Below are 144,179 nucleotides of genomic sequence, written 5' to 3'. Positions count from 1 at the left end.
AGCAGAAATAGCTCCTTCTGCATTATATGAAATGAATTAATAGCCAGTGCACTTATGTTCAATTTGTAACATATAGATGTAACAAATAGAGCAAACTGTGTTTTTGGTAAGCGTAAGACTGGTTAATTACCATTCATATACACAAATTTGTTCCCCTCTCTCTGTTCAAGACTAAAGACTAGATCTTCAACTAGCTTGAGTCAGTCATTATGAATGTGTCAACCCCTAATTTTGGCTAGGTTTTGTCCCGGGGCCGTTCCGCATTCGTCCAAAATAGCACAATGGTTACTAATTGAAATCGCTACAGTTTTGCCGTTATGCACAACGTTGTTGACAATCTGCAACACTCCTGAAACCGATCCGCAAAAAGCGCTTCATTGTAGCGCTTTCAGGGAAATCCCAAAAAGTGGATTCACCCTCCGGAAAGTGCTACACTCCTGCAACCAATCTGCAACACTAGCGGGAAAGTTCTATGCGTTACCATTGTTGCGGTTTCTGCAAAGTCCCTCCCCCTGGCTCTCTCCTCTGATCTTCCGGCGAAGCGATCGCCATTTTTTTTTCTCCGAGCGAGCGGAGATCAACGCACTGGCAAGCCTTCGTTTACCCAGTGAGGCTTCCCTGGCTGCAGTCCTTCTGTTTAAAGTCACCAAGCACAAGCAACACAGAGGCCCGTTTGCTGGTTCATTTTCCCTTTATTCTTCGCACTGTTTTCGGCCGAAAATCGCGCCTGTGAGGGGGGGGTATTTTTTTTTCACTCGGGGGGAGCGTGGCAACGATGAAACGGCAGCTCAAACACCACCTGCTAGCTGGATGGGTCTCTCCGTTGCAACGAATCAACGCATATTCGTTGCAACAGGTGTGTGTTTTTTTTTTAATAAAACCGTTCTTAAAGGGAAAGGGGCTGTTTGGGAGCATGATAACAGCCGCCTATTGGCTGCTTGATGGCCAGAGGCGGGACACAGCTCAGCAATAGTGCTTCCTGGCTAGCGATTTTTGCCGAGACCGGAAACCTGTGGGAAACGATAGAAACGCAACTGGATTCCACTACAAAGGCAGGTATGCATAACGAAGAATTCCACTATTTTAAATGGCGATCTTTTGTTCCACAAAAAAATTGCAACATGGATCCCGGTGCGGAATGGCCCCCGCTATCTACAATTCTTAGCCAAGATTAAATGATGGCTAAGTGGACAAGCCCACCGATTAAACAGGTTCAGTTTGATAGTGATGCCTGAATTTAGAAGTAAACTACTTTTCCATATTTCTGTAAAATATATTAAAGGGAGTATTCATGCAATCATTGGAACATTTTAAGATACATATATAGATATCAGATTACATATTGGAGACATACAATGCAGATGGATACCTGTATCTCTGGTAAAGTTTATATGGGTCAAAAAGCAGAACAAACTAATGAACTATTACCAGTGAAAAAGGAAGAGACTTTTCTTTTGCAAATTACTATCAGTGATGCTTGAAAAAGGCAATGTTCTATTCTCATATTGTACGAGGAGAGTAATTATTAGATCTGCACTTAAGAAGATTGCTAACCAATAAAAGCCAAGTCTGTTCTGATCTTGGTTTCTCTAAACATCCTTTTTTGTTTCATGCAGAGAAGGACCTCACACAGCTGGCAACAATTACCTGTGACAAGCCTTCATTTATCTCAGAAATTCTCCAGGTTCTGTCCTGCACTCTGCAGACAGGCTCAGTCAAATCTCCTCTGGAGCAATACCTACAGGTTTAGTTATTGAAATGTGGGAGCACCAACAGGTGTGCATAGACAGGATCAGGGAGCTAGAGCTGGCACATAGGCTCATGCCTAGTGGACAGGTTGATCCTGCAAGCTTTCCCCCCTCCCAGCCCAAGGCTTAATGTGAGATGACTGCACCTGCACCTGCTTTTGAGGCAGCACTCTGGGAGTCATTTTGTCCAGACTTAAATGGTGTCAGCTATTGCATTCTTGTGACCACTGGCCTAGGAGGTGAAACATGGCCTGTAAGCCTGTAATGCCTTCTCTGCATTAGTCTGTTGCCTCTGTCATTCCTGCTGGGTGGAGGGAGATTCTGTCACACTGGTGAACCAAGGCATGGACTGGTGCTTAATTGTCCCAGGACCTGGGGGGACAGAGAGAAGTTCTAGGAGAGGAGCTCCCACTGCAGGCTCTTCAGGAGCAAGTTCTGCAACAGATGGACCCAAGGCATCTACCCTTCAGGTGTCACTCAAAGATTCCTGTTCTACTTCACACCATACTTGTAGTTCCTCAGGCTCCTGAGTTGGAGACAGGAGCCAGCTGACGGGATCATGAAAGTTTGTAATGTCCCTTGTTGAATATACCTTTTGTTTGGATTTTTGCTCAATTCTTGAATGTGTACGTGTGTGTTTTTTACATCTTTCTGCAGTTGCATTTCTTTTAACATTGGTAGCTTTGTGGATTTTATTTCTGGATAGTCAGAAGTGTTTGCCAATTTTACATGTAATTGCCAGCTACTTTTGCTGTTGTGAATAGATGGTGGAAATTTTACTTTAAAATGCAGTAGGAGATTTGGAAATCTTCAGACTTTGGTATACAGTAAGATATAACTGCTTAGTGTAACTTTTGGGATGGAAATTTTAAAGCTAAGGGTGCTCCTGGGAAATCTGTCTTGCAAGTCAATTCACTACCTTATAAAACTCTCCTTTGAACTCCACAATCTACCCTGAATAGCCCTGACTTCATTCTCATCAGTCACTTCATAATCTTTTAATAACCCCTTCAAATATTATCTGCTTGCTTCCTAATTCTTCTTCCTTTAGGATTCCAAATCTGATTCTTGGAAGAAGAAAAGTGTCACCCTTTTCATTTCAAAACTGAATCAATAAATAAAGAATTTACCTTACCTTTTCATATAATTGGTACTTTAATATTATTTATTTTAAAGTCCCTCAAATCCCAATATTGGTAAATCCAGTTTTGCTGAATATATTTTGAATGATCAACATAGCCTACATATGCAAGACTTTGTGTGTCATTTCCTGAAATCACACCTTCAAGGCAAAGCATAGACACCAATGAATGGCTGAATACAAAAAAAAAAAAAGATATCCCTTTTGTTGTTTGTGGAACTTAAAAAATCCAACGTTCATTCAGATCACATAACCTGGAAGGGAAAGCGACTGTGGTCTATGCTATACTATTGTGTATAGCAGTGGTCCCCAACCTTTTTATCACCGGGGACCACTCAACGCCGGAGACCACTCACCGGGGACCACTCAACGCCTTTTACTGAGGCCCGGTGGGGGGGAGGGTAGTTTACTCCTCTACTCTCAACCACTGCCCTAACACTCTCTGACTCTGGTCGTTATGGTAATGTTTAAACATCCCTTCAAAATAATATACAGACACGCCACAACAATGAACATAAGGAACATTTTATTTTCATGGAAATTTTAACTCATGACAATGACAAATCAATGGAAACCCTGAGCTTGTTTCTCTGCAACGAGATAGTCCCATCTGGGAGTGATGGGAGAAAATGACACCCGAAGTGTGTTGTAAAGGGCCTGGGGGGAGGAAGTAAAGGGCCGGGGGGGGGGGAGAAGGCATCCTTCGGGGCCCACCTGCTATTAGTAGAAGGACCACATGTGGTCCACAGCCCACAGGTTGGGGATCGCTAGTGTATAGCACATATTTTCTGTTGTTGTATGTACTATTCTATTATGCAGAAAAATACATATTGTTATCCAAAATGCTCTTAAAGTTGAAGAATGGCTATGCCAGCCTTTGTCAAGATTTTTACCATTGAAAACCCCCTGAAATATTCTTCATACTTCGAGAAAACCTAAAAGTGATGCAATCAGACAGAATATGTTTGGGAAGCATAGCTGTGTACATGCCCACCCATTGCCTTTCCAGGTCCATCACTGGAAGAGGGGGAATTTTGGAAGAGGGGGAATGGGTTGACATGACCATATATTGTAATATCACCTGATAAAATTTTAACATGTTTTAAAAAATATATTAAAATAATTAACTCTCGCCTGTCCTCTCCCTCCATTTGCCTTCCAAATCAACTTGGCCCCTGTAACACTTAGGAACATTTGTTCCCAATGGCACATATGACTGCTAGTCAAGTCAGGAGAATCAGACCCAGCTTTTGTCAAATGTGCTGTCTGGCTTAGTCTTGAAGGTTTGTTGTAGTTTTCTCTTCATAGCCATTCATCTCACTATTAACCATGATTTTCAGTTAGGTCTTCTCTATCAAATGTTTTGTGGGATTTGCCTTGTCAGGAAAGGACAAGGACTTAATGTCAAATGTAAAAGTGGATGTTTGGAGGATACCCGAAAAGAGTTCAATAAACATGCCCTTGATTTCTCCCAGTCAAGTCCTGTGATTGGCTGTTAAGCCTTCAGCTTTCAGAAAGGATGGTTTTGAGAGTACCAAGTATTTAAAGCCAAATATATATGTTCATGCAAAGCCAGATGGATTAAATTATCACTTCCCTCTCTTTTACTTCATAACTGCTGAGCCAGAAGCTGGCCAGCTGTCTTGAGAGCACCTAAGCACAGCAGAGGTTGCCCGGAAGTCTTGTTTTCTGTCAAGCTGTTAAGGCAGAACAGGGAATAGTACTGCATCTCACCTTGCTTGGCATAGTCCTCAGATTAACTGAGACTGTATGACAGGTGCTCTCCACACATATCATATTGCCAGACTGTCATGACGATAGGCCCTGAAATGAGATCCATTTAGGCCTAACAGTCTGCCCATTTGACTAGATCACAAATATTCAGACATACAGATGGATCCACTGGACTAGATGTGTGACTTCCACGCAGTGATGTGAAAATGTCTGGCTTCTTTTGATCTGGCTGAACTGGCTCTTGGATCCATGCCACAGTGACAACCAGACTAGACTACTGTAATGCACTGTCAAAATCAGGTCAGAAACTCCAGTTGATTCAGAATGCCACACCTTGACTTTTATAAGGTGTTAGACAGAGCACTTCCATTGAGCATTGACTCCCCTAGTGCCAGTTGGCAAATGGGCAAAATCAACAACTGCCCCTTCATGTGCTTTTCGGCTGTGGCCCCCACCTTTAGAATGGCCTACTTGAGGATGTCAGGAAGGCTTTCCATTAACTATGCAAAACTGTATTATTCAAGAGAGCTTTTCTACTCAGGCAACAGAGTTGCACTGTACTAAATGATAAGTTATTAGAGACTGAGAGCTATACTATTGTTTAATTTGATGAAATTAGGATTGTACCATGTAATTTTATATGATTTACTGTGTTGTGTTTAGCTCACTGAAACTAGGACCCTACTGTGTAATTTTTGTATAATTTAATGTCATACTAAGACATATGCTTTGCTTCAGTTTTGTTTTAAGATTTCTGAAGAAGAGTTGATTCTTAAGAGTTGATTCTTTTTCTCTTCCTGAAGGAGTCTCAAAGTGGCTTATATTTGCCTTCCCTTTCCTCTCCCCACAACAGACATACTGTGAGGTGGGTGAGGCTGAGAGAGCCCTGATATTACTGCTCGGTCAGAACAGCTTTATCAGTGCTGTGGCGAGCCCAAGGTCACCCAGCTGGCTGCATGTGGGGGAGCTCATAATCAAACCCGGCTCGCCAGATTAGAAGTCCGCACTCCTAACCACTACACCAAACTGGAAGGAGGAAGAAGGACATGTGTGCTAAGAGGCTGAGGATGTTGGTATCATATGGGCCTCAATCCCATGTAACCAAGGGCCCAGAAGCAAAAGGAGCTGCTAGGTCACCTGATTCAGAGACAATACAGGGAAGAAAGGTAACTTGGGAATTAGAAGTTGGAGGAGAAATTGGGGATCATTGAGAATTTTGCATGCATTCTTCATGTGTCCTTTCTTATTGTACAGATTATCTAACAGGGATATTCTGACCATACAGGTGGGCATCTTTATCCTAAGGATGAGGAATTAATGGATTTTCTGCAGGACTTTTGGTTCCACAGTCAGGATATTCTCTTCAGTCCTTTTAGCAGCGGCACTTTTTCAACATTAGCTTCATTCCTATAGAGGAATCACACCATTTTATATATTGTGCTATTTAAGTATTCCCATCCATACAGGGGGGAAAGGGGAGAAGACATAACTTGACACTTCCCCTCTTTTTGCTCACACATACAAGTAGCCTTGTTTTGAGAGCTGATGTGCACTATGGAATGAAGGAGCTTAAGAAGGTACATATGATCATCAATAGGAAGGTACAGTTTCAAACAGTTCATGCTCTAAAACATCCTTTTCTCCAGGAGAACTGATATCCATAGTCTGCAGATGAGCTGTAATTTCAGATCCTCATAATATTTTTATATTGTTTAATGAATACCCCATTCTGTCGATTGTTTTGACTCATTCTGTGTAATCCAAGTGAGAAAGGGGGACCATAAATGACATTAAATGAATAAAAGCCTAAACAGAATTGCATTCTTCTTACCTCATTGATTTCAATGAATTTAAATGGGTATAACTCTGTTTGGGATTGTACTGTTAGAGAGGGGCCCATGCACAACCATACTTCTGGCAACCCATATGCAGTAGCCATCCTGGCAGACCCCCCCCCCCCCCAGTTAAGAGCTTGAGATTCTAAGAACCACTTAGGCTCCCTTTACATGTATTTGTTCCAGCCTACTTGCTACCACAGCTCTGTTTCATTGTATTTTGCTTAACATTTATGTAATTTATGTAATTTGCCTTGTTTGCTAAAATAGTCTGCTTTGAAGCCTCCCAGAAAATATAATTTGATGGCTAATATTAAATAACATTGCATCTTTATCAGTGGTGGATTTAAATCTCTTTAAGCTGCTATCACTGCATTTTTCTAAAAATAGCTTTCCCATATGCTTTCAAGCAATGAGCATGGATTTTCTGACCCAGCAAATGTGAAAACCTTGTTGCCAGTGCTTCAATCAAAATCACCATCAAATATGAAGTTTAATCACCTCTGAGAATAAGCATGTGTCTAAGTGATAGATGTTGCCTCACTCTGCAGAAATTCTGCATGGGTGTGGAAAGGAGGGGGAACATTGTTCAGGACTGCATCCAATCACAAATGTACCAGCAGCTAATGTAGCTGCATTTTTATCTTTTTTATAGAATGCCATCAAGAGATTGTGACAGGGCAAATTGTGGTTTTACAGAAGGCTGGACTCGAAAAGGGGAATATCTGTACTAATGCTTTATATCTAGAGCTGTTTAAATCATCCTTACTTGGAGGAAGGTATAGAAAACAGCACACATATTATTTTATATGCACCTTTTTTGAGGGGGGGCTACAAGTATAAATTGATGAACATATTTGGGGAGGATATCCCCAGAGGTTGGGACAGGTTTTCCTTTTTCTTTTTTCTTTCTTTTTTGAAACAAAGCTTTAAAGCAATTGGAAGATGGATATTTTTTATCATGGAATTTGCACAGGGGATATCACCTCATCCTTAGTGCCTCATTGCCTCCGTATCTTGTGGCAGATTTTTGAGCCCAATAATATATCTTGCATTCCAGTCTGTCAATTCCAACATCAAATCTCTTTAGACTTCTGTCAAAGTGCTTGACCTTTGTATTATACAGCCTTTAAGAATAAGCTTTCCCTTTTCAGGAAACTTTTTGTTTCTGAAAAGAGATATATTCTATGAAAATATTATGAAAATAAAGCAGGAAACATTTGGACTAACATTTGTGCCTGAATCGCCTATATCTGCACGTTCAGAGTTTGGCAGATTTATTTGGCTTCCTTTTCTTGAAACCTCCCCTACCCCATCTAAAGGCTATAAATCTTTTGCTGCCCCTTCCTCTTCCCTGGGGAAATGAAACAACCTTTACTCAGTTTTCTGGCTAGTCCAGACATACTCTATAGTGGATCAGAGGTCAGCACGAAGTCTCCTTCTCCCTTTGCAGCTCCTGGCACAGCACTAGAGAAACTGGGCCTGATAGTGGGAATACTATACATTTAGTTTGTGAAACACATTTCTCCAGGAGACGGTAACTAATTTCTCCAGGAAGTTGTGGAGGATTTAGTTGGCCCTGTGTGCCTGAGATCCATCATTCTGAGTGTGGGGCCAGAGCCTCAGTCCTCTGGCACCAGGATGGATAGTAGAGGAACAAAACAGATGCTGGAATCAGTTCTAGCCATTGGATTGCCTCTCAATGAAGAAACAAGAGATATTACAGAGTAGTGGATTTTGAACTTCACTTCTGATTTAAAATAAACAGGTTGTATTCCAGAGCTGCCTTTGTTCCTGTATTAAACTAAAATACACAGCCTGGCTGCAGGCATGCTTCAGGGGATATGATACTGTTCTGCTATAGTGCTTCTTCAGAAGTGAATTGGCTTGTCCACACAAGAAAATCCATTTGCAAATGATCACTAGAGTGGAACAATAGCACCATAGCCTATCTAGATACAGCCATAATTAATCAAAAGGGTTTTTCCTTACTGAATTCATTCAAATCAGCTGTTCCACAGCTCTAAATATGCTCAAAGAGGAAAGCTAGCAAAACATTTTTGAATTGTAAAAAAGGGGATGTGAGAGGTGCTGCAATCCCTTAAGCACCTCTCCCCTTTGCCTACTCTGTCATTTCTCAGCGACAGCTGCCAAGATAGAGAAAGAGATACCTGGAGGGAGTTATGGTGCTTTCCCCCTGAAGATCACTCTCTGCCTTGGTGGAATTCCTCTGTTCTCCTCCATAACACAAGCTGAGCTGAGCCACCACAACCCCTTTTAGTGTGCACCAGAAAGTGAATTTTCTATGGTAGTATGAATGAATGGTCTAGGCAGTGAGCTAGAAAGAACATACGCTAACTCTGATAGCAATCAATGCTTTCTTCATAGAATCCTAGTGTTGGAAGGGGCCATATAGGCCATCTAGCCCAACCCCCTCTTGAATGCAGCATCCATGAGAAGTATCTATCCAGCCACTGCTTAAAGACTGCCAGAGAGGGGGAGCTCATGAGCTCCTTCAGCAGCCGATCCACTGCGGAACTTGGTCTGTTAATTCCCCCCCCCCCCCAGATATCCAGCTGGTACCGTTCTACAAGTAGTTTAAAGCCATTACTATAGGTTCTATCCTTATAGGTGGTCCTATCCAGTAAGTTCCATCATATCCATAGGTTCCATCTTATAGAGCATCAACGTAGATGAATAGAATTCCACAAGCAAAACTAAGGCAGTATCTAAGAAAAATGACAGAGTATTTTTATTTTTATTTTTATTTTTATTTTTATTTTTATTTTTATTTTTATTTTTATTTTTATTTTTATTTTTATTTTTATTTTTATTTTTATTTTTATTTTTATTTTTATTTTTATTTTTATTTTTATTTTTATTTTTATTTTTATTTATTTACTGCCTCTCCCAACAGGCTCGAGGCGGGTCACAACAACTAACCCCATTAAAATTCCCATTAAAACATCAATCTACTAACATGATGGCTAAAAATCCCATCCCTCCCCCAATTATCAAAGAGGTGAAGAGGAAAGGATAGGGGAGTAGCATACACTCCAACTCTTAGGGTGGAGCGATGTCCCTGATTCGCTGACCCCAGCCTCAACCATAGACCTGGTGGAAGAGTTCCGTTTTACAGGCCCTGCGGAAAGCTGACAAATCCCACAGGGCCTGTAGATCACCTGGGAGCTCATTCCACCAGGTAGCGGCCAGGTCCGAAAAGGCCCTGGCCCTGGTCAAGGCTAGATGCACTTCCTTCGGGCCGGGGACAACCAACAGGTTCTCACCCGCAGGGCGTAAGGCCCTGCGGGGGGCATAGAGCGGTAGGTGGTCCCTCAGGTATGTGGGTCCCAACCTGCATATGGCCTTGAAGGTTAAAACCAAAACCTTGAACTGGATCCTGTCAGCAATTGGCAGCCAATGCAGCTGCCTCAGCACCAGCTGGATGTGGGCCCTCCAAGATGTTCCAGTGAGGACACTGGCAGCTGCATTTTGCACCAGCTGTAGTTTCCGGGTCAGGGACAAGGGTAGGCCTGCGTAGAGCAAGTTACAGAAATCTATTCTGGAGGTGACTGTCGCATGGATCACTGTGGCCAAGTGGTCAGGGGACAGGTAGGGCGCTAGTAGCCGGGCCTGGCGAAAATAGAAAAATGCCTGGCCTGCTACTCTCTTGACCTGAGCCTTCATAGTCAGGGAGGCATCAATGGTCACAACCAAATTCCTAGCTTGGGGCACGATGGTAAGTTGCACCCCTGCTAGGGTGGGTAGACACGCTGCCTGTTCCCGCCCCCTTCCTGCCAGCCACAGGACCTCCGTCTTGGAGGGATTGAGTTTCAGGCGACTCTGCTCGAACCATTCAGACACTGCTTCCAAACATCTGGCAAATGATTCCGGGGGGGAGTTCGGGTGGCCGTCCATTAGGAGATAGAGCTGGGTGTCATCAGCGTGCTGATGGCAACCCAGCCCAAAGCTCCATACCAGCTGGGCCAGAGGGCGCATAAAGATGTTAAACAATGTGGGGGAGAGGACCGCACCCTGAGGGACCCCGCAAGGGAGTCTATAGGGCCGCGAGAACTCTTCCCCCATAGCAACCCTCTGGGACCGGTTCTGGAGGAAAGAGCGTATCCAGCACAAGGCTGTGCCCTGTATCCCCAAACCGGCCAGGTGATGGACCAACCGTGGTCCACGATGTTAAAGGCCGCCGTTAGGTCTAAAAGGACCAACATGGCTGACCCACCTCTATCCAGCTGGCTACGGAGGTCATCCAGCAGGGTGACCAAAACCATCTCCACCCCGTGGCCAGGGCAGAAGCCAGAATGATATGGATCGAGTGCCGAAGTTGCTTCCAAGAATGCCAGGAGCTGGTCCGCTGCAGCCCTCTCCACCACCTTGCCCAGGAACGCTAAATGTGACACTGGGTGGTAGTTAGCAGGATCCAGCAGGTCCAGCGATGGTTTCTTCAGGAGAGGGTGGACCACCGCCTCCTTGAGCCGCTCAGGAAACTCTCCCGTACTCAAGGAGGAGTTGATGATGTCTCTGAGCTGGCCTCCTATCTTCTGGCCACCTCCCCTGAGGAGCCAAGAAGGACCGGGGTCGAGGCAGCAGGTGGTTGCCCTGACCGAACATAGCAACTTGTCCACTTCAGAAGAAGCGAGCCACCTGAAGCCATCAAACCTCACTACCAATGGCAGCCAACAGGTCTCCAGTTCATTCACTGTATTAATTGTGGCGGGACAAGACTTTATCCACAAAATAGCTCGCAAATGCCTCGCAGCCGATTTCCAATTGTCTAGTGTTTTGGCGCCCCTCAAGGGCGGTAAGTGATCTAACTACCCTGAATAATTGGGCCAGGCGAGAGCTTGCGCACACGATTTCCGTGGCAAAAAACTGACGTTTAGCCACTTTCACCGCCATCTCATATGCCCTCATAAGTGTGTGATAAGATGTTCTTGTAGCCTCGTCACGAGTCTTCCGCCACACTCGCTCCAGTCGTCTCACTTCCCTTTTCTTCTCATTGGTTCGCAACCTGATCAACGTATCAATAGATATTTTATTATTATTATTATTATTATTATTATTATTATTATTATTATTATTATTATTATTATTATTATTATTATTTAATTTATATCCTGTCTCCCCCCCCCCGCTCAAGGCGGGTCACATAAAACCAATCCCCTAAAACAATAAAAGCACAATAAAACATAATACAATTAATTACAAAAGTTAAGACAAGAATGGCAGCAAGATTCAATATAACTAACCGAATTCCACAACCGACTAATAAGGGAAAGGGAGGGGGCAGATGACAGATGCAACCGCCACATTTAGGAACTAACATACTTGATAGTAAAGAAGAGAGGCAGAGAACTACATCTCTAGCTGAGAGAGGGAAAGACTAAGTGTGGAACTTCAGAGAAGAAGCAGGATAGAAGTATCTGGAGACAGACAAGGAATGGCATTTAACAGGTGCTGACTTCACTATCCTAATTGCCTTCTTGCTGCCCCCCCCCCCACCTGGAGGAATGAGCTCCCAGGAGAGAAGGGCCCTGTCAGAGCTGTCAGAGTTCCACAGGGCCTGTAAAATTGAGATCTTCCACCAGGCATTGGGTTGAGGTCAGGTAGTAGAATATTGACTGGGTCCCTCCTCTGAATACTTCTGAGACATGAGGGACCATAAATAATCCACTGCTATACAGGAGGGGGAGGTGTGAGAGTGGGATGGATGGGTTGGTTTCTTTGTGTTTTTCAAATTGTTATCTTTTTTGAAGTAAACCGCCTCAAGGCAGCTGGCCAGGAGTGGCAGGTTATAAGTTTATCATTATAATATTGTCCGTGCCTGTATGTGTGCGCCCACTGGCGTGCTGATGGCCATGCCTCCCCTCATCCCCCCCAGCCCCCCGTGGTGCAGCGCTCGCTGCATGGTAGAGTCTGGCCGCTTGGTGCCCAACCCTACTCTGGTTCAATCATGCTAGTTGCAGATAAAAAATGTAAATTGCCCCAAATCAAAATGGAAATTGCATTCAGTGTAGACGGCAGGGATTGAATCAACCTGGGATTGGAATAAAAGCTCCATGGAGATTCAGCCCTGGATTTTCCTGTGCAGAACAGGAAAATCTACTTCTAAAGTGCATTGAAAGTGCACCAACTAATGTGTGTGGAATGGGCCCTTATCTCCTTTTTTGAGATAGAGAATGGCAGGCTGATAATATACAGGAATAGGTCAGGTGAGCTCTAACAAAAAGAATGGAATGAGATTTGCCCTGCTATTGCACTATGCTTCATCTCTCCAACTTTCCTACAAAGGCAGGTCTTGAGGAAAGACATAAAGGAGAAAGGCTTCATCTTTGAAACTCAAGGCCCTTCCCACTTTTGCTTCCCCTCTCAAGACCCAACTATATAAGAAAGCTTTTTTCCTGAACAGACTGCTGTTACTCTAAAAGCACTGATGATTCCTTTTACCTTATAATTAAAGGTGATTTTACTTTTCTCTCTACTTCCTTATCTGCCAACAATTAAATTCTTGACTGTATTTCTGTCCCATTTTGTTTAACAAATGAAGCCATCTTGCATAAATTTGTTTTGTTTGTTTTATTTACCACAGTGGCAACAAACACTGGAAACAAAAATTATTACTCATTTAACATGAATGAGAAACAGAAGCACTGATGCAAGTAAACTAGAATATGAAGACAGCTGGGAAATATTTTAAAGAACATGACATTTAAGGAAAATATCTCAGTCATATTAGTCACAAACAAAGGCTAAAATTTAGGCAAAGGCTGGTTGTGTATGCCAGTTGTGCCAACTTCTGGCAATAGGACAGTCAGCCAAAGTTCATGGTCTAATCAGCTCCTCCTCACTTTCCCACGAATGTGTTATAGCTGCTCACATGAGACAGAGGGCAGCGGCTGTTTGGTGTCCAATTTCTATGCTGCAGGCAAGATGAGAGAAAGACTTCATATGTTATCCCAGTGTTGTGCCTCATTCCAGCACTTAACACCAAGCTGAAGAGTTCATCAGAAATTACTGCATTCTTTGTAAAAATATACATCTGCGAGTTTGACCAAGTCTCTTTGCAATTCAAGCTGACTTCTGCCATCATTTCTTTCCCTGCCTGTTGGATATGGCAAGACCTCAATGACCTGGGTGTCATCAGACTCTAGATATGCGGATCAGTTATTCAGGTATGGGTGCATACTCGTGCGTGCGCGCAGATAATGGAACTTCCTGCCAAAATCAAGGATCCCATGCCATTTCAAGTGAGGTAATATAGTTATGAACTAAACACAATATATCCTTTTTAAGGAAAAAATAGGCCATCTGCCACTACTGGGGTTGATTTGCATCGCAAATCATGTTCAAGCAATGTTGCACAAAGGCCTGAATTTTTTTTTTAAGAAATTGTCCTTTCCGAAAAGGTATTTCAATTTAGAATTCATGTAATGCACCCAGTGGTACTTCTGTTGTATGAAATTCTATAAATACAAATAAAATTGCACAATAAGCAATGTCCTATGAACTATAAAAGATTGTCTACTTCAATGTTCTAAATAGAATTCTATATGTCATAAAGAAAGTAATGGACATATTCTGGCAGTGAATTATATGGGAAGGCATTGCTCTAATTATAAAAATGCAAAAGGAATCTTTATAAAGAAGTAATAATGTGACATTTATGAGAAGTTTAATGTAAGATATACCTGTGGCCTATTAAGCTCTCTTTTGTTCAGAAGCTCTCAATTGCTGATATAGTCCTGATATCAGCAAATCTGCCATTTTATTAGTTATTCTTTGCCCATAGCAATTCAACAGAAAATTAATTAGCATCACCCTACCATAAATCACCCCAATATTAACTAAAATGCCAGTTCTGTAATCACTTTTCATTAAAGCCAAAAATGCTAATTAAAATTGATCCCCACTCCCCTTTGTGCTTTGGAAAATTGCTGCCAGTTTTTAGACCCCTTCAGAGGTAAACTGATATGTGGAAAACCTTTACCTAAGTGGATTTTGAATAGTGTTTCATCCTTTCTATAGAGATAACAATGCATGAAAGGAAAGGGGCTTTGGGTGAGAGTGACAAGCTCTGTTCAAAGCTGGGAGTGTGGGTAGGAAAATGTCTAAGAAAAATATCCTTATTAAAGCCCCAGAAATTTATATGCTGCATCTGGAATGTTGTGCAGTGACTTTTTATAGGCTGCTGACAGTGAATATGACACAAATGACAAGCTACAAAGGATTCTATTAATGAAACAATTCATGCCATTTCCAGATAAAAATAAACCTGATAGATTTGGCAAATTTCCGTTTTCTTCATTTCTGAACGAAATCTTCACTGCATTGTCTGTTCAATATAGCTGAACTCACTGAGGAAAATTTGTGTGTATATGGTTTGGATGAAAGTAATGGTAGTTTAAGGGACACATTACACTTAGATTCCTTTTTAAAACAGATCTAAGGATCATTGCATTTTATTTTAATAAAAGAGACAAAACAATAGATAACCTTGTATATAGGGCTTATAGACTAAGCTCCAATGTGGCTGAGGTGGCCTAGTCAATTAGGTCAGTGTTCCCCAACCTTTTTATCACCGGGGACCGGTCAACGCTTGACAATTTTACTGAGGCCTGGGGGGAGGGTAGTCTTTTGCCAAGGGACATCACCAATGCCACCTGAGCCCCTGCTCCATTTGCTTTCCAGCCGGCGCCCCTGACTTCCTGCTGCTAATAGCAGCTGCACAGTGCCACGCCGAGGGGGAGCCCCAGCCATGGTGGCCACCAGAGAGCACCAAAGGTGAGCTGGTGGCAGAGTGGCAGGGCAGCCACCGAGGCAGCAGCCGGGGAGGAGGATGAGAAGGAGCCGCGGCCCGGTACTGACTGATCTACGGACCGATACCAATCTCCAGACCGGGGGTTTGGGACCACTAAATTAGGTGTTTGGCCGGAGATCACAACTTTGTGATTTTGAGCCTATCTGTGGGTCTTAATTTTTTCCCACACAGGAGGGTTTTTTAAACATTTGAAAAGCTCATGATTTACAAATTGACTGTTTTTAACGTCTGACCATTATTTTACTTTTGAAAAGCTAATATTTTAAAAATCTGTAGGATGATGGGATCTTGCAATTTTTGCCTCCCTTACATTCTGCTTGATATCCCTTATCAGGAAATGGACCTGCTTCATTCTCTTGAAAAGGAGTGTGGTAGCCATGCTGGATATGACCAAATCCATTTAGTTCAGCATTCTCTTTCCAGTAGTGTCCAGTCAGCTGCCAGACAAAAGTCCAGAAGCTGGGCCTGCAGTTTTCACATTAGACTGCTCCCTGACACTTAGCAAGCAGAGGCTTTTAGGATCAGGAAGAAACAAACAAGAATAACATCTATTGAATAGTGGGTTCAATAAAGCATGGAGTTGCTCATGTGCCAAAACACCACCTCTTTATTGAGCACACATAACTGAACTGAAACAACAGGTCACCACCCAACCTTATATACAGTTCAGAGGTTCTTGTGGAAGCCTGTGATTGGCCCTAAGTGGAGCCCCCTGACTGGATAATTATACCGCCAGGTGTAATCAGTTCTAGCACCCCACTCCCAGTGGAAAAACAACTTGGCCTCTGGCTGAATGAGGGGTGGGGGGGGAAGGACTGGGAAATCAGAAGTGTTTGTATGTGATCGCCGGCCACCTATTTGTGTAAGGGATGATTTTTAGGGGGTTTATTGTATTTTAGTGGTTTTATCTGTTGTAAACTACCACAAGATCTCTGGAAGAGCGGTGGTATAAAAAATCAAAAATTATAACAACCAATGGCAGGCTGGATCATGCCAGTGAGCCAATGTTAATTAGATATCCCCAAAACTAGTACTAGTGTTGGGTTCCGAGCGCTCGACCTTTGTTGCACTGCCTATACAACAGCATCTATCCTTGTTCTGATCCTGTTGCTGTGGTATCTTGCTCAGGTCCAGGATCTTAGGGGCTATTTAAACATATCTGAGAGCTAGGGAAGCCACCCTGTCAAATGAATGAAACTGCTTTATTCTGAGTCAAACTCAGTCCATTTACCACTATATTGTCTACATGGTATATGTTTTGTTTGCCACATTGTCCTGTGATCCTGGTGGGATTTCCTAGTTCTGCATTAAAGAACTGTGAACCATTCTGAGGCACAGGCTCACTATAAATCAAAATCAACAAGCAATTCAGTTTGGGTTAGTCAACTTTTTAAAGAGAGTTTTCATAGTTCTGGCAATTCACTGCCCTCTTTCAAGAATTATTATCTGTATCCCATGGCCAAAACAAGCATGTGTCCTGTTCTGCTAGTAGAATGGAGGGACAGCTGCTTTCAAGCTTTTGCTGGACAGCTGTTTGTTGGGTGTCTGAATGTCTCAATAAAAGATGGAGGGCAGGGACTCACTGTCCACTGACAGCTTTTGTCATTAAGAGGAAAGAACTAACTGTGCTAACATTCCATGCATAGCTGCCACATGCTACCAATTAAGCTGTATTTTTACAGCAAAATATTCCAGCATTCAGATCATCAAGAGTTTGTTAACTCAGAATGATAACATGAAAATTGATGTTGCCTACTAGTTTCATCTATTTAAATAATAAATAATCACAATCTGAACACATGTTAGCCTCAGACCAGTTACTAATCTGATTGAAATTTCCTCCAATTTCCAGACACAAACCAATTAGGCCAGTTTGGGCCATTTTTCAGGTGGCGCCATGATGTCTGCAGCTGCAATCTGCATTCAGTTTCCACTTCCCTGGGTTGTCTTGCTTTCCCCAAGATGGTGATGGAAAGGGTAGGCAACCAAAGTGGCAGAGTGGTTGACTGGAACTTTGTGTCTGATTATGTCAGACTGGAATATTGTCTAGTCCATGTTTGTGCCACCAATCCCACCAGGCATTCTTGACTGGTATGTTTGTCCCACAGGCTAAAGGAGGTATCTCACTGTGTATAACTAGAGCCAATGGTGGGCATGAACCTGAAGATAGAAGTAAAGAAATTCATTGTTTGCCATTGGCATCAGGGTGGCAGCCACTTAACTCGGAGGAGACAGAGAAAGAGGTCTTAGTACTAAAATTAAGGGGCTTTCCGCACCGGGATCCATGTAGCAAATTGTTTGCTGAACGAAAAATCGCCATTTAAAATAGTGGAATTCGTCGTTATGCATACCTGCCTTTGTAGTGGAATCCAGTTGCGTTTCTATCATTTCCCACAGGCTTCCGGTCTCAGCAAAAATCGCTAGCCAGGAAGCGCTATTGCCAAGCTCGTCCCACCCCTGGCCGTCAAGCAGCCAATGGGTGGCCGTTAGCATGCTCCCAAACAGCCCCTTTCCCTTTAAGAAAGGTTTTTTAAAAAAACACACACACAAACATGTCGCAACGAATCTGCGTTGATTCGTTGCAACAGAGAGACCCATCCAGCTAGCAGGTGGTGTTTGAGCTGCCGTTTCATCGTTGCCACGTTCCCCCTGAGTGAAAAAAAAAATCCTCCCCCCTCACGGGCGCGATTTTCGGCCGAAAACAGTGTGAAAAATAAAGGGAAAATAAATCAGCAAACAGGCTTCTGTGTTGCTTGTGCTTAGTGACTGTAAACTGTAAACAGAGGGACAGCAGATGGGGAAGCCTCACTGGCTAAACGGAGGCTCGCCGGTGCATTGATCTCCGCTCGCTCGGAGAAAAAAAAATGGTGATTGCTTCGCCAGAAGATCAGAGGAGAGAGCCAAGGGGAGGGACTTTGTAGAAACCACAACAATGGTAACACAGAGAACTTTCCCGCTAGTGTTGCAGATTGGTTGCAGGAGTGTAGCGCTTTCCAGAGGGTGAATCCACTTTTGGGGATTTCCCTGAAAGCGCTACAACGAAGCGCTTTTTGCAGATCGGTTTCAGGAGTGTTGCAGATTGTCAACGACGTTGTGCATAACGGCAAAACTGTAGCATTTTCAATTAGTAACCATTGTGCAATTTTGAAGGACTGCGGAAAGCCCCTAATTATGCATCCAAGGGCTAGGTAGAGGCATATGGTAGCAAGGCACAGAAAGAACCACCAAGACATCAGCAAGTTTGGAAAGAACAGGGCACAGCTTTATTGAATACTAGGGGCAAAGCCCAGTGCACAAAGGAATGCACCAGGCACTTGGACTGAAGCCCGTGCAGAAGCACCCCCCCCCCCCAGCATGGCAGCTCTGACTGGGAGAAGGAGGAGGAGGAGGAGGAGGAGGAGGAGGAGGAGTTGGTTCTTATATGCTGCTTTTCCCTACCTGAAGGAGGCTTAAAGTAGCTTACAGTCGCCTTCCCTTTCCTCTCCCCGCAACAGACACCCTGTGAGGAGTGTGAGGCTAAGAGAGACCTGATATCACTGCTCTATCAGTGATATAGTGAGCCCAAGGTCACCCAGCTGGCTGCATGTGGGGGAGCACAGAATCGAACCTGGCTTAGAAGTCCGCACTACTAACCACTACACCAAACTGGCAGGAGCATCCGCAGTGCAGCACCAGCACCACTCCCCATCCCTTCATGGGTACTGGTTGGAGAGGAGGAGGAGGTTGGCATGGCAGGACTGGTGGCAGCCATTGGCAGGTACGACCAAGGCCTGCAGAGGCCATGGCAGGGCTGCTCAGGCTGAGGGAGGGTGTTGGTGGCCCCCTGTAGTCAGCCAGTTGGGCCAGTAGATGGGCATTTGGGGGCCTCCCACCTACCAGCGGGCAGCCAATTCCCAGCCTCTCACCCCCACCCCCAGGAACTTGGACAAGTGGACAGTCTTAGAGGTTGCACTAGCCTCCCTGGGGATGGCCTGCATCCCAGCCTCTACCTCCTTCCCTCCCTCCCTCTCAGCCACCTTGCTCAGTCAGATTTTACTGCCAGCTTTTCCTGCAGGTGAAAGGAGGAGGCAAGGGCGGTTGGGAGTGGGGCATCCCCATCTGATTGGTCCTCTATGGCAAGTGATAGTCCAGAAGGACAAAGAGGAGGCAGAAGCAGATGGGGATGGGTCATACCTGATTGGTCCTCTGGACTGAGTGACACCCCTGAGGGCCAAAGAAGAGGTGTAGTCAGAGATGACGCACAGCCTATCTGATTGGTCTTCTAGGGAAGAGTGATGCCCTGAGGGCCAATCAGGAAGGCTGTGCATCATCCTTTTCTCTTTGAATTTATATTTATATTGTTTTATGATACTGTAGGAGCATTGACACACCATGGAGATGGATCAACCATACACCACACATAGCCCACCTAGCTGGGAGTGGGTGAAATTGTAGAGTGGCAAGTTCCAGCATCCATCTGGGTGCCAGATGCTGCATAGTTCCTTTGTTACCTGGGACTAAAATAGGATATGCACTGAAAGCTCCACCTCCAAAATCTCTTAACACAGTCCCCAGGATAGCGGAGATAGGCACCTGGGCACAACCTCCCTCTGCAAAAAAAAAAAAGGGGGGGGAGATCCATCCTAATTTCCAAACCACTCATAAAGCTGTTGTCTGGATTCTTGTTTTGCTGAGGCATATTCAACTGATGTCAGCATGGCTTCGACCAAGGATTGTGGCTCAGTCACAGACTTAATAGTTTCACTTATGTGGCTTAAACAAGAAGTGGCTTATAAAGCGTAAGTCTCTGTTCATGTTATTTCGATTACATTTTAAGACAACACTTATTTAAACAGCAATATTTAAGAAACTATAATGACTGCACCAGCTTGTAAGTATGACAGCAGTTCTGTACAGTCTGCTTTCAAACTGCTTTCCAGTCAAACTGCTTTCCAGTCAAACAGGAATCTAAACAGTTCTGTAGTTAAACCTACCCTGGCCACACCTTTTTCTTTCTTTCTTTTTCTTTTTTTTATGCCTTACATTTTGCAGGCAACCAATGCCACTTGCATCTGGGAAACATGCTCTCCAGGCTGGTGCTGCAGTGTCAGAAAAATCTCTTGCTAAGCAAAACAAGCTCTGCCAAAACCTTAAGTACCTGCTATTAACTCCCTATCAGGTTTGAAGGCACCCATTATTTTGCAAAAAGTGACACCTCCCAAAGGATTGGGCTAAATTCATCTCTATTTGGCCCGGTGTGTCAATTAACTTAATAGCTTCAGAAGTTAAGCCAACTTTTCCTTTTTCCTTTGCACTGCAGTGGTTTTTAACTCATAGGTGGAAGATCTCCTTCTAGTTGAAATAAGATTGCAAAGGAAACAACATTTATAATGGAAAGAGACAAAGCCAAGTAAACAACATTCACAATTACATGGTATATAAAACTTATGGGGAAGCAATATATTTAAGCTGTATTAAATACTTTATATTTTATAGATCTACACTAACGTGGATCAAGATAACACTAGCTTTGAAGCTGTTAAAAATACCCCCCTAAATGCTAAGGGAGTTGGTGTGTAAATGAAGTACTTAAACCTTTTTTCAGGAAAAAAAATGTGTTAGATGCACTGTTGAGAACCTCCAGGTGGGGCCTGGAGATTTGCCAGAATTACAGCTGAACTGCCAGTTGCTCGTATCAGCCCCCCTGTAGAAAACAAATGCTTTGGAAAGTGGACTCTACTACGGCATTGTCCCACAGAAGTGTCTCTCCATACTGCACCCTGCCCAGGTTCCATACAGGCATTTCCCAACCCTGATTTTACAACAGGGACCCTAGTTAGAGGCTGTGGCCATCAGGATGGTTCTGCAGGTCCCAAGCACTGACATTATACTAGCAGCAACCTGGACAGAACAAAAAACATCTAGAATGGAAGTGAAAGGCCAGCATTGATAGGAAAGTGAGGCCTGGCCTGCAAGTCAGGGGCTTTAAAAATGTTGAGTTAAATGTTTGAGGGGTTTTTTTTTGGGGGGGGGGGTTAGTCATTTGACTTGAAAACACAGAAACTTTACATGGTATCACCAATTCCCCACATTTACGGTTAAGAGGGAAATGCTGTTTTCAACAATTACAGATGTGATCTGACTCCAATGGTAACAAGAGAAAGAAACTTTACTTACAAAAAATAGAAGCACAGCTTAAAGACATATTCATGTAAATACGTTTAATGTACTATGAACAAATGAACTTCAAAAAAGTTAACTTCCTACATCTCTGAGAGAAGAAGAGAGGTAACATGAAACAGAAGGCAAGCTATGGTCAATGTGTTAGACTTTGTTAGCAAGAGTCACCCACTGGCTGTCAGATAAAGAGTTAACGCTTTTGTTGATACTGGTTGCTGTGGGTCATGTGATACGTTTATTGGTATGCAAAGTGCTTACTGCCATTGATAAGGTATCTAGTTCTCATGCACACAAGTGACTGAAGTGAGAGAACTCTCCTTCCTGCATTTGTCTTTTCTGAGTTGAAGTTTAGCTATGTAACGGTAACATGTAGAGCGCCATTATGAATTATAGGAAGCTATGCATTTCTTTTTTGGTGTTTGTTTATTTTGTTTCCAAGTTCCCCTACCCTGGTAGTCTAGTAAAATACCTTTTTATACTAAAATACTGCCTTGTCTGGTCTCATCATTTATACATGAACTCTGCTAATTTTAATTACACAATAATTCATACAACTCAAGGAGGCTCAGCAACTAACAAGACAAATGCAAGGAAAGGGTGATTTAGACAGTTTTCAATTTCAGTTCAAGGCAGATCAGTGCTGCTTGTATCAAGACATTGCAGCAGTGTTGGACATGGTAGACCATGAGCTCCTTGCTCTACACCTCGTCAATGTGGGAATATAAGGGAAAGACCATCAGTGGGTTACCTCCTTTCTCCATGGTCAAGGACAAAGGGTAGCAAATCAGAGAGAATCATCTTTCTCTTGCATCTCTGGCAACTCCTATGTGGAGTTCTGCAGGGAGCAGTCCTCTCCCTGATGTTATTTAAAATCTTTATGCATAGAGGCAATATGATCTCAATAAAATCCGGATCCTCTCTTTAGGAAATATCTATCAATTAACAACACACTAATGGCATACCTAATTAATGTTGCAGATTCCAAACACAGGAGATCTTTACCCTCCTTCATTATAGTGCCCTACCCTCTGCATATCTGAGTGGAAAATTTAGTTCCACTCATGGATCACCTTTGCATCTGCAATGAGGGTCAGATTGAGGCCACTGAGCATGTTTTACTTGAGTGCAAATTATATAACTGTGTATGTACAGTCATTTTTGTACCATTGCTTATAGATTGCCCCAATGGCCTGAGGAACCAACACCTTCAACTATTGCTATCAAATTAACACTGAATGAACAAATAAAGTAGCTAGATTTGCTTGGCTAGCTGCTAGAATTAGAAAGAACTAGGTTGTTAACATATAATCATTTTATGATTGGTTAATGTTGACTGTTCAGTACTAACCTTTGTACTTAGGTTACCAGCTTTCTTTGGTGTGACTTTTTAACTTTTAACTATTTACTCCATATACCTGATTTGTTATTATTATTACTATGTTTCATCTGTTACTTTATTTTTGTATTCTTTTGGTCTAGACCAGTAGTTTTCAACCTTCCTTATGCTATGACCCTTTAATACAGTTCCTCATGTTGTGGTGACCACCAACCATAAAATCATGCAAGTGTTCTTTCACAGAAATTAAACCGAAACTGACCAATGGCATGAAGATCCATTCTTCATGATTGTATACAAATTGTTTTTTTTTCCTGGGGGGCGCTACTGGAGCAGCTGGCGGCAAATGGCAGGTGCCTGCAGGAGGAGTGGCAACAGTGGCAGCGCTCCCCTGGCCAAACTGCTTGCCCTGCCATGACCCCTGTGAAAGGGTCGTTCGACCTCCAAAGGGGTCCCGACCCCCAGTTTGAGAACCACTGGGCTAGACAGTGAATGGAAGATCTTACAGGCCAGCATAGAAGAGAGCAACATCTGGACAATCTATCACCATTGGTGGATTGTCAGTTTTGTATTCCCATGATGCACTAGGGGGAGGGGAATTTTTCTGCCACCTGTTATATATAGTTTTAATGGGAACATTGTTTTATTGTGGGGTTTTATTATGTAACCCGCTGCAAGATAGCTTGTCATGAGCATTGGGAAATAAATAACATAGTAATAATAGTGATGATGATGATGAACTCCAGGGAATGAACTCCAGGGAATATCAGGGCCCTGACAGAACTAGCACAGTTCCACAGTGCCTGCAAGATGGAGCACTTCTGCTAGGCATGTGGTTGAGGCCAGCATGCTCAGAAGAACTAGTACACTACATGGGCCTCCCCTACCAGCTCTGAGTTCTCCTCCTATATCCTCCCCTTCCTTGGAGGGTTATCAGACAATGATTCCACTTATAATACCACATTGTTAGATTTCTAGTAGTTTTAACTGCACTTATGTATTTGATGGTATTTTATGTTTATGCCACCCGAGATGACTGGCTCAAGAAGGACAGCCTATAAATATAAATATAAACATAAATAAATCTCCCCATCCATCCTTCTGTCACCCTACTCCTTGTCCAGTCCCCCAGCTAATATGGAAGGTAGTATGTTCTCTATGGCCTAACTGCCCTTTGTGTGGAAAAATGCAGCGGCCCACCTGCTGTTTTCCCAGCAAATGCTAGAAGAGACAGCCCTTAGAATTCTGGTGGCAATCATCCTCCAAAGCCCTGCCACTCCTTCAGGGCTCTGAACCAATCAAATCCTGTTTTTAAAGGTGAGTCATCTGCCAGTACAGTATACTTTTTATTATATGGAAAGATATGTTCATTGGAGAATGGTCAGACTTCACTGCTGATAGACAGAATATCAGATGAATCAATAATTGGTCTTCCCAGCAAGGCAGCCCTCTTGTTCTTAACGCAGGCATTAAATAACTACCATGGCTGCCAATAATACATCTATACCACTCAAGGAACTGTTAAAAATTTGATGAGAAGGGAGCAGTGATTAAAAAAACAACACAGAGCCACCTGCATGCAGGCCTTTTGAGTGTAACAAAGCAGGATGCACATTTCAAGCCAGCACTTCATGCACTGTAGGAAAATGAAAAGAATGACAAGGTTCAGTACTGCTATAGGACTTTTGAAAAAGAATTTTCTATTGCCACCTTCTGTTCATTTATGTTCACCAACTTAGATCCCACTGTAGGAAACCATGATTGGGGTGCAAAAAGGAGAGGGACACAATGCATCAGAATCTTCTGAAGTGCCTAGAAATTAATGCAGTTTTGACATCCTCTATCTTTGCGTGACTACCTGTGTCTTCAGTAGTGCTTGACCAGCAACATTCTCAAAGGATATTCACATACACATGCATGAAAGAATTAGTTTAAAATATGCCATTTCCTTCCGTAAAGGGGTTTCAAGAGATATAACAAACAAGTTCACACCTATGTACACAAACATACACTCTTATGCATATACACAGGGAATTCCTTGGTTTCCTTAGACAGCTTCTTGTGGGGAGAGAAAGAGCCATAGATATAAAATTGTAACAAAAAGATGGGGGGGGGGGGAATAATCTGCTGACTTTAAGATTTTACCTGCCTCCCAATTCACTTTCATACAGGTATAAGCTTTTGACATCAGGAGAAAATATTGTAACTTTCCTTATTTTATTTCTCTTTTGTTAAGCATGGTTTTGGCAATTTTGTTCAGTATAATTTTATGTAATGAAAGGCTTTAATTACAAGTAAAACTTTTAAAATATGGTATTTACTGTGATTAGTTCTCGTGACCTACATAGAAGTCTAACTGTGTCCATGCATGGAAGGTGGGTATGAAAGGTATGAGGTTCCCAATTAGAAAAATTCTTTAGAAAGGCAAAAAAAGGAGTTGAATTTCAAGAGGAACGATCTTGACAAGCTTCTAGTGGTGGCCCATGCTAAACTATTGTTTCTTATGAGGCTGCTTAAACAAGGTTAGCCGAGTGAATTCCACACTGAGATCTAGTGACTTTGGATCAGAGCCAGCTGTTTAAATTGTACATTCCCTGGTAGTACAGAATTCCTAGCCAAACCTAATTTGCCACATTCACCAAGGACATATAGCCTTTGTCAACAACTAGCTTTACAGATGAAGCACTTTGAGAAGGACTGTAGGGGAGGTAAATAGACTCTCTACCCTGTCTGCATCCCCATTTCACTTCTAGTTGATGTATTAATGTAGTAGATGGCACCTCTTAAATGGTCAAGTCCTGGTCATTACGATCCTTTTTATACCTCTTATGTAGTATAATGGCACAACACAATGTTAATGGTAAGCATTAAATCCACACATATGTTGTATTTCTCTTTTCCTTTTCCCTGTTTATGAACACTGACCTCAAAAAAATTTTTTTGCCGTAATCTAAAATGTATCTTCAATAATTAGATCATGATTCATCGAAAGCAAGTTACTGACATAGTCAGTCCATTAAAAAAGCATCCCAGACAATTTTAGGTAATGACACTACATGTTTCAAATCACGTAAACGCACATTTGTGCTGAAAGACTTATACCCATTGACTCCATAATGAATTAGATGTACTCTACAAACCTACCTAGGATGATTCAGATGATGATGTTACGACCCCTAGTGAAATCTTTTATCCTTAGAAATGTCAGACTAGGCAGCATTTTGGTGATGACTGATAGGGGCTCATGATATGCTTATTTGACTCCTTATTTTATAGTTATTGTGAGAAGTGTTGCATATTACTCAAGCACCACAGCAAAGTTTATCATTCATTCGAAGTACATCATAATGAATGGGCTTATGTAGTGTACTAAAATATGCATAATATATATTGCTGATGTTTAAACATGTTTTAAGAATCATTTTTTCCAACATACAAGAAGAAGAAGAAGAAGAAGAAGAAGAAGAAGAAGAAGAAGAAGAAGAAGAAGAAGAAGAAGAAGAAGAAGAGTATGCACTTGGCATTCCAGCAACCACCAATATTTCATTCTCACTCCATTCTCTGGCATTACTTTTTTGCTATAGCCATATGAACAGTAACAAGAGATGCCAAGCATCTTCCCTCATACCCAGCATGCTGCACAGCTAGCTAAGGATTTGTTTTAAACTGATCAGCACCAAGGGCATTCCCTCCTAACCTAACATATTGTTCATTGAATGATGGGCTAATGAAGGAATGGCCTTTTGTCATGGGATACTTGTGGCGCAGAGTGGTAAGGCAGCGACATGCTATCTGAAGCTCTGACCATGAGCCTGGGAGTTTGATCCCAGCAGCCGGCTCAAGGTTGACTCAGCCTTCCATCCTTCTGAGGTTGGTAAAATGAGTACCCAGCTTGCTGGGGAGGTAAATGGTAATGACTGGGGGAGGCACTGGCAAACCACCCCGTATTGAGTCTGCCATGAAAATGCTAGAGGGCATCACCCCAAGGGTCAGACATGACCCGGTGCTTGCACAGGGGATACCTTTACCTTTTAATGCTGCGTACTTGCCAATTTGGCCTATATATAATGATCAACCAAACATGTTCCTGCCATCACTAAGCATGGCCTAATCAATCATAATATAAGGCCAATTTATCCCACTTGTTCAAAGCAACATGAAGCAGACAAAAAATGATTCCCTAAAAGGCTAACCATAGGGCCCACTCCAAATTCCTTCTTGGTCCCCAAGTGACTTCCTAATCCCATGCTGTCTCATAAGTGGGTAAATCAGGCTGGCATTGAAGGGATGGAGTGCCTATACGAAGGCCTCCAAATTATCAAATTGTCATGATAAAAAAAAGGTTCATTTTATTATCTTTACATGTTTTTAAGTGTACCAAGAGCCTCTTGCGGTGCAGGGTGGTAAGGCAGCAGAAATGCTGTCTGAAGCTGTCTACCCATGAGGCTGAGAGTTCAATCCCAGCAGCCGGCTCAAGGTTGACTCAGCCTTCCATCCTTCCGAGGTCGGTGAAATGAGTACCCAGCTTGCTGGGGGGTAAACGGTAATGACTGGGGAAGGCACTGGCAAACCACCCCGTATTGAGTCTGCCATGAAAACGCTAGAGGGCGTCACCCCAAAGGTCAGACATGACCTTTTGCTTACACAGGGGATACCTTTACCTTTAAGTGTACTAAAATCTTCTTATAAAGCATATGTTCTTGGCAAAAACTGCAACAGTGAATTTCTTAGCCACAGCAAAACCACAGTCTTTATAGTTTAATATTTGTTTCTCCTATTAACTCCGTTTAACAACTGATAGGGCCATTAGGGAAACCTCAAGAGACTGAATAACTGGACAAAATATATAAATGGTACAGGAGAATAAGATGGGATAGGATTTCAGCAATAACATTTAATTTCCTCCTTCTGGAATTAAGCCAATTCATTATATTGTTTTTGGCATAGTTCTGTTGCAAGAATCCATTAATAGTGGTTTATTGTTACTTAATTGATGCACTGAAATGGCATGTAAACAGAGAACAGAAGTATACAGTTTAAAAGTTTGTTTCATTTATCACAAACTTTAGTACAGCCTTTCTTAACTTTTTTACCTCTGTAACATTCTTCAAGAAACCCCAGAAGAGGCATGATCATGCTGAATATGGTTGGGAAGCATAGCTGTGTACATGCCCACCTGGGGCCTCTCTCCTTCCCACCCCCTCCAGACCCATCACTGGGCATTTTGAGAGAGGAGTCAACATAACCATATATGGGTTTATCACATGATAAATGTTTAACATATATATATATATAACTCCCATGCATTCGGGAAACTCTTCCAGGGTTCTCAAGAAACCTGTGAGGTTCACAAAAGCCTGGTTGAGAATACCTGCTTTAGTGACTTTAATTTGGACTGTTATCAAAAGGAGCCTCTTGATCATAAGCATCTCTATTGACATCAGTGTAGCCAAACATCAAAGTAAGAGAGTTGACTCCCCCCTCCCCTCCCCTCCCCCCAAAATAAAATTCTGCTGCTCTCTAGGGTAACCACTGCCACCACTGACTTTCATATGGAATTGTACACTGATAGGGTCAGAACTCCTAGCTTCCCTATTCCAGTACTGAGGCCTTGCCTCTGTGTCTCCTGCTGCCAAGCACTTGGCCCTAACAGGAGCAATTTACTGCCAGGCTTCCTAGGCTTCCCTTTACAATTGTGTGTATGAGACAGTGGCAGTATATGTAGTACATAGGACTTCAAACAGTGTTTATTAAAAATAAAATATTTACAAGCACACTTTTAGCACAGCGCCAGTTGAGCAAGAGATTCCAAAAGGAATTGATAAAAATGCAAATCCTTCTGTCCCTCTCAATTTACATGCCCTATCAAATGTTAAAATATAGGACAGGATCTTTAGCTTACTAAGTTGCAGATCTCTACAGAGGTACTAATGCTTGTTCCAGCTCTCTAGGTAACTGCATGGCCAATGGCTACCTGTTCCAGACCTCAGGTGAGAGCTTTCCCCCTCATGGACTCTATGCCAAAGAGACCTCCCTTTCTAGGCCCTGGATTTGAGGTTGGTACACAGCTCAGCCTGTCCCCACTATCCTGTTGTTCATCTGGGCGGGCATTGATTGAGAATGATTGGAGAGCTGCCATGAGTGGCAGGAAGCCTCTTCCAGTATACAGCAATGGATGGAGAGGCTAGCAGCTTGGTGTAGTGGTTAGGAGTGCAAATTTCTAATCTGGCGAGCTGTGTATGAGTCTGCGCTTGCCACAGCACTGATAAAGCTGTTCTGACCGAACATTAATATCAGGGCTCACTCAGCCTCACCCACCTCACAGGGTGTCTGTTGTGGGGAGAGGAAAGGGGAGACAAACGTAAGCCATTTTGAGACTCCTTAAGGAAGAGAAAAGCGGCATATAAGAAACTCTTCTTCTTCTTCTGCATCTGCTTGCCATCTTGAGGGTTATGGGGAAGGGGCAGGAAGAGGCTACTGTGCAACTTTTCAGGGGTGTTCAAGGTCCCTAACCTGTCAGCCCACCTTACCAATCTGGCACAGAGGTTGGTGTGGGTATATCCAAGGCTGCGTGGGCAGAGGATTGCTCTGTTCATGTTATTAAGTTCTGTATAGTATTAGTAATGTTCTGTGCAATATTAATAATATTCCAATCATTGTAGACAATGAAGCAGATAATCAGAAAGGGGGGAAAAAACCCAGCAGTGACAATATCTGGTTTCTTGGGTTCTATCAAGTTTCTGTGTGTTCCAGATGGAAATAAGGGAATATTTCCCATGGGAGATTATTTCAGCTAGCTGAATGCAAGCAAAAAGAAAATATAGATTTCTCCAGGCATATACACCAACATTGTTTCCATTGCATAATTCTTACATCCTTATGAAAACTCTTATACTTTACTGGTATATCCTCCGATTAAATATCTGTCATTTATAGACAGGTGCAACATTAGGAAACTAGAGTGGTCAAAGGAATAGCCACTTCAAAAGAAAACACACAGAGACAAAAAAAAAATCCTTGGTGCACTTGGTGTTTTAGATCCAAGTTGGCTGTTATCCAAGAATTAATCAAATGTGACATTGCAAAAATTGTCTTATTTATTTTGTTCTATCGCATGAACAAGAAGGGGGGGGGGAATCCCACATACATTTATAACTGTTCTGCAGTCAATGCAGAACTCTTGATTTATTCTAATATATATCATTGTATTCCTCAATAGGGATTATATTTTGATAATATAAATTCTTAATTTAAAATGCTGATCACGTCCTAGTTAAAATGCTGGTCACCATCTCTATGCTTATTTAAGACTGTGGTCTAATTACTAAGAAATCAGTAGACTTCAGTATTATCATATCACCCCCTCAGCTGAAATGTATTCATTGTCTTCCTAAATTCTTTATAATTATTCAGTCATATATATTCCATTTTACCTATGGAATAGTCAAAAAGGAGAGTGTGAAATGTCAGCCAAAGTCTTCTCTGATGTCAACAAGCATAGGAAAATAGTGATAACCATCCCCTGAGGCCTACCACTACACTTAGAAATCAGAGGAGAATTTGGGGAGCTTAGTATGTAATAATATGTTTAGGAACAGGAAGTTCTGTGAACTGGCACCCAAAGTAATACTTGACACTCATGCAATTACTTTTTAAAGTTACACGATTTGCTAACTTACTCACTTTAAAATGGCTGTGTATTCCAGGATTAAGGATGCCAGTCGTCAGGTGGAACCTGGGGACCCCTGGTTTTACAGCTCATTTCCAGGTGCTGGAGATCAGTTCCTCTGTAGAAAATGACTACTTTGGATGGTGGACTCCATAGTAGTATTCTCCACTGAGGTCCTTTCCCAACCCCAAATCCCACCCGTTCTCAGCTCCACCCCCATAATCTCCGGGTATTCGCAACCCAGCGCTAGCAAACATAGGATGGAAACACACACACATTCATATATAGCAAAACATGACTAAGATAAACATCAGTTAGTATGAATAGTTCCAAAAAGACAAGGGGACAAGATTGTGCTCATGCCAAATTCCATCAAAAATGATGGTTGTATCTAGAAACCATAAATAAGTATGGGATCTGGAGGTTCTTTGCTTAATTTTTACATGAATGAATAAAGATGTAGGAATCTGCAAGCAGGAAGCCTAACTAAAGTATTTATGCCTCAAGACTACTACCTTTTTAGATGAGCACCACTGTGTAGAATTTTCTAACAAGGATAGCAGAGAATGGGCTTTCAATTTGACAGACCAAAGTATAAACTGAAATTTCTATCTGCATCTAACCAAGAAAAGAGTGGTGCAGGAAAACGTCCATATCCTCATTAGTCTATATACAGCTGTACCTTTTGTATGCATTTATGTTCCTCCATGCCATAAAGATAGTTTTCAGTTTGTTTTATTTTTATTTCTTATGGGAACAAAAGACTAGAAACATGTGCAAAATTAATCTCCCATGAAAATTGGAATGGGGGGAGAACAGGAAAGGGTAGCAAGTCAAATGCAGCACTTGGCTAGTACTGAAATGATCTTTCCGTTGTGATCTCTCCAATGTTGCTTCACAACATGAAGTTCCTCATCACAGCTCATTAAAAAGATGTGTTTTCCCCAAACATGCCTATATGTCTTTTCTTGTCTCCCTGTTGAGTTTCCTTTCAGCATGTACATTTTGTATTTTTGCCAACTCTTTTAAAATCCATATGCTTCTGATAAAGATCACATACCAAAGGTGAAATATAAAGGGAAATACGAGCTACAATGAAATTGACATAGAGAATTTATGAATTATATGACTTTTAATAGATTATTAGCCTTTTAGTGAAATTATTTGCATTCAAATGCCAATATTTTTTCAGTTAGCTGAGAAACAAAATAATCCAATATGTGTGCATTAGAGTGTAAGGTTTACACATATTTATTGAAATACAATACAAATATCAGAATCATTGACAGGTAAAAATGGACAGAGATTCTCATTGAACGAAAATAACATACAATGTAATGTTTATGTCATGATACATTCATGTACCATAAGTGTTTGCTGAAAAATTAAGCCAGCATGGTGGATAAATATACTATTGTTCACCTCTCTATGACCCTTTATGAACAGTGGCAGCTATGCCGGGCTGCTGCTGTTCCATTGTGATGGGGCAAAAAAGCCCCACTGTTCCCTGTGTATGCACGGGGGCGGGGCTCCCCCAGTGCATGCTAGCAGTGCCGACACAATGGCCCTGCACATGCAATGCGGGGCCAGAAGCACTGGGAGTGCTCAGCTGCCATGGCAGTGGCAGTGGGGGGGGGATCGGGGGCATGGGGCCCCCACTGCATGATGGTGGGGAGCAGCACGTTGCTTTCCCATCGTGGTGGGTGTAGGGGATGATCTATCAGCTCTGCAGAGCCACAGAGCTGGCAGGGGCAAGAGGCATCCCTGCAGGGACGCTGTAGGTAAGGGGCTAGACCGACCTAGCTCTCACCTGTGCCCATGGCCCATGGAAGAATCCATGTCTCCTTAATGCGGGTATTCCAAGAGCCTGGATTGGGCCAGGCTTTGGATGGCAGCAACATCATGCATAATTGGAGATTTTCCCCAAAGCCCTGTCACCACCATCACGAGCATTCTAGCCTGTGCATAATCGGTCACTGTGAGGAGTTCTTGTGCAGCATTGATGTCCCTGCAAATACTGAAGGATCACATAGTGTTGGATATTGAGGCATTGTTGTTGTTGAGTTTCTTGCGTAAAAAAGCCAAACCTGATGTGAATTATGACTCTAAGGCAACAGTTGTACAATATTCAGTGTTGTTCATACAGCCTAAAAATGTTCTGAAATTCTTTCAGACCATTTCTGCACTAGCGATTCTGTTCAGATTTGCCCCTTTAAAGTGTCATCTTTTTTGTCTGTTTCCACACTAAAATCTGCCATTCAAGGTGCAAATCCAAATTGCCCTCACATTTACCCCACAGCAAGAAAATTCCCAATTACAGCAAGTTCATCTTTCAAAGCAAAATCTAATTTGCAGCTGCCATGTGGGGAAATGCTTGCATTTGGTTTTTTCCCCATGGCTGCTATTTTGAGTTGTTTGTGCACACCCCCTTCACATTTTAGTAGGATGACTTAGTCCATGATTTAACACTGCTTGGTAGTTCCACAGTCCCAGGAAGCTATCAGTATGTCTGTGACATATAATGTCATTTCTGACTTAAAATGACCCTGTGAATTAATGACCACTTCCTTGTTCAAATCTTAAAGACTGAAGAGTTTATTTAGTTAATCCATCTTCCACTTTTTCTACTGACTTTAACTTTTAATAGCTTTATTGTCTCGTCCCTTGTGTCTTCTCATGGTGTAACCAAGTCCAACAGTCTGTTGCACCTTAGAGCATGCTAGTGTTTGTATAGAAATTACATCCTTTTGGTAACTTCCTAAAAATGTAAAAAAATAATCAAGATACCTAACAATAAGAGCTTAACTTTAGAATGATAATTGAAGACAAATTATTATTTTTCCACTATCAAAAGAATCATTTAAAGTAGCATAATCTGCTGCCTGGAAGAAGGTACACCCATTTTCTAAAGAGCTGTAAAATGCTTCACATTAAGTAGCAATCAGAAATAAAAGAAGTTAGAAAAAGGTCTCCACCCAGTGGTGAAATGGGTATCTCATATTTTCATGCAATATGAAGAGTGAATTTCTAATTTTAAAACAAATAATTGGTTCTGTTTTGAACATGCTTAAATTTCTGTTTTTAAAACTGTAGATTTATGAATTTTCAGTATTTTGTTTAAATCAAACCTTAGACTTTAGCAATACAGAATCTACTTCTAGAATACATCAATATATAATGCCTCAACAGAAAAAGACTGGATAAAAGAAATAACTTGATTTCTTTATTTTGTTGGAGTCAAAACTCTAAGCTTCTCCTTTGAAGGGGGCTTAAGGCTTTCTTTGCTTTCACAATGTCTCTAATAATATTTCGCTTTGAGAGCAGGCCGCTGATAGCTTCCTACCAAGAAATTAATAAGCTTACAGTTTCCTTTTCATGTGGTTATTTTATTAGATTCTTCAAAGCAGTATCAATCACTGGAAAATAAGAACTCCATGAGAGTGGGGAAATGTTCAACTTGTATATTTTTGTATCCCCCAATGCCTTCTGTTATGTGAAATTAAATATGTCTAAAGGTCAATCATTATACTAGACCTATAATTCTATATTTTATCTTTCGATAAAGAAGAAAATATTTTAAAATGTAATGATGTGAACTGTTGCTCATTTGTGTTCATGCATACAGATATCCAGGGCATGTAAGAATTCTATTTGCTTAAAGTCAGTCAAGCTGCTTTGCGTATGATGTAGATCTATGTCTGCAAATTTCATAATATTCAGAACAAGTCAGTTCTAAACTTAAGAGGCTACAATACAATTATGGGACAGCCCCATTTTGAAAATAAAGCCTAAGACATGGACTGGAAGAAGAAGAAGAGTTGGTTCTTATATGCCGCTTTCTCATAATCTCAAAGTGGCTTAGAGTCGCCTTCCCTTTCTTCTCCCCACAACAGACACCCTGTGAGATAGATGAGACTGAGAGAGCCCTGATATTACTGCTTGGTTAGAACAGCTTTATCAGCACTGTGGTGAGCGCAACCCAAGGCCACCCAGCTGGTTGCATGTGGAAGAGGAGTGGGGTATCAAACCTGGTTCATCAGATTAGAAGTCCACACTCCTAACCACTACACCAACCTGGCAATTGTACCATTGATGCTCACATAAGTGAGCCAATCGGCAAGGCTAGTGCAGCCTTTAAGACAAGCCTTCAAGAAGATTTTTTATTGTTGCTTGCCCACTCTACGTAACAAATAATTAGCTTGTGTGTTTGTGTAGAGAAGTGGCTGTGAATACTGCGTTCAGGAGGAGGAGGAGATCAGAGATCAGATTAAAGGTTTTAAAAGAAATATGGAATTTTTTTGTGTGAGGCTGTGAAATATTAGGAAGAGGGAAAGTTATCCTGAACAAATGCTAGAAATCTTAAATCAAAACACGGAGAAACGGCACATTCCTAAACCAACTAGACATGAAACACCTACAACCTAAAATCTACCAAAGACACCTCACTTTGGAGCAAGAATTACTTTTACACTAGAGGTGTAAATGTAGGGAAAATTGAGGGCCTTTTCGCACGGGGATCTTTGTTGCAAATTGTTTGCGGAATGAAAAATCGCCATTTAAAATAGTGGAATTCGTCGTTATGCATACCTGCCTTTGTAGTGGAATCAGTTGCGTTTTTTAGCGTTTCCCACAGGCTTCCGGTCTCGGCAGAAATCGCTAGAAAGGAAGCGCTATTGCCAAGCTCGTCCCGCCCCTGGCCGTCAAGCAGCCAATGGGCAGCCGTTAGCATGCTCCCAAACAGCCCCTTTCCCTTTAAGAAAGGTTTTTTAAAAAAAAAAACAGACCCATAGCAACGAATCTATGTAGATTCGTTGCTACGGAGAGACCCATCCAGCTGCCTAATGTGAGTTGTCGTTTGATTGTATGATCGTTTGCACGCTGCCTCGAGTGATAAAAAAAAATTCCCCCCCCTTCTCACGGGCCCGATTTTCGGCTGAATTTATGTGTAAAAAATAAAGGGACTTTATTTCAGCAAACGGGCTTTTAAGTGGTTTGTGCTTAGTGACTAAAGGTGAAGGACTGAAGCCAGGGAAGCCTCTAAACAGAAAGAGGCTCGCCGGTGCGTTTATCCCCGCTCGCTCGGAGAAAAAAAAATGGCGATCGCTTCGCCGGAAGTTTGGAGGAGAGAGCCAGGGGGAGGGACTTTGAAGAACCAGCAACAATGGTAACACACAGGTCTTTAGCGCTACTGTTGCAGATTGGTTGCAGGAGTGTATCGCTATCCGGAGGGTGAATCCACTTTTCTGGATTCCCCTGAAAGCGCCACAACGAAGCGCTTTTTGCGGGTCGGTTTCAGGATTGTTGCAGATTGTCTACGACGTCGTGGGTTATGGCAAATTAGTAGCGTTTCCAATTAGCAACCATTGTGCTATTTTGAAGCCGTGCGAAATGGCCCTGAGAGTAGGACAGGGGAAAAATGAAATCCTTTGTTATTTGAGGTGTATGGTCATCCAACTATAAGACCCTAACCAGCAGAAAGGAGCAAAATGTCAGGTCCTGCTTAATGCAGCATGGATTGAAAAAAAGGAGATAGATTAAGATAGGAACAAAATAATACATTCCTAGTCTGCATAGAAATCAGGAAGGAAAAAGGAGGGATCTGGGGTATTGGGAGCCTGTATCCAAGTTGTGGACAGAATCATACTGGCACTAAAGCTGATTTAATGCACTAAAAATTTCTGGCACTAAAGCTGGTTTGGGGGATACTGATTGTGACAGTGAATTAAAAAATGACTTCAGAGTTGGGTGAATTATCAGGACTGAAATATAGAACTGGGTGTTTATTGATTGACTTACCAAGGAAGGGCAGTGGCATAGGGAAGGTATGGGTTAAACTCCTGGGGACCTGAACAAGACAAAGTTAGAAAACTGAAAGCATGATCCTGAATCATACCTTTGGTAGAAATCTGAAGACAAGGAATCCAATACTTGAATCCAAACTGTTAGTAGTCCATGGTTGTATTACCATGTAAGGAACAATACCAGAAATGGTTTCTTTGTCTTTTAGCTTGACATGGTTTCATTGCTTTAGACCTGTTGGCCCAAATCTTCCTCCCTGAATTCTACCTCCCTACCAAAAAAATGCTTTTTCTTCAAAATGTGTTATTTCAAGGGCAAGATTCATCTTGGGACACAAAAACGTGGCAACTATGTCCACATAGTGACAGAGGCTGGGACTTTCTCAGGGTGTTTGGAATTCATTGCCTCTGTTCAGGTTGGGAATAAGAAGTGTGCAAGTGTTGTGCTTACAAGGAAACTGAATGCAACCATCAACCCGCATTTCACCAGTCTGCTGACTCATCATAATTGCTTTTAGCTTCTTTTAGGCCAGGGCTTCTTTGTTGATCACTTTTAGGATTCATGTAATGATTGTGGTAACAATGTAGCACCTCGTAGCCAATTGGATTGACTTAGTGATATTACTATGAAGGCAGTAGCTGCAATAAACTTCAACTGCCTTCATTTGCAAATGGGGAAGGGGATAAATCTTTGTTTATGAGACAGGAAGTCTAGCACTCTTTGCCTTGATGGCTTGCAGCAGTATTTTCTTTGTCTACATGTTATCATTGCAGTACAACATAGCAAAGCAGGACATTTAATTTAGGCACCTTGGTTATAGAGATAGGATCCTCACATTCAGGATGAGGGTTGGTACAGTAAGAACAAAAATTTATCTCCTGTACCAAACTCATTAAGAAATCACTGAAAAGGGCTGATCCTGCATTGAACAGGGGGTTGGACTAGATGGCCTGTATGGCCCCTTCCAACTCTATGATTCTATGATTCTATGAAAAGGAGTTTTTTTCCACACTGGTGAAAATAGAAAAAGAGTTGGGTTTTATACCCCACTTTTCACTACCCTAAGGAGTCTCAACGCAGCTTACAATCTTCCTTCCTCTCCCCACAACAGACATCCTGTGAGGTAGGTGGGGCTGAGAGAGCTCTAAAATCTGTGACTAGCCCAAGGTCACTCAGCTGGATACATGTGGAGGAGAAGTGGGGAATCAAACCCAGTGTTCCAGATTAGAGGCTACTGCACATAACCACTACACCCCACTGGTTCTCACTGGAAATCAATACTTTTGCAAGTTTGCAGTTCAACCAAAAGGCAGACTGGCAGAGGGTCAGAGATAGGCAATCCATTTGTGAGTGTGTGGAAGAGGCATGGTGTGAGACACTGGTGGGTTGGCAAGTAGGGCTCCCCCTATTGCCAGATAGAATGCACTGCCATCTCCCCCTTTTGGAGGGCGTCTGATGGGGGGGGGTGATGGCATGTCACTCTCAGAGCTACTATTGTCCTTGGAACTGCAGGCCCAGGTATCAGGTGGACCCTCCTTCTCCAGATTCACTCCGACTCCTTGGGCTCCTTCTCTCACTCTCCTAGTAGAAGTCCCTTGCTGAGGGGGGGGGGGGTCCATTCAAGTCTGGGATCCCGGCTGGGGAACCAGGAGGTCCTGGACACCTGGGAAGGGGCAGATAAGAAATCAGGAATGTTCAAGCTATGGTGTCACAGGTTGGAGTCAGGAACTAGGATCACTAGACCTAAAACAATCTTCATAGTATGAACATGTTGCTTATACTGAAGGGCCTAGTCTGAAGACAGCAGTTTTGTAATTTCTGGTTGTGTAAACGTAGCTACTGTTATCAACTGTTCCATATAGCTCCCATTATGTCATTCAGACATGAGGTGTTTTTTTGCTGGCCATCTTGCTGCAGGCAATAAAGCACAGAAGGAATTGTATAAGCACTTCTTCCTGGAAGTAGCGAGCTCTACTGGCATATAGGTTGATACCTGTTATTCATGGGCAGCAACATGTTTAAATTTCATGGAATCATTTCATAGCATACTTTAAAAGAAAATGATTGTATGAAGAAAGCATGGGCCCTAGCCTATTAAAAGAAAGTAGGGTGATGTACTAAAATCTTGGAGTACTAACACAGTTGTGGTGTTGATAAAATGGAGAAAGGAAAGTAATGCTTGTATAAGCTGCTTTGGGTTCCCATTGCAGAAAAAGTAGGGTATAGCTATCTATCCATTTGTCTGTCTGTCTGTCTGTCTCTCTGAATACATACATACATACATACGTACGTACATACATACATACATACATACATACATACATACATACATACATACATACATACATACATACATACATACATTTAACATGAAAAGCATCTAGCACTGATGAATAGTTCATCTCTTTTGGTATTTGAAGGATTGTCACTTGCAGGATGGCAGGGAGCATTTCCTGTTGACAGCACAGGATAAGACTTGCAGTAACAAGTTTAAACTATGCATCGAACATAGATATCAGGAAAAAACACTGTCAAAGTAGTTCAGCAGTGAAATAGGCTGCCTAAGGAGGTGGCAAGTGCTCCTTCACTGTCAGCCTTCTAACACAGGCTAGACAGATACATTATGGGTGCTTAAGGTTGATACTACATTAAGCAGGAGATTGGACTAGATGGCCTGTATGGCCCCTTCCAATTTGATTCTATGATTCTATCATCTATCAATCTGTATATATTTATATCAATTATTTCAGAAGGATGGGAAGGGTTGGAGGTGGCGTGGCTCTGTATGTCAGAAAGGGTATATAGTCCAGTAAAACTGAGAATCTAAGAGAAACAAGTTTGCTCAAAGAAATACTATGGGACTGTCTCAGCACCAGGAGTTTGACCTAACTCACCACTCATTGCTGATTGGGCCAAATTCCTGCTTCTGCATGACACTGGCATTGGGCTGTGGCTGTCCCAGCTCTGGCCCAATTCAGGGTCTCATTTGCCCCATGGCAAGGAAACATGGATAAATCCATGGTCCTCTTTTTGCCCCAGGCACCAACAGGTCCTATGTCAGGCCTGGGTTGTATGACTGTGGAAGAATAAGGCAATCCTAGCCTGGCTCCTCCCCACAGAAGCATCCTGGAAGAGACAAAAAAGAAAATGTCCCACGCAGTGCAGCAGAGCTTCTTGGGACATTTTTTTGTATTTTTAAGAATGTGATATTGTGTTGGTACACAAGAATACTGTCTTAAAAAAAAAAAGAATGGAGGGCAGGACAGACGTCATGTCTGAGATGATTTCCATTTCCCTAAGCAACCCAGAAGATGTGTTCCACATCATACATTGTGTCATAATAGATTATTGTAAGTACCCATACATTGATTGGGTCAATATATGTTCAAGTCAGGAGAAAGAAATTAGGTTTCTAGATAATCTCGATGATTGTTCCATGAAGCAGATGGAAAGGCAATCCTGGGCTTGGTCCTAAGTAATGCTCAAGATCTGATGAGAGATATCAGTGGGATAGCACCAAATGTGAACAGTGACTATAATACTATAATGTTTAGCCTTTACATAAATAGGGAATTGCCTCGCCAAAGACCAACATAACCACATGCAACTTTAGAAGGAGTAATTTCTCTCAAATTAGGAGGTTTGTGAAGAAGTAACTTAAAGGAAAGGTAAGGAGGGTGAAATCCCTCCAGGAATCCTGAAGACTGTATAAAACTATAACCATGGCAGCTCAGATAAAATGTAATTAGCAGGTTAGGAAAGGTACAAATAGTTATTGGAAAAGACCTCCAAAGCAAAGTAAACCCAATGAGAACCTTATGGAAGCTTTAGATCCTCAGCCTCTTCATCTAGGAAAATTACATAATAGATCTGTTAGTATGGATACAGATAAGCTTATTGGAGACACCAGCTCCAACGCAGCTTGTCAGGCTCAAGCCAAAATTAAATTCTGAAAATCCATGTAACTTTTCTTCTATGACTAATGCAAACAAATAAAATCTAGAAGAGAAAGCTGTCTTTTGGGCTGCTTGTGTACTCTCTTTCAAGTTTAAGTGGCCTGCAAAAGACATCCTGAAACAACTGAGTGGCAGGGAGCTGTTTCCACAGCTTTTGCAGGGAACAGAAATCAGCAACTAAAAGTAGCTTGGATTCCCTTTCACCCTCTGCCTTCGGCTCTATCCTCAAACTGCCACAGACCTCCATAGACTGCTTTAAATGTTTGTGGAAGTTTATGAAGGTAGACCCATCACAAACCTAGGTTCATGAACCACGAACCAAGCAAATTCACAATGGATTTTGCTTTGTGGTTCAGTACAGGCCCATCCCTACTTATCTTAAGTACATCTTTCATTGAAAATTACTTTTATATATTTGAATAATCTCACAGCACGCAAATTATCACCAAACTGTATTGTGTGGACTATAGTCCAAATTATGCTTAAAGATCAAAATGTTTCTTTCTTCCATTCCCCCCCCCCTTTAAAACACAGAGTTCACATTTCATAGATTCAAAGAACAGAGTCTCTCTAACAGTCTTAAACGTGACACAGGCAGATAATTACATAATCTTGCTGCCCTCTTGTGGACAAATAGGAAATAGTCCAGTATTTCTGCTGTCTGATATATGTGACTGCTGATACAATCTTAACAAGTGGCTCATCTTGTTACTAATACATTTGAATAGACTCACAATATTCTTGGAAAACCAAATATACTTTCCTAAGAAAAATTATAATGAAGACAAAGCAAATTTACACTGTGCACATATATTAGATTCCTACACAGTACTATGCTATTAAAGCAAACAAATAACTACTTTTCCTGTTCATACCGTGAAAGTATCCCGATCTTGTTAAAAACAGAAAAGCTTGTGAAACCTTTTTTGCTGTAGCTGGCCCCATGAAAATATGAGGTTACCATATGTTGAATTAGTCCACTGGTCTATTATTTGCCACTGCAATTTCAGTATATGGCAGCTTTATATGTTCATGCAACCACGTACATTTAGGGAGACCTTCCATGCATTATTTTTGTTGTTGTTGCCTGCCAACCCACTCAGGTTTGGTGGAAGATTTTTTCCCAAAAAACTGGTGCAATGATGTAACTTCTGGCAAATTCCCAGAAGGGACATCACATTGCTGGCATGACAATGAGTTGTTACTTTTTATTTTTTTATTATTATTATTATTTAATTTTTAGACCGCCCTTCTCCTAATAGGTCTCAGGGCGGTTTACAACATAAATAGTTAAAACACAATAAAATCCCCATAAAAACCCCAATTAAAAGTTACATATAACATATAACATATAGCGGCGGTGGTCACAATTCTGATCTTAGTTCAGCCTGGTGGAGAGAATAATGTTCAGAAGAGGGTGGCACCAATACAATACATCTAACCATGATCTCGGTGTTAGAGATCTCAATATTGGAGGGGATCCTCTGATGGATTAGTGGGAGAGCTGCCCTGGCCTCAACCATATGCCTGGCGGAAGAGCTCCGTCTTACAGGCCCTGCGGAAAGCTGGTAGATCCTGCAGGGCCCTTAGCTCTTCTGGGAGCTCGTTCCACCAGGTTGGGGCCAGGACTGAAAAGGCCCTGGCCCGGGTCGAGGCCAGGCGAACATCCCGTGGGCCCGGGACAACCAGTAAATTCATACCCGCAGAGCGGAGTGCCCTGCGGGGGGCATAAGCAACCAAGTGGTCCCGCAGGTAGACGGGACCCAGGCCGCGTATAGCCTTAAAGGTCAATACCAATACCTTGAATCTGATTCGGAAACAGACTGGTAACCAGTGCAGATGACGAAGCACCGGCTGAATGTGGGCCCTCAAAGGTGTTCTAGTGAGGACCCTGGCAGCCGCATTTTGGACCAGTTGTAACTTCCGAATCAAAGACAAGGGAAGGCCCGCATAGAGCGAGTTACAGAAGTCAAATCTGGAAGTGACCGTTGCATGGATCACTGTGGCCAGGTGTTCCGAGGACAGGTAGGGCGCTAGTAGCCGGGCTTGGCGAAGATGGAAAAATGCCGTCCGAGCTACATTGGTGACCTGAGCCTCCATAGAGAGGGAGGCATCAAATGTCACTCCCAAATTCCTGGCAACTGGTGCAGGTGTTAATTGCACCCCGTTCAGGCATGGGAGGCGCGCTTCCTGGTCCTGCCCTCTTCTGCCCAGCCAAAGGACCTCCGTCGTGGAGGGGTTGAGTTTCAGGCGACTCTGCCTGAGCCATCCAGCTACCGCTTCCAAACAGCTGGCAAATGTATCCGGGGTGGAGTCCGGCCGGCCATCCATTAGGAAGTAGAGCTGGGTGTCATCCGCATATTGGTGGCAACCCAGCCCATAGCCCCGGACCAGCTGGGCTAGAGGGCGCATATAGATGTTAAAAAGTGTGGGAGAGAGTATCGCCCCCTGCGGAACCCCACAAGGGAGCTCACAAGGGCTCGACATACTCTCCCCCATTGCAACCCTCTGCGTCCAGTTCTGGAGGAAGAAGGCCAGCCATTGAAGCACAGTCCCCCTTATTCCAGCTCCAGCGAGGCGGTGTACCAATAACTCGTGGTCGACCACATAAAATGCGGCCGACAGGTCTAGAAGCACGAGAATGGCAGAGCCGCCCCGATCCAGCTTGCGCCGGATATCATCCATGAGGGCGACCAACACGGTCTCCACCCCGTGGCCAGGGTGGAAGCCAGACTGGTATGGGTCGAGGGCCGAAGTTTCATCCAAGAAACCTAGGAGTTGGTCCACAGCGGCCCACTCTATCACCTTACCCAGAAACGCCAAGTGCGAAACTGGGCGGTAACTGGCGGGGTTCCGCGGGTCCAATGATGGCTTTTTCAGTAAGGGGCATACCACTGCTTCCTTGAGCCCCATGGGAAACTCTCCAGATGTTAAGGAGAGGTTGACAATCTCCCTCAAGGGGCCTCCTATCCGCTGGTCGCCCGATTTGAGCAAACAGGACGGACAGGGATCCAAGGGTCAAGTGGTGGCCTCACTGATCCCAGTAACTTGTCCACTTCGGTTACAGAGAGCCGCCTGAAGCCATCAAACACTAACCCCCTTGACGGCCACGGAGCTTCCAGTTCACTAACTGTATCAATCGTGGCAGGTAGGTCACGGCGGAGCGACAGGACTTTGTCCGCAAAATAGCTCGATAATGCCACACAGCTCAATTCAAATTCCCTTATCGTTTGTTGCCCTTCTTCGAGGGTGTTAAGTGATCTCATTACCTTAAATAATTGTGCTAGGCGAGAGCTTCTGCGGCGTAGAAGTCTCGTTTCGCCGCTTTCACCGCATTCTCATACGCCTTCATAAGCGTGCGATGAGATGTCCTTGTAGCTTCGTCACGAGTCTTCCTCCACACTCGCTCAAGCCGTCTCACTTCCTTCTTCCTCTCCCGAAGCTCCTGGGAATACCATGGAGCCTGTTTGAGGCGAAGGCGGAGAGAGCGCCTAGGAGCAATCTCGTCAATGGTGGCCATAAGGCGGGACTGCCAGTCCTCCACCAAGGCTGTCAACGAGGTGCCGGAGGGCATCGGGTCCCGCAGGGCATTCAGGAATCTCTCAGATTCCATGAGTCTCCGCAGGCGGACTAGAATACGTCCGTCACCCAAACGGAGAGGGGGTGGTATCCTCAGTCGAGCCTTCAGGGCATGGTGGTCTGACCATGGAACGATGTTATTCGCCACCAGATCTACTGCTACACCTGCACCAAAGATCAAATCGAGGGTGTGACCAGCCTGATGGGTGGGACCAGCAACAATCTGCGAGAACCCTAGTGTCTCCATGGCTGACACTAGATCCAGGCCAAGTCCTGAAAACGGCACATCCGCATGAACGTTGAAGTCCCCCAAAACTAAAAGTTTTGGGTACTGCAACGTCCAGGCAGCCACCGCCTCCAGCAGGCCTGGCAGGGAATCGGGCGGGGCAGTGGGTGATCGATACACCAACCAGATCGCCACGTTCTCGACCGATTTCCACCCAAGACCGACACACTCAATCCCCGAAATCGTTGGCGCAGGGAGAGCCCTGAAGGAGAAGGTGTCTCTGACCAGAATTGCCACCCCCCCTCCCCTCCCATGGAGCCGGGGTTGATGCAGGACGGAAAACTCAGGCGGTGCCAGATCTTTCAAGGCGACGGTCTCGCCTTCGCGCACCCAGCTTTCCGTCACGCAAGCCAGGTCATCCTCATGCCTTGCGAAGTAATCCCGCAGGGTTGAGGACTTGTTGTTTATTGACCTGGCATTGCATAGGATCAACACCAGTTCCACCCTAGCCCTCTCCCCCATGAACCTGGGGATGGGACGAAGATTTGAAGGGCAACGTCCATATTGACCAGGCCACCGTCTGTGGAAATTCCACGGTTGGGGCCTTCTTGGACCTACGTACGTCGTTGCCCCCCTATTATTGAATCTCCTCCCACCCCTATGTTTGCCTTGGCCCAGAAGAACTGGAATTATAGCCCCGGGCCGGATCCCCATCTCAATGGCCACACTCTCTTCCCTAGGCCACCATGTAGGGCAGTCCTTCATCTAACAGTTCTAATAGCTGTCTAAAAACCTCCCATCCCAATCCCTCCCGTCCCAATCCCCCCTCAAAAACCCTCCCTCAAAACCCACCCTCAACTAACTACAGCTATACTGGTCCCACCCACTAGCTATCCAGGGTGTTATACCAAGGATCCAGCTGAGTACCCAGCTGCTCTCCTCTGGCCGTCCACCCCTACCTAACACTCTGGAAAAATAAAATCCTGTCCCCCAACTGAATAGAACTTAGTCAGAGCAGTTCTGTCAACATCCAGGAGGTGGCGCAGGGGGGTAGCTTGAGACAGTCTCCTTCTTCTCCTACTCTTCGGATGTTGCCGTTGCACTTTGTAGCAGCAGGGGCTCTGATCTTGATTGCTCCAGCATGGAATGCAGGGATCCGTTCTGCTCTCAACAGCTCTGCCACAGCTGAGTGAGACAGACAAGGTCCCACACTGCAACCAACCTTCCAGGCTGAATCCTCCCAAGCTTCGAGTTGGGGGAAGCTGTTTTCTGTGCCAACACCTGCTGGATGGATCAAAGGTGTGCAATCCTTGCAGCAAGAGCTCCCACTCATCCTCCAAGAAGAGGCCAGTGAGAGGGGGTGGGGTGAGAGGGGGAGTAGCAGAAGAGCGAGCCATGCAGCATTAAAGTGACCGCAGAGCATTCTTCCGTTCCAATGATGTGGGAAAACTCTCTAGGGCCCATTATGCACGGCCGCCGAAACGGCGATTTCGGGTCACGTGGAAAACGCGGAGGGGGAAGACGCGATGCATACCGGTTATGCACGGGGTGGGGCGCGACGGCGGCAAAACCCAGAGTAACCGATTATGCACGCGCCGATCCGGGCGCCGCTTCTGGTTGCGCCCCGCTCACCCGGAAGCTGCGCTTTCTTCCGCGTTTCACTGACGCGGCTTTTTCGGCGGCATGCACCGAAGCTGCAGCCGGTTGCAGCCGGCTCCGTGCGTTATCCGTGATTTTAGTCGCCGCCATTCCACCCCGAATGTGCGCTAAAACCCCCGTGCATAATGGGTCTAGGCGACGCCAGCTAAACACAGAACAACGCAGCTCCTGCTGCTCTCAGGCCAGCTACTGAATTGTGCTGGTCCTCCGCACACAGTAAGTTCCACGTAGCTCAGATGTTAACTATTAGCTCAGCATTAACCGCTCCGGCTTTTCTGCTCAAAAGCTCTCCAACCTCCTTCCCAGTTCCTTGTTCTTCAACTCTCTCAGTCTCTCACTTTCTCCTCTCAATCCCCCTCCACTTGCCCTCTTCGTCTCCAGCCGGCTCGTCTGCTGTCTCTCGGCCGCTCCGCTCTCCTCGGCACTTTGGATTTGGGCAAAACTCTATGGTTTTACCAAAGAGTTTGGCCCAATTCCTAGAGCTTCACTTCTGGTATTTACCCAAAGTGACATTGCACCACTAGTGCAGAGTGATTTCACCCATTTATCTTTTTACTGATAGAAGAATGATATTTCTGATGTGGTGAAAAAGAATGAACTAAGAAGTAAGGAAACATCTCCCCCAGATGCTTAAGTAGGAAAATAGTCACTGGAAAGTTCTGAACAGGAGGGGTTCCCTCTTCAGTGCCTAAAGCTTTAGAAATTGCTTTAAAAACTCTAGAAGTAACATAGGGTAGCTTTAGGAATTATCTGAAACTCTATGGCAGAACCCATGGTAAAACCAAAGAGTTTCCAGTGGTTCCTAGAGCTACCTATGTAACTTTCAGAATTTTCTTGGAAGTCACTGGTAGTGCACACAATGCTGGCTTTAATTTTTTTTTAATGAATGCTGCCAGTGAGAGGCCACCTACTATGGAAGGGGCCTGTTGAAAAAGTAATATTGCTGATAAGCTGAGAAGATCTTGTGGCTTTGTATCTGTTTGGTTTATTGCTCATTGTTTCCACCAGAGGTCAGTACAAAAAGAAAATGTGAACATTGTACTACTCCCTATGGTTCATATCAAATGTTTTAAATCACACAAAAGTACTTTGCAGTATTATATCACCAAAATGTGAAAAGACTTTCTTTGTGAGCATTTTTTACACTTCTTTGGATAGTTTTTCATTGGTGTCATCAAAAAAAGTGGTTGTGACAAGGCTGCCATGAGAACGGATAAGGTAACTGCTGCAGCATAAGGAGGGAGACATTGGCATGGTTGCCTGAGCAGTGGCTAGAGTTGCCAGTCCCCTAGAAATCTCCTGTTATTGTAATTGATCTTCAGGCAATAGAGATCAGTTCCTCTGGAGTAAATGTCTCCTTTGGAGGATGGTCTTGTGTGACATCATCTCAGGTCCTTCCCCTCCCCAAATCCATCCCACCCCAGGTTTCACCCCTGAAATCTACATGTATTTCCCAACCCATAGCAAGAAATCCTAGCAACGACAATTAACAGTAACAACCAGGCATGACAAAGATAAAACAGGGACTTTTTCATCTAGTCTCCTTCTGCAGAATAATTACCCCATCAAAGTAGTATACAATTTAAACCAGTCCTAATTATAATTAATGTGCCCCAGGCCACTGTGAGAAAACAATATTAATAAACTCATCTATAAACAACCATCTGAACATGGTGGACAGTATATATAGCAGTACGCATTCTTCAGTTATACCACACAAGTGCAAAAAAAAACAGTATTTGGTACATGTTAGATACTCATTCTTAAAGGTTTCTAGTAAACTTAAGGTCTCAAATGCAGGTTTGCAAGAATGGAAAATATTTCAAGAAATCCCAGCAAGAGTGGAAGATATGGAGTGCTCGAATATGTTGAGTTTCGTCGTTTTCAGTGCCTTACACCCCATGGCTCTTTCAATTTTTTATATAATGCTCCTTCAAGCACCTGCTTTTTGGAGAATTGCCAGGTGCTATGGGAAGAAATGGAGGGTAGAAAGGATTGGTGTTCGCAAATGCAGTTCAGAGGGTTCAAAGGAGAAATGATTTCATTAAAAGTGCATTTAGGTGTTTGTGAATGGAATCATGAAATAGTTAGGTAATTCAAAACACAGAGGGATCATTCTTTACTTTGAGTGCTATGGTCAGTTTCATTCGTGAACAATAAACTGCATTCAAGGAACTCCCCACAGGGGAAAATGTGCTATTCCTGTAGTGTTAGCAGTCAGATTCCTCCTTGCTTTGAGGAGAAATCTGCTGGCACCCTCATCAACACAGCCTACCCCTCACTAATATATTTCTCTGCAATTGCACTGCTGTGTGAGAAAAGTACAAATATGTGTCAGTCTCGCCAAAGGTTGACTATCAATATCTGCACTCATAGAAAATGGGAACGTGTGCTTTCAGCCAGAAGAATGTACTCTTCAGTTGATGTTCCTTACCTAGTTCTTAGTAAGGCTTTTGACAAGGTTCCCTATGATGTTCTGATGGGTAAACTGGAGGAATTCAGACTGGGTTTTTGGATGGTTAGGTGGATAGGAAATCCACACCCAAAGAATAGTTGTCAATAGTGGCTCCTTGGATTGGAGGAAGGTAAGCAGGGAGGGGCCACAGGGCTCAGTACTGGATCAGGTACTTTTCAATATTTTTATCAGTGCTCTGGATGAGAGAGTGAAGGGACTACTCATTAAATTTTCAGATGACACCAAAGTGGGAAGAGCAGTGGATACCCCTAGAAGATAGAGTTCAATGAGATCTGAATATGCTGGAAAAGTGGGCAAATGAGAACAAGTTGAAACTCAATGACTGATTATGCTCGGCAGCAGCCACACGAGGCTGCTGCCAGGTCCTTATAGCAGAGTGTCAAGCCCTGCCACTTCCTGTGTATATATGGGTGAGGGAATCCCCCAGTGTATGCAGGCTGCAAGTGTGCACAACAGCAGAGCTGGAAGAGCCCAGTGAGCAAGGGAAGAGCCCGGTGGCAGCGGTGGCAGCAGAGGGGACCGGGGGCAGGGCCCCCCCACTGCACAATGACAGGGGAGCAGCATGCCACTCTCCCACCAAGGTGGGGGTGGGGGAATGCCCAATCCAGCTCCACAGCTCTGCACCAATTATGGGGCTGCACCAATTATGCATGGAGCTGGCACTGGAGGGCCATGGATGGCACCTGCAGTATCATGGGGATTGTGGGAGTTCCCACATTCACATATCATGAGCTATCTGGGGTGCTGCACCGGGCCAGGGCTGGGTTGGTGGCAGCATAATGCATAATCGGGGATTAGACCTGCTGCCCTGTTGCTGCCAACCCAGACTACCCACCCCATGCATAATGGGTCAATAAGAAGTGTAGAGTTCTATATCTGGGTCACAAAAAAGAGAAGCATGCATATCAGAGGGGGGATACAATTCTTGGTAGCAATGTGTATGAACAAGATCTAGGGGTACTTGTGGACTGTAAACTAAATACGAGCACACAGTGTGATGTAATAGCAAAAAAGGGTGAATATCGTCTTGGGCTGTATTAACAGAGGCTTCATATCAAAATACAAGATGTCATAGCCCCACTGTGTAGTGCATTGGTCAGACCCCTCCTGGAGTACTATGTGCAGTTCTTCAGGTCTCATTTCAAAAATGACATGGACAAAAATGAGAGAGTAAAGAGGAGAGTGACAAGGATGTTCCAGGGCTTGTGGGTCAAACTCTATGAGGAAAGGTTGAGGGACTTGTTCAGTCTGGAGAATGGGAGGTTGAGAAGGGGCATAATTGTTTTCTTTATGTTTTTGAAAGGTTGTCACTTGGAGGGGGCAGGGAATGGTTTCTGTTGTCATCAGAGGATAGGACCTGAATTAATGGGTTTAAACTACATGTAGAATGGTACTTGCTAGATATCAAGAAAAATAATTTCACAGTTATAGTAGTTCAGCAGTGGATTTGGTTGCCTAAAGAGTAGTGAGCTCTCCCTCATGTCTGATCAGATATTTATCATGGATACTTTGGTCTGATCTTGCATTGAGTAATGGGTTGGACTAAATAGTCCTTCCAACTCTATGATTCTATCCCGGAACTGCCTGGATCCCTCAGGTAGCATCATTGTCAGCCCGCAAGGGTTTACAGCCACTACCTTTTCTCTCTCCACCCTAGAAACAATACCTATTTGCAGGTCAATGGGGCACCTAGGAATGTTACTGACCTTCCTTCCCACCTCATCTATGAAATTCCATTAGCCATGATACCTACCACACCTGAACCCATTTCTCATTCTCTGATCCCAAGATTGTCAAGGCACTATTTGCATTTTTGCCTGATTTGGTCAATGTAACTAAATCTTTGCCCTTTTGCCTGGGAAATGCCTCCAGGTATTTGAGAATGGTCTACAGACACTCTTGAGGAGGATTTGACAGTCTTTCAGACTTTAGAAGGGACAAGGGAATGGCATCAATCGAAAAACTAAACTTCTTGACTATGTTCTTTAATAATACATGTCTAAAGAAATTAAAAACAGACGAGGGCATCAAATGAAACAGGGAAAGTATTGCCAGTAGAGCTGGTTCTAAGAATCCTGTTTCATCCGACTGTAGTCTGAACTGAGGTGAAGGGAAGAGAGCTGTTTTGTTACCCTGACTCTCTTTCCAGAAGAATAAGAATTTCACTTCAATTTAAAAATAACTTTATTCGGTGGGATTAGCATGTACATTACAGAACACTTTAGATTAATCAAAATCAGTGAAAAAAATTATCATGAAATCTTTTATTCTGTGGGGAAAGGCTTTTGGGAACTACTTCAATTAATTTTCAAATGACTGTGGTTATAACTGGTAATGAAGCATGCTCTGTTTTTAGCACGCTAATGAAACTGAAAGGGAAAATTAATCTTTATTAGGGAGAAATTAAATAAACCAAAATAGGAGTCAAAGGTGCACACAACTTAATTAGCATTTATTGTCACAGCTAGGCAGGTTCCAAAATTCAGAGTTGACCTGACAGTCTAAATGATTAAAGTGCAGAAATAGGATATGTTTTTGTTTGATTAAGAAGTGACTTGTACTCTGCTCCGTAGGGAATGTGGTGTAGTCATATTAAAGTTTGCTTATATAATAAAATACAATGCAATAATAAATCTTAGTCACAGTACAATTTCTGATTTGTAGAGTAACTAAAACACTGATTAGTGTAAGTACATCTTTTTTCATTCCAGATGAGGAGCCAAGTAAGTCGCAAATTAAAACAGAAGGCCAGTGGCCCCATAAAGAGTAGCCACATTTATTCCAGCATGAATCTTCGTGAGTCAAAACTCACTTCAGATGCTGTGCATTTCCTTTATTTTGCATGTCTCAGAAAGATGGAGATCATAGGCCCAGGTTGTTGTGTTTTAAATAGTCAGACAAATCTGTGGTATAAATAGCCTTAAGTTGCATATTAAATGGAATGTGTTTGATTTTTGAACCTGGATCATAGCTTCTTGATCATTTTTAGTTTGGTGTGGGTGCTTTTGTTTTCTTTTCAAAGGTCTGACCTTTGTAGACAGGTGGATGTTTTCTTGTTCAGCTTACTTTGCCCCAGGCACCAATGGGGCCTATGTCAGGCCTGGGTTGTGTGACTGTGGAAGATTCAGGCATTCCTGGCCTGGCTCCTTCCCACAGAAGCCTTGGAGGACATGTGGGGTAGCTGTGGGAGCCTCTGTGTGCCTTCTGGAGGTGGAGGGCTGCAGAACTCCCAGAAACAGCTCCCTGCTGGCCCTCTGAGATATGGGGTACTGAGGAAATGCCTGGGCCCTGACAATGTTTACTCATGAGTAAGTGATGGCCCTCATCCAGAAGTGTCCTGCCCTGGTAGCTTAGCCCCAAGCAGGAGGTAGCTCTCAGCCAGGAAGGGCTTAATAAGGAGTTCTTCATCTCCAACTTCCTGCCAGTTTCAGAAGTTTGCTGGGTGGAAAAGGAGCCAGCCGCAGAGCATGCCAGTAAGTTGCTCTGGCTTCCTGGCCTCTTTCAACTCAGAGGACATAAAGGGGGCAGCTGGGGCAGCCATGCCTTCTGGAGATGGGGGGCTGCAAGAGGCCCAGCAACAGACCCCTGCTAGTCCTCTGGGATCCTGGGAACCCAGGAAAAGCCGCTGCCCTAGGAATGTTTATTCATGTGTAAGTCATGTGAGGTTTGCAATTTGCAACCTAAGAAGGGAAGAATGCTTTGGAGGTAACCAACACAGGCAATCGCAGCAGGAAAAATAATGCTGATGTGGGTGGGACTGGAAAGAAATAGGTTTTCCCTTTCCATATGGATACCACCTTGGTCTTGCTGCAATCTTTCCAAGACCATCCCAACAAAGCAAATTTGATACCAATAACATGCAAGATGGATAAACTGTAGAGGGGGCACAGAAGCACCATGAGGTCATGGGGATATTTGGAGAGGGAAGACACTGTTTCCCAGTAGCACCTTCCCATTAGAAGAGTTGATTTTTATACCCTGATTTTCACTGTTTAAAGGAGTCTCAGAGTGGCATATAATCACCTTATCTTCCTCTCCCCACAACAGACACTCTGTGAAGTAGGTAAGGCTGAGATAGCTCTGAGAGAAACTGCTCCGTGAGAACAGTTTTTAATAGGACTGTGACTAGCCCAAGGAGCAGGGAATCAAATCCAGTTCACCAAATTTGAAACCACTGCTCTTAATCAGTACACCAAGCTGTACAAAATGCTATTGCCTAGAGCAGAGGCAGAAGAAGTTGTTGCAGGAGGATGGTGTAAGATATTTTTGACTTGCTCATTGACTGTTATGGGATTCTTTTTGTTTAAATTGTTTAAACAATTTTGTTTAAATTGAGACCTTCTGGCAAATGGCTTCTCAGAGCAATCCAAGGAGGACACTCAGGCATTTCCTACATGGAGAGATGATTGTGCGGTCAATAAGTTTTGCAATTTCAGAAGAAAGGAATACTTTTGTCTCGTGTGTGTGTGTGTACGCATGCGTGTGTAGAGGGGAGTGTTACACAGCTCCTGTGCCTGTCCCAAGCAGCCCTTTCCTCCAGGGGAACTGATCTTTGCAGTCTGGAGAGTTCTGGGTGTTCTCCAGGTCTCACCTCGAGTCAGCGGATGCCAGCTTCCAGCTGGAACCTGGAGATTCCACTTCTGGGGTTTCTTGAAGCCTGAAGCCTGAAAATTGTTTCAGGGTTTTGTTTTGTTTTTAATCCATAACATCTCATTTTCATCTATAATAGCTCATTAAAACAGAGAAATATTTTTGATAGAGAAGAGACAAGTGGAAGCTCACAAGGACTTGTGGAGGGGTCTCATTTCACTATCCATTACTACTTCCTCTTCCTCTCCTTGAAGGCCATTAGCTCCCTTTCTGTTCCCTTCTCTTCTTTCCACCCAACAGCCAACCTACATTCATCTGCCTCTCTGCAGCTTTCCCCAACCATGTTTGCCTCTGATCAAAGAAAACTTTGATCCCCAATTGTGCAGTATCAGATGTTGGGCCAGGCACATCTGCGTATAGTAGGGAAACCTCAAGGCCTTGTGGGGAACACACCACTTTCTCCTGTATCTTTTCCACGTTATTTCCCCTTTCCCTCCTCCCGGCAACTCATCCTCTCACCTTTCCCTGTCCCACTGTCTCCTTTTAGCCATTCACCAACCTACCATTTATCTGCCTCCCATCTTCAACTGTATTTATGTATTTACTTCATTCATACCTCCACCTTCCGCTATGGTGGGGACCAAAGCAGCTTATATCATTCTCGTCCTCCTTTGTCCTCACAACAGCCTGTGAGGTAGATTAGACTGAAAGTATGTTAATAGCCCAATATCCCCAGTGGCCCAACATCAAGACCTTCCATGGCACACTGGTGATTTAACTATGGGTCTTTTCGAGCCTCTTGTGGCGCAGAGTGGTAAGGCAGCAGACATGCACTCTGAAAGCTCTGCCCATGAGGCTGGGAGTTCAATCCCAGCAGCCAGCTCAAGGTTGACTCAGCCTTCCATCCTTCCGAGGTCGGTAAAATGAGTCCCCAGCTTGCTGGGGGGTAAACGGTAATGACGGGGGAAGGCACTGGCAAACCACCCCGTATTGAGTCTGCCATGAAAACACTAGAGGGCGTCACCCCAAGGGTCACACATGACCCAGTGCTTGCACAGGGGATACCTTTACCTTTTTTTACTTCTCGAGCCTAGTGTGAAGCTCTAACCTCTACATGCCCTTATCAACTATAGACAGCAGCAGCAAATATGTAGTAGTGGCAGATATGAGAAAACAGTTTAATTGAAAATGCCATGTGCAAATTTGTTTGGATCCATTCAAATAACTCAGGAAATGGGCACCCTGGTTGCAATCAAACAATTGATTGTTTGCAAATGAATGGGAGATTTAGGATATGATAAAAAAAATTACTCTCCAAAACAGAGAAGTCATTTGGAATGCCGTTTGACATTTCAGGGCTCTTAAAAGGTCAGGCATGAGGTTTTGTTAAACAGAAACAGCAAACATTTGAACTGAAGTAGGATTAATCTCTCAAGCCTGCTGAGCTATTTACTAGAACATGGTGTGGATTAACAAATTATTTTGGTGCTCCTGGAATTAATGTGGGTGTTGTCATTCACTGTTTCTTCTTTACTTGTATGAGTAAAAATGTGAATGAATGTCTGTAGAAACTAGGCCAGTGTTGATGAGCCTAATGTTGTCTGACACTTTCCAAAGCCTGGAATTCAGTTTATACAGCCAGCCATGTGTCTTCTGAAAACATTAGTTAATGCAGTCTTTTTTTCATTGAATTTGCATGAAGAAAAAGGGGACCGGAGCAAAATTGCTCTTCCTCCAGTCCCATGTTTTGCACCAAGTAAATCTCTGTACCACCGTAATATGACGGCATTCTTGGAACACAATTTTCCTAGCTGCTCAGGGATTGACTATGGAGGAAGGGAAAAGGCCATCTTCATTGCTTTCCTCTCCATATGCTTGATAGGTCTGGGCTCCCTTTCCTTCAAATGGACCGAAAACAGGTCTCTATATATTCCCTAAGAAAATAAAAACACAATGGATTGGAGAATATCAAGGGAGCAAAAAATTAATCTCCAGGGAAAAAATTATGCCATCTAGTATACAGTATACAGTATACATTTAGTATATAATACAGGACTTAATGAGTAACAGGATCACTGTACATGGATTCTCCACTGCTGAGGAGATGCTTAAAGGTTGAAGTGGGAAACCTACACATCTTTCTTCAGTCAGCCTCCACACATCAAGAAATATTTCAGGAGATTGGAATTCAAACAATACACATAACAGGTACAGTTATTAGAATTTTAATTAATCAAATATTTTCTGGGTGCTGAATGGCCCTGATATTTCACAAAGCCAAAAGATCCCTAAATTCTTCTATGGGTGAAATCAGTCCAAAGCATTTGTCAATAATATTTAACAGTGCAACTCTTCCCTCTGGTGGTACGCTTGAGTAACTGCCATTTCCTTCTTCCCAACAGTTCTTATGAAAAAGCACATGCCATGTAATTCCAGTCAAAATTACATTCTAGGCATGTGCGTTTCAGACAAAAAGCACCTGAATCAGGCTTGATTTTGGCACGGATCATCCAAAAATGGTCCACATTGGCCACATCCATTAATTTGTATGGTCAAATTGCAGCTGTCCGAATCACCTTAATTCAAGTGCTTTGGTGATTCAGAGGTGACTGTTTAAACTTTAAAGAAACAGGGAAAGAGGGAAATGCTTATAGCTTTCCCGCTCTCTCTTTCCCATTTTTGCCCTACTTTGCTTCCCAAGGCAAAGGAGAGGGGAGAATGGCAGAGCAATCATTAAACTCCCTAGTGGAGCTTACCCCATAATTGCAGTTAAGTCTTAGAGAATGCAAAATTTGCTGCATGTGCTAAAGCCATGATAAGTGTGAGGCGGAGGCATGGGAGGGAGGAGATTTTAGCCTATAGGGAGGCAGACTTTTGGGGGGAAAACAGCTTCCGGCCAATCACAGAAGGTTTTTCTTGATCTGGTGCAGAGGTGATGCTTGCTTGCTCTGGTACAGAGGAGATTTTTCTCTTACTCCCACAGAGTGTGCTGGCTGGCTGGCTGGCTCTTGCTGCTGCTGCTGCTGCTCTGAACCATGGAGGGTCATGACTGGAGAAGACTTCAACTGATTTGGCCTGAGGGACCTACCTTGAAACTTTCCTCCATCTTCTTTGGAGCCAGTTTGGTGTAGTGGTTAGGAGTGCAGACTTCTAATCTGGCATGCCAGGTTCGATTCTGCGCTCCCCCACATGCAACCAGCTGGGCGACCTTGGGCTTGCCACGGCACTGATAAAACTGTTCTGACCGAGCAGTGATATCAGCGCTCTCTCAGCCTCACCCACCCCATAGGGCATCTTTTGTGGGGAGAGGAATGGGAAGGCGATTGTAAGCCGCTTTGAGCCTCCTTCAGGTAGGGAAAAGCGGCATATAAGAACCAACTCTTCTTCTTCTTTTCTTCTTGTTTTTATTCTCACTTTTCTAACTTTCAATCACTCTTTGGGTTTTTGTGGGTGGATGGGGGTGCTGTGGCGGATGGGGTTGGGATTCTTTAGGTTTTTTCTTTTTGGATTTTTGGAGGTGCTTGCTTGCTGTGTTTTAGGATTTGTTGCTTTTGTGGGAGCAGCTTTGTCATTGTGTTCTTCCCCCTTTCTATATTGAGGTATTGGTTTGTTTTTAAACTATTGGTCGGTTTGGGGGATGCTTCCTGTGTGTTGGGGGGTTCTTAGGTGTGTGTGTGGGGAAGGGGGGCTTTCTTCCCCCTTCCTGGATTGAGGGAGTGATTTTCTTTTACCTGTTGGTTGCTCTGTGGGGTTCTTCTTGGGTGTTTTGGGGGTTCTGTTCCTGTTGTGGAGGTTGCTTTGTTGTTGCTTTCTTTCCCCCTTCTGGATTGAGGTTCTGGCTTTGTTAGTAGAGGATAGGGTTAGGCCTGGGGTTTTCAGTGTTTCTGTTGTGCATAATCTTAGGATTGGTGTGTCTGTGTGGTTGGATTGTGTTCCTGCCATTTGCTGAGGTTACCTTAGTGTTGGTGGTTTACTGTGGAGACAGAAATTTGGACAATTAATTTTCCTATCTAAATAGGCTTTAACAGAAGAGGCAATGTTTTCAGTTCCCTATTTAGACTGTTAGGGAATTATAAGATAAAAAGCAACTTATATATTACAGTTAAATAGGACCCCACCACCTACAGGCACAAGCTGGACTTGATGGGGTGGCTGCAGCCTGGTCCTTCCTCTGGGAATGTGAGAGAAACAACAGAGGAAACTGTCATGCACTCTGATCAGCATCCAGAGCGAGCAGACATTTTCACATGTGGGCAACATTGTTTGCATCCTTTGCTCCTGCCTGGAGCCCAAAAAGTTGAGCAACTGACCTTTCTCAAGATCAGCTTGCTAGCTTTTGGCTGCCCAACACTGAATGTTGAGGAGAAATGAGATGAGCACAGAATTGCTGTGACTACATTCCCTCTTAGTCAGTGATGGTTGGCTGGGACAAAAAAGGCTCTTCCCATATTTAAAAACTTGTAGACAGAAGTGGCAGAACCATCATTGACCGAATAACTTTCCCTTACCTCATCGCCAATCTGGAAATGAGTAACTGCAGTGCATCAGGATACCTCTACAGAACATGAAGAGCACAGCCTCAGCATGGGGTGATGCAGAAGGTAGTGTATGTCAGTGTGTTCCAGAATCAAATCTAGCCCACTCAGCCACCAAAAGCCAAAAGATACTAACTCCCCTACAGCAGTGAGTCTTAGAGCCCTATGTAAAACACAAGGAACCAGCAGCTCCGAGGAGGGCCCCAGGAGTAATGAACATTATCAGGGCCAGGGTTGAGGATTAAGTGATGATGACAATGGTGAGCACTTGGTATAGTGGCTAAAGCTGAAAGCCTCTAATCTGGAGAGCTGGGCTTGATTCCCTAGTGGTCAAAATGCAGCCAGCTGGATGACCTTGTCTAACTCCTTTCAGAGTGTTCTCACAGAACAGTTCAGTCACCCCCACCCACCCCTCAGGGTGTGTGTTTTGAGGAGAGGAAGGGAAGGTGATTGTAAGCCACTTTCAGACTCCTTTGTAGTGAAAAGTCGTGTATAAAAACCAACTTGTCTTCCTCTTAACCATTCATTTTTGCAGGGGGAGGTTGAAAAGGACAGCCAGTGATGAATGACTGAAGAGCGGATTCAGTACCTAGGCCAGCCAGAGCTCCTCCGCAGAGAAAGTGAGGGTTGTTGCGTGTGCTCATCCTGCTGAGAGTGGAATAGAATCAAGGAGTCCACATGACACGACCCTCTCCCTCTTGCTTTCTGTGGCTTGCCCGAGACCAATGGATTCTCTTTTCATGTGTTGTTGCCAGCCAATGATGGATTTATTCTGCTGCTGTTGGGCTGGTGGGGCATTGTGTTTCTGCACTGTTTGACTCAGAGTGCTCTGAGAGATTTCCTATCTCCTGCCTCCCTTGCCTTTTCTCCAGGGGAACTGATCTCTGCTCTAGAGATGAAGTATTTTTATTTATTTTATTTATTTGCTATTCTCGACATGCGGCTCATGGTGAGTTACAAAATTGATCCCCAATTACAATAAAACCCCCAATAAAATCCAATTAAAACAACATATATAAATCATGGGGTAAAAAATCAATCTTCACCCCATCACAGCTGACTGCCAGCCAGGCGTCAAGGGGGACAGCATCCACTGGTCACCAATATGTTGGTAGATCTTCTTTGGGGGGGGGGGGAGGAACTGATCGTCTGATTGCATTGACCTCAACCATATACCTGGTGGAAGAGCTCTGTCTTACAGGCCCTGTGGAACGCTATGTATTATTATTGTGGATCTGCAGGTCCCACCTGGAGGCTAGCATCCCTATCCTACTTGTCTTACTTGCTTGATTTTGCTTTCTTTCTGTGTGTTTGCTACCCCTCCCAGTTTAGTATTGTCTGCAAATTTAATAAGTACCCCCTCTAATCCCTCATTCAAATCATTTATAAATATGTTGAATAACACAGACTCCAGGACAGATCCCTGGGGAACTCCACTTGCCACTCTTCTCCAAGAGGATGATAAACCATTAACAAGTACCCTTTGGGTATGATTGGTTAACCAGTTATCGATCCATCTAACAGAATTAGGATCCATATCGCATTTGACCAACTTGTCAACAAGAATATCATATGGAAACTTATCAAAAGCTTTACTGAAATTCAGATAAACTATGTCCACAGCATTCCCCTGATCCAGCAAGGTAGTCACCAGCAAGATCTAGCAAAATTCAGTCAACCCAAAACCCAAATCAGCTGATTTGGCCAGATCAGATTTAGCCTGAATCAAGTCAGACTATATCTAAGATTGTTAGAATTTTTTTTTCCATTTTGCACATGCCTATTGCACTCTTCTAATCTCATTGAGTTAAATGGCTTTAGAAGGGTATATATCTCCTTAGAATTGTACTATTACTTGAAAAGGCACTGTGAAACTAAAATTTGTTTCAGAGAAGAACTTGTGCAAATACAGATTGCCATGGGTATATTGCTCTGAGTGAACAATATCTTCAAACTACCTCATCAGTAGTGCAGTTATGTAATTTTAGACACTGTCTATGATGATTATATGTATGTATGCTTCAAATTCTTTGGTAGTTTTCTGTCTGTGTCTTTTAAGTGTCTTACAAAGTGGATTATTTTGTGTAAAGTGAGTTTCTTGTTCCCATTTCAGAAGTCTGTTCTATGCCTTGTTACATTTCTATCTCACGTTTCCGCCATGAAGCTTAGGGTGCTTCTCCATTTTGCCCCACAACAACTTTTTGAGGAAGATTACACCAAGAGAAAGTGACTAGTCCAAGATCATCCAGGTAGCTTCATGGGTCTTTCCTCTCCTAGTCCAACACTAGATGGTGTGATTCTGAAAGTACTCTGTCAATTAGAACTGAACCATCTAAGTTAAATGCTGATGCTATCTTATGAGCAGTGTCTTTTGTAGATCACTGTTGGGACTCCTGTCAAAAACCCTGTCAGACCCCTTGATCACCTTGGGGCACCACTGGCTTCCACCATCCTGACAAGCTGTACGCTCCCACTGGGAGGCTCTAGGAGGTCTCAGAATGGGCTCAGCAAAGCTGTTGCTAGTTACTTTTGCCCTGGCAGAGAAATAGTTGTCGTTACTATCTCCACTTCCCACTTCTTCCTCGAACTCCCTTATGGAGTCTCCTTTCATCACTTCCTCCTTCCCAGCTCCACTCTGATCAAGGCTTCAGAGCCCCTTGCTAGCCCTGCCTCACCCTTAAACTTGGACATACTCGCCCCTTTGGGAGCCTACACCTCCTCATCAGGCCTCCTGGGGCAAGCTTCTCCTGCTGCCAGCCAAGCTACCCTTGTGCTCTGGCAGCCCCTACTGTTGCAACCAAACCAGCCCTTTTCAACCTTTTGACTGTAGAGAAACCCTTGAAATAAAACTTCAGGCTTCAAGGACCCCTGCAAGTGATTTCAGCTGGCCACAACTCCTTGCCACACTTGGAAGTAACATGTCACCAGAAGTGACATCACCATGCACAACTTTGATTCCCTCCTCCCACCTTTACTATCATGGCTGATTGGGAATCCTGGATCCAAACTGTCACAGAGGAGCTCCCTACCCAGCCCAGCTCTTGCCACTGAGTCTAACTGTCTCTGGGTGGTGGGTAGGGGTTGGGACACATTTCTCATCACTCACTTCTGCCCCCATAAGTTTTCAGTGTTTTCCTGCTTTAACAAGGTGAATGTTCCCAGATGGGGCCTTTGGGTTTGTGGGCCCCCCTCAAAGTTGGGGATTGAGGAAGCTAACAATCCCAACAGTACATTTGTGATTCCTCTCCGTCTTATGCCTTGTTGTAACCAATTGTGTTTATTAAACCTAATGAGGGAGACATTCGGCTATTCATTCAGACCAGGTTAATCAGTTAAACCATGAAGATGACACAAACTCAAGCTTAGATTCATCTGCAGTTGAGATCTAGATCTTTGTATTCAGACCTGAGTTAGAAGTAAATCTGATTTAATTAAACATTTAAAATATTTTAGATGATCAGTCCTTCATAATTTTGTCTAAAAGCTTTAAACTGTATAAAAACTACAGAATATTGTTTTAAGTAATAAATATAGAAAATTTCTTTCTGTAATACAGGACCTGGATATGTTTATGATATGGAAAAATTGATCAACCTATGTCAGCCCACTTTACACCTTCATGCCCTGAGCAATGAATTTGACTGCAGAGGTGAAACCTGAAAGTCCTGTTCTAGTCTGAAGTTCAGTGGGTTGTTTTAAGAAGACTGTCATGTCTCTCAGGATGACATAGAAAAAAATATTGAAGTAACACTGTGTTCCAGACTTCTTAAAGAAGAGCAGAGTACAAACTGAATAATTAATTGAATTGGGTCTTAAAAACACATGTGAATATAGAATCATAGAGTTGGAAGGGGCCATACAGGCCATCTAGTCCAACCCCCTGCTCAATGCAGGATCAGCCCAAAGCATTCTAAAGCATCCAAGAAAAGTGTGTATCCAACCTTTGCTTGAAGACTGCCAGTGAGGGGGAGCTCACCACCTCCCTAGGCAGCCTATTCCACTGCTGAACTACGACTGTGAAATTTCCCCCCCTGATATCTAGCCTATAACGTTTTACATGTAGTTTAATCCCATTACTGCGCGTCCTTTCCTCTTCAGCCAACGGAAACAGCATCCTGCCCTTCTCCAAGTGACAACCTTTCAAATACTTAAAGAGGGCTATTATGTCCCCTCTCAACCTCCTTTTCTCCAGGCTGAACATTCCCAAGTCCCTCAACCTATCTTCATAGGGCTTGTCCCTTGGCCCCAGATCATCCTCGTCGCTCTCCTCTGTATGCTTTCAATTTTATCCATGTCCTTCTTGAAGTGAGGCTTCCAGAACTGCACACAGCAGGTATACAATGGGACTATGATATCTTGTAATTTTGATGTGATGCCCCTGTTGATACAGCCCAAAATGGCATTTGCCTTTTTAACTGCTGCAATATGAATCTCTTCCACTCCTCCACTCCACAACACACACATCCTTTGACCTCTTAAAAGCTGGTGCTGTGGCCATGGCAGCCTTATGCATGGGGACACAAAAGCAGCACAAGCAGTATACAAGCACAAGAACATTCCTTATAGACTTCAGACCCAGGGCCCATCTACAGTATCTTGCAGTTAGGAAGCTTACAAGATAGACATGAAGGCACCAGACTTCCCTTTTATTTGTTCTGACCATGATGGCTCCATTCAGCTGTTGCTGCCCATATGAGTCAAGAGGGAACGTACCATGTGAATATATTGAGAAGTCAAATATGGAAGGTACAGGAGACAGAATAAATACATAACAACACCCTTCATGTGAATATTAATTCACCTTTTTTCATGATCTTGCTATTTGATGGTAATGTGCCTTATAAAACCTGGTATCATTGTACCCTAACAGCTTGTAATGCCTAAATTCTTTTCTTGTTTTACATATTTCTGTAGCCACTGTTAGCAAAAAGTTGTAGTATCTTAGAGAAATAATGGGCTGACTCCAAACCGTTTTTCTGTAGTTGGAAATAACAAAGGACAGAACAAAGACAGGGATTCTCTTCTCTCCATCAGCTTCTATAGAAAATGTTTTTAACTGTCAGTTTAACTTTCTTTTTCTTCACTTCATTTAAATAGAGATAAGCAAAAAAGAGACAGAATTCTGTTGGGTCATGGCAAAGCTCAGCCTAATTCAAGATCTTGTTTCCCTACAGTAAAATGCTTCTTGGGAAGCCCACAAACATGGCATCCCCTTGCGAATGGTATTCCGTGGTTCAGTGCTTCCTTAGTAGCTAATGACCACTGATCAAATTTACCCTACATTTTAAAGCCTCCTAAATTTGTAGCTATTTTAGAAACATGGAGAAAGATTTCTGAATTGTCATATGGTGTTATCTCAAAATCTGTACTATGAAACCTGTCACAGTGGTGCCCATTGCAATGTTATTGGGTTATTTCCAATTGCATTTTCCAGTAGAAAATAATGTTCTCAATGGGAACTTCACTGTGAACCAGCTGCCAAGTTATAAAAAACTGCCATTACAGTATCTAATCCAAAATAGCCCCCCCCCCCGAACATTATAATGAATATAAATGTAGCACTGTTCTGTGACTCTCCATGTTTATTCAACTCCTTCTCACAGGTAGCCTGCCCCCGGATCCTAAGATAGATCCACCACAAGACTATGTCAGTCTTTTGGAGACTAAATGAATATTAGAAGCAAAGTAAAATTTCCAGTAAGACAAATACATGCTTTGTACAATGTATCATTAGAACTCTTTTAATCAGTAATTTGTACTTCACACCATTTCCCTGGTTGTTACTTACTGAGTTCTAAAGCATCTTCAAAACTGTTAATTGCACTCTAGTGTCCCGATAGGTAGAATTCTGATCAATGAGATGAAAAAAAAATCCACCTAAAATATACATGATTTTACTGCTGACCTGCTGCTTCTTGGGGGTAACAGAGTGAGAGGGTTATTATTGCCATAAAACCTTGCTCATTGGTTTCCTGGTAACATATTTGGTTGGCATGGAAAACAATACAGCAGTTGTGTTCTTCTTGATAATATGATAGACTAAGGTCTTTTTAGCCTTCATTAATACTGTCTACTTTTACTGAAATGTATCTTGACAGAGGGAAGATGCTTCACAGGTCAGTTTCCAAAACAGAACTCCCCTGTCCAAGTTTCCCACAAAAGGGCAGAAGGTTGTTGTTTTATCGTTGTTGTTTTCTCGACAGATTTCCATTCTTCATTGTAACATGACAGCTAAACATCTGGTCACCTTTATATATAGCTATGCTTGCTGCTGCTCAAATCTCTCCTCTTCATCTTTTATTATGTCTCCTATTTTCACCATCTGCAGACTCCTGAGATTGTTCATTAGTAAGCAATTAATTGTCATCCAAAATGATATCCTCTTTATTACAGAGCATGTGGCCTAATTTAAATAAAAGGTTTTCTTCTAATGTGATAGCTAAAAAATAAAGGAAGGGATGAACAAAATAAAGGATCTTCTCCATTTGATTGGTGTCTGGCTACTCTAGGCAATCATCTTATCTCATTACATTATTGGCTAAATGCAGCTAATCAGGTGATTATCCTGTACTTTAGCACAGATTCTAGGACATAAGCCGTATGACCTTAATTTCAGAACAATCACACTTGAAAAGATGGAGCTTAACCTTTTTGGATAGGGTATTTAGTAAGGTGAATTATTTATGCTGATGATAGTTGAATAACAGTTTCTAGAACTTTGTAACTGGTGGATAGGTTTTGTCGCCCCAGACACTGATTGTGATGGCACAGAATGTTGATTTTCAGGGTGAAATTGCTCCACTTGAGAAGTCCCAAATTTGTTCCCTGTCACTTTAAGTAACTCCATATCTTTTATAATCATTTCCCCCTTAAATTCCAGCTTTCCAACATTGTCATATATCTTTCAGCAACCTTGAAAAGACTGAGGACAACTACGTAAGCCACAAGTTCATCATACAAATTTATATTATTTCTAACTTGCAACTGAGTCAAAATGACTCAGGGACTCCCTAGTAGCCATTAACCCACGCATTCAATATATGTCTTGTTTGATAAGAATTTTTCTCAATTGTTATAACTCATGCAGGTTACAAGCAGTGAGACAACATAAATATTTATTTTCAGGTCAAATAAAATGTTGCAAATGTTCCGGAATCTAAGCAATCCTCAGAATATTTCCACTAGCTCAGTGAATAAGAGCAATATTCAGGTGCCTGTCAGGCCTGTAGACATCAGATTTCAAAACATTTATCTACGGATGCTGGGAGGAAAATAAGCATAGAAAGGTAATCCCCCTTGAAACAAATTGTGCAGAATACTAGTGACACACATGGTGGTCAGGGAAATGGCATTCTTATCCGTTCATTATCACAGTTTAGTTAAGGAATGTAAGAATGTAAAATGCAATAGCAATGGCTCATGCAGTTCCATATCCTGTCTGACAGTAGTCAGTGAAGATGACAAATGGGGCTGTATGGTCAATTGCTGTCTTTTTTTTCTTTTTTTTTCTTTTCTTTTCTTTTAGAATCATAGAATCATAGAGTTGGAAGGGGCCATACAGGCCATCTAGTCCAACCCCCTGCTCAACGCAGGATCAGCCCAAAGCATCCTACAGCATCCAAGAAAAGTGTGTATCCAACCTATTCTTTCTTTCTTTCTTTCTTTCTTTCTTTCTTTCTTTCTTTCTTTCTTTCTTTCTTTCGATCCAAAGTACATCTACCCACATTTATTATAGAGCTTACTTTTATCACCTTTTCCCTATAGAAATGTTTTGAGTTTCTTCCAGTTTACCGAATGAGGAATGCCACTGGTCCTGTTTCGAAAGACCTACAAGACAAAGCTCTTCCACCAGGCATTTGGTTGGGGCCAATAACTAACAATATCAATGAATTGGGCTCTTGTGATGAGCTCTCCCCTGGAATAATAATGAAATACCTACAGGCAATGACCTTAAAAATTGGTGTGTTAACGGAACTGAATGAGGTATTTAAAATGTTTTTAAGTGGTTTAATTACTGTTAATTGTTTTAATGCTATTTGTATCCAAGTTTATGTTGTTAAGCACACCAAGTCATATAAATCTAAGTAATAAATAAGAAAGAAAGAATTAATCAAAGGAAAATAAATAATGGGAAAATATCCTCTGGGCAGAATCATCAGGTTTCTTTAGTGCACATTCATTAATAAGCTCCTATGATATGCCTTTTAACTACTTTTAATATACATATGCCAAAATTAAAACATTTTAGACAGCTGGGAAGCAACTGAGAAGAAAATTAAAAAGATTTTGGTGCATGTACATCACTGTGCCCCCTTCAAGGATCGCTGCCTTGTTGTGGCAAGGGGGCTTGCGTAGTTCAGTGAAGCTATGAGCTATACCGTGCAGGGCCACCCAAGACGGACAGGTCATAGCTGAGAGCTCTGACAAATGGTGATCCACTGGAGAAAGAAATGGCAAACCACTCCAGTATCTTTGCCATGAAAACTCTATGGACAGTTCCAATAGGCATAACGATATGACGCTGGAAGATGAGCCCCTCAGGTCGGAAGGTGTCCAATATGCTACTGGGGATGAGCAGACGGCTAGTACGAGTAGCGCCAGAATGAATGAAGCGGCTGGGCCAAAGCCGAAAGGACGCTCAGTTGTGGAAGTAACTGGTGGCGAAAAGACAGTCCGATGCTGTAAAGATTTTTATTCCATAGGAACCTGGAACGTCAGATCCATGAATCAAGGCAAGCTGGATGTGGTTAAACAAGAAATGAGAAGACTGAACATCGACATTTTAGGAATCAGTGAACTAAAATGGACAGGAATGGGTGAATTTAATTCAGATGACCATCAGGTATACTACTGTGGACAAGAATCTCGCAGAAGAAATGGAGTAGCCTTCATAATCAATAAGAGAGTAGGAAAAGCAGTCTTGGGATACAATCCCCAAAATGACAGAATGATCTCTGTTCGAATCCAAGGCAAGCCATTCAACATCACAGTGATCCAGGTCTACGCCCCAACCACTGCTGCTGAAGAGGATGAAGTTGATCAGTTCTATGAAGCCCTACAACACCTTCTAGAAGCAACGCCCAAAAATGATGTGCTTATCATCATGGGGGATTGGAATGCTAAAGTAGGAAGCCAAAAGATAACCGGGATAACAGGCAAGTTTGGCCTTGGAGTACAAAATGAAGCAGGACACAGGCTGGTAGAATTTTGTCAAGAGAATACAATGGTCATAGCAAACACTCTTTTCCAGCAACCCAAGAGACGACTCTACACATGGACATCACCAGACGGTCAACACAGAAATCAGATTGACTATGTGCTCTGCAGCCAAAGATGGAAAAGTTCTATCCAGTCAATAAAAACAAGACCAGGAGCTGATTGTGGTTCAGATCATGAGCTTCTTGTTGCAAAATTTAGGCTTAAATTGAAGAAAGTAGGGAAAAGCACTAGGCCACTCAGGTATGAACTAAATCATATCCCCGACGAATACACAGTGGAGGTGACAAATAGATTTAAGGAATTAGATCTGATAGACAGAGTTCCTGAAGAACTATGGATGGAGGTTCGCAACATTGTACAAGAGGTAGCAACTAAAACCATCCCAAAGAAAAAGAAATGCAAGAAATCAAAATGGCTGTCTGAGGAAGCTTTACAAATAGCTAAGGAGAGAAGGGAAGTGAAAGGCAAGGGAGAAAGAGAAAGATACACCCAATTGAATGCAGAATTCCAGAGAAAAGCTAGAAGAGATAAGAATGCCTTCTTAAATGAACAGTGCAAACAAATAGAAGAAAACAATAGAACGGGGAGGACCAGAGATCTTTTCAAGAAAATTGGAGATATGAAGAGAACGTTTCATGCAAAGATGGGTATGATAAGGGACCAAAATGGTAGGGACCTCACAGAAGCAGAAGAGATTAAACAAAGGTGGCAAAATTATACAGAAGAACTATACAAGAGCGAGCTTAACATCCCTGATGACCACAATGAGGTAGTTACTGACCTGGAGCCAGACATCCTGGAATGTGAAGTCAAATGGGCCTTAGGAAGTCTGAGCAACAATAAAGCTAGTGGTAGTGACAGCATTCCAGTTGAACTATTCAAAATCTTAAAGGACGATGCAGTAAAAGTGCTACACTCAATATGCCAGCAAATTTGGAAAACTCAACAATGGCCACAGGATTGGAAAAGGTCAGTTTACATTCCAATCCCAAAGAAGGGCAATGCCAAAGAATGCTCAAACTACCGCACCATTGCACTAATTTCTCATGCTAGCAAAGTTATGCTCAAAATCCTACAAGCTAGGCTCCAGCAATATGTGGACCGAGAACTTCCAGAAGTACAGGCAGGATTTCGAAGAGGCAGAGGAACTAGAGATCAAATTGCCAACATACGCTGGATCATGGAGAAAGCTAGGGAGTACCAGAAGAACGTCTACTTCTGCTTCATTGACTATGCTAAAGCCTTTGATTGTGTGGAGCACAACAAATTGTGGCAAGTTCTTAAAGAGATGGGAATACCAGAGCATCTTATTTGTCTCTTGAGAAATTTATATGCAGGTCAAGAAGCAACAGTGAGAACTGAACATGGAAACACTGACTGGTTCAAAATTGAGAAAGGAGTTCGGCAAGGCTGTATACTGTCGCCTTGCCTATTTAACTTTTATGCAGAGCACATCATGAGAAATGCGGGATTAGAGGAGTCACAAATTGGGATCAAGATTGCAGGGAGAAATATCAACAACCTCAGATATGCAGATGATACCACTCTAATGGCAGAAAGTGAAGAGGAACTAAAGAGCCTGTTGATGCGGGTGAAGGAGGAGAGTGCAAAAGTTGGCTTGAAACTCAACATCAAGAAAACAAAGATCATGGCATCCGGCCCTCTCAATTCCTGGCAAATAGAAGGGGAAGAAATGGAGATAGTGACAGATTTTATTTTCCTGGGCTCCAAGATCACTGCAGATGGGGACTGCAGCAAAGAAATTAAAAGACGCTTGCTCCTGGGGAGGAAAGCTATGGCAAATCTAGACAGCATCCTAAAAAGCAGAGACATCACCCTGCCAACAAAAGTGCGTTTAGTCAAGGCTATGGTCTTCCCAGTTGCAATGTATGGCTGCGAAAGTTGGACCATAAGGAAGGCCGAGCGTCAAAGAATTGAGGCTTTTGAACTCTGGTGCTGGAGAAGACTCTTGCGAGTCCCTTGGACTGCAAGGCGAACAAACCGGTCAGTCCTAGAGGAGATCAGCCCTGACTGCTCTTTAGAAGGCCAGATCCTGAAGATGAAACTCAAATATTTTGGCCACCTCATGAGAAGGAAGGACTCCCTGGAGAAGAGCCTAATGCTGGGAGCGATCGAGGGCAAAAGAAGAAGGGGACGACAGAGAATGATGTGGCTGGATGGAGTCACTCAAGCAGTAGGTGCAAACTTAAATGGACTCCGGGGAATGGTAGAGGACAGGAAGGCCTGGAGGATCATTGTCCATGGGGTCGCGATGGGTCGGACACGACTTCGCACATAACAACAACAACATCACTGTGAGCATGAGAGGGAATTCAGGAAGACATAAGTCAGTGTTTGGCCCTCATGGTCTTCTTATATGGCCAGGGTAATGCTGATTACCTCTTTGGGGTCAGAAAGGAATTTTCTTCCAGGCAAGACTGGTTTTTGTTTTCCTTTCTCAGGGCAGAGCAGGGTCACTGGGGGAGTGGAGGGAAAGGTAGTTGTGAATTACCTGCATTATCTGGGCAGGAATTACCTGCATTATCTGGGGGGGGGGGTCTGTAGATGATCCTTCAGGTCCTTCCCAGCTCTATTTTTCTATAATATCATGTCTGCATGGACCCTAGGTTTGGTTATTCAGTCATTTTTTTTCTTTTACCCAGTACTTCCTCTGAGGAGAAAAGGGCAGTATACAAGGCTCCCCCCCACTGCCTCCATTTTTTTCAGACAGACATGAGTCTGAAAGAAAATTATTGGCTCAAGGTGGGAACTTGAACCTGGGTCTACTAGCTCCTTGTTAACATAGATAAACATGCCATACTGGATCTCATGACTTCTAGCTATCCACAGATTTTCCTCTATAATTTTTCTAATACCTTTAAAAAAATAATGCTTCTCTGGGAATAATAGTATATATTATTGATATATAATCTCAGTCACAAAATTCAATGCACTGGAAACTATAAAGTGAAAACCAAGGTTGATCTTGTGCTAAACATTTACCTCATTGAATACTCCATCTCTTTTCACTCCAATAAATTTATAAGTTCTCCAATTACGTTGGACCCCAAGAGTGCCCTCTCCTCCCTACCTCGTTCTCTCTATAGTGAGAACTATTGACTTTTATTGCTTTTGTCCCACTCCTAATGTGTAGCAATTCTATAACCATGAAACCCCAATAGGGGGAACAAATGAGCTGTGATGATCACAAAACACAATCCAAAGCTGCCTTTTTGTTGAGTAGAATATTCCTAAAAAGGTCAATTAAGAAAAAAGTGAAATGAATTGCATAGCATAGAACACCTGTAGCATAGAACACCATTTTAAAATTTAGTACTAATATTTATTAAAGTTAAAAACTCAAGGCTTATAGTATAGCCTCAATAAAATCAGTGCATACATTCAGATCAATGACTCCACTGACTAGATGTGTTAGATGTGTTTCAGCATTACCACCTTTATCAATGGTCGGACATAAAATAAAAATAGCATATATAAAGTACAAGGAATACAAGAATTGTTATATGCAGTTAGCTCCTATAAATAAAATTATATATATACTAGTAATCAAGCCCGCTGTAAAATAAATAGTGGGCGCTAGGCAAGGGAGCCCCCAGCAGCCGTGCTCTGCGCGACTGCCGGGGGCTCCCTTGGGCGTCAGGCCGCCGGCAAGGAAGCAACTGCGAGCTGCGCTCCACGCGGCTCGCAATTACTTCCTTGTCAGCAGGGCGGGAATCGGCTGGGCCAATCGGGAATCGGCCGGGCCAATTATATATATATATATATATATAATTAAGTGGTTTTAAGTGGTTTAATTACTGTTAATTGTTTTAATGCTATTTGTATCCAAGTTTATATATATAGATATATATATAGACTAGAAGGCCAAATAAAACTAATTGAGGCTTCTTACATTTCAAAAGCAGGTCCCGGTCAAGGTAAGCACTTTCAGTGTCCAGTAAGTGTCATGTAGGAGCCAACCTTCATCCAAACTATGCTGCAGGTAGAATATTCCAACAGAAACTAACATTTGTATATTCCACCTTGTGATCTTAGTGGCTCATTTATCACTCTTTGGATCTGTCCTCACTTAAACTGACTTGCAAGTTAACCCTCATTCAGTGTCTTGAAAACAAAATTGACAAGGATTTTCTTGGGCTTGAAAGCAGTTCATTTTCAATATACTGGGCAACTAATTAGGGCATTAATTGTCCTGAGCATGCAGCTCCACAACTGATGGTGTGACTTGGAAGTCAAGTGACTTGGAAGTCAAATCCTATTCAGCTGAGGATTTGTTGCACCCATGGGACTAAATAAATAAAATTAATACTCGCATGCATGTCCATATATTAGGAAAACATTGGATTACTGTTGGTGGAGAACAGATGAAGTGATACATATTGCATGTGGTGGGGAAAATAGAATGCAATTTTTTTTTCTGGGCTGTTCCCTGAAACTCCAATGGGTCAGGATTTGTTCTAAGGGCTGTCTGAGGTGGGTGCTTAATTAATGGTATTCAATTATGTCACTTTTTTCAGATTATCCCTGAGCACAAAAGAAGGGAGTTAAAACAAACAATTGCTGCATATTTTCTCTTCTACTAGCACTTCTGTTTGTGCAAGAATAATTGAACTTGTGCAAACAAAAGTGTTAGCAGAAGAGGAAGTATGCTGTGTAGAGAACTATCCAGGGGTCATGAAGCTCATTCATAGGAGCCAAGTCCATTGTACTAGCTTATAGTCACTTGCTCATTTTAACCAGCTTGGGAAAACTGAGAGTTGGTGGTATCAGCAATTATGGCAGCCACCACCAGTCCTTTACATGGGGCTTGAATTATCAGTTATACTTTGTATAGAAAATACAGCATCATTTTTTTATAAATCTGATAGCCCTTAACTAGGCAAATGAAGTAGTTTTTTACCCACTGATTGGGAAGTACTTTTGATTCACACACTCCATTTCAGTTGAATATAAAGTATCAGTTTTCAAGTGGACAATATCCAGGGTCAGCAAGGAAGTTGTGTTAGCTCCTGAATGTTTTAGAATTTTAAATCATTTAAATTTTTGGTGAACTGCTTCTGTATATTAGAAGGTCAGTCTAAATTGTACCCAGCTAGAGTAATCTGGAGTTATTTTTGTCATGAAATACATGAAAGGAACATGATCCTTTTTTTATTTTTTTTTACAATCTCCACAGATTACCACAGTTTGTCATCTTGTACTAGTGCACATTAACATATTCCACTCTAGACCATATATAGCAGTGGTCCCTAACCTTTTTATCACCGGGTCAACGCTTGACAATTTTACTGAGGCCTGGGGGGGGGTAGTCTTTTGCCGAGGGACGTTGCTGCCGCTGCCTGAGCCCCTGCTCCATTTGCTTTCCCATAGTGCCATGCCGAGGGGCAGACCCAGCCATGGCGACCACTGGAGAGCACCAAGGGTGAGCCAGCGGCAGAGTGGCAGGGCAGCCCCCGAGGCAGCAGCTGGGAAGGAGGAGGAGGAGGAGCTGTGGCCTGGTACCGACTGATCTACGGACCGGTCCCGGTCACCGGACCAGGGGTTGGGGACCACTGATATATAGGACTTTTAAGCCAACTTTCTTAAGTGCCACTACCATGAGGCATGCTTAGCCACATTCATATAAAATAAATTCTCCTCTATACAGCTGTGTTCATACTAACAGGCTTCCTCTACCTCTTCTATTCACATTTCTAATCTACCACATTGCAGGATGTGAGAAATATCAATATGCTGAACACATACATATGAGTTGTAATTTTCTTTAAAGTTCATAAATTGCTTAGATTTTAAACCATTTATCTATAAATAAATTAGTATATTTCCAATATTGTTTTACGAACTGAAGGAAATTTGTAATTTTTTTCAAGAATGTGAAGCTCCATTTTTAAAAAAGCATCTGATGGTTAGCCTTGATATCAACATATGAGTTTCCTTCAGGCTTTGAGCAGGAACATAGATTATTCTCTATTAGAACAAAACACCAGAGCCAAAACTGCTTCTGACAACAAAAAAGGAACATCTTGGTATAGTAGATCTGGGTTTAAAAGAAGCATTGATATGGACTGCAAGTGTCAGCCTCAGTTATCAAGCATTCTGTGTGCATGGACTACTTCACACACTAGAATGCTATACAAATGCTAATATTATTTCTTTCAGAAAATTTCCACAAGCGGGTTTTAGATGGAATATCTTTTGACATGTGACAAAATATATGCAGAAACATTACAAGGGCTACGACAGCATTGCAGGGAATTACTTTTTTAAAAATAGTGTGGCTACAAGGAACATTTATAAGGGTGCAAGATACTATGTAGCCTACTCTATTTTTAACATCTATGGGTCAATATAACTCAATATCCTGTTGTTCAGTGCATGTTGAAATGCTATTGTGGGCGTAAGAAACTAAATTTGATCTGAACATTATACTGGAAGGCTACCTAAAGTTAGAATTGTAGAGATCAAGGTACATAATATAGTAGAGTTTCTCTTGAAGTCGGCATCACAGCCAGGTTTTCAAGTAGCAGTTATGGCCAACAATGCTTTATTCATAGTCGTGATTGCTTTGTCTAGCAAATATTTGGTGTCATCACCCACCCACGCTCTGGTTGCCTCCCATATTTCCTATTTATTTAGCCGCACTTCTCACAATTGCACAATTGTACAGTAGTGAAACTCAGTGTTACGTGAGCAAGACAGTGTAGTGGTTTGAGAATTGGAATATGACATGATATAGGTTCAAATCCCTACCAAGAATGAAGCTCGTTGGATGTTACTGAACCAGTTACCTTCCCACAGGAATTTGTCATGACAGCAAATGGAGACGTGGAGAACCATGCATAAGATGAGTGGGCTAAAGTAGCGATCCCCAACCTGTGGGCCGCGGACCACATGTGATCCGTCGACTAATTGGAGGTGGGCCGCGAAGGATGCCCCCCCCTGGCCCCTTACTTCATCCCCCCGGCCCTTTACAACACACTTCGGGTGTCATTGTCTCCCATCACTCCCAGATGGGACTATCTCGTTGCAGAGAAACAAGCTCAGGGTTCCCATTGATTTGTCATTGTCATGAGTTAAAATTTCCATGAAAATAAAATGTTCCTTATGTTCATTGTTGTGGCGTGTCTGGATCTTATTTTGAAGGGATATTTAAACATTACCATAACGATCAGAGAGTGTTAGGGCAGTGGTTGAGAGTAGAGGAGTAAACTACCCCCCCACACCAGGCTTCAGTAAAATTGTCAAGCGTTGAGTGGTCCCAGTGATAAAAAGGTTGGGGACCACTGGGCTAAAGTACAATAGATCCCCATTTAACGCCAACGGCAAGTATTGCATTACTGTAATGATTTATTGTGCCAGGATTGCTCTAAATTTCAGACGTTTCTCATAACATTTAAAAAAATCTTTAAAAGTAAAGCTAGAGGCATATTTTTGACATAAACTAATCTGTGCAAGATTGAATGGACTATATGGTCTTTTCTTGTCCAGCTCCTTAATCCTCTTTCTGTAGTACTTGATTCATCAACACTGAAATCACACTTTGGCAAGGCATAGGATGTGACATAACACTTCATCATTAGGTAAACCTTTATTAAAGGAATCTGCAAGACTTACAAAGCATAGTGTTGAAAAAGCTACGTTTTTTTTAAAAAAAAGAACACTATTTCCAGAAAATTTTAAGCAGCACCAAAATATACATTATGAAAGGCACACATTGTTTTAAACACAGTTAAGTTATGTATCATTTTAAAAGGGTACCTTTTAAGTAATTCAACTGTCATTATTTCAGCACCAAAAATAAAAGTACATTATGTACCACCTGGGTTGATCTTTTTGTGTTTGTGTGCCTATCAAGTACAGTTGTTCCTTCATCACAGCTTGAGGTCTAGTACTCTTAAAAGAAATAAATCTTTAAACAATTTATGTTGTAAACACTTAGGAGGCAATCCCTGTAATAAATGTGGTCTACTTTACCATCTATCCTGCAGAATCTAAGAGACAATAATGACAAAACCACACAGTACTTCATTTGTTCCGTAACTTGAAATTCATGAGCTATATCCTGTTTCTTCGAGCTTATACCACTGTTATGTCACCCATCCTGTTTCCGATGTCATACTACAAGAGAATAAAGAGCAAACATATTACGTTTACTGGAAAATAAATAATTATTACTCTAAAGAATCCTGAATTATCAGGTGCAATGCCACATTAATTCCATGTTTAATTAAAAATGTGAAACCAATTAAATTGGAGAACATAGTAAAAATACAAGTCAGAAAAAGCTATTATTTACTCCAATGCAAGACTAATTTCTACTCCCAGGTATGTCATCAAAATAGTGAGGAATACAAACCACATTTGCCTACAAATTAGTTAGGTCTACTTTTTTAAAAGGGTATAATATGGAGGGGGGGCATTCGGGGTTGCCTATACTTTTAATATCTTAATCTGAAAATTAGCAGGATCTGTATTTTACACAAAATCTCATGAAATTATTTCTGGATCCTGTTAGTAATGTAATACTACAGGTCAGAAATGGGGGAGAGACACAGACGATGATATCGGATATTCATGGTGCCTTTGAAGCCTTAACCAAACTGCAGCCTGTGATTGAATTCACCCTCTGAATGTTGCCTTTTTCTCTCAGAACTCATCACAACTTTTTACAATCTACTATGTCAAGATTTTACATAGTGACAAAGACATGAACTCATTGCAGCTGAACATTTTTCATTAAAAATGAGTCACATAATTCACTACAGGATTGTAAGTTATTTTCCCCCTCTCTCCTTCCTCCAGTATCCTAATCTTTATTGTTGCTTTTTATCAGGATAACTCAATATTTAATAACAGATTTACAGGACTATTGGGAAGGGGGTGTGAATGGAAGCTGCAACTGCAGAACACCTAAAATCACATCTAGGTAGGACTTGATGGTATCGCTTAAAATATTATGGATCCAACACCATTATATATTTAAAATTTAGGATCTGGAAATCAAGGAGTTAACAAGGCACTAATAACATACAATATGAAGACAAACCAATGTCTATGCTTCAAGGTGTTGCTAATTAAACTTTGAGAATGATGAATGCTACCCAAATATTTGAGCTATGTCACACTTAATCAGAATCAGGAAATAAAATTAAATCCATTATTGTGGTAAGAGGTTTTCTGCTTCTTCTGAGGAAGAAAAATCAGGCTATGTTGATAAACAAAAATCAGGTTATTGCGAATAAACAAATAGCAGGTAAGCCCCCCCCCCAATCCTGTTCATTCTAGAGTGCAATCCTGTTCATTCTAGAGGGCCCTTGCTTTCAAGAATATGAGGGCTGCAAGCATTCCCTGTTATAAATTGAATATTGGAAACAATCAGCACAATACTTGGGTTAGCTAGATCTGCTAACAGATGGCCATAAGGAATTTAACATTTTTTTTTCTAGCCAACTAAGCCATCGCTTTCATTTAAAACAGATTATCAAGGAAACTAAGGTAGGGTTAGAACCTAAATTTTTGCAAGGTTTGGCATGACTGGAATGTACAATCTCAGTACAGAGGAAATATACTTTCCTCTTTCTTGCTGCCAAAGAATCTTCTCACGTGATGCCTTTAAAACCTATCTCAGAGATTTCTCCCTCACTAGAAAGGCAGTGAACCAAGAAACACAGTTTCCATGGACCTTACAGTGCCATCCTAGAAACACTTTCCTTATAGTAAACCTAACTGTTCTACTTCAGTAGAATTCTGAGTGGACCTGTTTAGGATTGCACTGTCTGAAGAATTCAGCCTTTTCTTTTCTTTAGGTGAACTGACATGACAGTAAACTCTGACCGATCTTTGATCAGATAATAGAGCTTTGGTCTTTTATAGCTACTACTGCTTCAGTTAAATTGATGCTAACAGTAAGGGGCATAATAATTTATTCCTGAACAAGGCATGAATTAACATTTTTTTGATATGGCATTAAAGTGTTGGTACTTTGAGTTTCCACCATATTTAGTGACTGTAAAAAAATCAAATATTTTTTAGGTTTGCATCACACTGTTAATGTTACACTTTCTACCAATATCCTTTAATTGTACATCTGGTATTTTATGGGGGAAAGTGCAAGAACAAAAACTTACAGAAAATCAGTATCTGGAAATACTTATATCGTTTGATTAATTTACAGTAGAACCATAGTAAACCCCAACTAAATCCATTGATTTCAATGGTTATAGAAGGGTTAACATCCTTATGACTGTATTGTTAGTAAACTATTTTACTAGTACATAATTTCTAGATTATTTAAAATTTATATGAACTTTGCAAGGGATGCAAAAGAAACTGGCTGGTTGAATGCAATCAACATAGTTTTAATAGGGGGTCCATTTGGATAATCTTGTAATACAGAAACTGAAAGTATAACTGATAGTATGAAGAAGAATAAACATGCTTAAGTGATCATGATCAGTCACAGTCAAGCGTTTGCCAATTCTAAACCCCTGGAGGATCCATGACGAAATCATATTGTCTGCAAGGGTTCATCTTGATTCTCTGTCTTAAGGTCAATCATTTATAATAATATAATCAATTTTTTTATTTCTATCCCACCCTTCCATAATGTTCAGAGCGGGTAGCAACAATAAATGCAACATACAAGTAAAAAATTAAAACCATTACAATCTAACTAATGTCCCTATCTAAAATTTCCGGAGTGGTTTATTGAGCAGGAGCTGAACTTCCAACTCTCTCTTCCTCTTGGGTGTGAGGTCAGTTTCTTGGTGGGTGTTACCTTGGGACTCAACCATAAGTTCAGTGGACGAGCTCTGTCTTGCAGGCCTTGTGGAATTAATTTAGGTCCCACAGGAGCTTATTCCACAAAGCTGGGGCCAGAGCTGAGGCTAATTTCCTTTGGGTTGGAAACCCTGAGCAGATGCTGCATAGTTCTATCCTATTCTATCCAATTCTATTTTAATAATGTGTTGTTGTACTGCTACAGATATGCCTTTGATATATAAGCAAACACTGAGAAACATCAGATGTTAGAAAATGGGGAAATTCTAGAAATGAGGAGCATTTTACTGGTGACTCGGATCCCATTATTTTAGGGGTGACACTTTCTTCTGATGTAATGAACTTTTCCCTTGATACAAAAGGCTGTTTTGGTAGTGCGGGTCTCCTTGCAAGAGCAAAGCTCTGCCACAAGTAGAGCAGATCCACAGGATCTACCCCAATTTTTTTTAATGAGACTTTTCTTCAAAGGCCTTATTTCCCTGATATCAAAAGACATTAGAACAGGAAGCTGAACAATCATACCTTAATGGCATGTAGAAGGGTTATGATAAATAGCTTTATTTTAAGGGTCAACTAGTATTTCAGCATGGGATTTTTTTGGTGCTCACTTATTCCGAGGTCCTTGGCATCTGCATTGGTACAATTTTGTTCTGTGCTGACATAATACTATGGTTTATGTTGACCTGACACGGTAGTCAGTCGTTCATATCCTGAGAGTTTATTGCTTGGCTCAGCAGATCTTAAAGCAGACTGCATGAACACAGCACTCAAGCTAACGGGAAATGCTATCAAAGAGCCTTTGTTGCCAACGATAATTCACTCATAAAATTATGGAACCAGTTCTGATTCCAATATAGCTCATGAAGGATGCTAAAGATTCTGGAAATTCTAATGACATACAACCAAAATAACTTTCTGAATTGAACCTGCAGCAACCATGCTTCTATCTAAATAATACAGCTCCAAGTATTTATTTGTGAAATAGCGTGCATAGTGTAGCCAGGAGATCCTTGGATTACTTGGCAGCCAGGCAAGAGGGCTTTGGTGGTGGTTGCCATTGCCTGCCTCCACACCATGACCCTATCATTCCTTGAAAGTGTTGCATCCAAATGCTAGCACTCAACCTTGGCTTGATTGGATTTGCCTAGGCTATCCAGGTCAGGGCTGCAAGTATTTAAGAGTTCTAGAATCTGCTAGAAGCACTTCTGGTTACTTTATTTTATGCCTTGTAATAATGGGAACTGCATATGGGGAATAATCATGTGTAGTCTGACATTCTAGGGAGGAAGCAACTCCCCCAAATGAGGCTATCGTGAATCTTCTCTCAAGATCTCCTCCCTCTCAATGGTATCTTTTCTCCTCAGCAATATCTAAAACTATTCTTGACTTGCAAAATACCAAATACACAAACCAATTAAAGAATTCAGAGGTGCACATCTGTATGTGCAGAATTAACAAATATAACATCATTCAGAAGTTTCGAAATACAGCTGCTATGAACCAACACATAGGGCTGAGAAAGGAGGGGGGGGAGAGAAATTAACCATACCACACTGGTCAAGCATTTGTTTAATATTTTATTCAGGCCACACCATTCTAAAAGCAGGTACCTGTCAGGCTGCATTTTTATAAAGCAAAGCAGCTTTTTTTGTTTGTTTTGCTTCAGTGCACAACTGGAGCTAGTAGAGCTAGACTGTGAACCCTAGGCCTGGTTCCCAGCCTGAAGCATTAATTGTGGAAAACACCATGTGAACCTTTTAAAACCTTTGGAAAACACCATGTGTTTGAAAAACACCATGTGCACCAAAAACACCTTTTAAGCCAATTCTTTTTATTCTGCCCTTTATAGAATGAACTAGCAGTGAAGCCTCTTGTGTGCTGAAATGCAACAGGTGCTAGGAAGCCTTCTCCCTGCTTGGGAGATTTGGAAAGCCATTTGCTGGCTCCATCCCCATCCTATGCCACCCTTTTTTCCCCCATGCACCCTGCAATTTTCTACATGCACCCTGACAGCACAGTGTGTGGGGGAGTTTAAAAAAAACTGGCAAGTGGCATCCCCCACTGGAGGAGCTGTTTGCAGGCTCTTTCCCCCACCCTGGCTCTTTCCCCCACCTTGTCAGGCTTTATGGAGGCTTGTCCCTGTACCCTGATATGGCAGCCAAGGGGGGGGGGCAGCCAGATGTTTGGAAGCAGTGACGAAATGGATCAAGCAGACTCGTTCAAAGCTCACCCCTGCAAAGACGGAGATCCTGTGGTTAGGTAGGAAGGTAATATGGGAGGAAGCGCATCTGCCCACCCTAGATGCACTCCGCCAGGAACCTAAGCGTGATCCTGGATGCTTCCCTTACAATGGAAGCCCAGGTCACAAAGGTAGTGCGGCTGGCATTTTACCACCTCTGCCAAGCCAAACTACTAGGGCCCTACCTGACCCCAGCACACCTAGCCACAGTGATCCATGTGATGGTCACCTCTAGACTGGACTTCTGCAACTCGCTCTATGCAGGCCTACCCTTATCCTTGATCCGGAAACTATAACTCATACAGAATGTTGCGGCCAGGATTCTCACTAAAACATTGTGGAGATCCCACATCCGGCCGGTACGCTGACAACTCGGTTGGCTCCCAGTTGAATTCCAGTTTAAGCGTAAGGTTTTGGTAATCACCTTTAAGGCCATATGTTGTCTTGTCCCAGTGTATTTGAGAGACCGCTTCCCTGCCTATACCCCCAAAAGAGCCTTACAGTCCGCCACCTCCAACTGGCTGCGGATCCCTGGCCCCAAAGAAGCATGCCAGACCTCAACAGGGTCCAGAGCCTTCTTGGTCCTCACCCCCACCTGGTGGAACGAGCTCCCTGAGGAGATCACAGCCCTGCCTGAACTTCCACAATAATGCAGGGCCTGCAAAAGGGAGCTCCTTCACCAGGCATTTGCTTGAGGATGACCAACTCAAAACATATGCCGGTTCTCCCCCCTCAGATGCCCCTTCCGTGACTGAACAATTTGATCTCCCCAGGGATACGTCAGTGTTGTTCATGCTATGTTATGATTGTTACCTGACATTGTTATAATGTCCGACATAAATTTGTACAACGTTCTATGTAAACTGCCCAGAACCGTAGGGAAGGGTGGTATAAAATCCAAATAAATTAACAAAGTAACAAATAAACAAATAAATACTAGGTAGATTTAAAAACAAACACACACATCATCATTCCATCTAATTGTAGATTTTGACCTTGCTCTGTTAACACGGTTAAGACATAAGCTCATCTTTTTTACTGGAGATCCTACATTCAGGAATGCTTCAATTTACTGGAATCTCTGTTGGCCAAGAAGAAAATGTGCTCAGAGCAGGAAACTCTCAAAATCTTATTGCCAGGGGTCGACCAAAGAACTACTGTTTCTGTGATGTTCTGTGCTCTATGAAAACATGGGCTAATATACAGTGCATAACCTACCCACCTTTCAAATGTTAAGTATGGCAGGACAACTGATATATGTGGATATTAGTTTTGTGTGGATAATTATTTTTATACCACTTGTTGTTTTGCTCTGCTTTTGAATAGTTTGTGAGACATAACAAAGACTGAACTGAACTAAGTAATTTTTTTCCTTGTTTGAAATAGGTCACTGTCTCCCTTTTTGTACGAAGACCTAGAGCAGAATCCAACATATAATAAACCCTTGAATAAAAGGTGAGCAACTGACACAACTTCAACTCCTTGCTGGCTAAATATGAAGTACACTTATGAGAAGCAACAACATGGATTTCTCCTTTAAATCTAATTTTAAATTAGATACTCAGGTTTAGCATTCTGTCAGCCATATATGTCCAAGTCCTCCCTTGTTCCATGTGTAAGCAGAAACCGCTCCTCTACACACCCCAGGACATTTGAACTGATTTCACCTTTCCATTGCAGTCCACACTACTCTGAGGAGTCATCAACCCTGAGAAACTTTGTGTGCAGAAGGAAGAGGTAGACATTTAATGTCTATTTCATAAGTGGAGATCAACCCACAAGTTTCTACATCTAAACCTGTAGTTTAACACTTTGATAATAAACAAGTTACACCTTTATAAGCCAATTCACTTCAATGGATTCAGCAGCATCTAACTCTTAGGAACTCACTATAATTTAAATAAAATACACCATTAAGACTATCAGATAACCGATTTAAAGTGCACATTTGGATCTAAGATTTCTGGCACCCCACAGGCATGTTTTGAGCAGAAGGGTATTTCTGGATTCACCAGGTCTAGAAGTAAATTGTCAAAGACAACTGCCTGCTTTGCCTTGGAAATAATTGGGAGCTTTTAAAGGGATATTTTGTGTGTTATGTACCATTGTGCATGCACAAAAACCACAGAGATAATCCTACAGCTACAGGATGCAGTTCTTTCTACATCCAGATCTTGTAAGTTTGCATCCATATAGTTCTAACACTGCTCTCCTTTTGGGAGACATCTAATCGAGGAAGTGTAACTAATAAAGACTCTATTTTACCATTTTTTGTATTAATAACTTACACTTATATAACTTAACAACCTATATATTTTTCTTTCCGTACAACTAAGTAGGCTTTTTTTCCCCTAGTGGAAATGTGGATGGCTCTAAGATTGTGTTAAGTATAAATTGTTTCATAGGTGTTTTGGGACACCAGAAATGACTGTTAAAATTGTTAAAAACTATGCAAACAAATGCTGAAACGATGGTAACAAAGTAGGCTTCTCCTTCAAAATGTGGTGGAAACGTGAAGTTTATAAGCTTTGGGTAAAAGTCCATAATATTGTAGCTATGTGGGGTCTTATATTCTTAAATGAAGAGAAGAGGCTTTTCAAGAACAATGGGGCCCTTATCTGATTTACCTAAGAAAATAAGTTAAAAGGGGATTGAAACGGGGTATTAAGTGTATTAAATGAAGAGCATAATCTTTTTCTTTTCTTTCTGTATCAATAATGTAGATTACTTGCATTGTACTATCTTTAATCTTGGAAAATAAAATTAAAAACTTTGAATTAAAAAAAAGAACATATAGTTCTAACACTGCTCTCCTTTTGTACATGAGTGACTCAAGTGGATGTAAGAATCTTTTGCACTCCCAGCTACATGGCTCCAGATTGAAGGCTAGATCAAATTCAAGGTGTTGGTTATTACCTTTAAAGTTTTAATATTCTGAGACCCTCGTATCTATGGGACTGCCTCTTCCCATATCACCCCCCCCCAAAAAAGAACAAAATCTAAAGAACAAAACCTGTTCAACATCCTCACACCCAAAGATGTCAAATTGGCCTCATACTTGCCAAAGAACAGTTGGCATACTTCCTGAAACTCTGTAACCATTTCCTTCCTGATGATCACATGCTCTGGAAGGGCTCCCTCAGATTTCGAACTGCTGGCATAAACTCATATACATTACCATTTAATCTTTGCTTACAGCAGGGCAGGAGGGACGGATGTGTGCCTGCACAGGGACAACTAGATGAAGAACAATTACAGGTAAGTGTAAACCTGCTTTTCATTGCTGTTGTCCTGTACAGTCCCACATGGGAAATGGGTTCAGCAAATGCACATTACTCAAAGATGGAACGCAAGACAGAACTTCTGACCAATGTCTCTTTTTTGTGTTGATATCCACAGCATAGTGCTTCATGAAAGTGTCAGCCAAAAATCAAGTTGCTGCACAAATTATGTCCTACTAGAGTATCCTTTTGGGTAATAGATGCAGCTTGCAACATCATGGAATAGGCACTATTGGACAACTCATGGAGACATGCCATATGTTGCCCTGCTAGCCGTCACAATCCACCTAGAGAGTCTGAGAAGCTGTCCTACCTTTAGGACCAGAATAGCAAATGACTGTGGCTTTCCTAAACTCCTGTTCTTTTCAAATAATATAGCTCTTAATATAATACAGTAAAGCTCTTATATAATGTGTGCAGTTTTTGCAGCTAGGCAGGAGGGATTAGGGAAAAAGGCAGGAAGATTAAAGTCTTGTGAAAGAAGGAATTTTGATATCATCTAGGCCTGAGGACAATCCTTTGAGGATAAAATGTCAAGCACTCCAACTCTCTTGGCAGATGTAATGGCCCTGGCCCTAGTCAAGGCTAACTTCACCTCCTTTAGGCCAGGTACCCTCAACAGATGTAGATTCAAGGATCTTAGTGCTCTTGGGGATTATTATGGAAAAGGTGGACTCTTAGGTATGCTGGCCCCAGGTTCTTTAAAATGAAAGTAGGCTACCACATCAGCCATGCACTTCATAAAGACCCTTAGCACTGGGGCTAGACCAAAAGGTAATGCTCCATATTAATAGGGAGCCCCCCCTTGATGCTTTAACCTGAGAAACTTCCTGAAGTCCGGATGAATGGAAATGTGAAGGGATGTATCTTGGAGGCTCATAACTACAAACCAATAGTCCTGATTCACCTACTATGAAATAGAATTTAAGGAAACCATGTTGAAGTTATGTATACTGAGGAAAACATGTGACAATCCCTTTTGGAAACTGATGTTAGAACAAGGAACTTATGGGCCTGCCCATATTCTTTGGATGGCTGGATATTCTGCGCTGTGCAAGTCAAGATCTGGAGTAAAACACACTCCCTAGAAATAGGAGGTTATGGGTTAGCCTTTAACTAAAGATACAGCTGGAAAGGCCTCTGATAGTAGGATGTTTGGGCTTTGAGATAATAATGGTTATTATCCCAGGTTGAGGTTGGCAGATCCCAAAGACTTGGCAGTCTATTTTTCTTAATATATCTCAGAAATTCATCCATTTAATGAACAGAGAATAGCCCTTGAAGGGTAGATCTTCCATACAAACTCTAGTTTCATGGGAAGAGGAGTAGAACACAGCCAAGCATGCCCATACAAAATAATGGAAGTAGCTATAGCACAAATCAAAGTGTCTATTGCATGCTTATTTGTATTGAGTTGCTGTTTAGACAGCTTCCAGACTTTTGACTTGAACACTTTTGCTAGAGATTTCTGAGCCTCAGGTAAATATTCTAAATATAGAGTGGTCTTTTCCCATGGCAGGAGTTGGTATGTGGCCATTATGGCCGGGTAGATAGGGATTCTCAAAGACAGAGAACATGAAGAATACATGTTCCTACTAAGGGTGTCTATTTTCCTGCCTTCACTGTCAGCAGGGGTGCTGTGATGTCGATTTATATTTGGACTACATTTCTACAGGTATTAAGGATGAGGGAGCTGGCTGGCTTATAAGAAAAGAACACCCCTCTTGTTGGACTCTGTAGATGTTTTCAATTCTATGAGAGGTAGTTGGAACAGAGGGTTTCTTCCAAATTGATCTGTCCACGTCTTAGATACCTTCAAGCAGAGGAAAAGGAACCAAACCCTGAGGGTCTGGTAAAGATTGTCCAGGACCTTGTCCTTTAGTTTGTTGTCAACAGCCACTATTTGTATGCTGAGCCATTTGCAATATCTGTTCTGAAAATAATCTGAAGTCCTCATTTGGAGATACAAGATCTTGATCATCAACTGCATCATTTGGCAAAGGCTTGGATGGAATCTCAGAACCCGCTACAGATACACACTTCTCCTCGAAACAACATTTAAAGCTCAGAACAGGAAGTCCAGTAAGGATAAACCTGAGATGGAACCTAATACCCCTCCCCCCCCGTGACATATGTGAATCCAGAGGGTGCTTCCAGTCCTGAAATTGCAGCGTTGATGGATAGGAGCTGGAACTGACCAGGATGAGGATAATAGAACCACAGATCTTGAATATCATTCTGATTCCAATTAATCAAGCAAATCAGATCACACATGAACACAGAACACACCAGGGAATGCTATCTAGGTGAAGATGGACATGAAACCAACTGGGCTCTTGATTCAATAGAAGAATTATAAATCAACTAGATTCAAAGTCCGTTCATGAGAATGGGCTTTGAAAGCCCCCGCCCCGCTGCCGTAGACACCCAGCAGACACATAGAGGCGGCACTGCCCCCGGGTGCGGCGTTTCTAGGGCCAGTAGGAAGGCCTGCTCCCCCCCCCGGCAGCATGGCCTTCCTCTTCGAGGCCCCAGGTATGCTTCTAGGCCCAAGGGGAAGGCCTCCTTCTTTACTTACGGTGTCCTGCCGCTTTCCCGTCACTTTCTGGCCTGTCCTGGTGAGGGCTGAGATTGTGCCCTCACCCAATTGGCTAGAACTGCTGTCTGTCCTGGTGAGGGGCCAATCGGAAGGCACTTTGCACCTTCCAATTGGCCCCTCACCCAGACTGGTCCCGCCCACTCTCTGCCCACTTAGCCGTTAACGAATTATGAAGAAGGGAAAGATGGTGCAGGTTCCTTTGAAACCTTCAGTTCTAAACTTGGACCACTTAACACAGACCGATGATACTTATGTTTAATCTTCAGTTTTTGCTTCATCGGAAGGGGGAGTTCCAAAAAAGACCTCTTAGGAAAATCCTCCAGTGTCCCAGAATCTTTCCAACGTGGATCCAGTCTAGGAACTGCTATCAAAGACACCAGAGGGAGTGCCATGCTCCTGAGGTGGGTTTGGAGCTGAAAAAGCCAATCTCCCTGAAAAGATGTTTTTGCTGCTATTGGGATGAAGGTCCTTTCACAAAGAGTAGCCTTAATGCAGGCCATGCAAACGGCATGGGCCTTGGGGATGAATTGTTGGCAAACACCACATGGCCCCAAGTTGCAATTCTCACCAAGACAGATGAGCCACATGGATGTCATCATTTTGGTAGTGCAAGTTACACATTTCTAAAGACAAAATGTGTTCTCCTTGAGTTTGTGTTTGTTTATTTTTGACAAAGAAAGCAGAGCTAACATTTGACAATCCTCTGAGAGTGACAGCGAAGAGAAGTGAGGAAGACAGAGGCCCCTCCCATAGCACATGATCTTAGGTAGGAAACAATTACAGGACTTTGACTGGAGGAAGCCCTCCAGCTCTGTATCTAATTTAAAGAAGTCTTCTGGTGGTTAGCCTGCGCAGTACCCTGTGGGACTGTGCAGGACGATGATGAATTTTAGGGTCCACCAATATTTGGGATATGGACTGAGTAGTCATCTAGAAAAGTCAACATTATGGGAAATATAACACATTAATATAGCTGTTGCCCATCCCAGTATCTCTTTGTCTGGCACAGAATCATGCCGCTTTTCCACAATGCCGTATCATGGCACCCATCCCAAGACAGAATCACCATCCATATACTGAGTAATCTGCACTAAGGATGCTGTGTTTCTCAAATCTAATTTGTATTCTTCTTTGTATTAATCCAAGAACATTATTGCAAAAATTACTCATTATCAGCTACAGCTATTTCTTATATAAATTAATATTTATAAAATATAAAATATGAAAGCTACATTTAACTCTTCAGTTTTTCCTACCACACTCTTATTACAGCCTTCATAGTTCAGAAATGACTGTACTGGGATCTCTGGTGAATCTATTATCTTTGATTTAGTTCAATTTAAGGGATAAGCAGAGAAGAGAACAGAATAACACCACAAGTCACCTCCCAAGTATGGACAGAACAGCACACACAAAACTGCACTGAAACAACGGAGTAATGATTTTTGCTAATCATTTTATTTCAAGTAGTATACAAATCATGCAACTATAGCAATGCAGAATTGTCCTACACATTTTAGTGCTTGTCTTATAAAAAAAAAAACCTTGACTTAAAATAAAACTTCAGGCTGGTTATAAACAGTAAACTCAATTATGAAAAATGGAAAGGGGCGTTAACAGAGATCAGTATGCTATCTGGAAAGGGATCCTACATAAAGAAACCCCAAAAAGTCCCACTTGCATATAATAGAACTAGCTTCATATGCCAGTCCCAATCAATGCATCATTTAAGGTCTGCATTATGGCTCTAGTAACTGAGTTGCATGCTAACACTTGAAGCCTAATAGCTCTCAACAGCGAACACATTGGACTATGAAGTTCCTTATGATCTTTCCAGGCTTTTATTTTGTTGTCTATGAAGAGAAACTATTCAGGAGAGATAAATTATAACACAATAATACATATCCAACTATCCACGGACTTCTCAGAGCAGGACATTCCCACTTCTTCCTGCTATTGCTACCGTTCCTGTGATCAGCACACACTAAGAACAGGAGGCAAAATGGAGGTTTACAATGAGTAGATGAAATTAATGAAAATCACAGCCTCCACTTCTGCAAACAAAAATATCTTTCCAGTGAAACAACTGGATGGTTCAATACAAATGAGCACATTCACAACAGTTAAGTGGTATGAATGCAAAAAAAAAAATGCTTTTAAAACTTATCTGCTTTTAGTAGAAATTATTTTTGTATTAAATTTCCACTTCAGAGAACATTATTTTTCCAATGTAAATTAAAGGTCAATATCTAAAATGGGGTTATCTTGACATATGTTAATTAATACAGATTACAAAACAGCAACACAATAAAATTCTCATATTAGATTTTCTATGTGGCACTACTGAAAGCCACAGATTAGGTCATGTAGATCTGTTCTACTGCTTCTTGCGGTGGGGGATCCAATCACCTTTTTTTAAAACTACTGGACTCACTAAATGAAACTGCACTTAAAACTAATGTGCTGTGCACACATTACAAAGGGTCACTGAGGTCTTTTTATTAAACTCAACTGCTTGCTACTTTTAACTAGAAACAAGTTTCCTTCAGCACACTATCCCCACTAGGGTAGTTCAGGGTTTTTAACTTCAATAATCTGCAAAATCATTCTCCAATAATCTGCAACATTTTATGGAAATGAGATGCAAGATCAAAGGCTTAGAAGGAAGGCTCACCAATTGTCCTTAATGTCTGTGGAGAATTCTTCTGCAATTCAAAAATCATGGATCTTGGGAAAGTTCTCCCTTCAAAACTAGCCCTTCTTGTGCCAACTATACTAAATAAATTTTTGTATAATTTATTATGTTATATCCCCTTTCACTGCATAACTGAAGGCTCAAGGAATATGTATCTTGGAACAAAATGACAGCACCGAAGGCCTCATTTTCATGTGTATCTAGTCTCCAATTGCCACAAAAGTATCCAGATGCATTTGTCCATGTTGTAACCACACTTTTAACTCCTCTAAAAATGAATCAAATGCTTATTTTTAAAATGCCCCTCAATTTTAGTAAAAAACTTATCAACATGAAGGATATATCTTTTCACCAGATTTTTCTTCTTCTCTCCTCTTAATCTGCTTATGAAGTCCAGTGCTATAACTTCAGCCTTCAGAACTCTGAACCGGAACCATGATAAGGAGTCCAGACAGTGAAATGGCATAAGTTATTGACCATTTTGGTATAACTGGCATCACAGCTGGGAGGTAGCAGTGTTCTTTTGGAAGACAGTATATAGATATTCAAAGTGCCCCTACCCTGGTCTCTGGTGCGTTAAACCTCTAACAGCATATGGGCATAGAAAGCCTAAAGAAAATCTATTTACCAAAAGTGTCATTTTGAGATCTTATAAACTTTATAACTACAGTGTCCTTCAGACTAAAATTTAAGTCATTCAGAAGGGTCTAGAAGTTAAGTGCTTAGAGCAAAGTTTGTCCCAAATCAGTCTTTACCTTAAAAATATAGATCTGATATGTCAGTTCTTATTACTGTTATTTCCATGCATTTTTATAAACAAGTAGACAACATCAAGCCTGCTAAACCCAAGAGCCTTGTTCTGAAGGCATATCATGCTACCCTTCCATTTTACCCATTTATATTTTTCATGCAAGTTGACACATTATTAAATATGCTGAAATTATTGTGACGGCTGTAGCATTACACATTTTTATTATATGCGTTGTTTACATTATATATTTTGTAAAATTTTGAATGGGCACACACATTAAAACAATACTCTTACTATATTAAATAGCCACAGGAGTTTATTATATTTTCATTACTTATTTATATTTATTATCATTATTCTCCTTTCAAAAGCCACAAGATCATATCCTATTCATTTGTCTGTTTGATACTATTAGGGAACTGAGGACTTAATTTTAAAAAGGGTATCAAATGCACAGGCAAGCAAACAATGATCTATTTTGAAATACAGGACACGATGCAGAAGTTTAAACTACATCCTAAACACTGGCAGGGAGAATCAGAATCAAGTAAGATGGAATAAAGTCATATAGTGCTGTGCTTCCAGAGTGATACCTTCCTCTTGTAGCACCCTTTAAGAAATTGGCCAGGCACCAGTAAATTTTATAGTAGGAGCTTAATTTACAATCAAGCACAAAAGTTTATTGGAAAGGCACAGATGAAAAAGGTATCTTCGACAGCATCAGATAAAGTAAAAAAGAAAACTTTTCAGGATACAAAAGCTATTTACAATCTTAGCATCCGGTTCAGTACAGAAACAGGAAAAAGAACTTAAGTAGTCTGCATAATACACCTGGTCCTGAATACTAGCTATACTAATACGTAAACACATCAGAACTAACGTATTGGCAACATGGGTTAACGAACCTTTTCAAAGCTATACATATAAACTATATTTAAATTAGAAGAGTAAGTATGCATTACCAGACTATGTACTTTGCTAAAAGTAAATTATATACACAAACATTATTGTAATGTTTGTGCCAGTTTAAGCATCTACAGTTGAGATACTGTATGAAATGAAATATAAGGGAATGTTAATAAGGTTTTAAGTTACAAACAAACTCCTGGTAATCATCAGGCTATAAAGGAAAGATACATCCAAAATTATATTAAGTAGAGAATTCACTTACTGACCTTCCAGACTCTCCCCCCACCCCCACAAATGGTAATAAAAATAATATAACGCCAGCAGAAATAAATTTAAATATTTTGTTGCAAAGAGGCAGTGAAGAAAAAAGTGTTGTAACATTTTAAGAAGAAAGCCAAGGGACAAAATGCCCTTCTTCCATTTGTACAAAACAGATACACATATAAAATTAACATTAAACACTACACATAAACAGAGACACCTTTTAAAATATAAATCAAAATGTAAGTTCAGACCCCATGTATGCACTTGGGCTGAGTGGGTAAACATATAGATATCAGGGCACCTAATGCAATTTCAAAAAGAAAAAATTACTTATATGATGCAGAATAGAAAATCACCAATTAAGTTTAGACCTGCCTTTTCTTCTTTGCAGAGGAACAATTAAATATACCTTTTTGTGCAGGTATGTACATTTACTATTATCAAGTCAGGAAAGAAATAGGTTGATGCTTGTAAGACCAGCAGCACAATATCAACTTATGTTTAAAAAGTGTAGATAATCTGCATGGTCATAAGAAATTAGCATCTTCAAAAAGTGAAAACATCACTATTGGTACATGGTTAAGCAATTAAAACCACTTTAAAATTAATCAAGAGTTAACTATATCTAATTAACTGCAACTGACCATTAAAGTTTGAGGAAAAAATAGTTTACAATCTATATTACAATAATTTAAAGCCAAATTTTCCAGACTTTTACATATCAGCCACTACAACAGGGATCAATTATTCACTTCAAAAACTTACAATCACTAAACCACTTACTTCATGTTGACAGTTGTCTCCTAATCAACCAAAACTCACAGCTCTAAGCATTTAGTAAGCAGCCCACTTGGAATTTAAGTTTCATGCTTAGTCACAGATGTCAAATCCTTCTCAAAAAGTTTCAGGTTTTAGTGCACATGGTCAGAATACAATACCAAGCTGGTGAACCAAAGTACACTTGTTGATGCTCAAAGATCAATTCTATGTTTAAAAGTGTAGAACTGGAGCAAGTTAATCACTGCTTGAACTGAATTGCTGAAGGTCTAAATTAATGGCCTACTATACAATTGAGCCATCTTTGCTTTGTGCTGGAATCATCACAGGAATAGCTCCCATTCTACTTAGATTAGGTGCAGCTACCTTTGATGGTTGAAAGTTTGGGGTTTGAACAGGAGCACGTTCAAACTCTTCGCTTGGAACTTTGTTGTACTGCGTCTTAGCATACCCATCCATATTGGAAGGAGACATTGAACCCAGAGAAGAACGATTGCTTCCTATATAACTACGGGCTGTTGAAGCACGACTCTTTGGAGGCGGAACATCCTCTCTGGGGGGGGAAAAAAAGCATATCTGTAAGTTTACTAGCTAAATAAAAACCCAGCTTAGAGCCTTTCCACATATACAAAAAACACAGATGTTGTTCTTAGTGTCATACTAATACAAGTTTCAATCCAACACAAGTAATGCTACACTGTCTCACAAAATGGGAGATCTACATTTTGCTGAGGGGAAAGTAATTTGTATTGCCTCCTTTTATCAAGGAGAGGTGTACACTGCCACACATTTTTAAAAGATTCTTTTTGTTGTTGTTTAAGGACACAATGCAACCAAAAGACCCACAAAATGTCAGGGAACTTTTGCCAAGTGGTAGCATGCAGGCATTGTTTATATTTGTCTGTTTTTACATGTTTAATATTTTTAGTGTCACAAACAACTGCTGTGGGTACAGCGGAAGGCCTGTGACCACATAATGCTACTAACGTTTACAAGTACTATTCCATAGTTGTCTGTGGTATGCAGCTATATTCCACACTCCGTTATCTGAAATAGCCAGAGAGGAACTCCATCTCCCAGCAACAAAATACTGCTGTTTAGTTGTTAGAAAATATTTTCACAAATATGACAATTCCTTCAAAAAAGAGGCCTGAGCTCCCAAGTGATAAAAAATAAAAAGCCTTATTTGAAAGTGTCTAACTAATACATAAGACATTAGACAACCCTAAATGTACAGGATAAGGAATTAAAAATCCTTGACAACACCTGAATATTTGGAGGCTGTTGATCTCTCTGAGTATTAGATGTTTGAAGAGACAACAACAAAATAATTACTTATTTACAGAAGTCTCTCTCATGAACAGCTTGCTGGATTCCAGTTGTAAAACATTCCTGGACATTGGCTTTAGCTCAGAAAGAGCTTTACTGGTTGAGATTTTCCCTCACCCCCAAGTCAAATACTACAAACATGTCCAAACTACTTTATTTCTATATACTAGTAACTTTAGATTAAGCAGTTTCCTTAATTTTTTATTTTTATATGCAAATTTGAACTGTCATTCCCCTTCCCCCGGCAGTGAATAGAGAGAAAAATAAGATTGGGAACAGATCTCAAGATAGACAGCTCATATATGTGTAGATTTTTTTTGAAGTGTCATTTGCAATTATGAGGTCATGTCCTCAGGTACTCAGAATCACATACCTGATATCATGATGTACTTCCTTTTCATATTTCTTCTCTCTTTGTTTCTTGAGGCAACAGAAGATGAAAAAAGCCAGTAACAAGAGACCCAGCAAAGTGCCTATGATTGCTCCAGCAATTCTACCAGCTCTATTTGTAGCTAAAAACAAATAAGGCAGATACTACTTGGACATGCTTTATTTTTCTTCACATACCTAAAACGAATACATGCACTTTGTTTGAACTTCAAAAGATTCATAAACTTTTCATGCACTTCATTTAAGCTTCAAAAGATTCATAAACTTTTCATGCACTTCATTTAAGTTTCTAAAGATTCATAAACTTTTCATATATAATGAAAACTTCTCATATAACTTCATGATCCATTAGTGTAGAGGAAAACAAATAACTTTCTACATTTCCATCAAGCTATTACAAGGTAAATTCTTTGTTACTGCTTGAGCACTTCTTCAATATCTTCTAATACTTACGACGGGTCACGTTCAGCTCGAGAGAACATTCATCTGTACCAACTCTGTTGGAAGCTCTACATGTGTACATGCCAGAGTGAATCTGGGAAGCGTTCTTCAGCAAAAGATCACCTGTATCTGAATCTATAAGAAGATATATAAAATAGTGATCAGAAATTTATGAAACAATACTGCTTTGTAGAATCAACATTTTAAAAAGATTCATTCTTAAAAAAACTTGTGTGGGGAGGTCTCAAATACAGAAACAGATTAATAATTTTAAAAGTCCTGCATAAAGTACAGGGAAAATGTAACAGTGGTGACAGATCTATACAATGTTTGAAAGAAACTTTCCAAACATCTGAAATTAAGTCTCTACTCAATTTGTCATCTACATGCCATGCATTCAACTACTGATAAAATTCTAAGGTATTTAATCAAATGATGAGGTGGGCATTTAACTCTCCAATGTTGTAATACAAAGCTTTTAGCCAGAAGTCCAGCACAAAGGGTCCATAGAATCAACAAAATTCTAAAAAATTGTGGCCACTGTACATGCTTGCCACTGTATATACTATTTACCCTAAACAAACTTGATAAACCAGAATTTAACATTAGAAGCAACAAAATACTTTATGCTTACTATATTTTCTTTATTCAAGGAGAAGAAACATTTTGATTCTTCTTCCACTTCATTACAAATGCTTAGTCTTTTGACATCAAATACTGAATAAATATGGTGTAGACATCTATGTTTTTATCAGCTAAAAAAATAAACATACTTGATATTGCAGTGGCGGGAAGTTCCTCTGTACCAGTGCCTTTCTTCCAATAGTAGGTTATGATGGGGGACCCTTCTTTAGATTTACATTTCAGAGTAAGATCTGTTCCAATCTCCTGAGATCCTTCAACGTAACAGTTAGTCTTTGTTGGTTTTACTAAGAAAGAAAGCATATCCTACTATTAATAAGCTCAAAGATAGAAATTCATTAATTAGTATTTATAGCAAACTCAGAAACAACAAATACACCCCAGACTGTTATATAAAGAATTTTCTAACCATGTTGAGGAGTGGCTTTTCTATCATCTATCAGTTGTTAATACCTTCAAAAGAGGATTAGCTTCCTCCTCCATTAAAAATATGAATACAGCTCTACCATCATTCCTTGCCAATAGACGTACTACTAATCTAAGCCTACTTGCCACTGATAACTACTCACCACTCATAGCATGAACTACTCCACTATTAACAGATGCATCTGAAGCAATATTATCAAGTAGCATAGACACAATTTTTTGACAAGAGGCAGGGATAATTCCAGTAGTACAACTTTAAACCAGTGAGCCAAAACTGCCCACACAATAAGAATAAATTAATAATAATCCAGAATAAAACTGCACTGACAATGAACAATGCAAATTAATCACATATTTGTGTTGATTCAGGATGGTGCAAACCAAGGTAGAGAGCAAAGAGCTACAGAAGGATTTCCCTGAAATGGGTGAGTAGATGAACATGTGACAAATAGGTTCAACATGGATAAGTGCAAGGTGATGTGTACTGGAACAAAAAAATCCTAATTTTAAATATACATTGATGGGGTCTGAACTGGTTGAGACAGAGATTTAAAGATCTTGGAAAGCTCAATGAAAACGTTAATCTAGTGTACAGGATTGGTCAAAGAGGCAAACACCATGTTAGAAATTATTAAGAAAGTGATTAAAAATATAATGGCAATATTGTCATGCCACAGAAACCTATGATGTGGCCTCATTTTTCACAGTGCATTCATGCATTTCTGGTGATTATAATTCTAAAAGTACATTGAAAAAAAAGATAACAAAGAGTAGAAAAAGCAGATGGAGGAAGTCTTTCTTTATGTCTCTTCCATAATACCAGAACTTGGGAAGACCCAATAAAATTGCTGAGAAATAAGTTCAGGGTAGACAAAGGGAAATATTTCTTTACTTGTTGATTATTTAAACTGTGAAGTTCACTGCCAGTTGAGGTACTTCACAAGGCATAATATAAACAGGCAATCCTGTTAATTTTATGTATTCATGGCTCTAAGCATTCTATCCAACTATTTAGCAAATAACCCTTTATGTTAAAATTAAACCAAAAATGGTGTATGTACATATGGTGGTATCCAAAAGATTCAAAGAAGCAAAGCAGTACCTGACTAGTACCTGGATGGGAAAGCACCCAGGAATTCTAAGGTTGCTACACAGCAGCAGGCAATAGCAAACTATCACTGCTCATCTTATGCCTTGAAAATCCTTTGGGGTTGCCATAAGTCAGCTGTAACATAAATCTTCCACATTCAAAAGACTCAACAAAATCATCTTACCAAGTACTGTCAGCTGAATTCTTTGGGTCTGAACACTAGGTGGTTTCTTCACCTTACACTGATATGTACCAGTGTCAGTTGCCTGTAAATTCAGGATATCAATAGTAGCATCTCCAGTAGCAGGATTTGGATTAACAAACTGTACTCGTCCATCCATGTTATACCTATCATAAATTCTGTCTCCATTGTACATAATGACCTGGGAAAAAAGAGAATTATTTTCTTAAAGCCAGTCAAATATATTGGTTCAGACACAATATTTTGCTTAAGTTAGTATATTCTAAATTAGCGATCCCCAACCTGTGGGCCGCCGACCACATGTGGTCCTTCGACTAATTGGAGGTGGGTCCTGAAGCACGCCTTCTCCCCCCTCCTTTACTTCACCCCCCCGGCCTTTTAAAACACACTTTGGGTGTCATTGTCTCCCATCACTCCCAGATGAGACTATCTCGTTGCAGAGAAACAAGCTCAGGGTTCCCATTGATTTGTCATTGTCATGAGTTAAAATTTCCATGAAAATAAAATGTTCGTTATGTTCATTGTTGTGGCGTGTCTGTATTTTATTTTGAAGGGATGTTTAAACATTACCATAGTGATTAGAGAGCGTTAGAGCAGTGGTTGAGAGTAGAGAAGTAAACTACCCCCCCCCCACCGGGCCTCAGTAAAAGGCATTGAGTGGTCTCCGGTGAGTGGTCCCCGGTGATAAAAAGGTTGGGGACCACTGTTCTAAATGGTTTTTCTATACCAGGGGTTCCCTAACTTTTAAAACCTGTAGACACTTTTGGAATTTTGATACAGGGTGGTGGGCACAGCCACAAAATGGCTGCTGTAGGAGGCAGAGCCCACCACAAGACATCAGGGGTCACGTTTATATAACTTTAATAGTAACTCATCAACAGGTTTTCTTGGGACATGGTAGGTTCTCCATCTTTGGAGATTTTTAAACAGAGGCTGGATAGCCATCTGACAGGCTGATTCTGTGAAGGTTCAAGGGCGTGGCAGGTTACAGTGGATGTTTGTGAGTGTCCTGCATAGTGCAGGGGGTTGGACTAGATGACCCATGAGGTCCCTTCCAACTCTGTTATTCTATAATTGTATTCAGGCAGAAGCTCTATTTAACAAGAATGCCTTTTAATATACTCAGGCAATGAGAAGCATTACTGGACAGAAGCCCTACTCAGTCCCGCCCTCTTCTAAAAGCCCTTGATGAGTGCCACAAAAGGTGTTGGTGGGAGCCATGTTCTGCGTTTCAGCTCTATACAGCAGTAGCTATACTCAGACATGACTGAGATATATAAACTTTATTTACTGATTTATATTACTATTACAAATATAAATACATATTTATCCTGCAGGTATCCTGCAGGTTGTGTGTGTGTGTGTGTGGGGGGGGGGGGAATTAAGTGTTTTAATTTACTGTCTGATGTGATGGCTGTTAACAAGCATATGGATTATGGCAGATAACTACTTGTACCTGTTGAAGAGAGCTTTGACTCTTGAAAGCTTACATCTTGAGAAATCTTTTTGATCTTTAAGACATTATCCATCTTGAATCAAGCACGTAAGTGGGCCTAGATGAAATCATTTAAATTTAAAATGGAAAGTGACACCTACATGATAGCCAAAAATGTAAAGCTATTACTTACAGTTTGCTCTTCATTTGGTTCCACTAAGACCCATTCTATGTCTAGCGAGCCTGTATCTTGCGGACCAAAAGTGAATGTGCATGGCAATGTGACTTTCTCTCCTTGGGCCTTTGTTATCATGGTTTGTTCTGTTGATGTTATTGTCACACCTTCATTCAGATCTAACAAGAAAGGTTGTGAAAACACAAATATTATAATTTATGTAAATAAAAATTCAGCTACTTCACATTGGCCGGTTCCTTACGTTTCAGTTTCAAAACATTATTCTTCTGAAGACGCATATTGCAAACTTCATGCTTTTACAGATGTTTGCTGGAGAGACGGAAGATTTTACTTCTTTCCTTCTCCCCAACAAGATCAAACAGTTTTCTAATTAGAAATCCTTATCATAAAATGAAAGATGTGTGTATCTCTTAACATATTAAAGGTCAAGATTATAAATTAACAAGGGGCAAAGCCCGTTGTCTCCAAGAATACAACAGGCGCTAGAGCTTGGCAGTGGGAAGAGGAAGGGGAGGAGTTGTCCAGTCAGTAAGGGCATGGGGTTGAATGTGTGTGTTGTATGGGAGGCTGTGGTGGCATGGTGGCAAATGAGGGTATGGGTGTGGAGATATGGGTGTCAAGAACCTGTGGTGTGGACTGTTCGTTGAGTGTGGGAGAGGACTGACCTTTGGGAATTTTGGCATAGTGGTTACAGATGAGCTTTCCAGAGCCATGTCCTCAGATATGTGAAGGGAAAATCAGACTGAAGACTCTTCTTAGGGGAAGATTACATGGCAACCAATTCCCCCCCAGTTCTGTGTCATTCCCCTTCATGTGTGAATTAGGCCACATTCACCAAAATGCCCCTCTGCCCTAATACACATGGGGTAGTCACAGTACATAGGGGTCCACCCTGTTCCTTCTGTCTCCCATGTTTTCACTGTTGGTAAAATGTTATGTGCCCACATGCGTCTTTCATGGTTGTTCCTTAGAAGAACGGATTTTTGTACCCTATTGCTTACTACCCAAAGGAGTCTCAAAGCGGTTTACAAACACCTTTTCCATTCGTCTCTCCACAATAGTCAACCTGTGAGGTATGTGGGTTTGTGAGAGATCTGAGAAAACTGGGAATAGGCCACAGTGACCCAGCAGGCCTCAGGTATCTCAAAGCATTTTCCAATCGTCTTCCCTTTCTCTCCCCATAGCAGACTCCCCATGAGGGAGGTGGGGTAGCGAGCCTCACAGGGAAGCTGGCAACCCTAAGAGGAAGACTCTGTGCACAGCAGTCTTGATCTTAGTAAGGTTTTTTATACTGTTTTTTAAATTTGCCAGGCCAAGGTTATTTGCCAGGCCAATAAGTCATTTCAGTTACTATGTGTCTGCCAAGGGGGACATTTACTTGTTCTCTATTTATAGTTTCAGGCTGTAAATATTTATTTAGATCATCCTGCACTTTCCAGACTCACAGGACTGATGCTGGTCTGCCTGTCTGCGCCCCAGAATACAAACAGTTGCTGGTAAGGGCTGGCTATAACCCATAGGCCAGGAGGGAAACTCCTGCACCACTCCCTACCAACTGCAGGCAAAAATGGCTCATTTGAAGGCTGGACTCTGAGGCATTGTTTGATTTTGAAGTCCCACCTCCAAACCTCCAGGAATATTTCCAACCCAGGAGTAGCCAACCTACAGGTGTGGCCTGGAGAGCTCCTGGAATTACAGCTCACCTGCAGAGTATCAGCTCCCCAGGCAGAAAGGGCTACTTTGGACAGGGTTGTTGTAGAGAAGAAACCTTTAAGGCTTCCCACACAGGTTGTTGTTGAATTGAAATACTTGAGGCGTACTCCACAGGGTTGTTGTGCAGATGTAATAGGAGACAAAAGAGCCAGTTTCCTCTGCAGAATAACGCTGTGCAGTGGCCTCAAATCCACAGAGAGTTGCAAAGAAGAAAGACACATGGCTTGGCTGTGTCTAACCTCCAGGCAGAGCAGTATTTTAAGTGAGAAGGGGCTTTTCTGTGGACTCCCTGTCAGGCAATTCTTTGACAGAAGGGGAAAGTCCCCACCCCCGGCAAAAGGAAGGCCCTCTGGCTCCCCTGCGTTGCTCTTGGAAAGGCCTCCTTCCCTCAGTCAGGGCCTGTCAGAGGCTCCGCAGCAGGCCTGAAGGGGGGGATGGGGAACACTCTCCAGCCTCCTGCCAGCTCTGTCAGGGTTCTGAGGCAATTTACAGTTGGACATGACAGTTAGGACAGCCTTGGGGCAAAAAGGGCTGTGTTCTCATCCCCCTTGTTAGCCTTGCTGACCTCCTCTCCCTGCGGTGTTCAGGAGCAGACTGGCATCCAGACTGGGCTGGGTGAATGGAATTTTGGTCTGTCCTGGTGAGGGACCAATAGGAAGGCACTTTGTGCGCCTCCCCATGGGCTGCTTGGCCCTGGATGAACACTCGGTGAAACGGCTCCTTATTGGACCCTCTGAGTTTTTATCCTGGACAGGGCCCGCCCTAACTCCTCCCCAGGTGGTCTTACTCTTTTATTTAACCGCAGGAGCGGTTAAAGATGACAGTCATTATTGACAAAATACTGCAAATTTTATCCTACCACTTTGTTCAGCCAGTGGCAGCATACTCTCCCAGTGGAAGGAGCCTTGCACTGCTGGAAGACACTACCAATTAGCTGAAGGGAGTAGTAAAATAAAACCCAATGAAAGCCAGTACAAGATGAAAGATTAATACTATAGATTGGTATATAACTATCAGCCAAGAGGAATAAAAAAGCCATTGTGCTGGTATAATAACGTGTACTGGGTTGTAACAGTCAAAGGGGACTTTTCACTATCACTCAGGGGACTTTTTAATCAATTTTGAAAAGACAACGCAGAATGAAGCTCAATCAGCATTCAACCTATTTAGAAAAGACAGAAATGGAAAAGAGTTGTTAAAAAATGTAGAGATTCTATAGACCGTTGACACCTTTTGTTTTATTCCAAAACACATTTTGCACATAGAATATAGGTTTATTTGGGTCCTAAGGAGGAATCTGTCTACTTGGTTTATTTATCTTTGGATCTAGGTTTGCACAAGTCTTGCCAAAAATCACTGTATTGGGCTGAAAAGCAATGCCACCCTCAGAGGTCATAACAAATCACATTTAACAATTAATGTTTGATCAAAATCTGGTTTATAATATATGATGATGATGATGATGATATATATAGCCTGTCTAAATATGGGTTGCTGGTGGATACAGTACTTTGATGCTAAACCATGTTTATTTTGGCTAGTTAACTGATTGTTCCAAATGTGATTTGCCATGACAGCTGAAATGTTCAAAAACATTATCCCCTCATCCTCATACCATTCACTGATGGAAGAAGAGCAAGCATTCATCTCTTTCCTAATTTCCGCACTTTCTCAGTACTTTACAGGGAATGTAAAAGATCTATTTTGTACAGTTGAGTACAGTTTAGAACAGGAGTTGACAAGGTGGGTGGTATTGCCCCGGGAGGAGGGGTAATAGAGGGATTACCCAGGGGATGCTGAAGGCATCGTTCATGTAGTTGAGACCTTCCACACCATGTAATCAAATCTAAACAGTTACTATGGACTAAAATTGACAAAGGAGGGGATGACTAGATGTTAGCACCAGGAAGCAGTCACATCCTTCCTTGTTTTTCCAGTAAAAGGTTAGACTTCAAAAGTTGGGCTAAAAACATCTGTATATAGTATTCTTCACAACCAGAGAGCATATGACAGTTTGCTGGGTCATGGAATTTTGTTTTCAGATAAAGGCAGTTTATTATAGCAATGTGTGGTTTAATGTTTTCCTAAAACCCTACAGTTCAGAGCTCTAATTCTTTTGACAGCTTTTTCTGCTTCATCTCCTCCTAGAACATCAGTTTAATCCTCATTTGCATGCTGTGTTCTGAAGGATATATTTGCAAGAGACACTTTTCCAATTATTGGAACACATCTGTACAATGACCAAAGTATTTCAGAAATATTCAAGAGGAATATGAAAATATAGGCAAATTTTGAAATCCTACATGTACCTACTGTAACTCCTATGCATTTTAGAGATTCCAGATTTGTAAAATGCAGAAATCACTGCCATTTAAACTACGAAAATATTCTGTAAAGCAGTGTTACCCAATCCCCAGGGCCACAGACCGGTGCTGGGCAGTGGAGCCTTCGGTACCAGGCTACGGCGGGGGGGGGGGGGGAGGTGCAGGTTCCATCACACCAGTGGGTGTGCCTCCCTCCCCTCTACAGCGTAGTGCACGCTGTGCCGGGAGCACAGCATTGCGGGAGGGGGGAGGGAGGTGCAAACACAGTAGCTCTGTGCCTGCGCGTTTGCACCTGCTGGCATGGCGGTGCCTGTCCCTCTCTCCTCTCCTGGTCCCCAGGCCTCCCTCTCCCCCACCTGTCCCCGGCCCAAAAAAGGTTGGGGAACCACTGCTGAAAGCAAACATTTGCAGTCCTGCATTGATCAATTACATTTTGATAGTTATCTTGACTATCATGTACTCTGCATATCATCCAGTACAATCCCAGAAGAATCAAACCTGAATATTAACTGTCAAACAGAAAACTATCCATTCCCTAACATCTTGATGGTACTGAAATTGGTCTTCCCTCTCTCAGGATATCTGGCATCCATCAAGTCCTAGGGACAGAGCTTGTCTCCGCAGGTATGGAACCCTGTAATTCCTAAGAACTAGAAGGCTTTGACCTTAAATGGGCAGGAACCATGGAGAAAGCACCTCATTTATTGCTACAAAGCAGCATACTGTAGGGATGTGCATTTGGATCTACCTGAAAAATATACCTGAAAAACACCTCATTGGTATTTTGAGCTACACCCCAAATGTACCTGGATTTTCTCAGGACCACTCCCCCCCCCCAAAAAAAATCTTGGATATCTTCCAGAATTACCTGATTTTTTTAAAAAAAGGAGAGGCAGCAACAGCCTTGCCACTGGAGGGAAGATGCAACCAAGCCATGCATGTATCTTCACTTCCCAAAAAATTTGAGGACTATCACACAGGGTTGTTGTGTAGATCAGCTGTCCCCAACCCCCGGTCCACGGACCGGGACCAGTCTGTAGATCGGTTGGTACCGGGCCACAGCTCCTCCTCGTCCTCCCCGGCTGCTGCCTCAAGGGCTGCCCTGCAATTCTGCTGCCGGCTCATCTTTGGTGCTCTCCAGTGGCCACCATGGCCAGTGGGCAGCGGGAAGTCAGGGGCGCTGGTGGGAAAGCAAGCGGAGCAGGGGCTCAGGTGGTGGCAGTGACATCCCTTAGCAAAAGACTACCCTCCCCCCACTTGGGGCCTCAGTAAAATTGTCAAGCGTTGACCGGTCCCCGTGATAAAAAGGTTGGGGACCACTGGTGTAGATGACACAGGATGCTGTTGTGGGGGTTTATTTTGCCCCCTGTGGCTCTCAAAATCCCTAGAGCCAGCCAGGCCAGGGTTACGAACATCTGACGGGGAGATTCCAGGAGATCTGAGAGTGAAGGGTACAATATCCACCTTCCAAATCAGCCATTGAATTGTCCCAAATAAATAATTCCTTTTTTTCTCAATAGGCTATGTATGCTGACATATTATTATTTTTATTTAATACAGATAAGGGAAAATATGCATACAAGAACATTTAAGTAGGTACAGCCCATCTTATTGAAGCATTGGTATATCATCTTTAATATGACAGGAGAGCTGGACACATTCAGTAGTTTATTCTTTTGACATTTTATAATTCAATTTAAATTCTTATGTTTGTACTTGTATTTTATATTTGACATTTTATTTTTGTTGTAATCTATCCTGAGTCATTGGAGAAAACAGCAGAAAACAGAAATAAATGAATAAACAGCTTTTATTTTAGAAGTAATATTTTCACAGCATTTTCTAAACACTCCTGAAACTGGTTCTTGAACTAAATTTTAACTGAACAGGTTTCCTAGCAACAGCAGCTGATGACCTTGCTTTACAAAGTTATCAAGTTCAGAGTATTTCTATTCCACTGCTGCAGGAAAGAAAACAGTAGCAGTAAAGTAGAGAAAAAGTTAACAAAAACACAAAAGTAAGAGAACACAACTGCTACAGCACAAATGATAACCACATGGGGGAGGGGAGCAGCATCAACATAGGATTAATTGCGTCTAAGTAGAACAAATTTTAAAGATGAGTGCACTTCAGTCATACCAATGTGACTGTCAATCCTGTTAGAGCATGGAGGGGGGGGGCAGCTGTATGGAAAAGCTACTTATTAGCACCCAAGTTCCAATAATAATCTTCTTCCATTTTCATTATTCAGTTTCAAGTGTGTGTGTATCTAGGTCAGCCTTTCTCAACTTTCTTACCGCTGAAAAAACCTGAAACATTCTTCAAGCTTCAAGAAACTCCGGAAGTGGCACAATGCTGCAGAATATGATTCGGAAGGAAAATTGTGTACATGTCCACCTGGGGCCCCTCTCCTTCCCACCACCTCCAGGCCCATCATTGGCCATGTTCATATCACCTGATAAATGTTTAACAGATTTTAAAAGATATATTAAAAATGAATTAACTACCACACATTCAGGAAACCTTTCCAGGCATGTCAAGAAACCCCAGGATTGAGAAAGCCTGATCTAGGTAGTCTGAAACTGTGACATCAATACAAGTTCTGGTTATTCACAATGACTTATACATACTGCTGCACACAAGCCTATTTATTCAAACTGTTTCCTTTTTTTCTTCAGACGGAGGGTGGGAAGGACCAATGACTACTCCATATAGCTTTCTTGTTCAGGCAGAACTGGTTGCTTCCCTTGAACCCCGCTTGGCACTTAGCCTACTGTATGTAGGTACCAGGCCAAATATGTTCTTTTAACTTTGGGAAGAGGTTTATTTTTAAGGTCTGTTTCTAGCCCAAGAATTATTTGGCAAGGACCACTCCATTAAGGTTGTCAGCCCCCAGATAGTGGGTGGCGATCTCCTGAGATTACAACTGATCTCCAGAAAACAAAAATCAGTTCACCTGTGGAAAATGGCCGCTTTGGAAGGCAGACTCTGTGGCATTATATTACACATGATTAAATATCTCATCTCTCCAAACCCCACCCTTCTCAGGTTCTATCACCCAAATCTCCAGGTATTTCCCAATGCAGAGCTGGCAACCTTACATTCCCGGCTGCTATATGTTTTATTCTGTGCTGGAAGAGGGTTTTGGTTTTTTTTAATGGCAGAGTTAATATATACAACCTGAAAAAGAAACACATCCTGCTGTTCTTGAACCAGCACACAGCAACTCCTATTTCTGAATGAAGCACAGTTACTGGAGAGGAGAACAATGAATCTTTCTTAGTAAATATGTGCCTTGTAAAATTAAATTTAATTGGAGTCTCAGAGCACTATATTATTTCAAGCATTCTGATATGCTTGATTGTATATAAAAATGTTTTCAAATGTAGCCCCTGATGAATAGGGGAAAAATTAAGGGCAAATGGGGACACAGAAGTGAACAAAGAAGGATGGAGTTTCAAAGTAGGAAAAGTAGCAGAAGATGGAATGTATATAGCAGGAACGTGAGGACAAGAACTACTAACAGGTGTGGTAAGCATATGCATAACTTAATACATGTTCTGCTGCTGTATCTGTTTTTATCCCATCCCCACCCTTTAAGGATCTCTGACCTAACCTGTCGTAAAGCAGGAATCTAAAATTTCACCAAGATTTATTTAAAATATTTCTATTTCTATGCTACCTCCTTTTTTGAGACAGCTTACAATTAAATATTGCAGGATGGAAAAGGCAATTAAAAACAAGCCAGTGGACAGAAGCAGCATAAACATATCTATAAATCAGAAACAGATTATTAAAAATCTGATTAGTTGAAACTCGTAATCAAAGGCATGGGTTAAAGATACATTATATCTGCAACCTAAAAGAACCTAAACAAATATTCAAACAGACACTTTGCACAAACTCACTCAGGATCATGCCTCCCAATTTGGCAGACAGCAACACCAAGAGTTAGGAGATTCCTTCTTTATATAACCCCAAGGAAAGAGATTGGAATTTTATGTAAATTTCCTCATGACTTCTCATTAGGTCTTCAATAAATTCTGAGAAGCAACTGTTCTCCAGAGAGGTGGTATGCAGCTGGTTCTAAAATTATGAAATGTATGGAACTCAGAGAACTCTAAGCTGTAAGCATTTATAGTCTGTGCTGTAATTATCTAGCATACACTTTACTATTCTCTGCTATTTTATTTAAAACAGATTTATTTCCATATTCTGCAGACGCTTAATAATAGAGCATATTTCACAATAATGAATGTCAAACAAGTGTATCTGTTGGCTGTCTCATAGCTTCATTAACATTTTATTTACACGTGTAAACATTTTTCCTAATGCAGACAATAATTAAGGCAGACACTTATCAGCATATGTCCAAACTGACAGCTCTCACCACTAAAAATAAGCATTGTACAAGTTTACAACATATACACAAGAATCACACTGTTGATTCAGTTATGTGGCTGTGTAAATATTTTGTCCGAAAAATTCACATTCCTGGAGATTGAAATTCCTAATACTTTATCTAATAGACCAAATAAAGTAAAAGACCCATACAAGAACTAATAAAAATACAAGATTTTAACCTGTTTCTGAATACAGTTATTTCCAAACAGGAAAATTAACTTTCAGAAAGAATGGAGCATCATTAATGACATATAACTCACTAATGAAATCTCAGTCCTCTGAAGTAGTGAATGGGAGTTTGCGACTTGGCAGATAGGTGCCAAGAAAAGATATCACCCAAGTAGAATATATCTGCCAGTATTTCAGGAAAGTTTTCCAATTCTATTGGAAAGTGCAGGCCCTGTTTACCTGAGTTATTTCATCACATGTGACCACACTGGGTTGCCAGACATGGAGCAAAACTTTGTATTTTCTCATGATTAAAGTCTGTGAAGAGGGAAAACCAAGACAGAGGCCAAAGCTTCAGAGCAATAGGCAATTTTCCTGTTTTACATTAAGAGCTGTCACAGAGCAGAAGGTGGGAGAGCATCAGAGGCTTAAGGATGCTTAAGTGCGCACACATACAGAGCATTTTTCCATAGATACCAGTTTTGCTTGGAGCATCCAGCAAGCAGAAGCATACTGGATGCAAGGGACACAGGCAGAGCCTTGCCAATAGTAAAAAACAAAATAAACATGAAAAGGTCAGTGATGATCACCGCTGTATGAAAGAGATATCCTGATTCAGGATCTCTCTCAATGTTTTAATTTTAGGTAAAAGCACTAAGCAGCCACAATTTTATTTCAATATACCTCACCCCCACCACTGATGGTATCTCCAGTAGGTACAACAAGACAGGTGACACTCTCTTCATGTGTGAAAAAACTACTTGAGAACAAAGAGGTCTGGTTTTAGAAAACAAAGCCCTTCTGTGCCTGGGTTTATCTATGTTCTTCTCACAGCCCGGCCCCAATACAAAATATCAGCAGGGGAGGGGGGAAGGGAGGCTACTAAAATCAGTCAAATTGGGACAGAATATCTCACCTGTATGCTCCATTTTTGTTAAAAACCTACTAATATGCAAAGTCATATATGCCAGCGCCTTATACAATCAAGAATGTTAATTGCTTAAAGAACAGATGCTTAAACCTACTTGCCCTCCTGCATTTTGCTATGATTTATTGCATCCAAAAACAAGGGCGGGGGGGGGGGATGAGTTATACACAAAAATGTCTATCACTTGATTAAATGGAAATGAGCATCAAACAAATTATCTAAACAGGTGTAGTTAATGTTAAATATGTTAAAAAGTAACCCAAACACAGCTGAACTATATTTTTTTGTGTATAACCATAAGTCAGAACTATCAAGACAACAGTAGTTCATGATGCCACTGTACAAATCTGAATGATTATTGTAAGGGTGAATAACAATTTTACTTACTACTGTTGCATAATTTTGTAAACTATAACCTTCATATTCCAGCGGTAACCTACTTTCTATAGTATCCCTGTGAAACACATCTTTGTTTGCATTTTGTTCAAATTCTATAATCTTAGTCCTATCAGATTGTTAATCGGATATTTTATGTTTTATGATTGAGTTAATATATAATTGATTCCCCTTGAGTCTCAGTAAGAAAGGTAGGCTATAAATGAGTTAAATAACTATTCTGAATTAATTCTTTATAGGCTTAGATAGGATATCATGGATTGGATCGTACACAAACTTTCCTCTTGCACTAGTGCATTGTGGGAGGCACCCCCCTGGGCTCGGCACGGCGAAAGGAGCCAACCTGGCACGTCCCCGACATGTCAGGCCTGCTCTTGCCAATGCCTTTTCCCCTTCCCCCTGAGGGCCCGGCTTCGGCACGGCGAAACGAGCAGGCGCGTCAAAGTCTTCCCGCCACCCCCCCTCCCCGCCCATATAGCCAGCTGGGTGCCCTTGGGCTAGTAATAGTGCTGTTAAAGGAGCTATTCACACAAAATAGTTCTGCCAACCCCACTACCTCACAGGATGACCGCTGTAGACAAGGGAAGGGAAGTTGATTGTAAGCCACTTTGAGAATCCTTCAGGTAGTAAAAAGCAGGGTACAAGAACAATTATTCATCTTACACACGTAAAATTGCATTAAGTCTATGTTTCCATTTGGCATTTCTGGATCAAAGCCAATGTCATCCTTCATTGTCTATGCCATTGAAAGCTGATGTTTGAAGGCCATCTATCATGGAGAGGCCATGTAATTGGTAAAAGGGTTTTAGCCTAGATTTCCTGATATTCTAGTATTTGAAATGTAAAGATCTTTAAAAATATATCAGAGGGGAACTATTTATGTTTGAATTAGTTTCTATTAGTTTATGTATGCATTAGTTCCTAATTCTTTATTTGTAATAGCAAATAGCAAATCCCCTTCAAGGATCGCTGCCTTGCCGTGGCAAGGGGGCTTGCATAGCTCAGTGAAGCTATGAGCTATGCCGTGCAGGGCCACCCAAGACGGACACGTCATAGCTGAGAACTCTGACAAAAGGTGATTCACTGGAGAAGGAAATGGCAAACCACCCCAGTATCTTTGCCATGAAAACCCTATGGACAAGTTCAAAAGACAAAACAATATGACGCCGGAAGATGAGCCCCTCAGGTCGGAAGGTGTCCAATATGCTACTGGGTATAAGCAGACGGCTAGTACGAGTAGCGCCAGAATGAATGAAGCGGCTGGGCCAAAGCTGAAAGGACGCTCAACTGTGGAAGTAACTGCTGGCGAAAAGAAAGTCCGATGTTGTAAAGGTTTTTATTCCATAGGAACCTGGAACATCAGATCCATGAATCAAGGCAAGCTGGACGTGGTTAAACAAGAAATGACAAGACTGAACATCGACGTTTTAGGAATCAGTGAACTAAAATGGACAGGAATGGGTGAATTTAATTCAGATGACCATCAGGTATACTACTGTGGACAAGAATCTCGCAGGAGAAATTGAGTAGCCTTCATAATCAATAAGAGAATAGGAAAAGCAGTCTTGGGATACAATCCCCAGAATGACAGAATGATCTCAGTTCGAATCCAAGGCAAACCATTCAACATCACAGTAATCCAGGTCTATGCCCCAACCACTGCTGCTGAAGAGGATGAAGTTGATCAGTTCTATGAAGCCCTACAACACCTTCTAGAAGCAACACCAAAAAATGATGTGCTTATTATCATGGGGGATTGGAATGCTAAAGTAGAAAGCCAAAAGATAACCGTGATAACAGGCAAGTTTGGCCTTGGAGTACAAAATGAAGCAGGCCACAGGCTGGTAGAATTTTGTCAAGAGAACACAATGGTCATAGCAAACACTCTTTTCCAACAACCCAAGAGACGACTCTACACCAGACGGTCAACACAGAAATCAGATTGACTATGTGCTCTGCAGCCAAAGATGGAGAAGTTCTATACAGTCAATAAAAACAAGACCAGGAGCTGATTGTGGTTGAGATCATCAGCTTCTTGTTACAAAATTTAGGCTTAAATTGAAGACAGTAGGGAAAAGCACTAGGCCACTCAGGTATGAACTAAATTATATCCCGACGAATATACAGTAGAGGTGACAAATAGATTTAAGGAATTAGATCTGATAGACAGAGTGCCTGAAGAACTATGGACGGAGTTTCGCAACATTGTACAAGAGGTAGCAACTAAAACCATCCCAAAGAAAAAGAAGTGCAAGAAATCAAAATGGCTGTCTGAAGCTTTACAAATAGCTAAGGAGAGAAGGGAAGTGAAAGGCAAGGGAGAAAGAGAAATATACACCCAATTGAATGCAGAATTCCAGAGAAAAGCTAGAAGAGATAAGAATGCCTTCTTAAATGAACAGTGCAAACAAATAGAAGAAAACAATAGAATGGGGAGGACCAGAGATCTTTTCAAGAAAATTGGAGATATGAAGAGAACGTTTCATGCAAAGATGGGTATGATAAGGGACCAAAATGGTAGGGACCTCACAGAAGCAGAAGAGATTTTAAAAAGGTGGCAAAATTATACAGAAGAACTATACAAGAAGAGTTGGTTCTTATATGCCGCTTTTCGCTACCCGAAGGAGGCTCAAAGCGGCTTACAGTCGCCTTCCCATTCCTCTCCCCACAACAGACACCCTGTGGGGTGGGGTGGGTGAGGCTGAGAGAGCGCTGATATCACTGCCCGGTCAGAACAGTTTTATCAGGGCTGTGGCGAGCCCAAGGTCACCTAGCTGGTTGCATGTGGGGGAGCGCAGAATCAAACCCGGCATTCCAGATTAGAAGTCCACACTCCTAACCACTACACCAAACTGGTTAGGAGCAAGCTTAACATCCCTGATGACCACAATGGGGTAGTTACTGACTTGGAGCCAGACATCCTGGAATGTGAAGACAAATGGGCCTTAGGAAGTCTGAGCAACAATAAAGCTAGTGGTGGTGACAGCATTCCAGTTGAACTATTCAAAATATTAAAAGACGATGCAGTAAAAGTGCTACACTCAATATGCCAGCAAATTTGGAAAACTCAACAATGGCCACCAGATTGGAAAAGGTCAGTTTACATTCTAATCCCAAAGAAGGGCAATGCCAAAGAATGTTCAAACTACCGCACCATTGCATTCATTTCTCATGCTAGCAAAGTTATGCTCAAAATCCTACAAGCTAGGCTCCAGCAATATGTGGACCGAGAACTTCCAGAAGTACAGGCAGGATTTCGAAGAGGCAGAGGAACTAGAGATCAAATTGCCAACATATGCTGGATCATGGAGAAAGCTAGGGAGTTCCAGAAGAACATCTACTTCTGCTTCATTGACTATGCTAAAGCTTTTGATTGTGAGGAGCACAACAAATTGTGGCAAGTTCTTAAAGAGATGGGACTACCAGAGCATCTTATTTGTCTCTTGAGAAATTTATATGCAGGTCAAGAAGCAACAGTGAGAACAGAACATGGAATCACTAATTGGTTCAAAATTGAGAAAGGAGTTCGGCAAGGCTGCATACTGTCGCCTTGCCTATTTAACTTGTATGCAGAGCACATCATGAGAAAGGCGGGATTAGAGGAGTCACAAATTGGGATCAAGATTGCAGGGAGAAATATCAACAATCTCAGATATGCAGATTATACCACTTCTAATGGCAGAAAGTGAAGAGGAATTAAAGGGCCTGTTGATGCGGGTGAAGGAGGAGAGTGCAAAAGTTGGCTTGAAACTCAACATCAAGAAAACAAAGATCATGGCATTCAGCCCTCTGAATTCCTGGCAAATAGATGGGGAAGAAATGGAGATAGTGACAGATTTTATTTTCCTGGGCTCCAAGATCACTGCAGATGGGGACTGCAGCAAAGAAATTAAAAGATGCTTGTTCCTGGGGAAGAAAGCTATGGCAAAACTAGACAGCATCCTAAAAAGCAGAGACATCACCCTGCCAACAAAAATGCGTTTACTCAAGGCTATGGTCTTCCCAGTTGCAATGTATGGCTGCGAAAGTTGGACCATAAGGAAGGCCGAGCGTCAAAGAATTGAGGCTTTTGAACTCTGGTGCTGGAAAAGACTCTTGCGAGTCCCTTGGACTGCAAGGTGAACAAACCGGTCAGTCCTAGAGGAGATCAGCCCTGATTGCTCCTTAGAAGGCCAGATCCTGAAGATGAAACTCAAATACTTTGGCCACCTCATGAGAAGGAAGGACTCCCTGGAGAAGAGCCTAATGCTGGGAGCGGTTGAGGGCAAAAGAAGAAGGGGACGACAGAGAATGAGGTGGCTGGATGGAGTAACTGAAGCAGTAGGTGCAAACTTAAATGGACTCCAGGGAATGGTAGAGGACAGGAAGGCCTGGATGATCATTGTCCATGGGGTCGCGATGGGTTGGACACGACTTCGCACCTAACAATAACAACAAATAGCGAATTATTACATCAGTGAATCAAAGTTAAACATCATTTTCCCTCTATTTTCAGCATTTGTTTAAACTACTGAACTGTAAAATTTGCTGCCTAAGGCACAATGGTATCTTTTACAACAGCTAATTATCGTAACCGCCAGAATGCTCTTGGCTCAGAACTAGAATCTTTGCCTAAAACAGAAGCTTAGTCATGTAAAATATAAAATATTATGCTGTTAGACAGAAAGGCATCTAAGGCTTGATACAGTTATCACTCTTGGTATATTTTGTATAATTTCCTTAAATAAAGGGATAGTTATCCCATTAAAATAAGAACATGATTTATTGGCTGTTGTGCTTCAATACTATCAAGATGTACATACACAGCCATATATAAAGGAAACACGCTTAGATTTAAGATAGGGCCACAGGGCCAAGTTTTTTCATTGGCTTCAAATCAGCATCTTAGCCTCTAGTCTATGCCAGGCTTTCTCAGTAAGGTTTCTTGAAACCCTGGGGTTTCCTGATGGCCCTGGAAATATTTCCCAAATTTTAATATATATATTTAAAATTTGTTAAACATTTATTGTGTATGATTTTGTTGAACCACACACCTTCCCCAAATGGCCAATGATGGGCTCGAAGGGGGTGGGTAGGGGACGGGCCTTGGGTGGTCACACACATAACTATGCTTCCTAACGTTATTCTGCACGATCACGTCGCTTCTGGGGTTTCTCAACAGTAATAAAATTTGGGGTGGGGTTTTTTTTGGTCAACTAATCCTCTTAAGAGAAAGCTAAAGGCTAGATACAAGATGCTACTCTGCTTAAAGAAGTTCAACAAAGCATCTTATAAATGAAGTATATTACAGTTTGATTGTTTCCAAAAGATTTTATTTAATATTATTATTATTATTATTATTATTAGATTTATAGCCCCCCATTCCCTTGCGGCTCATGGCGGGTAACAATATCGCAAATCCCCATTAAAACCCCATAAAACAATAATAACATTGCCGATATTGCCGGCATGGCAAGAATGGCAGCTCAACTCCCCCCCCCTCCCACTACTAGCGGGTGGAGAGCAGGTCCTGATGATGTTTTGCTTCGGGTCCAGAACCAGAGTCCCCGGGGGAGGCATAGATCTATTATCAGCCCCGGCCTCAACCATAAACCTGGCGGAAGAGCTCCGTCTTGCAGGCCCTGCGGAACGTTGAAAGATCCCGCAGGGTCCGCAGCTCTCCTGGGAGCTCATTCCACCAGGTCGGGGCCAGGACCGAAAAGGCCCTGGCCCTGGTCGAGGCCAGGCATGCTTCCCTAGGGCCGGGAACGACCAACAGGTTTTCACCCGCAGGGCGCAAGGCCCTGCGAAGGGCATAGGGCAATAGGCGGTCCCTCAGGTATGTGGGTCCCAACTCGCGTAAAGCCTTGAAGGTTAGAACCAGAACCTTGAACCGGATCCGGGCAGCAATTGGCAACCAATGCAGCTGCCTCAGCACTGGCTGGATGTGGGCCCTCCAAGATGTGCCAGTGAGGACCCTAGCAGCTGCGTTTTGCACTAGCTGAAGTTTCTGGATCAAGGACAAGGGAAGGCCCGTGTAGAGCGAGTGATGATGATGATTATCTGAAAAAGCACTCAGTCATTTACATTTGACTTTTTAATTATGAAATCCCCTTTCATTTTACCCCACTTTTCCATCCAAAGGTCCCTGAAAGTTAACTGACACTCTATCCAAACAGCTCCACAGTGCATCTCTTTAAGGGCAAGCAATGCTGAAAAGAAAAATACCTAGTAGCATCCAGATCTTTATTCAAATTCTTATTTCACTACAGTTTTGAGAGGGCAAACAACAGTAGTGCTTCTCACTATCTTCATAACCCATATTTGTGGGTTCAGGACAGTTTGGTGGCAAGTGCAAGAAGCAGCTGGCTAGTAATCAAAACCAGTATTTGTGGACTCTTTCAAAACAAGTACAGATAAGCATTGGTTTATCTCTGTGTACTAATATGCAAAGTTTTTGCTTTTATTCCTAATGAAGACATTGAAATTATTCAATTAACATTACAGCTTCATGGCTGTTATCAAAGAGAGAGACAGTACATAAGCTGAATGAGTAACAAAAATATTTACTGATCAATGACTGTGAATAAGCTTGACACATTATGTGAAAACTGAAAAACTGTTCCATGTGGCAGCCAGGTTTTGAAAATGCACATGCCATCTCCAAATGCAGGCCAATAATCAATTGTATTTATTTTATTTATATGCCACCCGTTCACGAGGCTGCACTAAGAAAGGGGAAAACCACCAACCCTCTTTACCAAAAAAATGTAAGGTCTACTGACAGATGACTGACATCACCACCTTTTTCCTCCTCGGCACAGCCCAATCTTGCAGTTATTAGCATGGTTCAACTTCCTAAGGATCAGAACAAACTGCTTGGGAGGGTGGGGAAAATGGTAAAAATTCACAGCAATCAGCACCACCTGTTGGTGAATCACTCGGGGACTATGTATGATGCGATTATAAAGTCTAACACTGGGGTATTGAACATATGGCCTGTCCAGGGCTCGTAACTGATTCATAGGAGATGGCAAGATGGTGAACGTGGTGATGTTTGTCTGACTGAAGCTATCAAGAAATAGAAAGGAAACTGCTAAGGAGTAGGATTATAAGGTGAGGCAAAATAGTGTGGGGGAATGTCGGTGAAGGCAGAGAAAGAGAAGGTGTGGTGCTTTTTACATCTCCCCTCTTCCAAATGCAGCTCAGCAAAAATTGCCGAAGCCATTACATGGAAAGGCAAAGCTGAACAGCCAGTGCTGCTACTGCCACATCTAATGGTGACTGTGAGGGGGTTTGGCAAGAGTTGCAGTATGGAACAGCAATGTTTCAACAAAGGGACAGGGCTGGCAGGGGGAAAAGGAAGAGGGCCAACATGTGGGTTAGGAAACAGCTGGGCTATCATCTGCATCCCACTTTCAGGGGAAAGCTATCCCAGCCTCAGAAGCCAAAGGGGCTAAGGAAGAGTGATGGGGAAAAGGGGTGTGCTGCTGTTGCCACCTACCTCTGTACAGCCACAGAATAGAGAGGGAGAGGGAGTTTGCGGAGAGTGAGGCATGGTGACCTCCCTTCTCCTGTTCTTAGCCCAGAAAGGAAAAGGGATCATGGGAGAACAAAAAGCACCTCTTGGAAGTTTGGGGAAGTCTCTCCATCAGGCCTTCCCCTACTGCTTCTGTGGGAAATGCAAAAGGATTAAGAACTGGCAGTGGGGAGACCTGTGAGAGCCAGGTTTAGACCCACTCTACTTCCCGAGCCAGGACTCAGAACTAGTCGCTAATCCTGGACCACCTCACAAGTTTATTGGTGGTGGTGGGATAGAGGGGAAAGTCTGATGTACCTCTGGTAGATCCTCAGAGACGGGATGGAGAAAGATAGGAAACAGACTGAAAGACAGATTGTAGCCGTGCTTGGCTGCTGAGGCTGGGTGTATGGGGGGAAATGAAGAAAAAGTACTGTATTTACTTGCAAGGAAGGTATCTTATCTCCTACAAGTTCTATATCTTTGTATATGTATATGTGTATATGTATATGTAGAGCCTCTTGTGGCGCAGAGTGGTAAGGCAGCCGTCTGAAAGCTTTGCCCATGAGGCTGGGAGTTCAAGCCCAGCAGCCGGCTCAAGGTTGACTCAGCCTTCCATCCTTCCGAGGTCGGTAAAATGAGTACCCAGCTTGCTGGGGGGTAAACGGTAATGACTGGGGAAGGCACTGGCAAACCACCCCGTATTGAGTCTGCCAAGAAAGCGCTGGAGGGCGTCACCCCAAGGGTCAGACATGACTCGGTGCTTGCACAGGGGATACCTTTACCTTTATATGTATATGTATGTGTGTGTGTGTGTGTGTATATATATAAACTAATTTCTATAGAAATCACACACACACCTTTTTGTCTGGTATCCTACAGGGAAGCACTTAGTCTTAGATATGATTAAATACATGCATGGTGGCTTCTGTGGATTCCCCAGTAAACCTTCACTTCTAGTAATCAATTGCTTTTGTTTGTATTTTGATTAAAATAATTGTTATATGGGATTGCCATGACAATTTAACGAAACATTCATTCTCCATAGAAGAACATCCTAGGGACAATACAAATGTTCAACATCACTCCTTTGCTGTGATAAGCCTACACTACACTCCTTGCAATAAGAGAACAATGCTTAAAATACCTGGAGGGCAAGGAGGTACAGGAAGACAGAAATTTGCAACTCAGGCAATATTTTAGTGATCATCCACCCTACCTGCAATGATATCTCATAAAAATTAACACATCACGCTGTTAGTCAGACCTTCTTTTACAAATCAATATGAACACTGCTGAGACAAATTATGCATCTGAATTACCACATACCCTCCACAAACATTCTTTAGTCTCTTAAATCCAGTCTAAAGCTGTATTTGGGGAAAACAGCAGTGCTCTTCATCATGCTCATGAATATAATACACCACCCAAACTGGTACAACTTGATGAACGATAACAAGGAGATAATGTAGCTTGCCAGTAACATAATAAAACATCTGCCCACATCTACGGAACCCTGAAGACAGATCTTTCTGTTTCATTTGTAAACACCCAAATTCTACTGGTGGCAATGCTGTAGAGCAGGAGTAGTCAAACTGCGGCCCTCCAGATGTCCATGGACATATGGAGGGCCGCAGTTTGACTACCCCTGCTGTAGAGTTGTTCAGAGTAACTCTAAGTGTAAATATAAGGCTATAAAGGAAATGCTTAAATTATCAAAATATTGTTTAAGCGTTAGCTGTGTTACAGCATACATATTCTTACATATCACTTACACTACTGATTTTTTTTAAGTGACAAGCAATTGTGTTCTGATGCCAGTCTTCTATGTATGGCATTAAAGACAATGCCACCACTGGAAAACACATTCTGTAGGTGCAGCCAATCCTAATAATCCTTTCCTAATTTTTCAAGCTCTGGAAAAATTAGTTATATGCAAATTTTAAACAAATCCTTACCACTTAAACAGTCCTTGAGTGTTTTATAAAACTTTCCATATACATACACTGTCCCACAACAGAAAAATGCTGAAATAAGATTCATCAAGAGGTTCAACAGAAACCTGGGAGAAGGCACACCATCTTCATGCCAACATCATTGCCTGGAATTACAGCTTCTCTCAAGACTAAAGAGATCTTGGAGAAAATGGCTGTTTTGGAAGGTAGACTCCATAGCATTATACTCCACTGAGGTCCCTCCATGCACTAAATTCCACCAACTCCCAGTCTCCAGATATTTCCCAACCCAGAGCTGACAACCCTAGTACAGCATCCATAAGTGGAAGAAATATATGCACATAGGATGCATCCTTTTCCACACTCCAGACCATTCTGCCATGGAGATACCATCTACATACATACACTTCCTTCAGGTGTAATCCCTATGAATTGACACATGGACGTAAAGCCGGCAAATTCATGCCCAATTACACTTCATATGGTTTTACAGAACTCACAAATTGCATGAAAATGGTTACAGTTTCTCCCCAGGCTTGAACAAGGCCTTGGGTTTCCCTACTCACTATAGGTGCTAACACCTCACCATGACTCACCCCTTACAGATGCTACTGAATTCAGCCCATCAGATCAATACTTGAGAATAATCCCCATCTATTCTGGATGCATTGATTTCTCTGAGTAGTTATTGCTTCAAACTAGTTTGCTCACAGTAATATCTGCCACTTCTACAGTTCTGAGTTCTGTTGTAACTAAGCATACATTTATCTGCTATACTTCATGCATTGGATGAAGTGGGTTCTGACTCAGGAAAAGTTGTGTTGGAACATACCTTAAAATACAAGTTAAATGTTTCACTTTGCTGGAACTGACAAACACAGCTATGCTTCTGGAATTTTTATTTTTAACAGTGCCTTTAACAGCTTCAAAACATTAGGCTTGAAAGCAAAAGTTAACTACAATTTCACCAGAGATTTCTGTCTTAAAAAACCAGTTTTTACTGCTATTCTGTTTCCCTTTCACACTGATATATTCTCATTCAGAAAGTGGGACAGGGGGGTGGGGCAGGGGGGCGAATTAGAAAATTATAAACAGAATGCTCAGTGCTGCTATAAATGTGCCCATCTAATCTAAGTATAAATAACATAAAGTGCTTAAAAACAAAAAAACATCCTAAGAGAATATTAGTTACTGATTTCTGAGAAACCATTCTTCCAACCCCAGGTTTCAGTGATGTCCTTTCTGATTATATGTATATATTTATATATATGTAAATCATATTAGTTTAATAAGGCTTACTCCAAAGCAGCCATATATAGTGTTGAGCATGTCTGTCTATATACTAATAGGTTTGGCCAGATTGTTGGACACCGTAAAAAACCAACTCTTCATCTTCCATACCTTTTAGACAGGATTGGCACTAGGCCTGACTAGGGTTGCCAGTTCTAGGCTGGGAAATCCCTGGAAATTCCATGGTTGAGTCTGAGAAGGCTGGGTTTGGGGGAGGAGATGTTGACTGAAGTTGTAGTCAAACAGGTTTGATAAATTGGTGTCCCCAATGCTCCAATTAAAGGAAACAACAAGACCGAAAGATCTTTTATTCATCAGCTCAGCAATAAGCTCCCTCAAGGAAAAACAGTGAGACCAAAAGACAGAGAGTAGGCAGGCTCTCTAAAATAAAGCATTTATATTTCTGATTACAATACAATCACATTGCCAATTCCATGGCGACCTCCAGTTCAACCGCCAGTCTCCTGTCCCGACCTCCTGGTCATGTCATACGCAGTTCTTCAGCTAATGTGGGGGAGCAATGAGGGTGTAAGCATGGTGCTGGAAGGCATGGCTTTTATTACATAAAGGAATAAAACGGCTTCTATTCTCTTACCTGTAGTCTTACCTGTAGTCAGTTTATTTGTTCTTTGGTTAGTTAGATACATATGTAACTATATTAGTCACATAAGCTGCTCTGAATACAATAGCCATCTGTACAAAATAGCAACTCAAAATGCTTGAAGCAAATCGAAAAGTGCTCTTGTACTATGCTATTCTCAACTGTACTGATAAGCATTTCTTGAGTCTCAGCAGAAACTCAGACTGTGTCTCTATCATATGACTGAGATGTGAATTATAAAACATACTAAGCTCAGCAGAGAGAGGTCTCAGCCAAACATAATGCCATAGATTCCGCCCCCAGCAGCCATTTTGGTGGGCTCTATTATCAAAGCTGTTGATTTTATGCCTTAAGTGTTAATTCGTTGTGTGATGAGCTTTTAGTTGGATTTTTATTAACATTATGATTTTGTTATTGTATTGCTGTGTTGTTTCAACCAAACCCCATTCTTGCCATCTCAAAATTCTACCTTGAATATTTCCCAAACTGGAGCTAGTAACCCAAAGGGGAAACTGATCTCTGTAGTTGGGAGATGTGTTGTGATTCATGGGGATCTCCCCACCTAGAGGTTGATAAGCCTAGAAAGAGAGAAGGAAGCAAAGAAATGGGAAAAGCTAATGGGACTCTCAGTAAAGGGAAAGAAGAAATCACGAGAGAAGAAAAAATGAGATGCCTCCTGAAAGTTCTTGCAGATTCCTGCCTTTATCAGACCATTAGTCCATTTAGCCTAGCAATACCTACTCTAAATAGTAGTGGATGTTAGGGTCTTAACTTCAGACCACTCACAGCCTTGAGGGAAGGCAGAATAATACTGCACAAACTTGTCAGATCTCAGAAACTAAGCACAGTTGATACTTGGATGGGAGGCCACCAAGGAAGACTCTGCAGAGGCTGGCAATAGTAAACTGCCTTTGATTCTCACTTGAAAGTCCCTTGCTGGGGAAGCCATAAATCAGCTATGATTTGAAAGCACTTCACCCACACATTTCTATTTAACTCTATAAATGCTAGAACTGAACATGGGGGCCTACATGCAAAGCATATGTTCAGGTGTATGGCTGAGGCCAGGGCATGGAAGATCGGATGGCCCTCTGGGAAGACACTGCCAACACATTTTTTATCATCTTGGCTGGTGGCTTAAAAATCCCCCTGGTGCACTGAGTGGTACCCGCATACGTTGGTGGAAGAGGGTGTTAGCTGCCCCCAGAAATTGAACAGAGAATTGTTGTAATGGGGTTCAGCATTTTCTGGAGGGTTTTCACTGTGCAACTTGTCAGTGGGTGGTGGGATATCAATCAATAATTGAACCCTGAGTCACTCAGGGCTAGAGACCTGCCCAGCCCTGCTCTGCAAGGGGGCCCCACCCTGCGGCCTCTCTTGCCCTTTCTTCAGCCCTTTTTAAAATGGCTTCACTCCTAGTATTTTTATAACAATAGTCCATCTCCCCACTATTTCAAAGTAAAAATGGATAACTATCAAGAAGTGTGACCGAAGAACAGGTGACCACTGGAATAGCTGGCTCCTTGAACTAAGAAAGGATAGAGTTGTAGAGCCAATTCAGTAATGTGGAATTACGACTGAAGTCATACACACCCATCAATGCCATTAGTTATATATGGTAAGTAAATATCCTGGTAGAGTTTCTAATTTTTTGCAGTTTCAGACACTGTTCTCATAGAACCTAGTATTACTAAATACTAGGAATCCTTGATTATATTGATAAAACAACTTCCCCCTTTGATCACAATATAACATTTCCAATACTCAAAGCCTGAAAATAGGTTTACATTCCTGAACCTAGTGGTAGCAAGCATACCACAAGTCAAATGAAAAATATAAAGTAACAAACAGGGGACTCATAAGGACCTGGGGAGGGGGGCATCTCATTTTGCCCTGCCCCACTATTTCTTCTTTCCCTTTTCTAGATGCAACCGTAGTACTGTGTCCTTCCCACCCAGCAGTCAAGCTGCTTTAATATTCCCTTATCTTCAGCTTTCTTTGCCTCCCTTGGAAAATGGGAAAACTCTGGGTCAGTTGTGTGCTGTTGGCTACCCAGCCCAGGCACTGTTAGGACTTATGGGGGAGGGCACCTAGTTTTTCCTCCTCACACTATTTCCTCATTTCCTACTGACAAAACCACTATCTTAGTCCCTTTCCTACTCCCTTTCCCTGATCTCTTCTCTACACCTACCCACCCACCACCAGTTTGGTGTAGTGGTTAGGCGTGCAGACTTCTAATCTGGCATGCTGGGTTCGATTCTGCACTCCCCCACATGCAGCCAGCTGGGTGACCTTGGGCTCACCACGGCACTGATAAAACTGTTCTGACAAACCAGTGATATCAGGGCTCTCTCAGCCTCACAGGGTGTCTTTTGTGGGGAGAGAAAAAGGGAAGGCGACTGTAAGCCGCTTTGAGCCTCCTTCGGGTAGAGAAAAGCGGCATGTAAGAACTTTTCTTCTTCTAAACTTTATCTTCATATATTTTTTACTTTAATTATATAATGTCTTTGGAGCATTTTTTGTGGATTCAAAACACCCTACAGCATCCTCCCCCATTTTATCTTCACAATAATCCTGTGAGATAGGTCAAGTTAAAAGTGTGTATTTGGTCCTAGATTACCCAGTGAGTTTCAACAGAAAACTGTATTTCAACTTGGGACCCCCAGATCCTAGTGTGGAACTCACCAATACACAACACTGCCTTTCATGAAGTGGCTACTGTTGAACAGTAGCATGCAGGCAGGGCTAGATGATTCACATAAATCATATGATAGGAAGTTGACTGTTGGCTGCAACTGGACTTAGCCCCAGTCAGTCCTCCCTCAGAGGGCGTAGTAGCTCTGGAAAGAGCCCTGGCTCTCCCTGCCTTTTACTAACAGAAGTCAGGGCTTAAATATAGACAACATTGTAGCTGTATTTGTTCTGGATGATTGAGATTTGCACCCCTGCTGTTTTTCCTCAGCAATTTCCCTACTTTTTCATGTCACTGGGCACTTGCTTATCTGCAAATTAAGTTAAGATCTAACCACTGATGAAGAACCAAGGGAAAAGTATTTTCAGGATTGTTATAAGTTAGTAAGAGATGAGTTAAGCCTTTTTATCCAAACAATGTTCCTTGCAAGTGTTTCCATAGATTTGCATCCTCACAAGGATTGAAAACAACATACAATTCAACCCAAGGATTAGGGAAGAGAACAAGAAAAGTTTCCAACACAGTATTTTTTAAGTACCTTCTTTTCAAGACAGCTTCAAAATTAGTTAAACATTGTTTTGCAGCACCTGTTGGTTTTCATTGCAGCAAACTGCAATCTTTTATTCTAAAACAGCCTTTCTCAACCTTTTTACTGTTGAGAAACCCCTGAAACATTATTCAGGCTTCAAGAAACTCTGGAAGTGATGTCAACAGGCTACAACACCAGAAATGACATCACCCAGACACTCCCACTGAATGTGACATCACACTCTGCCCTCTACTCCCTCAGAAGGAGTCCAGCAGCCTACTCCACCGGGTTGCAAGAGGCATCTGTCACTGTTGCTCAATGTCACACACACAAACCATTGAAGTTATTACAATGAGAGTACTTACCTCTCTGGACTTCAGTCATTACCACATGCAACAAGTCTCAGCTAGCAAGCATTTTTATGACAGGACCCCCCCTCTATACCCCCTCGAAGCCCATAATTGGCCGGGGAGAGGGCAGGTCGACATAACTATATATGGTTATATCACCCAATAATTTTTACAAAATATATAAAAAATTAACTCCCACCAAATCAGTCTACAGTCAAAGCAAGCTGGGGGGAGGAGCCAAAAACAGCATGAGGCTACTTGTTTCTCTTTCTTTTCCAAAACAGGGGGGGGAGGCAGCAGCCTCACAGAGAAAGGAAAGTAGATCCAAGAAGCAAATCACTGCTCAGAGAAGTGTGGGCTTTTGGAGTGAAGTCACATTAAAACAGATCCCAACATGAGGGCAAAAATAAGTCCTGCAAGGGAAGTCTTGCACTGGGAATCAGGCAGTCTTTGAACTGACACCCTGACCAATCAGCAACAGATGGCTTCGCTATGTCAGCGCTGGAGGTGCCAGGAAGGAAGTTAATCTGGAAAAACGCAGAAGATCTACACTTAATACTGGGTTCTCAAAGCTGGGTCCTCAAATATAGCAAGTTATACCCTCCCGGATATCACGTGGGAATGGTAGGGTCATCACAGATCAATCACAGACGTTGCAGAGGGAAAATTTAAAGTGCTAATTATCAGAATGGAAATCGAGTAACATGTAGAAGTGTTTCTTTAAATAGAGATCACCAGGGATAAAAAGTGAAGTGCAGATTCACCCCTTGTCTGCTAAGGGGTATAGAAATACAATAAATTAATAAAGTCTACAGATGGTGGAAGTTTCAACATTCTCCGTTATTTAACAAATAAGGAAATTAAGCAACACTATAATCTTAATATTTAGCTAGTAGAGCCTTAATTTGTCCAAGCTCCAACTGAAAAATAATGCTAATTTTTAAGGACAGTTTACTGTGTTAGAAAATGCCATTTCAAGCTTTGGGTAATTATGTTCATACATGTATGTTCATACATATGTTCATACATAATACATAAAGATGAATCAGGTGAATAAGAAAAAGGACAGGCATTTCTAGAATATTATTTAATTTCTTTTATAGCCTGTCTTTCTCCACAGTGGAGACCCAAAATGGCTAATATGGTTCTCCTCTACTCCATTTTAGCCTGACAACAATCCTGTGAGGTAGGCTAGGCTGAGAATGTATGACTGACATAAAATCATCTAGCAACCTTCTGCGGCTAAATGGGAATCTGAACCTGGGTCCTCCAGATTCTGACACCTGAACCTTTTACACCATACTGACTCTCAAAATATGTCTGAAGACTAACAATTCATGACGCCAGTGAACTAAGCATTACCAATGACTTCAAAGTCACCACTGTTGCTATTAAACATCACATAAAAGTACTCCACATATGGTGAAAAAGTATTTTCTCTCTCAAATGTGTTTGTATGTTTTAGTTGGGATCTTGATATATTACAACCACAGAGGAAGTAGAGTGGGCAGATTGCATGCATTGCAACATCTAAATGAGTCCAAAGTGAAATCCACGACTATTAATTCATAATTTGTTATATATCACCTGTTGCCAAGCCTGAACCTCTGTCTCCAACAGAATTTTCTTTCTCTTAGGCTTGGTATAGATGTCATTAGCAGAGACCTTGAAGCAGCAAAGAAAGTAGTGGTGCTGGCTTTTACATCCCATCTCCTTGCTGTTCAGGAGATAGTGCCCCCCCTTTAAAAGCAAATGAGCTTCCTATTTCATACACTAGCATCTCCTTTCATCACATTTGAATTGTTTATAGGGCAAAGGAACAGGAAGAAGGATGTGTGATCATCTATAAAAATCACACGTACTTAGATTAACATACGAGGCAAATATGAATCTTCTCCTCTTCCAGTTCCTGGAACACCCCAAAGGTAATGAAGATGAGAAGAGTCCAATGGTTAAAAAAAAAACAGGAAAAAATAGAGGAGTTATGAATACACAAAACTTTTCCCAATCTTAACTGTTCTTGATCACCATTCAGCAACTATTAACATTACGGATTTAGTTTCATTGTTGAGAGTTAAAGTTTCAGCCTGGTCCTCCTTGTAAATTAACAGTAATAGACAGATGAAGTATTAAGCTGTTACATTTTCCAAGGAAACCTTATTTGTGGCACAGTTAAAACCAACAAAGTTTAATTCTGGGCATAAAATGTTGTGAGTGTGCACACTTCAACAGATACAAAGTGAATATGTATACAAAAGGTTATACTCAAAATCAAGCTTTGATGGTCCTTAAAGGTGCCACTGGACTCAAATTTTGTTGTTGCTTCAAACCAACATGGCTACTTATTTGAATCTTATTTGAACTAGGTAATTTGTCCTCTAAAAGTAAATGCTGGTCTCTAGAGAAAGTGATAGCATAGCAATATCAACACAAAGTTAATATAGGGCAGTGTTTTTGGGTGTTGTTGTTTTTTTAAATCTCTGTGGTTCAATAATATATTTATTATTACTAGAAAATCATGGGTTCTATTTTTCTTATATGGAAGTTCATTGTCTACTTCTGTCCCATGCCCTTTGAAGCAAAATACAGTTTTATGACCCAACATAAAATTTTTATTCAATGAGTAATGTTCCATCAGACTCTTCCATCAACAATAGAATGAAACACTTCAACAGGAAACAAGAAGCCTATCCTAATAGTGCTGAAAAGCAGTTATTTTGTGTAACTTAACCACACAGGTGTTTTGAGCATTGTATCCTGACTACTGATGATGCAATTTAACAGCACAGTTGTACAATTACAAACTAAAGAAGCTCTGTTTTTCCAAAAATGAATAGTACATTACACTTGTTTCAATCAACACATTTTAATAAAGAAAAATTGTTATTTGTACAGTGCAAAGACAGTAAATTTACACTTATGATTCAGTTGTATGTTATTGAAAATTACAAGTCCAAAGAGACAGACATTATATGGTGAATATCTGCAGTACATATTTTATCAGTATTCCCTTCCTATATCATTAACAATTTGGTCTCAGCCCTCAAGGCAAGGCAAGGAATATTATTCCCAAGAAACAATGCATCACCAGTAACTGCTTATTTCCAAACAAACTCTCTGAAATAAGTTTCAGAGGGTAACCATGCTAGTCCACAGTAGAACAGCTAGATTTGAGTCCAGGAGCACCCTAGAGACCAACAAGATTTTGGTTGAGCTTTCAAGAATCAAAGCTCCCTTTGTCAGATGCCAGTTGGAATAGAGATCTTGGGAGTTCTCAAAAGACAAAAGGCAACTCTCCAACATCACTTTCTATGAACAACTATCCTCAGCTCCCAATCAGGTATACCAAAAACAACTGAACAGGATTACAAAAAATTTACTCTGCATAAATCTATATGAACACACTACAATAACCCTGACCATGCATTTTGTTAATCTTGTGCCCAAAACACACAAGCCTGGCAAACTGGGATGTCCTACTGTTTCAGGCATAGGTACCATCAATGCAGAGGTGTCTGTGTATGCGGACTCTATTCTCAGACCCTCTCTATGCCATTAATGCCCCAGTTACACACAACATGCTGCATACTTCCTGGGAAAAATGTGTTAACAATCTTCCAGAAAACACCAGGGATGTACCGGAGATTTATTAATGTTATTTTCATCATTTGAACAGATGAGAAAGTAGAACTGGGGAAAATTCATGAGGTTTTAAGCAATTCCCATCACATGATCAATGTGACTATGAAACAATCTACATAAGTACATTTGATAGACACCATAGTGCAAATGCACAATGTTAATATAAAATACTTTAAAACTGTGATTGCCAAACATATCTACAGCATCAGCCACCATCCTAAATACATAAAACTAACCATCTACAGACAAACCCTACACTTCAGTTGCATCTGTTCTAATCCCTCAGAGTTTCACCTGCAAGATCTACAACAGACATTTCTACAATTGCAATAACCTGATACAGTAAGGAAACAGACCAATATCAACCATACCATCTCAAGTTCATTCACTTGTTCATCTTCCGATAATATATATGCCATCAAATGCCAACAATGCCCTTCCACTGCCTACATCTGACAAATAGGTATGTCCCTATGCAAAAAATGGACAAAAACCCAACATTAACAACCATAGGACTTAAAAACCAATGGGAGAATATTTTGATCTTCCACTGCTGACCCAGAAGGGGCAAATCCTCAGAGAAGCTTCAAGGAGAGATACATCTTAAAAGAGTAACAGATATACAATGGCTTGAGGGGACCCTGAGATGTATCCTAAATGCATTATATTGCACACTAACAAGGAAATGCAAGAGGAACATTTCTCTGCAAAGCTCAAATGTGTCCAAAAGTCCTTATGCAAATTTCACTGTGCTTCTTGAGATGCACTGGTTTTTAATTCTACTGCTTGCTACTTTTCTATTTCCCCTCTGAATGTGTGTACAATTTGTCAATTAAGATGAAGTGGACTCTAATTCATAAACACTTTTGGCAAGATAAGACTTTTACCAGGAAATAATCCCCACTTAGTTGAATAAGCTTTATTTTCACATAACTGTGTTTCGGGTGGGGTTGCCAGGACCCCCTTGCCACCAGTAGGGCAGTGGTCCCCAACCCCCAGTCTGGAGATCAGTACCGGTCCATAGATCAGTCGGTACCGGGCCGCGGCTCCTCCTTGTCCTCCCCCCTAGCTGCTGTCTCGGGAGCTGCCCTGTCACTCTGCCGCCAGCTCACCTTTAGTGCTCTCCGGCAGCCGCCATGCCTGGGGCTCCCCCTCACGATGGCACTGCACAGCTGCTGCTGGCAGAACCCCCCCCCCCCAGCAGGTGGCGGGAAGTCAGTGGTGCAAGCAGGAAAGCAAGTGGAGCAGGGGCTCAGGCAGCAGCGGTGATGTCCCTCAGCAAAAGACTCCCCCCCCCCCGGGCCTCAGTAAAATTGTCATGCGTTGACCGGTCCCCGGTGATAAAAAGGTTGGGGACCACTGCAGTAGGGGATGGCGGGTAGGGATACCAGATCCAAGTTGGGAAACTCCTGGAGATTTGAGAATGGAGCCTGAGAGGAACAGGGAATTCAGTGAAGTATAATGCCATAGATTCCACCCTCCAAAACATCCAAAGGAACTGAATTACTGGAAATGAGCTGTAATTCAAGGGGATCCCTAGATCCCACCTGGAAGATGGCACCCCTTATTTAAGATTAGCAAATCAAGTAGAATTTAAAGATATCACCAGCAGGCTTTCCGCAGGGCCTGTAAGACGAAGCTCTTCCGCCAGGCATATGGTTGAGGCCAGGGCAGCTCTCCCACTAATCCATCAGAGGATCCCCTCCAATATTGAGAACTCTAACATCGAGATCATTGTTAGATCTATTGTATTGGTGCCACCCTCTTCTGAATATTATTCTCCCCACCAGGCTGAACTTGGGGGGAAGTCAGGTAACTAAGATCAGAATTGTGACCACCGCCGCTTATATGTTATATGTAACTTGTTGCTGATGTTAATTGGGGTTTTTATGGGGATTTTATTGTGTTTTAACTGTTTATGTTGTAAACCACCCTGAGACCTATTTGGAGAAGGGTGGTCTAAAAATTAAATAATAATAGTAATAATAATAAAGATCAACTTATTTATCTTTTAAACATGGCTTACATTACTGTTTTAGTCTACTCCATTTTATCCATCTAGGAAGACTGAGAGAGTACGGCTGGCCACATTCAGACAACAAAGCCCTGTGGCACAACAGGGTATGAACATGGATTTCCAGAATCCAGCCCAACGCTCTAGCCTCATTCCACACTGGCTCCTAGAGAAAAGACGGTATAACAGAGATGACAAAGAAGCTTTCCCTTTTTCTCAGTACTTTTTGAGCCCTGCAGGCACTCTCCCTATACAACTACATCACTGTTAAACCCTCTATGGAGAGCAATTCGCATGGGAGGAAAACCGACCACCTTCCTAACCCGGACCTGTCCTGATTGTGTTGTAGCCAATCCACTGCCTCACACGGATTTTAAAAGAAAAGAGCAAATTGGGGAGGGGGGAGGGGGCGCGCCAGCACTTTTTCCCTTTCATGCTAACAAAAGGCAGCCTTCACAAAGAGCTCGCCACAAAGCCAGCCTGGCTGACGAGTCCAGAGAGATAAGGACTGTGCTACGGGGGCAGCGGAGCAAGGCGGCTCACCGACCTCATGCCGGGGAAGCGCCGGAGAGAGACCGGGATGCCTCCACGCCTTCTCCCCCCGCCCCAAGGGCCGCGATTCCTCTTCCTGGCGGGGCTGGCGAGGCGCGGTCGCCTCCTGGGAGCCGGTCCCGCGGGGGGTGGGGGGCCGCTGAGCACGAGTCGCCCCGCCGAACTTGAGGCGAGGGCGCCACTCAGTACCAGCCAGAGCCACGAGCGACATTTTCCCTCGCCATCGCCACCTCCAAAGGAGGGAAGGAGGGGGGAGAGAGCTCTATTTGCACGACTTTCACAAACACGGAAAGCCTCGCACTTTTCGAGGAGCGGCGCCAAGGAAGCCGCGTTCACACGGAGTCTCACCTCCCCCTCCCCCCGCACGCGCCCGCCTTTGTTCAGAAGCCTCCCACAGTCTTCAAGAGAAAAAGGGGCTCAGAGACGGAAGGGGCGCGCGGATGGGCGGCTGCAAAAGCCCACGACTCCCGAATAAGTGGGGACGCCGCTTCGAAAGGCTTGGGGGGGGGCAGTGGGTCTTGGAGTTACACACACATCCCACTCACCTGCACGGAAGAGGAGGGCGGCGTAGAGCAAGCAGAGCAGCGGCGGCGACTCCATGGCGAGGCGAGCAACCGTCGGCGGCCAGCGAGGCACCAGCAGCTCCCGAGTGAGTAATTCCCAACGGACACTCTCCGCCTCCTCCTCCTCCTCCTTCCCCGCACAGCCCAGCAGGTGAAACGGCCGTCACTTCCGCCCGGGCCCGGCCCGCCGCCCTCTCAGCTGTAAGTTCTACACAGAAAGAGGGAGGGGGAAGAACCGGCCAACTCCAGCTCAAGGACAGATTCGGCTCACACCCCGCACCGGCAGAGAAACTCCCAGCCCGCCGACTCCGAGGAAACACCAGGGAGGCAAACACGCCCCACTCACCACCCACGGAGCGCGCACTCCTGCTTCATGGAAAGAAAAGAAAAACAACAACATCGGGATAAGGATTTTAGGCGTGCGAATGCACAGCGCTTACTCCGGATCGAATGTGGCCACTGCAACTTTTCTTGACTAGTTTTATACACCGGTGGCATAAACGTGGCGGGGGGGGGGGGTACCCCCCGAACCCCCGCCTGTCCTTGTCTTAATTGGGCACTGAATGTGGCTTAATTCAGATGAAATACCAGGAGGTGTTTGGGGGCGGGTGGCACGCGCTATTAAACAGCTAGGTGTGCACCGCTCCCAAGCTGGCGCACAAAGCCACGAGGCTTGCTCAAACAAACCCGTACTCCTGTCAAGCAGCCCTTAAAACGCATCCCTCGACTTGCCGGCTTTCTTCCCCGGCAGCAGGCAAACGAAGACAATGCAGCTATAGGCGATCTCGGAGATGCGTCTCAGCCGGCTCGCAATTACACCCCCTCCAGGGCCACGCCTTTCTCTGCCTAGTGGGAAATTAGCATGTGCACCAGCCCAGCTCCCCTGGAGGAAGCAATAACATCGCAGATACCCGGGGGGGGGGGGGGAGAAATGCTTTCTCTGAGGGATTCATTCATGGAGAGCCTTGTCATTCAAAGAGCAGCCCTAAAAAACGAGCCACACTACCTTTAAAAGGATATCACTGTGTCTGCCAACATCTTTATGGCAGATTGGGAGCAATGCTTCCTAAACTCCCACCCACTCACACCTGTCTTATACCTGCAGTTCACTGATGACATGGTTAAAAAAGCCTCAGACATATTCCACCAGGCATACAATACAATGACTTCCACTCCACAATCAACCTAACTATGCAAGAAATACATTTTCTGGGCAGTACAGTAAAAATACACAATGGTCACCTAGAGACCACATTATACCGGAAACCCACTGACCAACAAACATACCTGCATGCCTCTAGCTACACTCTTAAATACACCAAATGATCCATTGTATATAGCCAGGCTCTATGCTACAATCACATCTGCTCCAATCGTACTGACAGGGATTCTCATCTAAGGAATATACAACAAACCTTTTTGGAACTGAAGAACCCACCTGAAGAAGTCAAGAAACAAATTAATAAAGCCAGAATAATACACAGATAAAAACTGTTATAAGACAGGCCCAAAAGACACTAAAAAAACATCACTAGTAGGCACATACAGCTGTCAACTTAAAAAGATTTAATGCATCATCAGTGACTTATAATCACTAACAGATCACAAGAGTAGCTCAGCTGGTGTTCTTACACCTGCATCAAGTCAAGCAACTAGCATCCTACCTGGCCCCAAGCAACATTAACCTCTAGGCTGAATTTCTGTAACTCGATCTACACAGGCCTACCCTTAACTCTGATCCAGAAACTTCAACTGATGCAGAATGCAGCAGCCAGGGTTCTTACAGGAACACCTTGGAAGACCCACATCCAGCTTGCACTCCAACAGCTACACTGGCTACCAGTTGACTTAAGGTTCTGGTATTCACCTTCAAGGCTATACGTGGTCTTGGTCCTGAGTACCAGAGAAACCACCTCTCCACCTACACTCTCCAGAGAGCATTACCCTCCAGAAACATCAACAAATGGGTGACCCCTGCCCCCAAGGAAGCTCAACTGTCCTTGACCAGAGCAATGGCTTTTTTAGTCCTGGCCCCCACCTGGTGAAACGAGCTCACAGACAACATCAGGGCCCTGATGGAGCTAAAATAATTCCACAGGGCCTGTAAACTGGAGTTCTTCCACCAGGCCTTCGGTCGAGACAAGTAAACAAACCCAGAGGTGTTCCATCATCAATCTGCACTCATAGAATAAGATGACAAGATTTTAACATTGGTAAAGCGGGACACTATTGACTGGGGGGGGGTGCTTGATTTAAAATTTGGTCTATATATATATATATATATATATATATATAATTTCAACAATTACAATTTGCCAGGTACCCCCATATGTTCCTACAAAAGTGGGACAATCTGGTCACCTTATCATAGAAAAGAATACAAACCACAGTGCAGAAAGATGGAGAACTGTTTTATTGTTAAATGTAGATTTTGTAAATCATTTCTATTTGACAAATTCCTATTACCAAAACTGTTAAACATGTTCAAACCAATACATTTATTTATAATGTACTATTTTCATGAAAGATCCATTGCAAACCACCCTGAGCTGCAAGGTTATAAATATATAATATATAAATATAATATAATTAATATATAATAATATTAAATAAATGAATAAATCCCCATCCAGGCATACATGTTTCTCGCTGGCTTTGCTTGTAGAAGAGAAAAGAACATGCTCTGGGATTTCAATTACTTGTGTTTCCTAGCTGTAGTATTTATGAACAACAGAACACATCAGGTTTGCTGCAGTCTCTTGACCATTCTCTCTCTGGCTGGGCCTTCTTGCAGTAGATCAGCTTACTCAGCTACAGGAGCCCTGTAGGGCCAAAACTCTTTATTATTATTATTATTATATTTATATTTATACCCCGCCTCCCCCCGAAGGCTCGAGGCGGCTTATATAACCTCGTCCCCTAAAACCATAAAATGACAATAAAAACCAATGATTTACAGTAATTGTAACAGCGATGGCGTAATCTACTCATTTGCTCTCTGCATCCTCATCTACGGCGGGAGGTGACGCTCTCTACCGCCAGTTTGTGAGGGGGGGGGCTGATCTTCTTTCCGCCCGGCCTCAGTTATAAGCCTGGCGGAATAGCTCCGTCTTACAGGCCCTGCGGAATGCTGGTAATTCCCGCAGGGCCCTCAGCTCTTCCGGGAGCTCATTCCACCAGGTTGGGGCCAGGACCGAAAAGGCCCTGGCCCTAGTCGAGGCCAGGCGGGCTTCCTTGGGGCCGGGAACGACCAGTAGGTTAGCCCCCGCAGAGCGTAAAGCCCTGCGGGGGATATAGGGCAAAAGGCGGTCCCTCATATATGCTGGGCCTAGACCACGGATGGCCTTGAAGGTCAAAACCAAAACCTTGAACCTGATCCGGAAGGCGACCGGTAACCAATGCAGCTGCCTCAGAACTGGCTGGATGTGAGCCCTCCATGGTGTAGCTGTGAGGACTCTAGCAGCCGCATTTTGGACGAGTTGCAGTTTCCGGATCAAGCCCAGAGGCAGGCGGGTGTAGAGCGAGTTACAGAAATCTAGTCTAGAGGTGACCGTCGCATGGATCACTCTGGCCAGGTGTTCGGAGGACAGATAGGGCGCTAGTAGCCGAGCCTGGCGAAGATGGAAAAATGCCCGGCTAGCTACCTGTTTAACCTGTGCCTCGAGTGTTAGTGAGGCATCGATGGTCACCCCTAAATTCCTGGCCTGAGATGCGATATTAAGTTGCGTCCCGGCCAGAAAGGGTAAGCGCGCTTCCTGATCTGCCCCCTTACGGCCCAACCACAGAACCTCCGTCTTGGAGGGGTTGAGTTTCAGGCGACTCTGCTCGAGCCATCCAGCTACGGCTTCCAAACATCTGGCAAATGGATCTGGGGGGGAGTCCAGGTGGCCATCCATGAGGAGAGAGAGCTGGGTGTCATCAGCGTACTGGTGGCAACCCAGCCCATAGCTCCGTACCAGTTGAGCCAGAGGGTGCATAAAGATGTTAAATAATGTAGGAGAGAGCACCGAGCCCTGTGGGACCCCACAAGGGAGCCGGTAAGGGCCCGATACTTCCTCTCCCACGGCTACCCTCTGTGTCCGGTTTTGGAGGAAGGAGCGTATCCAGCGTAACGCTGTACCCCTTATCCCCGTACCGGCAAGGCGGCTCGCTAGCAGCTCGTGATCGACCACGTCAAACCCGGACGACAGATCTAAAAGAACTAGCACAGCACAGCCACCTCGGTCAAGCTGGCGACGGAGGTCATCCAACAAGGAGACCAACACAGTCTCCACCCCATGACCAGGGCGGAAGCCAGACTGGTATGGATCGAGTGCCGAAGTATCTTCCAGGAACGCTAGGAGCTGGTCCGCCGCAGCCCTTTCCCCACCTTACCCAGGAACGCTAGATGCGCTACTGGGCGGTAGCTTGCAGGGTCATGTGGGTCCAGGGATGGCTTCTTGAGGAGAGGGCACACCATCGCCTCCTTCAGCACCTCAGGAAACTCCCCCAACTGGAGAGAGCAGTTAACAATATCCCTGAGCTGCTCACCTATCCGTCCATCCCTCCCCTTAAGGAGCCAAGACGGACAGGGATCAAGGGGGCAGGTGGTTGCCGTCATCCTCCCCAGCAACCCGTCCACTTCGGATAAAGAGAGCCACCTGAAGCCATCAAACGTTACCTCCAAAGGCGGCCAACGGGCCTCTAGTTCATTAACTGTATTAACTGTAGCTGGAAGGGAGTGGCGGAGCGACAAGACTTTATCCGCGAAATGGCTCGCAAATGCCTCACAGCTGATGGTCAAATTCCTACTATTTTGGCAGCATCTTCCAGGGCGGTAAGAGATCTAACAACCCTAAATAGTTGAGCTGGGCGAGAGCTTGCGGATGCAATTTAAGACATGCAAAGCAGTAACTTGTCCTCCATTACAATGCTAGCTGAGTTTGTCCTTGAAATACAGATTTCATGGGTAAAGTTTTTTCATAGCTCCCACCCTTCCACAACACATACACAGACACAAGCAGTGTCTTCACAGGCTACTGTCATAAGATGTATAAAACTAACAATATTGTTCTATACTGTTTTATATACACCCTGTTTGTTAATAATAAGTATTAACTTTTTATGATTGTATCATTTATGTTTATTTTATTTATTTGTTACATTTCTATGCCGTGGTTTACAATGACAATTTATGTAGAAGTGTAGGCAAGATAATGTTTTGAATTTGCAGTAGATCTAACACCAGGAAAGAGGTGTGTGTTTGTATGTGGGGGGACCAGCATTAGGGATGTAGCCTGGGAGCCAAGGGAGTGGCAGCCCAAAAAAGTTGGGGAACCATTGCTATAAATTAATTTTAATGAACCGTTTTACCTGTCAATATTAGGGTTGGGTGCTTTGGCATTGAAAGCAATTGTTCGCACCCAAAGCAGCCTGCGCTGCGCTGTGCTGCGCTGCGCTGCGCTGCGCTGCAGGGGCGGAGGAGATGCGTATGGTGGCACACTGCCCTGAGCCGGTTTGTTGGATAGGGTGGTATATTAAATAAACAAACCAACAAACAAATACTTACTGGGCATATTGTGGTCAGTCTATCCCTTTCTAGGGCTGATTCAGCAAGGGCAGAAAACGTTGAGAGGGAAGCCATATGGAAGTGAAGCAAATCTCAATTTCCATATGATGTTGCTGTCCTCTCGGGCCTGGTGCAGATATGGCCCCAGAAGCCATGGGCTAAGGGAACATGGAAGTTTCCAAGTTCCCTTAGCACACTGTGAGGGCCGACAGGGCCTGTCCTACAGTGGCCCAGAGAGTGCAAACAATGCCCCGGTCAAATTCACAGTGCTTTGCTGCACTGTGGAGCGGACCGGGGCGTTCATTTTCATTTTGCAGGAAGGTGCAATTGCTTTCCACACAATCTCACCATTCTGCAAAATAAATACACACACACACACGAGCGTCTGTGTCCCCCACTCCTCGCACACCAGAATTAATCCGCCACTGTTTTGTTTTCCAGGGGGACACTAGCTCTGCAGCAATGCACCAGCAGCAGTCCAGTGCAGATGCTGCCGTGTGGAATCAGCCTAGGAATCCCAAGTTTCTGTTTGCTTTCTGTGGCTACTTAGTCAGTGAATTATAATCTTAGAGGGTGTAGTTCCTATGTGTTAAGTGCCAAACAAATTTCTTCTGATTTATGGTGATGCTATGAATTAATGTCCCCCCAAATGTCCTGTAGTTAACAGCCATTCTCAGGTCTTGCAAACTAAGAGTTGTGGCTTCCTTTTTTGACTTAATCCATCTCATTTTGTGTCTTCGTCTTTCCATGCTGCTTTCAATTTTTTCCTATCATTATTTTTTCTAGTGACTCTTGTCTTAAGTACAATAGCCTCAGTTTAGTCATTTTAGCTTGTAGGGAGAATTCAGCCTTGATTTGGTCTAGAATCCACTTATTTATCTTTTTCACAGTCCAAAATATCTTTAAAACTGTCTTCCAACACTACATTTCAAAGGAATCTACTTTTTTCCTGTCATCTTTCTTCATTGTCAATTTTTCATATCCATATATTGAAATGGGAAATAATAAGGCATGAATTAACTTGATCTTGGTTGTTTAATTCCCCAGCAGAAGTTCCTATTTACGAGAAAGATGATGTTAGTTACTTGCTGTGGTAGATTTACCTGATGACACCCAATTTAGTTTGAAATAATGAATAAGCGAATGTGTCCTGGCATCTTTGTAAAATCATTGGTTACTGTAAATAAAGCTGCTGCTTTTACCTGCTAAATCTGATGCTCTGTTTTCCTGATAAAATTACAGTGGAAGCAGTAGATGTCTGTCATTATCTCCAAGAGTACAATTGAAAGTACTGTTTACCCTTTACAAAGGCACTCACTCAATGGCTTCCTTTTAGCTTATTTTCCTCAGTCAAACAAAACAAATGTTTGTATAAGGTTTTACTTATATTTTTAACATTGTGTTTAAAAAGGCCTGTTTTTCAACAAGAATCTGGTAGATCAGTTTGAGTTATAAAAACTTCCTCCTGTGTTAACATTCATATTATGGGCTCTCATGGGTTCAGTATCAGCTTGAACAATCATATCACTAAGAAGCAAGGCATTTTTTGAATTAATTATGTTTTGACATCCTAAATCTTAATTTATATCCGTTATAATTTTCTTTATTCCATGGTATTTCATATACAGCTTATAGATATTTAAATTTTTTTTCAGATTTTCTATATGATCCTACTTATTTCTAATATTCTGAAGGCCAGTAGCCTATGTTAAGCATATTTTACTTTTCATAATTAGGATGCGTCCTTGGTTGTGTGGCCTTCTGTTGACATTAATTATACATGTTGAAATGGTTAAGGAGGTAATTATACCCCTGCAGAAAGAGAAAATGTATCCTTGTTAAGATTGGTATTCTTCATGCTTATGCAATGTACCACTACCTAGCAATTTTACAAAACAACACGTAACATGAGGGAAATCTAAAATCCATATTAGACTGCATGGGTCCCATGAATGGTTGAGTTCTGTCTAACTTCAAAGACTGTAAGCCCAGCTTCTAAACCTTTTGACTCAAAAGTGCTTGGATCTTAAATAGCCTGTTGTATTTGGTGCCATCTTGTCTTGCTTACAAGATAATATACCAAGTCATGTTACATTGGCCAGGTGTCATTACAGATCATTGTCTCTGATTCTGGATAGAATCCATTTGTCACTTCTTCCATGCTGGACTAGAAAGTGAAAGTGAGTGACAGGGGACAGTGTGAATCTATACTATATACACATCTATACTGTATATTGTACAGATAGGATGTACTCCTGTACTGCTATATATAATGTGTACATTATACAAGTTCCCTGTTCAGTCACACAGTTGATATAGATATCTACAGAAATTGCATTACTTCCAAGTACATTGTTCATTTTTCAAAATAGGAATTTGGGTTGGGGATGTACTTGCCTTTTTCAGCAAGAATTAACTTGCAACATTGAAACTACATGGGTAGTTGGTGTATGGAAATTGCCTTAGAAGACAAAAAGGAGCAGTTGTTTTTAGGCTTTGACAACAAAATCCTATTATCTACCATCCCTCTAAGAGAGACGAGCCTTGGCTATCTCAGGAAATGATGTATTAATATTACATCATTGCAGTAATTTCTCATTGAGCACCCAGATAATTAGTATGGGACAAGCATTGATTAATTTACCACTACAGTGTTTACCACTAAAGTGTCAGTTGCTCAAAGTCCCCTCTGATAAGGAGGCTGTTGGTTATTCCTTATTCATGCTTATTCATGAAGTCATTCAACCAACAATATTTAAAAGAGCTCTGAACCCCAAAATAAGGGTTGGACCACGTATCATAACCCCCACATTCCGGGGACTTCCCCCTTTGAGAGCACATGCTCTGTTTCCTGGTTCTGAGGTGTAGTGGTCAAACCTTATTTCGGGGTTCAGAGCTCTTTTAAATATTGCTGGTTGAATAGCTTCATGAATAAGAGTGAATAAGGAATAAGTAATCAACTTCAGCCTCCTCTGATACAGAAGCTTACAGTCAAGAAAACACACAGTAAAAGTAAAAATAAAGAAAAAAAGCCATTGAAAATGCTTATTTGTGTATGTGTATAAGTCTGTGTGAAATAAAAACTTTCATGGTTATTCTTCCATGATTCTTTCTCAAGAGTCTTTCATCCCCCCTGACCCCCCCCCCCAAAATTGATTTCACTGGTTTGCCTGTTCTTGAAATGGTGCATAACTTCAAATAAACACACAAAAAACCTCCTGCTGTTCCTGCCTTCTAAAACAGCACAGCCCAAGTAAAGCCATTAAACACCTTCTACAGGTGTGTGCATTCAAAGATGGACTGTGCAATCTGCTTTCAAAACATTATGAACAGGTTGGGCAGGTTTCAGTATTGTGCTGTAATTACATTAACTCTGGAAAGCCTTCCGCTGGGTTAAACAAAACCTTATTTTTAAGATAAGGCTGTCTTTAAAGACCTCTGCAATAATTTCGAATGAAACTTTGTTAAACAATTTTTTAAAAGCATTTATCAGGTCAGACCATGTATGTACTTTCCATACATAGCAGAAAGCAGAACTGAAGCCATGTTAGAATAATTGTTGATATTCTCATATTTAGATAGAAGCCATTATTTTCTTGATATGCAATCTCAGAAAAGGAAGTGAAACTACTCTCTGAGTTACAGAGATGTGTCATCATGTCTGTGGAGCACAAATATTTTCTTTTCTGGCAGCTTGCTTACCAGGTTCATTTTGTTTCCTGGTACCCTTTTGAATTTTAACCCTTTAATTGTCTTTAGGGATGCTGAAAAATTAATTCATCTCAAATGCTCAGAAAACTGTGTAGGATAGGAAATCTGAACCGATCTTGCATCTTGCAAACCTAGCCCCAAATTGACTTAAGGTAGGGCCAGTGTTAGGAAAAATACATTTGGTGTAAATGAGTGTGATCTTTGAATAATGTTTGTCTCTATGCTTCACTATAGCCCTCTGAAATCTAATCTGGAAAGGTTATTGTAACTAACTAACTGATAAAATCTATTCACACATAATACTTAGATGTTCAATTATTATTTAAAATAACAGTGTAATTGAAACATTCATAAACTACAACATCTATAAACTCTCAATAAAATATGAAAACCACCCATACACCAGATTAAAATGTTATATGGAACTGTTATATAGAATGTTATTGGAATTATTGTCACTGAAACCACCATTAGTATTGTGTTTTGCTTGACATTATTGAATTATACTGTACTTACCCCTATGTTCTATGTAAACTGACCTGAACCACAAGGGAGAGTGGTAAATAAATATAATTAACTAACTGATTAATTAAATAATTAAAGACACATGCTCATAAAATTCAACTAAGTTACTTTAGGTAGGGAACCTTTCCTAATCAGACAGTTTATCTTCTGAGTATTGGGAAAAATCTATTCCCTTAGCAGAGTTACTGTAGTAAAAGTTAGCAGAGTTATTGTATAAACTAGGGGCAAAGCCCGTTGTATCCAAGAATACAATGGGCGCTAGAGCTTGGCAGTGGGAAGAGGAAGGGGAGGAGTTGTCCAGTCTGTAAGGGTATGGGGTTGAATGTGTGTGTTGTGTGGAAGGTTGTGGTGGCATGGTGGCAAATGAGGGCATGGGTGTGGAGATATGGGTGTCAAGAACCTGTGGTGTGGAATGTTCATTGAGCATGGGAGAGGACTGACCTTTGGGAATTTAGGCATAGTGGTTACAGATGAGCTATCTAGAGCCATGTCCTCAGATATGTGAAGGGAAAATCAGACTGGAGACTCTTCTTAGGGAAATATTACATGGCAACCAATTCCTCCCAGTTCTGTGTCATTTCCCTTCTTGTGTGAATTAGGCCACCGAAATGCCCCTCTGCCCTAATATACATGGGGTAGTGACAGTATGCAGGTGTCCACCCTGTTCCTTCTTTTCCATTTTTTCACTGTTGATAAAATGTTATGTGCCCACATGCGTCTTTCATGGTTGCTCCTTATAAGAACGGATTTTTGTACCCTATTGCTTACTACCCAAAGGAGTCTCAAAGCGGTTTACAAACACCTTTTCCATTCCTCTCTCCACAATAGTCAACCTGTGAGGTATGTGGGGTTGTGAGAGGTCTGAGAGAACTGGGAATGGGCCGCAGTGACCCAGCAGGCCTCAGGTGTCTCAAAGCATTTTCCCATCATCTTCCATTTCTCTCCCCATAACAGACTCCCCATGAGGAAGGTGGGGTAGCGAGCCTCACAGGGAAGCTGGCAACCCTAAGAGGAAAACTCTCTGTGCACAGCAGTCTTGACCTTAGTAAGGTTTTTTTTACTGTTTTTTTTAATTTGCCAAGCCAATAAGTCATTCAGTTACCATGTGTCTCCAGCCATTTACTTGTTTTCTGTTTACAATTTCAGGCTGTAAATATTTATTTAGATCTTCCTGCACTTTCCAGACTCACAGGACTGATGCTGGTCTGCCTGTCTGCGCCCCAGAATACAAACAGTTGCTGGTAAGGGCTGACCAAGAAGCCCATTCAGAAGATTTCAATATGGGGTTATGAAAGGAAGAGGAGGAGGTAATCATAATCACAGAGCCTAAACTCTGTTGATTTCAAAGGAAAAAATGCATCTTGAATTAACTGACATCATTAGATCTTTTGGGACATTTGCAGTATTTCACTACTGCATTTTGAACCAGGTGTCACTTGGAAGTATTTCAAGGGGAGTCCTATGTGGAACATATTAGTGCAATGTAGAATGTTCAGAACATTACAAAAGTAGGTCTTGATCATTAGTGGAAGAGCACAACTGTCACATCAAGTAAAATTAGGAAAGGGCACTCCTGGCCACAGACAGCACCTGAAAATTGCAACAAGACTGGGATCTATTTCTTCAGAGAAATACAGTCATCCTGAGGAGAAGGATATACTTCTCCTGTACTATACTTAGTACAGTAGAGACCACCAACCATTGCCAATTTATCTGGGCTGATGTTATATAACTCAATTCCAAGCAACACTTTGCAGGCTTTACTCACTCTGTCCAGCACTGAATGAATAAATTACTAGATTTATTGTCAATTTATTCTCATACATAATTTAAAAGAATAGAAATGAAGATATCATCATATTTCTAACACCTTACTCCAAATCCATGTATGATCTCTTCCAGTGAAATTATGTAGATATTACAAAGCATTAAAGTCAGAACAGAACTCTCATATTAACCTTATCACTACCACCTGCTACCTACCTGACAAGTAGAAGCAGAACCCCCCCTCAAATAGCATCTTCTACTTCTAGCCATACTTAATGTTTTAGAAGAATGTCACGATTGCCACTGCAGACAGCCAGAGAGTACCAACAAGGACTAATTCCCTCATTTTTCTCCCACTGGTCATTCTCCATTATAATCAAATTAGATTCTGAAAGCAGACTGAAATGGGTCAAAGAAATTAGTTTCATTGAGCGAACCTGGAGCCAGCTAGCCATTATCTTCATACTACCACTAGCTTGTCCAAGAATAAAATAGACTGGTAATTGCCTACAAGTTCCAAATGATCCAAGAAGTCTCTGTTTTTTAAGAGGGTAGAGATTATTCTTATTCCCCAAAAGGGTTGTTGACTATCATCCCAATAGACCCAGACAGACTTTCTCAGATAATTAAAATAAGAATCCAGAACACATGCTATTGACTGGGCTGCTAAAAGAACTAAGGCCTGGTTGTCAGACTATAGTAACTCAAACTACTACGATTAATATAAAGAGGAAGAAGGATCAGACACTGGAGGATCAGACAGCTGTAACATTAGTCTATGAGGGAGTTTGTGAGAGATTTTATCCACAAAGTTAAAGTAGAATCCTGTACTACTTGATAAAATGTTCCAGAAAAGGATGACACTAAGCAGATGCCAGTGCAGCTGTATAATAGGGCTTATAATGTGCTCTGACTTGTGTTCTGTTGTGTTTTCCTCTACATACACTCTAGCTATTATGTCAGTCACTTCACTGCCTACAGCTCTTCATTATACCAAATTGCTGAACAAACCAATGCCAGTGAGGAAGATAGCATCCAAGAGTTGCCACTGCCCATTGCCCAAGTGACTCCCCCATTCCGGAGGCCAACTGGGGTGACAATAGTTTGCAAAAAAATGAGATAAAATTGAAAATAGTTCCTGGCCATAGACCATTAGCTGTCTAGCTGAGAGACATCTATGTGCCTCACTGAAGAAGTCTCTTTAATTAGCAACTGGGTTGAAATTAATGTAGTGGCAAGAAATTTGATATTTATTCATATATAGCTATATATAATTCTTTATAATAAAGAACAACAAAAGATTAACCATACCAAGAGCAAGATTAAAATAGAGCTTTAAAGCCTCTCTGAAATATTTATTTATTTATATTTCAACTTATATACCGCCACTCTCAGAGACCCACGGCAGTTTACAATAAAAGAATAAAACAACCCATCCCATAAAACCCCCAATACATTAAAAGATGGCTATTTTTTGGAGTTAACTCGCCATCTCCCCTCCCCTGTCCAGCTGTAATCAAGAGCTCTTTTGTTAGGAGCAAGGGTCCTAGAACTAGAACTAACTAAATAGTTCTAAAACAATTTGCAAAAACTAACTAGTAACAAAAAGTACTATACAACAAGGGCATCTAGACATAATAATATAATCAAATAAATCACACACACACAATGAAGATCACCAGGCTACAAAGATCTGGAGAAAATGACTATACAGCGGGGGATGGACTCTATGTCTTATAACCCACTGAGCCCCCTCCCAAGGACCTACCCCCAAATTGCTAGGAATTTTCTAACTCTAAGTTGTCAACCCATGTCGTCTTTTTACAAATGTCCAGATAAACAAGGAGATCTTAACCTGTTACCAAAAAATTTATTAATTTGCAGTCACATAGATAATTACAGGGACAGTGTTCCATAAACAAGATACCATAATAAAAAAGATGCTTTCTTTGGTGGTCACCCAGCCCATTTCAGAAGGCTAGGCAACAGGGAACAAGGCCTCAGATAGTGATCTTAATGTGGGAGCAAGCAGTCTCTTATCCTATGATAATAGGATATCAGAGCCTATGATCCTTCTTGTCAGTGGAATTCTTTGTAAAAGAGAAGAAGAAATATTGCCACATATATATACACAAATAATAGCCACCTTGGTGGTACTCAGCATTTTCTATAAGATAGCTTAGCTTTAGATGCTCTGTGCGTGGCCTTGTGCCTGGGATCAAAGGTCAGTAAATATTTTCCCTTAATTTCAAAACCTTAATTTAAAAAATGTAACAGAGAAAGAGTTCCAATGATTTGAATGGTGTAATAAAACAAATTAGATTGGGTTCAGCAATTACTAATTAAAGCATAAGGTTGAATCAAAATAGAATAGCTATATATAACAAGCTGAGAAGGCAAGCATATATCAGCCTTTTTGAAGTGTTCCCTGAGGAGTAACTAAATAAAAAATACAAAAATTCAGTTGAAGTAAACATCTCTTTAGCTTATATAGCCTAAAGGGACCATTTGTATTCAAATTAACATGGATGCCAGCTCAATTGTTTTAAGTCCTCGGAAAGATGTTGAGCAATAACTATTTTCTTAAATATTTACATTTGTATATTTAGAGAATGTCCTTTTGTGAAGGTCCTCTGTTTCATCATACTGGTGTTATGTAGGTTCTAAAGTCGAATTTTGCAAGTGCACATGATGTAGAAGGAAAAGGAAAACAAGACTTAATCCATGTCTGCACTGGAGGCTTTGTGCTGGGTTGCAGTCTGGAGTTTGGGCTGGGCATGTTGCCCAGCCTCCTCCTGCTACCGCATGGTGAGCATGTGGCCCAGGATACCTCATCTGCCCTAAATTTGTGCTCCCGTACAGGAGCCAGGGCAGCAACGTTCTCAGTGCAGAAACAGTCTAGACTTACTAGAGATAAATCAGTAATAAATGTCTCTTCTGAAAATTTATTTTAAAGAAAATGCTAGCCAATTTAGTAGTTCTGGATTATAAACTATATCATTTTTATACCAGTTTAATTACTGTAGTTCCTCAGGAACACCTAGGAACTGAAAATAGTGATGGTAGTAAGGTGTCAATGGCTTCCCCATTCGCATAACTAAAGTCTTCCAGGGAGAGAGGATATATAATTATTTATCGAGAACATGGGTTTGCTGTATCTCTAGATCTGCTAATATGTCTTGAAGAATACTGAAAGTGCCCAAAATAATTTGATATTAAGTTTGGGGTAAAAAGGTCATCTCTGTTTCAAAACACATGTGAACACCCATATTTCAGCCCGCTCATTCTATATTGAAAGACTGCTCTACAGACTTAACCTAAATGGGAGGGTTAGGGCAAGAGCAAGGGGCAGTAGAAATAATAATACTTTTCAGTGACAGTAGGCCTTAAATCAGTGTTTCCCCACCAGGGTTATGTGTAACCCCAGATTGACCTATCCCATCCACAAAATGGCCCTCAAGAGGGTGGGAAGGGGTGGTTCCCCAGCCATTAACCTGATTGGCAGTTTGATTCCAGTGTGGTATGTCCTCTTGGGGTTGGTTGGGAGGAGGAGAATTGTTCCTTTTTTGTGGGGGGTAGGTGGGTTAAAGGGAGGGGGGCCTATCCTGACCTCAGGCTCATCAGAACAGCCTACAGGGCCACTTTGGGGCCTGGGGGTAGGGACTTGTGCCTAGCTCCTGCCCACCACCACAGCCTGGCATTTCAGTCCCATCAGTGGGCAGAGCAGGCCCCTGCTCTCTGAGTTTCTCTTGGGGTTGATGGGGTGTGTGCTTCGTTTGGAGGGAGAAAGAAGAGGTGACAGATCACTTCCAGGGAGGTATGGCCAGCTAACATTACTTCAGAGTTGCTTGAAGGCTGCAAAATGTTTCAGGGGTTACTCCACAGTGAAAAAATTGAAAAAGGCTGCCTTAATTGTTAGGAAATGTGTCTGTTTGAATACCCTCATGGCTGTATGTGTATACTTGTAAATAGGCAAAATACAACTCTGATGAATTCATGCAAAAGTGGAAGAAGAGGAATTAATAGAAGGGCGGGAGCTCTTAGCAGCT

At 42.0% G+C, this 144,179-nt stretch overlaps 1 protein-coding gene across 2 annotated transcripts; it reads right to left on the bottom strand.

Annotated features, from left to right (window-relative positions):
- Positions 1-74,088: 74,088 nt before the first annotated feature.
- Positions 74,089-128,798, bottom strand: CXADR (CXADR cell adhesion molecule). Of its 2 annotated transcripts, XM_077342423.1 has the most exons (8): positions 128,562-128,798; positions 96,958-97,118; positions 95,312-95,510; positions 93,743-93,898; positions 92,982-93,104; positions 92,512-92,650; positions 91,176-91,362; positions 74,089-74,633 (listed from the first exon to the last, which is right to left on the bottom strand). In XM_077342423.1, exons 1-8 carry the CDS (start codon positions 128,614-128,616, stop codon positions 74,592-74,594), a joined length of 1,062 nt encoding a protein of 353 aa, XP_077198538.1. In that variant the 5' UTR covers positions 128,617-128,798; the 3' UTR covers positions 74,089-74,591. The 2 variants fall into 2 exon arrangements, with proteins under 2 accessions (XP_077198538.1, XP_077198537.1); XM_077342422.1 differs by lacking the exon at positions 74,089-74,633 and having other exon boundaries at positions 89,518-91,362.
- Between the last annotated feature and the right edge of the window lie 15,381 nt (positions 128,799-144,179).

This window comes from Paroedura picta, chromosome 6, assembly GCF_049243985.1.
Source record: "Paroedura picta isolate Pp20150507F chromosome 6, Ppicta_v3.0, whole genome shotgun sequence".
Classification (NCBI taxonomy): Eukaryota; Metazoa; Chordata; class Lepidosauria; order Squamata; family Gekkonidae; genus Paroedura; species Paroedura picta.
Note: the sequence above shows the minus strand (reverse complement) of the source record. Positions and strands in the feature narration are given on the sequence as shown.

Coding starts and splice junctions, on each gene's coding strand:
- CXADR (XM_077342422.1), bottom strand. CDS start 128,616: ATGGAGTCGCCGCCGCTGCTCTGCTTGCTCTACGCCGCCCTCCTCTTC. Junction 93,105..93,742: donor TCCCGCCACTGCAATATCAA/GTATGTTTATTT, acceptor ATCTTCTTATAG/ATTCAGATACAGGTGATCTT. Junction 91,363..92,511: donor GAAGTACATCATGATATCAG/GTATGTGATTCT, acceptor TTCCCCCCCCAG/AGAGGATGTTCCGCCTCCAA.